This window comes from Microplitis mediator, chromosome 7 (genome assembly GCF_029852145.1).
Source record: "Microplitis mediator isolate UGA2020A chromosome 7, iyMicMedi2.1, whole genome shotgun sequence".
In the NCBI taxonomy this organism is placed as follows: Eukaryota; Metazoa; Arthropoda; class Insecta; order Hymenoptera; family Braconidae; genus Microplitis; species Microplitis mediator.
The window spans coordinates 12,681,919-12,826,097 of NC_079975.1; the positions used below are offsets into that span (position 1 = coordinate 12,681,919).

The 144,179-nt window shown below is 33.7% G+C and overlaps 4 protein-coding genes across 4 annotated transcripts; 3 read left to right on the top strand and 1 right to left on the bottom strand.

Annotated features, from left to right (window-relative positions):
* Positions 1–35,773: 35,773 nt before the first annotated feature.
* Positions 35,774–107,624, bottom strand: LOC130671591 (uncharacterized). The gene is made up of 2 exons (XM_057475571.1): positions 107,274–107,624; positions 35,774–36,740 (listed from the first exon to the last, which is right to left on the bottom strand). Exons 1-2 carry the CDS (start codon positions 107,377–107,379, stop codon positions 36,478–36,480), a joined length of 369 nt encoding a protein of 122 aa, XP_057331554.1. The 5' UTR covers positions 107,380–107,624; the 3' UTR covers positions 35,774–36,477.
* Positions 49,438–50,381, top strand: LOC130671590 (uncharacterized). The gene is made up of 3 exons (XM_057475569.1): positions 49,438–49,646; positions 49,760–49,921; positions 49,998–50,381. The coding sequence occupies exons 1-3, from the start codon at positions 49,483–49,485 to the stop codon at positions 50,368–50,370; spliced, it is 699 nt and encodes a 232-aa protein (XP_057331552.1). The 5' UTR covers positions 49,438–49,482; the 3' UTR covers positions 50,371–50,381.
* An 18,407-nt stretch (positions 107,625–126,031) lies between the features above and the next one.
* On the top strand, positions 126,032–126,601 carry LOC130671251 (uncharacterized). The gene has a single exon (XM_057475027.1). It carries the CDS (start codon positions 126,032–126,034, stop codon positions 126,599–126,601), a length of 570 nt encoding a protein of 189 aa, XP_057331010.1.
* Positions 126,602–134,040: 7,439 nt separating this feature from the next.
* LOC130671257 (uncharacterized) lies at positions 134,041–136,304 on the top strand. The gene is made up of 4 exons (XM_057475033.1): positions 134,041–134,278; positions 134,399–135,113; positions 135,488–135,813; positions 136,165–136,304. The coding sequence occupies exons 1-4, from the start codon at positions 134,041–134,043 to the stop codon at positions 136,302–136,304; spliced, it is 1,419 nt and encodes a 472-aa protein (XP_057331016.1).
* Positions 136,305–144,179: the final 7,875 nt, after the last annotated feature.

Consider the following 144,179-nt stretch of genomic DNA (forward strand, 5'->3'; position numbering starts at 1 on the left):
AAATGCATAAGTTATGTGGAATGAAAACCATATTTTCGATATTTTTTTATTTCATTAAAATTTTCAAGGCTATCAAATTATTGGAAGAAATGGTCAAAACATAAAGTTGAATGTCACAAATTAAAGCTTATTAGACAAGCTTTCAGATACTTTTACGGAAATTGTCTACGAGTATTAGGTTTAAAATTATATGAACTTGAAAGTGGATAAAAACTAATTTTTTTGAAAAATCGTAGAAATTTCAAACAGCCATAACTTCTGAACTAATCGAGCGATTTAGCCCATCTTCGAACTTAACCGTGATAATCGCCTATAGAATAAGTGTAGAAAATTTCATTAAGATCTGATAAGAATTGTAGACGCAATCGTGTCTTCAAAACTGCGTTATGTCCCATATATACATATACAAGCGTCGGTCTTTCGTGCGTAGGGTCCCGGGTTCGAATCCCACAATAGCTGTCCTTGATAAGTGTCGCGTTTTTCCTGGAATTCAAAATTTCCAATTCGATTGAAAATTAAAATAACATTAAATGAGCACATCTGACGATAACTACCCTGCAAATATAATTTTAAACGATAAAAAAAAAAAAAATTTTTTTTCTTCCTTTAATTTAGTTTAACAAAATTATATGATCATTACAGTCATACATGACCATATATTGCCAATCTCTATGTATAATCGTTTTTCACAAATAGATTACAGTTTTTCGAGGCGACTTCGGTTTCCAATTTTGTGCCGAATTTGGCTTTCCTAAATGTGCAGAGTTTTGGACGTGTGTTATTTTTATGATGCGAGCCTAATGCGGTTGCCTCATTTGGCGCGAACTCGGTTACGCTAGCACCGCAAGTATGGTTTCCAAACCAATGCGTAAGGAGGAAGCCAAATTAGACAGGGCCTCGCAACTGCGTTACTTTCAGGATCTCGAACTAGATTGGTTGTCTCATTTGGCGCAAGTCTGGAATTTAGCATGCCTTATTCGGACCTAATCACTGCCTGACTAAAATTCCTAGTCGAGATAATAATCAAAATTATAATAATAGTAGCAATAAAAAGTTGGCAAACTAATAAATATCTAATTTTATTTATTTCCATTCTAAGATAGTAAAATTTAATAAATATATAGTCAATCTTATACTTTAATACAGTTCATACTTATTTTCACATTCAAATAATAAAAATTACTAAATAAAAATGAAATTCTCAAAATAGTAAAAATCACACAATTTCAATAGTGTTCTAAATTTGCAATATGAATTTAGTATTGTTCTGCCTTCCGGCCGGAAAGTGGCAACTTTTTGGCCACTGCGCTAAACGAAATTGCCACTTTCCGGCTCCATCGAGCAGAAAAATAGTATACAGACCTTGATCAGTAAAAAAGAAAGCCTCAGATCACATGTTTGTAAGATTTGGCTTCGCCTTGGCCAACAATTACATGTGATCTGAGACTTTTCTTATTTTACTGGCCTCGGTATGTAATATACTATTAACTCATATTTTTAATTAAATTTACTTACACTTAAGTTTCCTATATTTTTTTCGCCGTGTACCGACCTAATGTCTCCTATGAACGATAGTCTTTGAACGATACATATTCGTATACGCTATCTCTCCCAATAGTCAGTTTTATTGATCTGCGTTCGAGAAATTACAAACCGTTTCGTAATTTTTAGTTACTGTATAATACTTAATACTAGACTATTCATTCCCTGGTAAGAAATGGAACCATTGGGTAAGACTTGGACCAGACCTCGGCCAGTCGTCAGCCAATGCTGCCAATCCTTGGCGCTAGCTTGGGTCGAACCGTTGGGCGAGCCTTGGTTCAAGCCTAGGATGATGGCCATGTTCCGAGCCTCGAGAAACAAAAGACCCAGGCTTGGGCCGAGCTTTGGGAAACAAAAAAGCGAGGCTTGAACCGAGCCTCGGGAAGCAAAAAATCGAGGCTTAAGCCGAACTTCGGAAAAAAAAGAACCAGGCTTGGGTCGAGCCTTCAGGAACGTAAGAATCAGATCTGAGCTGAGCCTTAGAAAACCAAAAAATTAGGTTTCGGCAAAGCTTTGGGGTACTAAAAATTTAGGCTCAGGCCGAACCTTTAAATACAAAAAATGAAAACTAGTTCAAGTCTTGGAAAACCAAAAAATCGTGTTCAGATCAAGCCTCGAAATACAATGGAGGAAGACTGGATGTAGAATATTTATGAAATATATTAAAAATTTGTTATTAATTGGCTACTATTAATTTTTTTAACGTTTAATTTTATATTATGACTTATAATTTTATATTTTTTAAATAAAATTATTATTACAATAAATAATATCACATGGCGAGAAAAATTTTGTCATTTAAGCAATTTAAAGTATAGTCAAACAGTTTATAGTGAAAATAACTATTCATTTCTTAACTGTTGCAATACGTATAGTTAAATTAACAACATCCTTACCCGACTATAGAAATTTTTGTGTGAGACCTATTGAGTCCTTATTGGGCTGCCCTATCGGGACCGCACATAGGGATGTCACGCAAAATCAATTGGGCCCTTAGTGGGTAGTCCCAGCTAGGCCCCAATAGGGGAATCCCCAAGAGATTCCTCTAGGCTTCCCTGTTGAAAAAATATTAAATTGTGAAAAATAAATAAGAAAATTTTTATTTGATAGGAAATGTGATCAAATGTATTAGGAGCATTACTTAGAAAAAGTGTACGTGATTTGAATTGATGAAAAAATCTTGGTGACTGCTGGGCTCGAACCTGCATCCTTCCGAGTCAAAGTCTTTGATGCTATCCACTGCGCTGACCAACATGTGTGATCGTGTGAGTGTAAATAGTATATTTATTATGATACTAAAGAATAACTGATGAACTGACGTACCCTTTGTATAAATATAGGGGCGGGGTCAAAACGGGGTACTTAAGGAAATACTAAGTTTTCGGGGATTCAAATACTCTGAATCTTTTTTTTTTCATGATGTTCGAAGTGTATAGAAAAAATTTTCAACTGCCGTTGTAAAACTGTTTTTATTTTTTGCAAAAAAATGATGTATCCTCTAAAAAAGGTGAAAAAAAAAATTTCTGGAAACTAAATAAATTTGATTGATTTAAATTTTTTTGTAACTAATTTACATAAAGAAAAATTACATTTTACATAATTATTGGATGCAAAGGAAGAAAAAACAAGTTTTAATAGTTTTTATCATAAAACAAAATTCATTTACATTTTTCGACTGACACTTTTGATTTTCGAAAAAGTTTAATAGAAAAAATTTTAAATAATGCTCAATTTTATTTACAAAAGTAATTTCAGAATGTTTGAAATACAAACTTTTTTCATAAAATTTTGGGGTACTCAATTTTGCCTCCTACCTCACCCCCGATTCCTATTATTTTACTGTAGTTTGTTTAGTTTTTAACCGGTAAACAAAATATTTACAGGAATTGAAAATTATTATGGTCAAATGGATTATTAAATTATAACCCCATGGCACTTTAAGTAGATCAAGAATAAAATTCCTTTCAGGACAATAACAATAAAATTTAGAATAACTTTTAGTCTGATAAACAAACGAGAATGCTACCTTGGTGTAGTCTTGAAAAGAAAATTATCAGGATAGCCCTATATTTAATGTTTTTTTTTTAATGACTAGCCTGATGTGGTTGTAATGAAGAACTCGTCACACGGAGAAAATTAAGTAATTGTGTTTATTATGCTAAATTTTTAATTCCAATCATCTGGAATGATTGGAACATTTTTTAGTGCAAAAATAGTTAATGTTAAAATTTTTTTTAATAGAATTAATAATATCAGGATGGTAACAGTTACCATGAGGATGATAACAGTTGCTATCAGGATGATAATATTTACTATCAAGGATGGTAATTAATATTATTGAATGCTATGAAAAAATTGATCGAAAGTTCAATAATTTTCAAGTACTGCTGCAAAATTGTAAATTTTCGAATACAAATATGATGACAAATATACCTAAGTTTTATTTATAAAATTTTTATAAGAAAATGACAATTTTTTATAAGTTAAAATACAAGTATTAAAATTATTTATATTATAAGCTCTTCATTGGCATACTATAGCCCTATTTTAATTTTACTTTCAAATAGTGAACAAATATTTTCGATTTAAATCCATAATTTAGTAATGTACATTTTATTGTTTAAAATGTTGAAATAAGTGACTGTACAGTCGTCTAGATCAGCTTGAAATAAAAATTTCCAAGCGAGAGAGCTTCATTGCGAGAAAAAAATGGTTTTCTGAACTATAAAAAAAATAGTTAAATGAGACCTCCACTATTAACTGCTGCTTCGTTAACTTATATGATATTAGTTTCCAGTAACAGAAAAATATAGTTAAGGTGAATATTTAGTAGTAAATTTAGCAGTTTCTTATTCAGCATGCCCAGAAGAAAATTGTTATGACACCATACTTCTATAGTTAGCAAGCCTAATTCGATATAATTTTCATCACAAAATAAATATGTAACAGGGAAAAATGAGTAATTTTATCGACCAAAATCGCGATTTTTCGCTGATGGTCATTTACCCTACTCGCAACCCCAAACGAGCAATTGAATGAGTTTTTCGACTTGTCACCGGGCGCGCTGATTGAAAATACTCTTACGCTAGGCCCAATCATAAATTAGTAGAGGAGTGGTTTTCCGATAACAACACACGACGAACCGGCAGGACCGGGTAACCAGCTAGACAACCGGACGGACCTCCAAAAGATCCAGACGCATAATCAACCAGATGAAGGAGTAAACTAAAGGAGAAGTGCGAAAGACGAGAGTTATAAGACGAAAGGAACGAACGAGACGGAGAGACAAAAGAACCTGACGAGACGAACCACCAGACGGAGACAAAGCCACCGGAAAACATCAAAAATAAAATCAGGTATTAATGAAATTAATTTTCTAAGCCCAAGCCAGAATATTAATTTAATTCAATAAAAGTACTTAGTCGTTCGTCGGTGTAATCCGCGTCTAGGCCCGTAATAAATTAATTAGTGTAAATTTTGTTAAAATTAATTTAAGCCAGACGTTGTCTAAACGGATCAAAGTTTTTGAAAAAAGTTCCTGGTACTTATAAGCGTTTATGTATAAATAAAGACATTGATGAATATTCGTTTGTTTTTTATTATGATTTTTCTATTGGTGACGGTGTCTGTGGAAAATGTCGATTGGAGATGTATAAAAAAACCACAAACTCGGTAATTATCTATTATTTATTTTTTGTCTTTTTGCAAGACGCCACCTGGCGATGATTTTGAGAATCTTTTCAAAAAAATTGAATCGTTTTTGGAAAAATTCATAGTGCCAACGAAAAAATAATTAAAAAATGTGTTGATTTTAACACAATATTTTTTACTGTGTAATAATGATGATGATAATAATAATAATAATAATAATAATAATAATAATAATAATAATAATAATAATAATAATAATAATAATAATAATAATAATAATAATAATAATAATAATAATAATAATAATAATAATAATAATAATAATAATAATAATAATAATAATAATAATAATAATAATAATAATAATAATAATAATAATAATAATAATAATAATAATAATAATAATAATAATAATAATAATAATAATAATAATAATAATAATAATAATAATAATAATAATAATAATAATAATAATAATAATAATAATAATAATAATAATAATAATAATAATAATAATAATAATAATAATAATAATAATAATAATAATAATAATAATAATAATAATAATAATAATAATAATAATAATAATAATAATAATAATAATAATAATAATAATAATAATAATAATAATAATAATAATAATAATAATAATAATAATGTTATTATTATTATTATTAAAAAAAAAATCCTGTTCCTAAGTAGGGTTCGAACCTGCATCCCTAGGCACGGTACAAGAAAAATACTTATTATTATTATTTAAATCGTTATTATTATTCGACGCCTGGTTTGAATGTAATCCTGTTAAAATGGGACAAAACTCCACTATTTACAGTCAAACCAGGCGTCCAGTTCATATGTTATTTTATAGAGCAGACTCTCTCTTGACCACTCAATTTTCTGAGAATTGTTAGAAAAAAATACAATTTAAACAGGTCTGAATTTTCGACTTGGGAAGTAATTGGTTTCAGTCCGATTTATGAAAATCGAATCTTCATCAGATGTCGACGTTTTGAGGTCCTAGGAAGCTATCCTGACTAATTTCACAATGATGTCCGAGTGTATGTATGTGTGTACGGACGTACGTATGTATGTAAATATTCATAACTCTTGAACGGATGAACCGATTTTGATCTTTGAGGTGTCATTCGACGCGGCTTGTTAATATCTTGAGGCCGTAAAAATTCGAACTTAATCGGTACGGTGCGTTAAGAGATATTTCAAAAATAAAATTTTTTCAAAAATGTTTTTTTTTGATAACTTTTAATGTGCTCGATGGATTGATTCCAAAATCCTTAGGGCTCTGAAGCTTTATAAGTCGCGTTGAATGCCACCTCAACCATCAAAATCGGTTCATTCGTTCAAGAGAAACCGTTGTCGAAAGAATTGAAAAAAAAAATTTTATTTATTTTTTTTGAAATATCTCAAAAATGACTGAATAAATCAATTTCAAAATTTGATCAGCTTTAGAACTTGATAAAACACGCCGATTGCCGCCTCAATCGTCTTAATCAGCCCATCCGTTTACGAGATATCATTGATTAAAAAAATAGTGAAAAACGTTTTTTTTCGGATATCTACAAAAAAATTGAATCATTCGATTTTAAAATCTAATCAGCTCTAGAACCTAATAAAACGCGTCGATTGCCGCCTCAACCATCAAAATCGGTTAATTCGTTCGCAAGATATCGTGGGAGAAAGAAATGGTAAAAAATGTTTTTTTAGAAAACAATGGCATACCAAAGTATTTTCGAGCTCGAAAATGTATTCACAATATTGTTTTCGAGCTCAACGAACTCGAAAACAGCGAGAAGTTTTGGGGCTGGCTCGCAGGGTTAACCGATAGACCGATTTTTTTTTAAAGCTATTATGAGCTCCCAAAACATACTAAATTTTTAGACCAATCGGTCAAGCCAATCCTGAGAAGAAAAAATTTTTCTATTTTTTACATAATATTTATTTTCTTGGAAACGGATTTAGTTAGACATCTGAAACTTTCAGGATCTTAGTATTTTATCAGTACCTACATATCCTCTAAGTATCATTCAAATATCTTTCCGGGGCCGATTTACCATACTTATACCTCTAGGGCCTTTCATGAAAAAATTTTTTCCCGGGTATGGACCCTCTTTTGACCTCTACACTCCAAAGAGACTTATACGATGAATTTTTTTCACAGTACCTGTGATCCGTCTGCAAGCACTCAATTAATACCCTATTCCTATAGTCTAACAGAGGAAGAGAAAACCCTCACAAATTATTGGGATCATCCATTAACTTTTACGCTCCTAAGAGACTCATAGAAAAGATTTTCTTACTGTGGCTGTTCTTCATCGGCAAGCACTTAATTAGCACCTTATTCTTACATCTCATCAGGGGCAGTAAGGTCCTCACAGAGTATATAGATCATCTATTGACTTTTACACTCCTATCAGAATCATAAGATGAATTTTCTGAAAGTCCCTGTGAACCACCTGCAAGCACTTAATAAGCACCTTATTCCTACAGTCTAGCAGAAGCAGAAAAAACTTTCACAAATTATCAGGATCATCCATCAACCCTTACGCTCCTATGAGACTCATAGGATCGTTTTTTTTTCCATGGCTGTGATCCATCCGCAAGCACCTAATTAGCACCTTATTCCTTTAGCTTAACAGTGGTGGAGGAAGTTTTTTTCGAGCACCAGGAACATTCGTTGATCTTTCCTTCTTTATGAAATTTACAGAATGGACTTTTACATGATATTTACTTTTTTTTTACAAGCACCTAATCAGCACTTAATTATAGATCGATTTATCATACGTACTGACAATTTACTTGTAATCTAAGAGACGTATGCTACTGCTTCTTCAGATATTCGAATTTTTTGTTTCTTTGCTTTCTCATTTATACAGGTAAATTTTGTTTTAAGACTCTAATTAGTACCTAATTACCACAGCTTGTTTGATCTCGATTTTGTGCTGGAATTATTATTAACGATACCTGATATTTGCAAGCTTGTTTTTGCAAATAGTGACTTTAATTTATATTTGTCTAAAATTGAACTATCTTTACCATTTAGCACTTAATTAGCACCTAATTGTCCAGCTGATTTATTTTGTATTCACTGTTTATATTCATTGCGTTGCTAGCATGACGTTACGTTAGCGAGGCAACATAAAGGGATCGATTGCGGTGCAAATTAAAGAGCACCTAATTTATAAATTCTACACCTAATTAGCACCTAAAAAGCACCTAATTTCGGCATTTTCTAAATGCAATTTCCAGACTTTGCGTTGCTAGCGTCACAGAGCTCAAATGAGCCTGGGTGAAGTTTGCCAATTTTAAACAGGAAATCTTGATATACCTGGTGTTTGTGCTTTTCCTTAACCGTGATGTTATACTTAGCAGGTGCTGAGAACTCAATGACATGAATGTCACGTGTAGTTTTATTGAAGAGCACAATATCAGGTTTGTTGTAGTGGATTTTCCGCGTTATTGCAAATGGCGCGTTCCAATAAATACGGCAACGGTAATTTTTAACAACTTGCGGAATATTTCCTGGCAGATGAGGCAGCACTGGTGTCTTATCGATACCGTGCGTGTGTCGAAACGCGAGTATGCCCGAAACGCGAGTATGCCCGAAACGCAAGTAAACTCGAAACGCGAGTATGCCCGAAAGGGCGAGGTATCGGCTTCCGGTCGGCGGAGGTGGACTTAGGTCCCGTTACATTAATTAATTAATTACCGTGCGTGTGTCTAAGGTGGTAATAAAGTACTTGCAGAGCAGCATTGTGACGCTGAATGTATGCATTTCTTTTTCTTGCCAGCATCAGACATGCTGACAAGAGATGCATAAGCGTCTCAGGATGTTGCTTACACACCCTACACAGTGTGTCGGGTAGCTGCATCTGGAGCACTTTAGCACGGTATTCGAGTAGTTGATCTCACCATCTTGGCAGGCAAAAATATAGCCTTTAGTTTCGGACATCAGGCCAGCTGACTTAAGGAAAGAAAAAGTCAGCTGGGTGAACAAGCCATGATAAGAACGTGTTTAAAGAACACGCTGTGCCTTAACTCGCCCATGTGTTTTTGCTGCTCAGCATTCCTGATGACGTGATGACCCTCTTAAATTCCTCCTTAGGGAGTTCAATAAGTGGGTTTACTCTTCTGAGAGTAATTATTATTCATCATTATCATCATCATCAGCAGCAGGCACAGATGAATCAGGATATGAAATGTCAATGGCTTCATGAGAGTTTTGAGACTGTACGGCGTGGAACCATATACGATTTTGGACCGTACGATGCGGAACAGTACACGGTTTGGAACCATACGGTATGTAAACGTACGGTGCGGAACCGTACGTGGTGCGGAAATTTTGGTGAGGCTTGCCGAAAAATTAGTTTGGCCTGAACTAGGCTTGCCTTAGTAAGGCAAGCCTGATTCTTATCTTATCAGATTTTCATGAGGCAAAACGAACATTGGCATGCCGAACAAATTTCAGATTCGATTGTGATCATTAAACTCTGTGGCATTGCCGAAGTACGGCATACTATTGGAATTCCTGACTGGTAGGTATCAATGGTAACTTAAGGTTTGCCGAAGTTTGGTATGCTAAATTCAGGCGGAACTAGGAAAGTGTTTGGCAAAGCCGCACTTAGGCCTAACATTGGAATTCCTGACTGATAGATAGCAATGGCTATCTAAGGTTTGCTGAAGTTTGGTATGCCAGTCAGACGAAACTAAGAACGTCTGTGGTAAGGTCGCACTTAGTCCTAATATTCGAATTCCTGACTGGTAGGTAGCAATAGTAACTATACTATATATGTCCTGACTGAAATTCCAGTGCGGCATGCCGAAATACTGATTCGGGATGAATAAGTTTTTCCGAAATATGGCAAGCCTAATTTGAACCTTGTCCGGTCCTTATGAGGAAAGTTGAAACTCAATATACCAACACTTTTCCAAACTTGGTTGTTATTTGGGATTTTCGGTTGGGCGTAAGTTCAGTGTATCTTTGCAATTCCTGACTAAAATTATATGAAGATGACTAAAGGCTTGCCAAAGCTAGGTATGTCAAATTTGGCTGTTATTTGGAAAATCTTCGTCATTCCCTGGCGGTTTTGAATCACCCTGGAAACACCCTGGGAGTGGAATCACAGTGGTTACACAGTGGTTTTGTGCCATTGTACCAGCACATATACACGGTGGTTACACGATGTTTCCACGATGGTTACACGGTGTACCCATCGTGATTCCACGGTGTATTCACCAAGATTCCATGGCATACGTGAAATTACAGTGGGTACACCGTGTAACCACCGTGAAATCACGGTGATAAAATAACAAAAAACCCACCTCGTAACCGCCGTGTTTCCAGGGTGATTCAAAACCACCAGGGTTGCCTAAGTTAGGTATATCTTTGGAATTCCTGGCTGGTACTGAATAATATTTAAATAGCATAAATAAACTTAGAAGCCGCAATCGGTAGTGTAGCGTAGTAGTTAAAGCGTCGGTCTTTCGTGCGTAGGGTCCCGGGTTCGAATCCCACGATAGCGGTACTTAATATGTTTTGCGTTTTTCCTTGAATTAAAAATTTCTAATTTGATTGGACATTAAAATAATATTAAATTAGCACATCTGATGATAACTACCCTGCAAAAATGATTTTAAACGATGAAAAAAAAAAAAAAAATTTTTTGTTTTTTTTAAATTTAGTTAAGCAAAATTATATGATCATTACAGTCATATATAACCATATTGCCAATTTATATGTATAATCATAGGGCCAGCATACGATATGACCCTTATGCGGTTACCTCATTTGGCACGAACTTGGTTTAAGCTACCACCAGCAAGTATGGTTTCTAAACCGCTGACTAACCCGCATGAAAAAAATGTATATTTTTATTTTATATACGAAAATATATGATTGTATAAAACGGCAAAAATTGATGTATGTTTGAATATAATGTTCATAAAACTTGAAAGTATATTTTTTGTTTGTTTTTTGTTTTTTATTCAGTTATTTAAAGTCGCTACTAACTGCAAGGTCATGAGCGACTACAAGAGGTTGACAATGGTGTTAGATTTTACTGTAAACATTAACAAGCTTAGTGAATCTTATGAGTGATTTGTGTTGTTCAGTGGTCTTGAAGATGCTTTCGTAGTCCGCTGGCAGTCTGGCTTGTGTCCTTTATTCCGAAGGAGTGGGCAATCTATGATGAGGTGTTTTACAGTAAAGATTCCTTTGCAGTATGGACAAGTTGGTGGTTCTTTTTTATCAAGCAGATAGGCGTGCGTTAGATTGGTATGTCCAATCATCAGTCTGGTCAGAATTACTTGCTCTTTTCTTGTGAATATTTTGTCTTTGATTATAGCTTGTCTTGTTGTCTGATCCAGGATCGATCTCATAATAAAGAGTTTGTGAATATATTTTTTTGTGTCAGTTAGTGTTGACTTGGTTGGTAGTATATTAGTCTTATCACGCGCTCTTTTAGCTTCCGTATCAGCTTTTTCATTCCCATCAATACCTTGGTGTGAGAGTATCCTGGCGAAGTTGATTAGTGTATGGCTACTATGATGCAGGTATAAGGAAGTATATATTTTTTGGATTATAGGATCTATTGTAGAATGGTTTTCTATGGCTTGGATAACTTATTTTAAATCACTAAATATTACTGTCGCAGGTGCTGCTGGTCTATTTAGTAATCTTTCTAGCAGGTCCAGTATGGCATAGGCTTCACAGGAGAATATGATGAAGGTGTCAGGCAGTCTGTTAGCTATTATTTCCTCATTTGATACAATCGAATAACTTGCTTCATTATCTTTTTTAGATCCGTCTGTGTAGTACTCCTGGTGGTTCAGGTAGTTGTCCTGTAACTCAAGAAAGAGAGTCTTAAAGGTTTCACGCGAAATTTGATTTTTATCCCTTTCGTTTAAGGTCCAGTCCGTGAGTATATTCAGCTTTTCCCATAGAGGAATGGGATTTAATTTACACTCGAATATCTGGGGCAAGTTTAAATTAATGCTACCGAGATATTTCATCAGCCTGATCCTGAGTGACTTTGGAAGATTTGGGTGGTCCTGATACTGAGTTTCTAAGTGTTGATTATATGTGAGGAAATCTGGGTTGGTGGAGGCATATTTTTTCTTATAACATAAACTGTAAAAGAAGATATATGTTTTATAATAGAGCATTGTTTATTTTCAAAATGTAATTGGCTAGTTACAAATTCCGATATAACGAAATATAATCGAGACATATATTTTAAAATATAGTAACTGTTATAAAAAAAAAAAAATAATTTTCATTATACTTTTCCAACATATCGCATTATATATTGGATAATATACTTAAAAATAGATAACATAAATATTTTTTTAGTCGACCCTCGCGGAATTGCCATAACGGTATTTCCACGGTATTTTTTTAGTATTTTTTGGGTATAAGCATTATTACTGTATACCTACGGTATAAATGTGGTATGTTTGTGAAATTTTATTACCGTATTAATACCGCAAATATATTGTGTTGATACCAAATTTATATAGGGACTATACCGTATTTATACTGTGGTTATACCGTATTTACGCTCTCGCTATACTGTATTTATACGATGATTATACTCCATTTCTATGGTTTTTATGCTCTACTTAAACGTCGGTTATACCGTATTTATACGGTTGCTATACCTCATTTAAACAGTGGTTACACGGTATTCATATAATGTTCGGACCGTATTTATACGATGTTTATGCCGCATAAACATGGTGGTTATGCCGCATTTAACGGTGATTATGCCGTCTTACTCTTACAAGCTGAAAAATATTTTTCATATCTTTCAGTTTCATTAACAAGCAATCTTCAGATTCTATAACAGATACAATGTGTTTTACTACTCCTTGCATTTTTAAATGACTCATCTCTTCACTATGTTCTGCTTTCAATTGTTCGATAAAAAAATACAGTTCATTTTCACTTAAAAAAAAAAGTTTCTTTCGTATTAAAAAATAAAAACTCTTGAAACTGGTAAAAATTTTTCAATTCAAACATGAAAATATGTCGACTTGAGGAAAAAAAATTTTGATTCAAGATAAAAATTTCAAGATAATTATTTACTTGGTGCAAGAAAATTTTAGTTTTCCGAATCGTTGAAACAAAATTTCTTGAATCAGGAATTTTTTTCATGATTCGAATTAACTGTTTTTTTTATGTAGTAATAATTCGCAAGAACATTAGTTAATTTTGAAATACAATGAGGATCAATATTAATAACTAGAATTATTTTATGATTAAAAATTATAAAACTTCTTCAATTTAAACATGTCTAAACACTGCAGTGTTTATGTAGTTTGGGTATTTTGACTTAAAAGTTTTTTTTAGCTCATGAAGTTCTTTATTTGTACGTTATGAAAACCTACACGCGTCTTTTAAATTTTAGTTTCTCTACACAGAAAATACAGTTAACTTGAACCAAAAAAAATATTCTCAATACAAGACAATTTTTTTTAACGATTCGGAAAATAAAAATTTTCTTACACCAAATAAATAATTATTTTGAAATTTTTAATCAAAATTGAATCAAAATTTTTTTTCCACAAGTTAACATATTTTTATGCTTTAATCGAAAAATTTTTACTTGTTTTAAAAGTTTTCATTTCTTAATACAAGAGATATTTTATCGAAGAAAGCCATGCCAGGTTATTGTAGCAATATTGCCTTTTTTTCTTGGAAAAAAATAAAATTTCTTGGAATAATTACTATTTGTTTAACGCAAGAATTTACGTATGCTCCAACCAAGAAAAAAAAGTGGCTCAAACCAAGAGAAAAATTTCTTGGGAGAAAAGATATATATGGAGATGAGGGAAGTCACTGGTGCTAGGCAGCAGCAGCAAGAAAAGTTCGGTGCTCGCCACTAGATAGCGCCTACGACTTGTAGTGTCCCTGGTAAGAAATTTATTTCAGAAGTTTTATATTCCAAACTTGTGACTATTCAGGCTCGGGTACTCCTCCGTTATTTGACCGAGTGATAAGTACCTTTTTGATGGTAATATAGTACATCCTATATTACATAAAGATAAAAATATTTATTATCAATGTTTCCTTAAATAATTTATCTCTGAATTTGAACTTGAACTTTAAAAATGAAATATTTTTATCACAAGTCTATAGAATCTCTACCGTATGGTTAAAAATATACGAATGACATAATACATTGTACAGCAATATATAAAGATATATATATACATATATATTTAAATAATTAAATAGAGCCATTTATCATTAATAATTATACATTATTTTTTTTACCCTGTACTTGATAAATTCCATATAAACACCTTATTAAATCAGTAGAATTGCTGTGTGAACTCGGTAGAAATGCCGTATAAATTCAGTAGAAATACCGAATCATTACGGTAACAATGTTATATTATTACGGTAGAAATGCGGTATTATTACAGCACAAATGCCGTATTTTTACGGTAAAAATAACGTATTAATACGGTAGTAATGCCGTATAAGCTCCATATAAACGCAGTATAAGCTCTGTAGGAATACCGTAATTAAATTTCACAAACATACCGTATAAATACGGTAAAACTACTTGTTATCGACTACGTTTATGCTCTTTTAATACAGTGTTCAAACCGTATCATGAAAACCGCGAGGGGACAAAATGAACATTCAATTTATCAGTTCAACGCAGGAAAGAAAATAAAGGTACAGATTAATGAAGAAAGAACAGATATCTCAGTACATATTAAGGCTCGGCCGTACCTAACGAAATCTCAAATTTAAGAATTCTAATTACTTTTTAGATATTTATGGGACTCGGATGATGAAAATCTTCTGAGGGAGTTCGTCTTCTGCTTTTAGTCAGAAGCTAAGAAAATTGCTGTTATGATAATTATTTAACAAATAATTAGAATTATTAAATTCGAGATTTTGTTAGGAGCGGCCCAGCCTTAAGTAGATCTAACCATAGATGTTTATATGTAAGTGTGTGTTTCAATCACGGGATGTGAACCTATGACTCTGACTATAAAAAACTGAATTGAACTTTCTTAGGTTTAAAACATGATATAGGCTTGGAAAAAACCTTTTAGACTTAAAATTTTATAAGTCGATAATATATATTAGCTTATACACTAATGCAAAAAATTAAAGAAACAGAAAAATTTTATAAATTTTTTAGGGATTTTTGGGAGGCTGTAACTTGGTGAAAAATAATCGTATCGAGAATTTAAAAAAAGCGTTTTATAGCTTGAAATCTTTAGTTTGAGTGCATTTTTTTCAAAATTTTCTAAAAGCTTCGGTTATTGCGCAAACATGAGAAATACCACGAGACTAAAAATTTCTAAATTTTATTTTTTTCCCAAGAGCCCACGGACTGCGGAAAAATTCCTTCAACCAAACAAATGCATAGCTCGTTTAGCAAATTTATTCAGCTTCAAATTGGCTTTTTTTGTAACCTCGTAGAACGATTTGTCGAAGAGATATGAGCCTTCAAACAAAATATGATCCTTTTGGCTTTGATCTTCGATATTTCAGGTACTAATGATCGCACAGAAAGTTGAAGGGCAGCGTTAGAAACTTGAATATATTCCCTAAAAAAGACTGTCATCATTTTTTGAAAGAAAAAAATTTTTTTTATTTTTAACATCCATTAGAAGTAAGTATAAAAAAATGACTTATTTTGGTTTTTTAGTAAATCAACGCTTCTCTGCAAATATCGACGAAAAAAATAATGTTGCCAGGGACTTTTTTAGCTTAATGTAGCCCCAAGACCCCTGTAAATTTTTTAATTGATCTATCGGACCGTTTTTTGAGAATCATCGATCAAAGTTTTGCTAAACAATTAGAAAAACAAGTTTTGTTCCTTTTTGTGTAATCATGATCAAAATGAAAAAATAATTTTTTTTGGACTTTTCTCAAATTTTTGCGTTGGTAACTCAGCAAATGCAAGGAAATGATAAAAAAAAAAAAATTTTCAAAAAACGTCAAAAAAATCAGAGAAATAAAAATTGAAACTTGTTTTTTTGTGTTCGAAAATTTTTTTTTGACGTTTTTTGTGCTCTGAGACTTTTCTTATTTTACTGGCCTAGGTATGTAATATACTATTCATGCAGGAAGGAGGAAGCCAAATTAGGCAGGGTCCCGCAACTGCGTTACTTTCGGAATCTCGATCTAGTTTGGTTGCCTCATTTGGCGCAAGTCTGGAATTTGGCATGCCCTGTTCGGGCCTAATCACTGCCTAACTAAAATTTCTAGTCGCCCGGATGAAAATAACATATATGGTCAAAATATATGTAAAAATATATGATAAATATTCGATAATATATGTGGCGAATTTAACAATATTTTCTGATATATTTTTTTTTACATTAAAAAATATAATATATATGTTGAAAAATTTTGATATTCATCAGTAAAAATTTTGATAAACTCTAGTTTTAAATTCAAACTAACTTCATCTATCATACTTAAGCATCTATCGTACTTACCGCCAGAGTTGTCGATCATGGCAATATTTGATAAATATGTTTCATCAGAATCAAAATTAAAAATTGTGAGTAAGCTGCATACGAAAAAAGAAAAGATTACAATCGATGCTATTCCGGAAGAAGAAGACCTGGATTACACAAGAGAAAAATGTAGCGTAAAACGCTTTCAATGCTATAGTATAAACGATTTATTGTATAATGATGTCGATTTTTTTGTAATCGCCGAATCAATCGAATTTTTTGAAAGATTTGAGTTACAAACAGAATTTTTAGAAATTCGTTCTTCTGAATGGGCTAAAAATGAAAGCTATAGGACTGCATTAGGGTTTGTCAAAGAACTATCGGTTGTAAATGACTGTGCTGAAATAGAAATTAAACTAATGCAAAACTTTTGTAAACATTATACTAAGGATGAAAACCAAATGCAATATGTAATACAATTGGTTAAAGATCATCGACGAATGTTTCCGGACGCGCTAAAATAAACTAATGTAACAACTTCATGAAAATCTCTGTGATTAAAAAAAAAAATATAACAGTGTTGGTATTATTTATTTTCCATTGAAATTTTAATAATATTTAATCAATTAATATTTTTCTATTAGAGCAAATCTCAAGGTAAGAAAAGTCATCTAGAATATAATTTCTAACACTTTTTACATTTTTGAATCATTAAACCACGATAAAAATGGAAAAACCATGAAATTGACTAGAACTTCGATTTTGACATCGAATAACTTTTGAACCAGTAAAGTTAGCAAAAGATCACAAGATACCTTTCTTGTAGAACGTTAAATTTGCTACAAGAATCTTTATGTCTCGATATAATCCCTTAATTAGTTCATGACTTAAAAAATTCCGAAGTAATAACAGAAAATTTCCCATGTTATTTCCATTTAAAATTTTGGCTGTCGTGGGGGCCGGATTAATTTTAAAATTAAGAGCTGCAATCCGGCACGGATTTCTTTTGATATATTTGGAACCTATTTAGGACTATCGCGAAAAAAAAATTCGAAAATAGCCTAAATAAGGACCTCCCTAATATATAGATGTAGCAACTACGTCACTACTTATATTATTGATATTCATGATGTTGGATTCTCTGTACAAAAATCAATCTTTATTCTTATATATACTTTATTTAATTATTTCTTTTTACTAAATATTCTGTTCGAAATATTATTTCGAACAGTGTCGCATTTAAGTCGTAGTATATATATTTGAGTTGAGTTCAAAATGTGTATATGTTTACTTAAGGAAAAGAAAGCTAGCATGGATCAAATTTTATGACCTTAGGTACTTGGGTCAACGAGAGATTCCAAGTAAATGCAAGGCAATATGTTTTTCTTCATTTGCACTCATATATATATATATTTTGAACTTAGAGATCTTTGTTATACAAAAAGAGGAGAGGTTGTTGGACCTCAGTGTTAAATAATATTAAAAGAATAAGTCAGTCTAAGCTAAATCTCTTACGAGTGAAGACATACCCTAGAGCGCGCATTTTAATAAAAGATATAATATTCATTTGTTTAATAAATTGATTTGTTTCATTCACGATTACCATATCTAAATTCCCAACACATGATTTCGGATAAGTCCGTCAATCATCGATCGTCATCGATCGCCGAAAATTTCCCTCACGTGGATACGATATTCGGTAGCAACAGTACCCACCAGTACACAGTACAGTACACAATAGAGAGATATACGGCAACTAACTAACACATATCTAATGCGACCAGCATTACCTTGTATTATATAATTTAATACATAAAACTAATAATTTATTATTTTGTTAACACTAATAATTGGAGTCAGATGAATTATTTATCGTAGTGATTAAGTTCCATGAACCTCATCCCAGTCACTACACATATATAGTATATATATTATGGTGCGTCATTTCGGGGCAGCATTTTTAGGTAGATTTTTTTAAAAATCTAACTATTGTATTTGTCCTCATGGTCGATTTTTCGAGGAATTTCGTCATAAACTATCATAATTAGTTGAGTAGAGTTCAAAAATACCATTCGCTAAAAAATTTATATATGTATGTATATATATATATATATATATATATATATATATATATATATATGTATGTATTCATATATATATATATATATATATATATATATATATATATATATATATATATATATATATATATATATATATATATATATATATATATATATATATATATATATATATATATATATATATATGTATATATATATATATATATATATTTATGTAATATAACGGACTTTTGAGGACACGATTGCGTCTACAATTCTTATCCCATCTCAATGAAATCTTCTACACTTATTTTATGTGTAATTACCACGGTTAAGTTCGAAGATAGGCTGAATCGGTCGATTAGTTTAGAAGTTATGGCTGTTTGAAATTTTAACGATTTTTCAAAAAAATCAGTTTTTAATCACTTTTAAAGTCCATATAACTTTAAAACTAGATTTCATAGAGAATTTCTGTAAAAAGTATTTTAAAGCTTGATTAATAAGCTTTAATTTATGACCATAAACTTTACATTTTGACCATTTCTTCCAATAATTTGATAGCCTTGAAAATTTTAATGGAATCAAAAAATGTTGAAAATATAGTTTTCATTCCACATAAGTTATGCTTGTCCCATTATAATCTAGTTTCGTCAGTTGATTTTATTGTGCACAAAATAACCTGTGAATTTCACTGCTATTTTATATTTTAAAAGTATTTCTTTTATTATTTATGATGTATCAAATATACCTCTACTCCCTATGATTATCACTGGTCTTGTTATCTTGATCAAATTCGAAGATGAGCGAAATCGGTCGATTAGTTTTGAAGTGATGGCTGTTTGAAATTTTCAAGATTTTTCGAAAATATCAGTTTTTATTCACTATTGAAGTTCATATAACATTAAAACTAAAACTAATAGACAATTTCAGTAAAAAGTATCTTAAAGCTTGTTTAGTAAGCTTTAATTTTCGACCTTAAACTTCATGTTTTGACCATTTCTTCTAATCATTTGATAGCCTTGAAAATTCTAATGGAATGAAAAAATGCTGACAATATGGGGTTCATTCCACGCAACATACATTTCCCATTATAATACAATTTTGTCAGTTGTATTTTATTGTGAACAAAAAAACCTGTAAATTTCACAGTTATTTTATATTTTGAAAGTATTTCTTTTATAATTTATGATGTTTCAATCGTACCTGTACGTCCTATAATTATAACTGATCTTGCCATCGTAATAGCAATTACAAATATGATCTCATACTAATTAAATTTTCTATACTTTGTTTACGTGAAGGTTACTTCGGTACATTACTATATAATGTTTTGTCAAATCAACTACCTAAAGTTCTCTATCGGAAATAGTCGTTTTCTTTTTTTACCCTCACTCTTAGAAAACAAGCCTAATTTCATATCATGACTATACACTAACATATATCACAAGATATGTATGTATGAAACTTTTTATATAGATTAATTGGAAAATCTACCTCCCATTTCGGCTGCCGAATGGCCTTTTTTTTTTAAGTGCATGTGGAAAAAATCATAGTTTAACACAAAAAAAAAATTTCACGCAAGAAAAAAAATTCTATGTCGATTACAGACCTAGCTCATTAAAAAATTCGATTTTCCCATTTAAATATCACGGGAAAAATTTTTAACTTCCCGCTGAGAAAATCGATGATTTTCAAAAAATTCGGGAAGTTATTGATTTCACCCCGATTTTCACAAATCGGGTTTTCATCATGTGTCGACGTTTGAAGGTGCTAAGATGCTATTCTGAAATTTTTAGAGCGATGTCTGTATGTCTGTATGTATGTATGTGTGTGTGTGTGTGTGTGTGTGTGTGTGTGTGTGTGTGTGTGTGTGTGTGTGTGTGTGTGTGTGTGTGTGTGTGTGTGTGTGTGTGTGTGTGTGTGTGTGTGTGTGTGTGTGTGTGTGTGTGTGTGTGTGTGTGTGTGTGTGTAAACTCTTTGTAACTTTTTAACTAATGAACCGATTTAGATGGTTCTTGCGGCATTCGAAAGATATCTTCTAAACTTAGATTTTCAACAAAATTTCAGACCATTTAGTCAAATAGATTCTGAGATATTTAAAAAATACGAAAAATAAAAAATTTTTTTTTTCGTTTTTTTTTTATATTTTGAAAACTGTCGAATCGATCAATTCCAAAATCTAATCAGCTCTAGAACTTGATAAAACGCGTCGATTGCCGCCTCAACCATCAAAATCGGTTAATTCGTTCGCGAGATATCGTGGGAGAAAGAAATGCTAAAAAATGGTTTTTATAAAACAATGGCACACAAAAGTATTTTCAAGCTCGAAAAGCTCGAAAATGTATATACAATAACGTTTCCGAGCTCAAGGAGCTCGAAATCAGTGGGAAGTTTTGAGGCTGGCCCGCAGGGTTAACCGATAGAACGATTTTTTTTTTAGCTTTAAGTATTGTTAACTCATTAAACAAATCAATAGATCGACTAGACCAATACATATTTTTGTAGGAAATTAAACGCTCTACAAAAACGGTCTCTTATCATTTTTTGATAAATCCATATGTTCAAAAGTTATTGGAGCTCGAAGTAAAGTTGGAGATCTCTTCACTTTTCCGGCGAAACTATCAGACTTATCACAGAATGTTGTAGAATCTTTTTTGTTTACAATTCAATTCTCAACAAGTTATTATCAGTAAAATTTTTTCAAATTCCGCATTGTTGTCTAGTTATTTTTATTCTAATTTCAAGCTCTTAAAAAAGTGGTTCTGATCGATTTCAAGAGCTCGACATTAAAATGGAAATAACTAGAAAACGATCTGGCTCCGAAATGAAGCACCCTAATATATATATATATATATATATATATATATATATATATATATATATATATATATATATATATATGGTCCACTGCGTTTTGGGCCCAAGACAAAAATTCCCCGACAAAATATACCTGCGACAAAAAATCCCCAGACAAAAAATCCCCGGCAAAATATCCCTGTGACAAAAACGTCCCCGCGACAAAAAATCATCGTAGCATAATATTAATGAAAATATTTGTTCTTTATATATTTATGTAGTTATTCACTTATTCAAACTTGGTAACGTATGTTAAAAACTTATCAACTTACCTCACGGCTTATTATTTATAAATTATTTTCTTATAGTTGATGGGATTATCACTTATGACTTAATTAATAATACTCTTATCCCAGTGAACACATGACCTTATTTTGACGTCATACGTAGGTCATAGCAATGTCACGACATCTGATGTAAATTTGATGTCAATCTGACGTTCTACATGACTTTAATATGATGTAAAGCTTGTGACATCATCTTGATGTAAGCATGACTCTTGTACTATGTCACAGTTATGTCTTATGTATTACGTACGTTTGACATAGAATCTACATCACATTGTTATGTAGTAATAAAGTCATTATCCGTATATCATAATGACGTAATTTTAAAATCATACATTTATGTCAGTAGCAAAGTCACGGTTATACGTAATGTGGATGTCACTCTTAAATCATATCTTTACATCAGTGACAAGTCAGTATTTTACGCAATGCTGATGTAATGTCCGAGTCATAGTTTTTTATCATCTATTTATTGAAATAAAACAATCATAGAATGAATTTTCAAACATGTATAAATGTGTAAAAATAACAACTAAACGTCGAACATTTTTGGGGTCAAAGTAATCGATAAACTCGATAATAGATCATTCAGACGTTTTAGATTAAAACAATAGCGTGAGCATAAAAAAATTAACTTTATTTTTTTAAATGATGTATCGAAAATATCATTTAGGATGACAAAGAAAATGTAACGACAGTTTGAACTCTTTTGCTATTATGATTTTAAAGTTTAGTATCACAATTTTTCAATCGATTGAATTTCATACGATTTTGTGAAATTATTTAATGTTTCGCAAAATTTTATTTAAGATTTTTTAAATTTCACATCACAACAAAAAATTACAAAATTTGATGAAACTTAATGAAATTTTATACAATTATCATCGAGGTCGACAAATATTGCTTCTATAAAATTTCATATAAGTTCACGGAGTTTTTTGAATTTTGTAAAAATCCATCACGAAAACTTATTAACTATGTCTTTTCCGGCATTTCACTCTAAATACATCAATTAAGCACGAGATTTGAACTCTCGTGATGTGGACCAGTGAGCAATGTTCAGGACTACCAGCCAAGAGGAGCCGTGTTCGAACCCAGCAGACGCCCAGGATTTTTTCATCATTTAACGTTATCTAATCTTGTTTCAGAATTCACAATGCGTTCGCGCGGTAATAGTCAAATCAAAAATTCAGTATTTCATTTTATTTTTTTATTTTTCAAAATATTTTTTCCGAATTGATAATTTTGACATCACCCATATGTCATATTGACGTCATAGAAGGTCACACAGACATCACATTTACATCATGCATACGTCATTAGTTTTACATCATAATCTTACGTAAAAAAGTGGGAAATAATGAGTCACACCTGACTCATTCGTGACTTATACCTTACGTAAATGATGACATAGCGTAACGTCACTCTGACGTCAAATTTACGTCAATGTGTTTACTGGGATTAAACTATTCAAGAATCTTACCCGTAAAATAGGATATGGATAGGATGAACAGATAATCGATAAAGTGTATAATTAACAATTGCAATGGTTGTTTATTGCCAATTATAATAATTAAAAATACTTACAAAAAGATGCAACCGCTGGATATAATGTAGACGGCACAGAGTAGTTTTATGTTGCGAGTATATCGCCGGTAACGTACAGTAATATTTAATTGAACTAACTTTATTTATAATAATTAATATACTAGAACAGCAAAGTATGATTGCGAGAGAATTGCTAGTAATGTACAGAATATTGCAAGTTTATTGCCCGAATTACAATAAGTTTTGCGAGTTAATTGCCGGAATTAATACTAAACAATAAATATAAAAGACGTCTGTACGCTAATTGATCCAGGATCGAAGTGATTGACTGATAATTTAGGGCGTAGGACTAGCCTTGGGACTGTCCCCACTTCACCCTTACGGACATGCGTCGATTTGATAATTAGTCATGTGACCACGGCACTATGACGTACAATTTCAGACGGCAACGAGACGGGGAAAAATGGGAACCACAAGGCTGAGGACGACGAAGACAATTCACATTGTCTCAATATATATATATATATATATATATATTAGGGTGCTTCGTTTGAGATGACTATTTTTTTTTTCCAAGTCCCATGTCAAAATATCATTGTTCACATTGAAAAAAAAATTCTCACCAAAGATGAGCTCTTAATTTTAATTTTAAGTACTCGCTAAATGAATTTGAAATTTTCCTATTTGATTAACACGTAAATTTTAATTGTATTTATTCAATTATCTATAGCTTTACGGCATTTCAAGATATTTGATTGACCATAGGTGTAAATCACAGAGGAATTGTTTCTCTTTGAAAGTGCTTGTAGCTAATTTATGTTTTGTAACCGAACTCACCGGTAAAAAATCTTAAAGCCAATTTTTTCTCAAATTTCATGGTTTCTTTTATTTTACTCACAAACCATCAACTTTACGACAAAATTGTACAGAACTTTTTGTGTAGGGAATTTGATTTCCTACAAAAGAAGTTATCTAAACCATTACCGTCGAGCTAGTAATTTTCGAGATAAATCCAATTAAACATCTCAAAATTTTAAAAATCGCTGTTTTATCCAAGATTTTAGTACTTTTTGATAAAATTGTGGAAAATGTCTGGAGAGTGTCTGGAAAGTGTCTGGGAAGTGTCTTTCGGACAAATTTCGACCATATAGATACCATAGAGATACCTGTCAAAAACTCGCCAAAAACACAAATTTCACATAATCAAATATTTCAATTAATAATAATATAATTTTTTTTTTTTTAACTTCCCGCTAAGAAAATTGTAAATTTTCAAAAATTCGGGAAGTTATTGGTTTCGGTCCGATTTACGAAAATCGAATTTCCATCAGATGTCGACGTTTCGAGGTTCTAGGAAGCTATCCTGACTAATTTCACGATGATGTCCGAGTGTATGTATGTGTGTACGTACGTACGTACGTATGTATGTATGTAAATATTCATAACTCTTGAACGGATAAACCGATTTTGATCGTTGAGGTGTCATTCGACGCGGCTTGTCAATGTCTTGAGGCCGTAAAAATTTGAACTTAATCGGTAGGGTGCGTTCAAAGATATTTCAAAAATAAAATTTTTTCGAAAATGTTTTATTTGGATAACTTTTAATTTGCTTGATGGATTGATTCCAAAATCTAATCAGCTCTAAAACTCTATAAACCGCGTTGAATGCCACCTCAACCATCAAAATCGGTTCATTCGTTCAAGAGAAACCGTTGACGAAAGAATTCAAAAAAAATTTTTTCCTTGGTTTTTTTGAAATTTCTCAAAAACGGCTAAATGAATCAATTTCAAAATTTGATCAGCTTCAGAACTTGATATAAAACGCGTCGATTGCCACCTCAACCATCAAAATCGGTTAATTCGTTCTCGAAATATCGTGGGAGAAGGAAATGCTAAAAAATGGTTTTTTACAAAACATAGCATTCAAAAGTATTTGCGAGCTCGAAGAGCTCGAAAATGTATTCACAATAATGTTTTCGAGCTCAACGAGCTCGAAAACAGCGGGAAGTTTTGGGGCTGGCCCGCAGGGTCAACTGACAGACCGATTTTTTTTTTTTTTGTCATGATAATATCTTTTGATTGACTCTTTTGCCTTAAAATAAATTTTTGAGCCGTAAAATTAAAAATTACAAGTGAATTATCATTTTTTTATTCAGTCAATGCCAAAGAAAGAAAAATTTTTTTTTCCTAAAATTCAAAAATTTATATGTTTTGAACAAAAAAAAACCCCTACTCAAAAATTTCAGGATTTTTTGAAATCAATTAGAGGTACTCTAGAAAAAAATTTGAGCGAAAAATTTGATGGCGGTCATCGACTTTTGCAATTTTGGAAATTTCAAAATTTTCCCAAAAAGCGATTTTTTGAAAAATTTTTTCAAAAAAATTTTTTTTTGGTACCTTTAAGTATCCTCTTTAAAACCTAGCTCAGATCATTAGAGTAATTGTAATAGTTTTCGAGACCTTGGAAGAATAAGTTTAAGAAACAGGAAAATTAGTGAAATTTTCAAAATTGCATAACTTTTGAAAAAAATTTTTTTATTTTTTTTCCCTTGGCAGAACTCCGTTATATGATGAGACAAAACTTCTGACCAAAATTCGTCCAAATCGAAAGGGGTCGATTCCAACTATTGGTCGATTTGACATGGAATGACCCATATATATATATATATATATATATATATATATATATATATATATATATATATATATATATATATATATATATATATATATATATATATATTGTCACATGAGGAAAATTTAACATCGACCCGAGGTTTTAAATTATCTGAATGTACTAACCAACTATCCGGTAAGCATCTTTTGGGGACATCTATGATCACCATTCCGACTTTGACCGAGCAATCGATCCAACGCATGGATCGTCAGGAGAGGAACGGCCACGTTTTTTTTTTATTTGAACAATTCGACTCCGACCAATTTCGTTCCCGATTTGAACAACGCGATTTACGACAAAAACGACCAATCTAAGTTTGATCAACGAATAATTACTCGTGACAAATAATTTCGACCGATAATAACCGATTTCGTGAACAAGTGAACAGCCGAAGCCTCGGCGCTAAAACTGAACAAAGTGTGTAACCAATCTGTTATTAAATAAGTGCAGTGCTTACGTAATAATAATTAATTGAATAATTAATTACGCGTAATAATTATTTGATCGTGCAATTTAACGCGTTACCGAAATCAAATGATGTTTTTTATTTTATTTTATTTCGTTCGACCAATTCCGAGAATTACGGATTATCCGTGTCACATTCGTACGGCAGTGGAGTCTTGCCGTTTACAATACTCTGACGTCACTCGTCAAGTATTCTGTGTGAAAAATAAAATAAGTTCATTTGATTTCGACAACTGATTGTTTTCTTCGAGCAACGAACTGACTTTGTGTTTTGATCAAGTACGATTCTACGAGCAATTTATTTTCGTTTATATCGAGTCACGCCGGCAACCGCATTTATATTTTGTTTTGTACGCCAAGTATTTTTGATTTGTGATACTAATCGATGATTTTGTTTAATTAATATACGACTGATTAGTTCGTTTAATTCTGATCAATTATTTATCGTAATCTTAAGTGCCTGACCTTTCCCCGATCCGCCACCCTGAGCCGACATTTTTGACAATTGTTTATTGGTGATTATAAATTCACCTGGCACCCAACTTAATAATAATTGAACAAGGTTGCCAAAAATCGTAAGTGTATTCGGACTTTACTCTGGTAGATCCCCGGTGGTGAAAAACTTGTTACAATATATATATATATATATATATATATATATATATATATATATATGTCGAATTACCAGTTGAGGTATTAATGAGACTCGGGTCTACGCCGATATCTTTGCCACTCATCTTATTTATTAAACAATTTAACGAACACACACAGGTAATTACTACTCACAAATATCGTATACACTAAACAATAAGATTACAAACAATAATATCAGTATCGGACAACTACACAATATTAAAGTATCCGAGAAAATATCAAAGATTACAAAATATCAAATATTACACAAAATTAAATACACAAATTATTACAAGCGATTAGTTTATTAGAGAATAACAACTATTGAAAATATTCTAGTTACTGTTGTAAAATGTATACGGCGGTAAAATTAAAATCGAAACGAATACACGATCGGTCGGATAGCAATGTTGTCCGTTCCTTTGCTCAATTAGAACTAACTCTCTGTACTTAATATTCTTGAGTCCCCGACTCGACCAAAACTATATCTCAGGTAATTTTACAAACTCGTACAATTACTTCCATATGTTTAAAAACTCATTATACCGAAAATATTGCTATCTCTTGATCGTGTCTACGTTGGATGCCCAGACGGGCTCCTTCGATTTAAGTCTACCGTCATAAACGTAAATATGAAAACTAACAAAATCTTAAGCGGATTAAATTGTAAAATATTTTTACTAAGTTTTTATTGTCTAAAAACAAACTTTTTTTTTTTTTTTTTTTTTTCAACTTAATTTTTCTTTTGTTCAATTCTTTTATGTTCGATTTAATACTACTCAACTTAATTCAATTCAGAGATCCAATGTAACCCCAAACATTCTTGATAGCGTTTATTATGATTTTAGTTATTTTTTTTTTTCTATTCATTTTAAAATTTACTAAACCTTAGAGATAATAAGCCTGTCAGATTCCCTCAGTGCAAGTACGTGTATTATCTCAACATTGTCTTACTTCTGTCCCATCGTTGAGCTCGCAATGCACCTTCAGCAAGCCACACAGGTAATGCAGTGACACCGCGACTCAACGCATGTAACATGGTCTGATAACAGGTGTATGACGACACCTAGCCTGCACTATACCGCCTGCTGCCCATCGCACACCTTCAGCAAGCCACACAGGTAATGCAGTGCCGATGACAACCCAACGCGTATAGCCAGACTTAACATTCCTCATCACTATCGAAACAATCAGTGTCTCTTTCAACACCTTCTTCATTGTTATCGATAGAACTAGTGTCTTTTTCAACACCTTTCACATTATAATCAATGCCATTAGTGTCTTTTTCAACACCTTTCACATTATAATCAATGCCATTAGTGTCTTTTTCAACACCTTCCATATTATAATCAATGCCATTAGTGTCTTTTTCAACACCTTCCTTGTCACTATCGACATCACACACGTCCAGCTCCCTGGGAATATGACTTTCAGGCATTTTTCTCAGTTTGTCATGAGCATATTTATACGTTCGTTTACTACTTAACGATCTCAAGCTGTATCTATCACCATCAAGAATTTTGGTTATGACGAATGGACCCCTGAACTTCGGATCTAATTTGGTTGGATTTCTCTCTTCATTTTTAAGCAAAACAAAGTCTCCGGTATTGAATCTAACTACTTTAGATTTGGTCTTATCATATCTAGTTTTGTCATATTTTGCATTTAATTCTATATTATCTACCGCACGTTGTCTTACACTAGAGATTTCAATTTCCCTATCATTATCATCAGCTAACAGACCAAGAGGCCTTGCTACTTTTCCGATTAGTAGTTCTAACGGACTAGCTTTTGTTACCCGATTGGTAGTGCAATTCATAGCTAATTTTATCTCTCCTATAGCATCTTGCCATGAACGACCATCTGTCTCTGCCGCATTAAACATATTTTTCAGTGTTCCCATCACGCGTTCTACCTGCCCATTTGCTCTGCTAGAGCCAGTAGCTATTAAATGAAGTCTGATGTCTTGTGACTTACAAAACTCCTGAAAATCTTTACCGGTAAAACATCTACCTTGGTCCGCTATAGCGCGAGATGGTTTTCCAACAGAGATATTGCTGATTTAACAGCTCGGATAGTATTGTTGGAGTCTATTTTCCGAGTATGGTATAAATAAACGAACTTTGTAAACGCGTCAACTAGGACAATTACGTATTCTTTGGAAGTGCTTTTACCGCTCAGTTTACCTGAAATATCAATGTGAACTGTGTGCCATGGTATACTAGTTTTAGGGATAGGATGGAGCTCGGCTTGAACTTTACCTGAATTAGACTTAGGGAGCCTACAGGTCATGCAATTCTCCACAAATTTACGGACATACTTGGACATACCTTCGAACCAGTAATGATCGTAAATTTTGTCAAGTGTCTTGTCCCATCCTAGATGCATTATAGAACTATGAACATTGTTAATAACTGCCCATCTAAATGCTCTGGGGACGATTGGCAAACAGTATGATGAACCGCGACGTTGTATTTTTCGGTAAAGTGTACCCGATCGCAATTCGTATGTATTGGCAAGATCGTCCGATAACTCTTCGTTTTCTAGCTTCGTAACGATTTCAGAAATTTCCGGATTCCGTCGCTGCTCAGCTAGTAGCCAGTCGTCCGATATTTCCGCAAGATCAATACGTTTTTGTTCAATTTTATCCGTCGGTTTACGCTCATCAAGACATATCGGGTTTCGCGAGAAAAAGTCTACGTGCTCCATGCGCTTGCCTTCTCTATAGACTATATCAAAATCAAATGCCTGTAAAAATGCCCACCATCGATGGACTCGATCGTTCAGATCAGTTTTATTGTGTGATGCTTTTAAGGAATTACAGTCTGTAAATACTGTGAACTCGCGACCATGTAAATAATGGCGGAAATGTTTAATAGAGTTGACAACGGCTAGAGTCTCCAACTCATATGAATGGTATCTGGATTCTGCCGTGCTAGTTCTTTTACTAAAATATTCAACTATCCGATTTTTATTATTTACTTTTTGCATTAATATAGCCCCATAGCCTTCAGCACTAGCATCAGTATGTAATTCAATAGGATAAGTAGGGTCAAAGATCATTAGTACGGGTTCGGCGGTCAACACAGAAATTACATTTTGACGAATTCTCTCATGACTTTCTTTCCACTCAATATTTTTCTTACCTGCAGTTAACGCATACAATGGTTTCATTATATGAGAAAACCTCGGTACGAACTGACGGAAGTATGATGCTAGGCCAATAAATTGTCGAAGCTGGGTAACAGTTTGTGGAGCAGGTAAAATTGTTAAAGCTTTTATTTTTCGCGGATTAGGACGAACCTCGCCGTCCTTTATCTCGTATCCCAGGTACGAAACAGCAGTTTTTAAGAAAGAACATTTCGAAAAATTAAACGAAAAACCGGCTTTGATAAGAATGTCAAGCACTATTTGAAGCCTTTCCAAACTTTGCTCTATTGTCTCCCCAATAACTAAAATCTCGTTCATATAGACAACAACATACGTATACGCAAGGTCACCAAGAGCTTTCAGAACCGCGCGTTGAAATACCGAAGGGGCAATTTTTAATCCAAATGGCATAGTTAAATATTCGTACTGCCCATCGGGTGTGACGAAAGCAGTAAGTTCAATTGAATCAGGGTAAATGGGTATTTGGTGAAACCCGCTAGCCATATCAAGACAAATAAAAAATTTTGCGCCTCTAAGTCTCGCTATTTGATCCGATATAAGTGGTAACGGATGCTTATCCGCTACCATATTTTTATTTAACTCGCGATAGTCTACACATAAGCGATCTGACCCATCTTTCTTTTTAACGAGTATTATCGGGCTGGCAAAAGGTGAATTACTAGGACGAATCACGCTGGCTTTAATAAGCTCGTCTATTCTTTCTTTTACAATCTGTCTTTCTTCAACGCTAAGTCGATAAGGGCGTCGCTGTACGGTAACGTTAGGATCTATCAACCGTATTTTGAGCTCACCGGTGTTAACCCGAGTACGCGGAAATCCCGTAATGAATGAATCCCGGAATTTAGCAAGTATTTCGATCTAACGAGTATTATCTATCCCAATCACATCTGTGTCAACCAGATTAAGATCAATTATATTATTTTCTAATGACTTTTCGCATACATTAACGATTTTACTTGTAAAAATATTAAATTTATCTTTTGTAATATGGATGTCAAATCCTTGGCTAAGAATATCACGACCAATCAAAATATCATGTTTTATATAATCGTCATTGATGACGTGGAAAAGAATCTTTAGCGTATGGTCATTGATTACAATCGTTGACAATATTTGTATAGCACAATTAACACTAATATTGCCTATACCTCTTAACATTACAAGCTGATTAAATCTGTTTCCCGAAAATTTATTTGATACCGACTCCTTGATCAACGAGCATTCAGCTCCGGAGTCAAAACAGAATGAAAACGACTCACTGTGATGTAACAGGGAACCTGACGGCACCACGATACTGCACATATCCACCCGTCGTTCGATGGCGGGACCCTCCTTGTTGGCTGCTCCCTCGCCGTTTCTACTCCTCTTCAATTGCGGACAGTGTGACGAAATATGTCCGACTTCCCAACAGTTGTAGCAAGTAACCGTCTTGCCCGGCATGGTTGGTTTTCTTCCCCCGTGCGCTACTCTAGTATCCGGTCTCCTTGTTATTTTCGTACTCAAACGACACTCACTAGCTTTATGGCCCATCTTACCACATCCATGACAACGAACCACTATTGATGGCTTGAAACGTTTTGGAACCGGTGTCGTAGCGTTTTCTATAGACGATGCTGGCCTCTTCTGCATATATGAAAAAAGCTCGCATTTCATTTAAAAATGCGGCTTCTGTTTTGATATCAGATGTATGCGCCAGTCGCTCTATTTAGCTGTTATATGGAGCTAACCGAGCCATGACGACAGCGTTTATGATCTCGTCAACAGTTAAAGATCCCCATCATGCTTTAAGTGATGATCGCAGTCGAACACCAAAAGCGCCAATGCTCTCATCTTTCAGCTTATTTTCATTTTGGATTTTAATGAGAGCTGAAGTTGCTGTTTCCGAACCACCAAATCGAGCGATAAAAAGATCTTTAACTTGTGGCCATGTGATTCCAGTGATAGCCACCTGAGATAGCCACTGCGCAGCTGACCCTTCCAATGCCTTGCTGAGCGCGGAAATTAGAGCAGAACCAATAAGTGGCTTTTCTGTTAGGCACATATCCGCTGCTGTCCACCACGCTATTGGATCGCTACACACACTTTCCGGGTTGAACCGTGGTAGCGAAAAATTTCGGCTGTCTGTACTCGGTTGCCGCATAGAATTTTGCATAAACTGCAATAAAATGTTCCACTGATCTGGTGTTGGAGCGGATCCCACTTCTGATGTCGAATTACCAGTTGAGGTATTAATGAGACTCGGGTCTACGCCGTTATCTTTGCCACTCATCTTATTTATTAAACAATTTAACGAACACACACAGGTAATTACTACTCACAAATATCGTATACACTAAACAATAAGATTACAAGCAATAATATCAGTATCGGACAACTACACAATATTAAAGTATCCGAGAAAATATCAAAGATTACAAAATATCAAATATTACACAAAATTAAATACACAAATTATTACAAGCGATTAGTTTATTAGAGAATAACAACTATTGAAAATATTCTAGTTACTGTTGTAAAATGTATACGGCGGTAAAATTAAAATCGAAACGAATACACGATCGGTCGGATAGCAATGTTGTCCGTTCCTTTGCTCAATTAGAACTAACTCTCTGTACTTAATATTCTTGAGTCTCCGACTCGACCAAAACTATATCTCAGGTAATTTTACAAACTCGTACAATTACTTCCATATGTTTAAAAACTCATTATACCGAAAATATTGCGATCTCTTGATCGTGTCTACGTTGGATGCCCAGACGGGCTCCTTCGATTTAAGTCTACCGTCATAAACGTAAATATGAAAACTAACAAAATCTTAAGCGGATTAAATTGTAAAATATTTTTACTAAGTTTTTATTGTCTAAAAACAAACTCAATATAGTTGGGACTTTCCCAAGTCTCAGGAAAAACCCAAGTATTATTTTATCTCCGACATATATATATATATATATATATATATATATATATACATATATATATATATATATATACATATATATATATATATATAGGGTGTGCCATTTTGAGGCGACTTGTTTTTTCAACAAAAAAACAGGCTAAAAACTTGCAGGAAGGTAAGAAAAGAAGCCTGGTCAAAGCAGAGCTCTTAATATTAATAGATAGAGGTGCCTATTTCTAATTTTCCATTTTCCATTTAATTAACATGAGAAAAAAAATTGTTTTTGTTTTATTTTTTTAGCTCGGCATTCGCACCTTATGTAAATAAGTCGATAGAATATTCTTGTAGAGAATTTAACGCTCTACAAAAAAGGACTCTTATGATTTTTTGATAAGTTGATCTATTCGAGAGTTATTGGAGCTGGAAGTCAAATCTATAATAATTTTCCAGGTCTTTTTACTTTTCCAGCAAAACTATCAGATTTATCAAAAAATGTCGTAGCGCCTTTCTTGCAGACAATTCTATTCACTACAAATTATTTCTGATGAAGTTTATTTAATTTTCGCATTGTTTTCTAGTTATTTTCATTTTAATTTTTAGTTCTCAGAATAGATTAGAAGACTATTATTTTTACGAGCTACAGTGTAGGGGTTTTCATGAGCCATTTTCATAAGATCTGTGCAAAACTGCTGCAAGATTTTCTTGTGAAAGTTTATTGATCAAGTCTTTACCAATTTTGAGATAAGAAATCTGTTATTAATGTCTTGCTTAGACACTTAAGGGGGACCACTAGTGTGAAATTTTTCAAAAATCGAGTTTTTTGCGTATTTTGATAGTCTATACCGTCAAAAATAACATACTCAAATTTCAAGTGCGTTTCTCGAATAGTTTTTTTTCGAGTTGTAGCCATCTGAAGAGCAGCCGCTTGTCGGTGCTCGAAAATACATTTTTCAAAATTGTTGCACCCTTGCAGATTGGAATCACGGTGGAAACACGGTGGGTTTGTTCCATTTTACCACTGTATTCACGCGGTGTATCCACCGTGATTCTACGGTGGCTTTACCACCGTGTATACACGGTGTTTCCACAGAGATTACGTGGAGGATACATCGTGGAACCACGGTGGTGAAATGGCACAAAGCCACCGTGGAATCGCTGAGGATACACCGCGTAATCACAGTGGATACACCGTGTATACACGGTGGTAAAGCCACCGTAGAATCACGGTGGATACACCGCGTAATCACAGGGGAAACACTATGTATACACGGTGGTAAAATGGAACAAACCCACCGTGTAACCACGGTGAATCCACGGTGTTTACACTTCTAAGGTGTTTTCACCTTGATTTGAATCTGCGAAGGGCAGTTATAGCTCGAAGACAAATCATCCGATTAATTTGATTTGAGTTGGAGCTCCTTTTATACATGTTTTTACATGCCATGATCCTTCAGTTTTCCTATCGATTAAAACATGTTATTTTAGCAGGCTCAAAATCATCAAATTTTCGCGCAAAATTTGAAATTTTTTGAACAACTCCGCCATTTTATTAAATTTCAATTTTTTCTCAGCCCGAGGTTCATGGTACGGGAAACACTTTCTAGTTTAATAAACTTTTTGGTTTTTTTGATTTCATGAACTGTAAAGGTCATTGCAGTGGGGAGGGACTTTTTTTGGAAGGTTGGGAGATTGTGAATAACTCGTTGAATTTTTGATTTTTCGGTCTAAAAATTTCACCTCTTATTCATTTTATATCCACAAATATATCACTAAAACATTCAAACATTCCATGCAGTAATTTTTTTTTTAAATTCCCAAAAATAATCTTTTTTCAGGTGGTCTCACTAGTGATCCCCCTCAATACAAAATGGAGAATTTTATTAGGATTATCAGTTATAAATGAATTTCTCAAAAATCAATCATTTCTAGGCAGAGAGATAGAAAAAATTTATTTTCTATAAATATAGATATATGTGAGCGTGTGTATGTGTCCATATGTGTATACTCTACATAGATTGAGCGGACAAGTGATATTTCGTATTTGAGACCGTTCCCCGTGAGTTCATCCCGATAACGTGATTACGAAGCTACCCTTCCCGTCGTCACTCTTCATTCCCTCCCACAATGTGCTTTATGTGTATATATATATTCTGTTCATTCTATGTTATCTCTCTCACGTACGCTCTTTCTACACACTTTATGAACTGACAGGAGAGTAAGCTACTGTACTCAGTTGCTCTGATCCCTCGCAATTACTTCCCATTATCTGGGTATTAGGATCTACCCTCCAACTGGAGGCATGACATATTCTTCGTAACACCGTTTTCGCAGTATTTCTCTTTCTCAGCATCCTCAGTTGACAATTACCCCAGCAGTGCCATCAGTATCTAGTCGAGATCTATCTCTTGCCAGTATCTAAGTTATAACTACATTTTTGTAATTCTCCGCAACAGGTTCCGTTGTCACTTGTTTCCTGATCAATTAATTAAGGCATATTTTTTTTTTAGTTTCTTTATTATTTATTATGGTTTATAGTTATTTGTATTCTAAATAAAAAACAAAATTTTATCATTTATATATCAGTCCTTTACAAAACAATTTACGATTCTTTAAAATTATAACTCAAAGCTATTATCATTCATAACATATTTACATTGCCATAAGAAACGTATTAGTACTTTTCTATTTTATTTAAAATTAATGTTTTTTTTTTTTTAATTTTTCGAACACTCACTTTTTTGTTATGTAATCGAAGCTGTATAATCTCACAAGTATAAAAATATGTAGATAACAAATAATTTAAAGAACACTTACAAAACCCATTTAATTTGAAAAACTATTACATAATTATAATCAAGACAAATTAACAAGAAACTATAATCAATATTAAAATCAAATCGTATATTTTATGTAAATAATATTCTAGATGATTTTATGATAAACAGTATAGTCTATTTTTATTAGATTTCTACACCAGTGAATTGAAATTTTACTCAACAGGACTTGACCCAAAATAAAACTTTATATGAAAACATTTCTAAATAAAAATAAATATTCTAGTAAGTTAAATTTTTGGTTTTTAAATTGATTAGACTTTGATTAACTAACCATCTTCATGGTTAAGTAAATATTTTACCAATAATATTTTATCAGTTTGAAGACACGTTGTCGAAAATTAATAGAATTTGTTTAAACTCATACCTAGAGATTCAAATATAAATTCACGTCACTTTTTTCTCAGCGATGAATACGTGATAGAAGTGTCTGATTTTGATGAGACGATTGATGCGTCAAGCTGACGGTAGAATGTAAGGATCGATGAAAATTCACAGGAGATAAAGACGAACGTTTTACCGGTTGATTGAGTGTCGAAGGTAATTGAACAGGTAATTGTGCTTCATCACCAAGGACGTCAATTTCATCAGAATCTGAATCCATAACAGCATCACTACTGGCTCGGGATTCTCGACCACCATTTAACGAAAAATCCACTGGTCTCTCTGTAATATAGTTTTATTGATTTACCATATTATGTAATATATTGAATAATCATTTAATATTAAATCAATCATTTTAATTTCAATTTTAATAGTAGATTCAATATATATATCAATATCAATATATATATATATATATATATATATATATATATATATATATATATATATATATATATATATATATACCCGGAAAAAAATGTTTTTATAAAATTTTATAAAGTTTTATAAAATTTTACTAGGCCATTTTCAGTATAAAGTTGTGTAAAATTTCATAAAGTTTTATGAAATTTTGTAAAGTTTTATAAAATTTTGTAGAATTTTATAAAATCATTTTTTTCCGGGATGGGTCACTTGTTCAGTTAATGTTCCACCTCGACGCTACTCTACTTTTGTTATTGATAAATTGTAGTCTGCTCCGCTCGTCTATTGTCCACTTGTATAGATCTGAATAACTTGTGTCTGTATTTATGTAATATAATAATAATTATAAAGTAATTTGTACTAATATAACATAACTTTATAATAATTCGCACATTATTACCGATATGACTTATTTCTTAAACACAATGAGAATTTAATTTTAATCGATAGTTGACAAAACAAAAGTTTAATAACATTAAAATTAAAATTGTCACATTATGTAATATATATGGGTCATTCCACCAATTAAAATTTTTTTGGAGTGAGATCCCCGTGGATTTTGTCCAAATTTTGTGGAGAGACTCTCTATATCAGAATGACGATTCCCTGAAGAGTTGAGCTCTTAATATTAAGTACTTTCAAAGTAATGATTTTTTTTAATTTAACGATTTTTTTTTTAACTTTTTCATTAATTTTTTTTTGTAGTAAAAACGTTTTCTATAAAAATACAGGCTGTATATTATTATTGTAAAGAATTATTATTTTGTAAAGAATTCTCAGGTTTTCGATAAAAATATTCATTTTTCATTGAAAGCAACGGACGATCCTCAGAACTTCAATTAAAGTAGACAAATGATTTTTCTGGCCTTGCGACAATTTTCCTTCAAATTTGATAGTTATTTCTAAAAGCTAAGAATTTTTTACAACAAATATACCATTTAAGCCATGGGGTTATTTTTTGTTTAAACATAAATAAACTATAAAATAATAATAATTGATTTTATGATGTTTTTTAAACGGTAAAATATTTTTATACGAATTTTCCAAGTTTCAACATTCGAATTTATCGTCGAAAAATTCTAAACTATTTAAGTGAGGTAAATGATGTTGAATAACCGTGATGAAAAATTCTGCTGGGCTCGGGGCACAAACTGCTGTCCTTCTGATTGCTCGGCCTGAACAGTAGCTACACGGTAAGAAATGCATGGCTTTAAACACCATGCTGGTATGGTCTCAAGACAGATACTAAAATAGTATGTAAAATATGCCAAGACAGTATTGTAACGAGTCCCAGAAGTATGGCGTTATTTACTATATTTTATAGTACTGGAGTACTATAGTATCATCTAACAATTTTACAACGTATAAAAATCTTCGATACCATACAGTAAGGCGTTCACGCCCATACTAGCATAATGATATCCGCAAAATATTTCTTACCGTGTACTGGACAAACCTACTAATATTGAGCTACTACAACCACTCGTTTTTATGAAATATAAAAAGCAATTTAATTAATATTGTTGATTAAGAAAACAAAAATTATTTCATACTATTTTTATTATAATTACATAATTTTCAATAATAAAATTTATTAAATTTAATTGATTATTTATCAAGAACTCAGTTGAATTATCTTGCTCTACTACCATTATTAAAAATAACATTTATTATAAAAATTTATGAGTTATTTCTTAATTAACCCTCGCAGATTTGAATCACGGTGGAAACACCGTGGAAGTGTAAGCACTGTGGATCCACCGTGGTTACACGGTGGGTTTGTTCCATTTTACCACCGGGTATACACAGTGTATCCACTGTGATTACGCGGTGTATCCACCGTGATTTCACGGTGGCTTGACCACTGTGTATACACGGTGTTCCCACTGTGATTACGCGGTGTACCCACCGTGATTCCACGGTGGCTTTGTGCTATTTCACCACCGTGGTTCCACGGTGGATACACCGCGTAATCACAGTGGTACAATGGAACAAACCCACCGTGTTTCCACCGTGATTCAAATCTGCGAGGGAAGTTAATTTTTATAAGTAAAATTATAACATTACGGTTGTTGATTGCAAATAATAACGAACTAAAAAATATTTTAAGTTTTAGTTGTAAATAATTTTAATCGGAATGTTAAAATATTAATTAATTCAAAAAACCATAATAATAAGTTACTTGAATAGTTAATAAAAAACCTGGGTTAGCCAGTTCTGGCCCTAAAATGGGTAACCATAGGTATAGCCGAACTTGGGTAATCCTACCTTAGCCCAAGTCTGGGTTGCCATTGAATCGCCAAGACAGGGGAACTCAGCTTCGTCCCAAGCTCGGGTAATCATTATAACGGCCAAGGCTAGGTTACCCAGTCCTGGCCCCGGCTCGGGTGAAGATTAAATAGCCAGGATCGAGTAACCATTTTTGACCCAAGCAAGGGCCAATATAGGCGTGCCAAAGCTAGGTTTCTCAGTGCCAGGCCAAGGAGGGACCCTTGGTTTGACTCTGACAGCTCCTGCATGGGTAAGTCCGACATAAATTTTTTTTAATTTAAAATTTCTTCATAAGTAGTAAGTAACAGTACTAAAATTGTAATTTTTTTCGATCATTTTAGAGTATTTTTTATTGTTTTAAATATTAAAGATTATTTTTGGAACTTTTAAATTTCAATCAGCAATGACATGAATTTTTTCAATTAGTGTATATGATAAGAAATAATTATGATACACGTATTTTTCATATCATCTTTAATTCAATTCGCGTTTACAATGATTGAAACACTTTCAATTTAAATTTTCAAAATATATAGCTGCAGCTTATTTATTTGTGACAAAAAATTAAACAATAGCAACAATAGTAATTTTTTGAATGAATTACTTTCTAATAAATAATAAATAATAAAAGTCAAAATGTTTTTAAATATTAATTGTAATTAAGTAACCTCAAAATCCCATCTAATTAGAGACAAGTTTGTGATATCATTGATCTGCTATCTTTCAGACATCAGAAAAATGTTATCTTTCTGATAGCTTTACGAAGAGATCTAAAAGATGTCAGTAGGTGGCGCATCAGATGTCTTTATGTTATTTTTAAGATGAGTCTTAGAGTTATCAGATCCAAAAAATGTTATCTTTATGAGATCTTTATGATAACTTTTTGCCGTCCTGGAAAATTGTCAAAAAATTGTGAGCCATGTGCACGGAAAGAGTAGGTTAAGTGGTTGTTAAAACGAAACATTACTTTTGTTTGATACCGTACCCGTGAGAAGTTTACCTACACACTCCTCATATATAATACAAATACCGTTTAATAATTTCTTAAATTATGACAACGTCACATCCCTGATTAAAAAAGTGAATTGAAAAGTATTGAAAAAGATGAGAAATTAATCCTTTCGAATACTTTCTATACCCCAAGGTTTTCATTTTGACATAAAATGAATACTTTTCAATCCCAAAATAATAAAAGAATTTCTGAACTTCCGAGGAATTGAAAAAGATTCAAATGAATTGATATTTTTAATCTTTCTGAATCCTTCTCAATACCTAAATAATCCGACATTTCGGATCAAGTGTGGGATTGAAAAAGATTGAAATGAATTGAAATTTTTGAATCTTTCTGAATCCTTCTCAATACCTAAATAATTTCACATTTTGGGTCATATGTGGAATTGAAAAGAATTAGAATTAATTGAAAATGTTCAATTTTTCGAAATTTCTTTCAACAAAATAATATTACATTCAGGATCTGGCGAAGAAATAAAAAATATTCAAATCAATTACTTTTAATGTTTTTCAGTTTTTTTTGTTATAAAAAAAAATTATAATTATTTTGCCGGAATAAAAATCTGAGTAATTAGAGAAATATAATTGTCATGACGCCCGCCATAAATTTTATATCAATTCTGATTATAGGAATTTTTTGTTGTGTAAAAACTGTAAAATTTCAATTTCTTAATATCGAATAGAAATTTCCATAAATTCACTTAATATTGAATTATCTTATCAACTAATTTATCTTAGGTAAAAGAAATGTGGATTATTATAGAAATGGAAATGGAAATGATGAAAGATTGAATTCTTTTCAATACTTTCGAATTCCACTTTGGAATTGGAAAGTATTCAAACGATCGAAATTTCAATTCCATTCAATACTTTCCAAAACCGCCGAGGGATTGAAAAGAATTGAAATAATTTTCAATACTTTTCAATTCACTTTTTTAATCAGGGATATGCTCTACCAGTTGCAGAATAGAGTATTGAGTATCTGTTTAAATTTAACACTCATATAGTACTATCGATACTCGTGTACAGCGCTGTCGGATTGTTTCTGTCCAATTTACCGATATGTATATTTTTTCATTTACTGCTAAGCTTTCGCGTTGCTATATCTCAACAATGAGAAGGTGAATACTTTTTTTTTTAATTCAGGGCAAATTCGTTAATTTATTGTTAGTTTTTCCAAATTTTCTGACTGTTTGTTTTTTTATTAAAATCACAAGCGTCACTCGAAACGCATAGAGTCATGGGGGGCAAATGTGCATTGTAGGTAAGTGTGGGAAAATCCATTTATTTCGGACTGAAATGCATGGGTTTGCGCACACTTACCCAGGGCGCACGCTTGCCCCACACGACTCTACTTTTCATTGCTCACAATGTTAATGATCCGAATTTAGATTATAAATATATCGAATTAAATACGGTCAATCGACTTCAAACTTTAATAGTAATTGTATTTTAATACCCTTAATAAGTATACAAAATTAAAGAATTTTCTGACACTATACTCATCACCCGACAACGACCTCAATTGGTACGATTAGAATATAAAATAAGTTACCTATTGCTTGCAAGCAACGGCCTACATTTATTGAATTCTAAAAATCGTGCTATGATTATTTCTCAATTCAAATGATGGCTAATTAAGATGATGAATGGAATGGTTATACTAATCTCATTGTTTTTTGAATCTATTATTTAATTACTATATTTATTATTATGTAATACTATGTATTTTGAATAGACGCAAGAAATCTTGACTTTATGGCAGAATTAATAAATAATAGAAATAATACAGACTGACTACCGTAAGGCATTTGACTCAACACCTCATGAGCTTTTTCTCTTTCTGTTCAAATGCCTTGGGGTCAATCACGATACAGTACGGTGCATTCAGCGTACGATGTAGCTTTGGCGGACACGGTTCCACATCTCCTGTGGCAATGACAAACGTGTGACCGAAGTTGTGCAGTATAGAAGAGGTGTCTTCCAGGGAGATTCCTTGAGCCCTCTGCTGTTGTGCATCTCACTGCTGCCGATATCTGTTGCGCTACGCCATGCCCGTGGATACTCAGTGGGCCCACTAACTGATCGAATGTATTCGATCACCCACTTACTCTGCATGGATGATCTGAAGGTATATGCTCCTGATGAGGAACACCTTCAGACAGCCTTAAATATCGTAGGGGAGTATACACGCTATTTATTAAAATTTACACTTTAATTACTCAAAAAACGTAAGATTTCATGTGACATTGATAAACGAAAAAATTGCAAATCGAAATATACTACTATAATTAACAAACAAATAAGTTAATAAAGTTAATATTTAATAACGCATCTTCAATATTTTGAAAAAGTTTTAGAATCTTCCCTAGCGGTTTCAGCGGCGCGATAAAATTACCATTTATTAACGTTAAATCGTCGTAAGTTCTGCCGTCGAACATTCAACTGCATGGAGTGATTTGACGATTGTTTCCGAGTGCGGTTGTGAAAAATCTTCACCATATATTTTTTCAGCACTTACGGCAATAACACCATCTAATTGTTTATTATATATTGCTAAATAACGATAGTATGAGCGTTGATCACCAATGTTATAATAGTTGATTTACCGACTGTGGATACCGAAAGTACAAACATATGTAAATAATTGCACTGCATTTTGACCGACATTTTACGCTCAATTTACGGTAGATTAATTCTCCAATCACACGCATTTAGATGTAAAATTTGCAAATTCATGGGACTGCCCGGGAAAAAAAATATATTATAATTTTATATAGTGATTTATATGTATACAATAACTGCCATGAAAAAAAAAAAAAAAAATTTTAACCTCGCCGAGTTTTTTACATTTTTTCACGACACGAATAATTTCAGTATACTTGGAGTCTATCAGTGGCTATCAGAGACATTTAAAAAATGAAAAAACTGACCAACAACTAATCGATAGTTCACTAACAAAAAGTTTTTCACTTACTGACACTATACGCTCGATTGACAAGTGTTTGACTCACTCCATACTGTAAATGAACCGCCAAGATTTCGGTTTTTGACAATCCCTATACTTATCAATGACCATAGAAGGACCGTCCATTACCTGTTAATTTACGGTCACTAGTCAGCTAGAATATAATGCACATATAAAACATCAACTATAAAGTTTCTGTCGAGAATTTTCAAGACGGCACTTGTTTTTCACCATCAAACAACGCTTCTTTAACAGTCGATATACGGTCATTTGTCAGTACCGTAAATTTACGGTCATTCGACCTTCGTTTTACGATGATTTTACAGTGATCACGAATCCGCCAGGGTTCTTTAAATAATATTTGTAGATGCCTATTTATTGCTGTTTTAAGATAATTTATATACCTGAGTGACCTACGGTAAATTTTAGCCCATTGTAAGGTATTTCATAGAGAAGTGGGGACGGACCTAGGAGGGTCTGGGCCTCACTACATACAATTAAATCATCCTTCACTTTGGCAAACCTCTCACCCACAGAAGGAGCAGCAGAACAACATTGTTACAGGGCATATTATCAGCTTCAAATTTGATTGAGTAACGAATTGACAGCAACAGATTGAGGCTGGAAGCAACATCAACGTGGCATTATGCCCAAATTTACAGAAAAGGATTTAATTCCGAAAGTATTGCTTAAAACTATTTGCTGCAGCTGTGAAACTAGATGTAACAGTTTAAAATGTGGCTGCCGAAAACATGGTTTAAAATGCACTAATTTATGCAGTAATTGTCATGGTTCTGAAAATTGCTACAATATGGAAGAAAAAACCTACGAGGAAGTAAATGATTCAGATGAAATTGTGAATAAAGAACCAATGCAGACTGGAAATAACATTGGAGACGAAGAAGGTGATGGTCTTGAAGAATTCGACGATCAACTAGAGTTGGAAAGATTTGTCGAATCTAACGATGAAGACATGCCTTCAAAGAGACAAAAACTAATAAATAACTGATTAGAATTTCAGGTAAGGTATTTATAAATAACAAGATTAACGTTTTTAAAAAAATTATAATGAATAACGTAATCAGAATTAAGTATCTAAATTCAATAGTACGATTTACATGTATATTTATATTTCATGAGATTTTCTATGACATGAATGTAATTCGAATTGAATAAATAAACTGTTTAACTGAAAAAAATTGCAGTCATCACATTATCTGATAAAATTGTACATAGTGATTAAAAAAAATTTTTCAAATTCGAGTTTTTTCCATTTTTTTGCATTTTCTAAAAACATTTACCATACTAATGTATATTTTTTTACACCATGCGAAAGTAGAGATTTCAACAAACAAACGGCCCCCGACTTTTTGAAAAAAGCTGATATTTTGACGTGAGAATTTTCGATTGAAAATTAGGGTGCTTTTTTGATATTAAGTTAAGATAAGGCGAAAAAATAAAATTTTAAATCAAATAAATTGGAGTGTATTTGGGACATAGGAAGGTAAGTTTTCACCAAATTTCGTAGAAAAAAAAAAAAAATTTCTGAAAAAGATAAAAATAAAAAACCAAAAACTTGGTTATTTGAATTTTTCACCTAAATTTTGAGGTTATGTAACCAAATGGAAATACAAAAGTTGTAAATCTTCTTATTACCTACAACTTTGCCATCTAACTTTTTTCCATAGGGCTTGTAGTTTTGCCGGAAATCGAGATAAACCATTTTTTACCCTTAAAAACTCACCCCCTCCCACTTCCCGAACTCGGATCGTCCGTAATTTATTTTTCCTGTCATTTTTATCATATTTCCTTTCTTTATTAATGGGTCTCATCCTACTATTATTTTTTTTCACTTTTTACCATTTTTGAAGGCTTCGGCCCTGGTCTATGATGTGATATTCAGCAGGTGCTGAGAACTCGATGACATAAATGTCACGAGTGGTTTTATCCAAGAGCACATTATCAAGTTTATTGTGGTCAATCTTCCACGTTGTTGCGAATGCCACGTTCCAATAAATACGGCAACGGTCATTCTCAACAACTTACGGAATATCTCCTGGCAGATAAGGCAGCACTGGTGTTTTATCGATACCGTGCGTGTGTCTGAAGTGGTAATAAAGTACTCAGAGAGCAGCATTGTGACGCTGAACGTATGCACTTCTTGCCAGCACAGGACATGCTGACAAGAGATGCATGAACGTCTCTGGATGTTGCTTACACACCCTACACAAAGTTTCGGGTAGCTGCATCTGAAGTACTTTCGCACGGTATTCAAGAGTGTTGATTACACCATCTTGGCAGGCAAAAATATATCCTTCGGTCTCGGACATCAGGCCAGCTGACTTAAGGAAGGAAAACGTCAGCTGGGTAGACAAGCCATGATCACGCGCGTGCTTAAAGAACACGCTGTGCATGGACTTGTCCATGTGTGTACTGAGCAGTTTTTGCTGCTCAGAATTCCTGATGACACTCTTAAATTCCTCCTTGGGGAGTTCAATAAGAGGGTTGACTCTTCCGAGACCGAGGGATTTTGCCGCGTACTTTGCTACCTTATATAAAAACGCTGCCTTATGCCTATATTCATGACTATGAACAATTTGCATAAAGAATTCATCTTCATCTGCCGTGAAATTGACAACCTCGTATGTTAGACCCAAAACCAAACGATCATGTAGACACTCCAAGCTCTGTAGACCTCCCCCTCGAATTATTATTATTATTAGTATTATTATTATCATTAGTATTATTATTATTATTAGTATTATTATTATTATTAGTATTATTATTATTATTATTATTTTTTTTTTTTTTGTTGTTGTTAAATGCTCAGGGGGTATTCCCCGGTAGTCCGACTCTACCGAGGGCCTCAGCTGAGCGCCAAATCGTAACTGCTGCGATGCTTCATCAACAAGATGATCAGCATGCGCAGCAGGCCAAGTTTCGTTGCCTTAGGAGTCGGAGGGACCCGAGAATAACAGCTTTCTGCATCTGCGATGCCAGAAACTCAACTTGCGCTGAACAAGTTGGCACTCTAGCCAGTGCAGACACAAAAGACTGTTTTATCCCTCCTTTCAAACAGGAGATTTAGAAAAATTATAGAAAAGCGTACCTTAATTAATTAATTGCTTATTAAATAAGATATTGCTTAATATTTTTACTAAACAAACCCACAAATTGTCAGTCGAAAAAACAAGTGAATGAATTAACCGTTGTGACCCCATAACTTTGATCGGTACGACCCCAACTAATTTTTGAAAAAATAAACTGAATTTAAAAAAAAAAAATTGAAAATTATACTTTTATAAAAATTAGAATGGATTAAGAAATGTCTGTAGATTATATACATATCAATTATAAGCTCTTTTCTTCTTGAAAAATATACAAAAAAACAATTTTTTATTTGTTAATTATTATTAGTAACTTACTAATAATAATAAGTAATTAATTCTTAACGTTAGGGCCAATTAATTACCTCTAATTCAATGAGAGTATAAAATTAAATTAAATTCAAAATCAATTATATGATAGACTTTTCAAAATTTGGGTGGCCGGGGCGACCCGCTGACCGGGACGACCCTACGCTCCCCTTTATTATATTATTACATCAATTATCATGTGCTTACAAATTGTTTGATTTTGGATTTTGATTTTAATTGCTGAGGAAGTCATAAATAAATGACGAAACATTCAATATATTTATAGTAATTCATTCATTCCCTGGTCCTATTTCCTAAGAATTTAATAGCTATTAATAATTATGGACACGATCGTTGAAAAATAATAATAATAATTAAAAATTGTTATATATTGTAGAATTTTGTCTGATGATTCTGTTACAGGTAAGCAGCGAAACACTACCAATAAATTAATTTTTAATAAGGATCGAATGTATTATTAATCACACTCATAATCATAAACAAATGATTAATTTAGCAATTAATGTTTTTGTTTATTGTTTTTTCGTATACAGTACAACCTGTGTACACTGACCACTTACGGTTCTCGATAAGAGTGGTCATTGTATGCAGGTGGTCATTGTACAGAGAATGGAAGCTGTGGAGAAATGATAAAACCAAGAATGTAAGGAAAGATTTAACAACATAAACAAAAATTTAGTTGGAAATGACATCATTTTTATTCAAATAATTGTCAAGTTTTGTTTTTGAATTACATCCAACTCAGTATATTTTTGTTTCACACCCATTATAACAACTAAAGCTTAATAAACTGTTAACGGCACTAAGAGCAATGAGTAATAAAGGCAAAAATAACGGAAGAAAATTCATAGATAAGGCGAAAAAGAATGACAGGAGGGAGTCGGTCAATATACACAGGTCAATTGGAGCTCAAACAACTTCAAAATAGAGGTCATACTAGTCAGGTGGTCAAAATAGAGAGGTGGTCAGAGTAGAGAGGTACTACTATGGGCAATGTAAGCATCATTAAGTCGGTTCCTAGAAATATTGGTCAATATAGAGAGGTGGTCAGATTACAAAGGTGGTCATTTGTACAGATTTTACTGTATAACAATTAAATAATTCAATAAAATGAAAATGATAATAGAATTATAGTAAATATGATAACTGATAGTATTTTCTGTGTTAAATCGAAGTAGTAAGTTATTAAAAAAATGATTTTAAGGACAATTTCGTGAGTAGAGGTGTGGCTGAGCACTTAGCCGATAATTAACTAATTTTCTTGAAGGAGCCGCGAAACGACAAGAGTAGCTATCTTGAAAGCTTGTAGTGATTCAAACTGCTACAAGATAGAGTGAGAGAGAACTTAATACGAAAAGGAACATCAACTAAGTTTCTATCCCCACTTTCATCTTGCTTGCTTTCTCCTCTTTCTCCTCTGTGCCTTCCATTCCTCTATCCTGCAGCGAATTTACTGGAGACTCAACTTGGAAGCACTAGTTTACTGAGAAAGACACGACCCTAATGCTTTCTGACTATTATTGTAGCATTGACGTCTTATTGGTACTCTTGGCAAGTAAGATTTCTCAGGCTAACTTTGTTAGCTATCCTTCAACAGAGAGCGGAGCCATCTTGGCTCCGATCGGGTAAATAAAGTTATAGATGGATGCGATGTGGTGATATCAGATCGTGATGAATATTCTGAAGCGTCGAGTAGTTATCTATAATTATTAAACCCAATGAGTGAATGATGAAAAATTTCCTACCTTACATTTATGTGATCGGTTATAAATCTCTACTTTGTTCTATTTATCTGATTTACTTATAAAGTTGAATACTTATTGACAGTTATAATTTTTCCTGAAAACGTAATAGGCTACAATTGCTTCTATATTATCACAGTAAGCATTTATAAGTTTTGCTATTTTATGTATACACAGAGAGAAAAAATTTGTAATATTTACTATCGTAGTGAAATATTAACTATTATGTTAATACAATAAAAACTATTTTATGAATATAACAGGCTCTTCTATGCTATATAGTAGTTTTTACTTCTAGGATACACGGAAAAAACAAATTTCGTTCTGATAACAAAAGACGGGATAACGAAAGATTTTGTTATAATGACAAACATGATAAGCTTACGGTAACAAATCAATTTGTTACAGTAACAAATGAATTTGTGTCGTAATTAAGAAGTCGATTTGTTATGAAAACTCATGATGTTTATTATAATAAAATCGTCGTATTTTAAAGCTGACATTTGCTACCGAAAGTAATCTTAGCTTATGATTACGAAAATTATTGTTAATGCTACAAATTCATTCTGTTACTTTAACAAATCAGTTTTTTTTATTGGAACACGACAGTTTTGTTACAGTTACGAACCATTGCTTGGCCCAACAAAGAATTTGCTAGCATTACAAACACATTGTAATCCCAAAGAATGCTTCGTTATCCGTATATTAAGGCAGAATTTTGTTACCGTAAGTTATCTTATCTTGTGGTCACAAAAAATTTTTTTCCGTGTAGCAATTTTTACTATTTTAGTTGGTATTAAAAACGACTCGTCGCAGCTGCGTCAGATTATTAATATTACTAACGCATGATGGTAACGGTTACCATCTCACATGATGAGAGTAACTATACTTATTATCATTGTTAATATTGTAACGAACGTGAAATTGATTTGAATCATTAAAATATTTAAAAAACAAACGCCCTCTTCTTATTGAATAGAAACGCGACTAGAGTTAGTCAGTCATATTCGCTCCGAGGGCAACAGCGCCAGCGCCATAGGTGACGCTTTTAAGAACTTCATACCCAGTTTATGTTATTATTTAGCATGTACCAGTATATATTTATATATATTTTAATGAAAGAACAAGTTTTTTATTGTTTCGTTTAAATTTATAAAGTGCATAAATAAATAATGGGTTCAAGTTCAAAAGAAAGTGACAAGTGTTGTGTAAAGAATTGTGATAATACTGCAAGGAATTCTAAGTATGGATTTTATTATTTTCCATCAGCTAACCCTAATTATCCACATAAAGTTCTAAAGCGCGAACTGTGGTTAAAAGCATTGGCAAAATTGGAGTAAGTACAAAAGCTAAATACTATATTCATAAAAAACAGTTTTCAAGATTTGACACAAAATATTTAATACTCATAAAAATTTTTTCGTGTATAAATTTAATAAAAAATTGCAGGCCAGACGGGTCAGTTTGGATTCCAAAAAAACGGAGTAGAATATGTAGTTTCCACTTTGTTGGAAATAAAAAGTCTGAACATCCGGAAAGTCCAAGTTACATCCCGACTATTTTCGACAATTCTACGAAAACTTTGAAGAGAGCAACATCTTCATCTAATCGGTGATTAATTTGATCAATTTAAGTACAAAAAAAGCTCGCACGTACTTTTGTTATTTCTATTATTGTTTTCTTTCAGATTTCAAAGACTTTTAAAAAGAAGAATGCAAAATTCAGTTGATTCTGATCTAAATATTAAAAAATCGAAAGTTTCAGACGCTAGGAATTTATTAGCAAATTTAAGTTTGCAAGATGAACATTCTTCAATTCGTGATCAGGCAACTTGTGACGTTGAAACCAACGTTAATTTTTTATCAGATGATGACGATAACACAGATAATTTTCAGAAAAGTAATACCATTTTTATTTGTATTAACCACCCCCTAGCGGATCGCTATCTACTAAGTATACACCAAATATACACGGTGTATACGCGGCGTATATACACTGAGTATACACTAAGTTTACACCAAAAATGTTTTTCTAAGTCCAATTTTCATAAAAATTTCTAAGTGCTGTAAGCAAAGTCAAAAGTTTTTTAAGTGTGACTGGAAAAAAATTTTTTATGACAAATACATATTTTTTTTTAATATTTAAAATATAAATAATTAGTCATGCTATAGAACAATAAATAAAAAAATTAAAATCATTTGTTAAAACTACTCTGGTTTATTTTTTGGCCGTAATTCAAAATTCTGTGATGCGGAAACACAAATTTATATTTCACGAAAAGATAATAAATTAAAGTCCAATTCAAGTACAAGTGAGACTATGAACTTTTCAAAAACACCCCTCGCAGATTTGAATCACGGTGGAAACACCGTGGAAGTGTAAACACCGTGGATCCACCGTGGTTACACGGTGGGTTTGTTCCATTTCACCACCGGGTATACACAGTGTATCCACTGTGATTACGCGGTGTATCCACCGTGATTCCACGGTGGCTTGACCACTGTGTATACACGGTGTTTCCACTGTGATTACGCGGTGTATCCACCGTGATTCCACGGTGGCTTTGTGCTATTTCACCACCGTGGTTCCACGGTGTATTCACCGCGTAATCACAGTGGAAACACCGTGTATACACAGTGGTCGAGCCACCGTGGAATCACGGTGGATACACCGCGTAATCACAGTGGTAAAATGGAACAAACCCACCGTGTTTCCACCGTGATTCAAATCTGCGAGGGACCTGAAACATGTAAAAAAGGATTTCATGGCTACTCATCAGTAAAAGATGCAGCTGATGAAATACGTGATCTTTCTGGTGTTAGCCTTGACACAGTTCAACTTCTATTAAAAATATTATTAACCCTTCGTCACCCGCATCACTTTTTCATCCTTCGTCACTCGCGCGGTGAGCGCTGCGCCGCCGTGTTAAATCAAGCGCGCTGTTGCCACATTTTTCAGATTGCTAAATCTATATAAAAAATAATCTAAATGAAATTTTTTTTAATAATTAATTTATCGAAATTAAAAAATAAAAGATAGATTTTCCATTTTGTTTTTAATTTTTTTTATTAGGAATTACTCCGTTTCAATCAAAATTAAATTTTTTTTAACAACAATTTTATTAAAAAAATCGCTTGCTCATAAAATTATTACTCAAATGTATTTTAATAAATTATTTATTGTTGATATTATTATTATTATTATTATTATTATTATTATTATTGTTAATATTATTAATTCTATAATTATTAATAATGCTTCTATTGTTACTAGAATTTTTTCATTATTTTAACTCAAAATTAATTAAAAACAAAATAAAATTAAATTACCTGTTGTGGTTATAACCTCGAAATTCTTCTTGAATATTATACACAAATTACATATAATATAAATATATATTTGTAAATATAATAATTAATATTTAAATAACATATTTATGTTTGTGACAAAATACTTATTACGCGTAGAATTATTCATAATTAGTAATAAAAAATGTATCTCTATTAAGAGAGAATACCTAAATGTCAAACCTAAATATTTATATATCTATATCGTATAAGAGAATATTACCACACACAAGTTGGCAGCAGCGCGCGGCGGACATTTACCGGTTACTAACTCGCACTGGGCGGCGTCGCGCCGCTTTTCAATTTCTTTCGCATGAAAATATTTTTTTTTAACAAAATAATTTATTTCTTAGGAGCGGCTAATGCTAGAAATTCTTTTAGAATATCTAATTCAAGCATTCTAATTTTTTCGACGTCATCCGTCACCGTAATTATGAGAAAATTGCATGATTGTAAAAAAGGCGGCGCCGCGCTCATTGAGCGAGTGACGAAGGGTTAAGACAAAAATTCGATAACCGTATGAAAGTATCTATGGAAGATCGGCTTTTTATTTTTTTAATAAAAATGAGGACTGGCTTAACATTTACGCCGTTAAATGCTTTATTCAAACTGCATCGAATTACAATATCCAACATTTTTACCGAAACTTTAGTGTATTTAACTGGTGCGTGTAAAAATTTCGTATCATGGCCAACTAAAGAAACAATCCGTGTAATGATACCCGAGGTTCTTAAGGATTCATATAAAAATTGTCGAGTAATTATTGATTGTACTGAATTCCACGTAGAACAGCCATCAAAAATTAAGCATCGAGTTCAGTTTTATTCCTGATACAAAAAAGGATTCAGATTAAAAATTTTAGTAGGTTGTACTCCGTCCGGATACATATCTTTTGTATCACGGTGCTATGATGGTAAAGCCACAGATGCCCAAATAACAAGTACTTGTGGTTTTTTAGATCTGCTTGAACCTGGTGATTTGGTACTTGCACATAAAGGGTTTCCCCAAATAAAAACTCTTCTCAATGAAGGTGGGAAAGGAATATTAATGGTTATGCCACCCTTTCTATATAATAAAACGTTCACAGCAGATCAAGTAGAAGAAACATATCAAGTTGCGAGTGTTCGAATACACATTGAAAGAGTCATGCAGAGAGTTGGCACATACAAAATAGTCGATAAATTTACAATCGACTTGCTGCCTTATTGTGATGCGATAGTATTTATGAGCTGCGTTTTAGTTAACTTACAACCACCAATAATTAAAGTTGATCAAGAAAAAGAAGATAATTTTTAAAAAACAACAATTATTAAAATTTTATTTAATATTAATATCATGTTTATAATTTTTAATACAATTTGTAATAACTTTCGAAGTATTTACTAATTGATGGTCCTTAAATTACAAAGCTCACAGCAAATAAGGCACACGTTATGAATTAAAATAAAAAACTAATAAAAATATTCATGTACATTAATTTTTGGTATTAATTATGGATTATTTTCTTTTTCACTTTCTACTAAAACTTTTAAATAATAATGGAAATAAAAATATTTTAGTTTTGGAATAAGCCTTGCCAAGAAATGATCATCTCTTTTGATAGTTACTACATAACTACCTTTTGGAGACCAAATAAATAAATCACATTGATCTAAGCCAACAACATACATTTGCACTTGACATTGAGTGTAATAAATATGACTTTTTTTTTAAAATAACTCTATTTTTTTCTAGTTGTACATAAGTAACATTAAATTTGTTATTTTTTCGTCAAAAATAGGTTTCGACGAGCACGTAGCAGGATATTTAATTTCTAAGACCTTAATTGCTTCACCATTTTTTATCACAATACCATCAACACTGGCACATAGCCATGATTGGAATGGCTTAACAAATAGGCCAATAGACACGATATAGACATCATATTGCAGCATATAGGCTTCAACAGCTTTTTGTTCATTTTTGAGCCCATACTCCATTCCTTTTGTTGATGTTATTTTATTATTTAATAGATTTTCAGCCAAGGTTCCGTTGTTTTTTTCTTTGTTAGTTTTAATAGAATGTGCTTTTTGAGAAGCACTGATTCGGTTCTTTCTAGTGGAAAACTACTCTTGAGATTCACTCTGCTTTACAGTACTTAAACACAACTTCAGTATTTGATAATCATACAACTTAACATAAAAATTATAATAATCATAAAGTTTAACGTCTGTAAAAACTATATCACATGAATAAAATCCAGTCTGCTTCGACTTCTGAATTAAAATATTAATCACTCGCTGACTTATTTTATTCTGTACGTTAGTTATTGCATCATCACATAAATCTTCTAAGAATATCCTAACAGAAGTCTTCATAGCATACTCTTTCTCATACTTCAAGACCAGTCGAAATGAACAGTTAATTTTTTCCAATTCAAAGTACTGGACGTCATAAATTGGTCCATAAATTTTTTTTTTAATAAACTCATCGGTAATTAACAATGGTTTTGCGAAAATTTCTTTTGCAAGCTGACTACTAGATGGTTGTCCCTAACTTTGTTCAGCAGAAGTCTTTGATTCACTAGTGTCTTTATTTATAAAATCAATGAGTACGTAAATATGTTTACATTTTCCACATGCTTGAGAAATACACGTGCAAGATCTTTGAATTACGTGTCTTGCATCGTTCAACTGAAAGAATCGGTTTTTTATTAGAATTTCTTTACATTTTAACATATTTATTATCAAATATATAAAGTTAACTTACTTGCAACTCTACTCTGTACGGAGTTTCAGTGACACTAGTCTGCCTGAAGACCTTACATTTTATTTTGGTCGGTAAATTTTGAATTCTGAACTCTTCAACATCAACAACATTTACCTCACTTAATTTTATACCATTCACAATTTTTTGTTTATTAAACTCAATTGAATGAGTAATTTTTTCGAAGTCAATTTTAATTATTTTAGTCATTATGACATTTTTACAAAGGTTATCCGGGCTAAGTATATTTACAATTTTTTTTTTTCTTTTAAAAAAAATGAATTTTTCCAATTATTCTTTATTACATTAATTAATAATTTATTGACAAAATTTACCCACAGATATTTTGGCTTACATATATTTTTTATTTAAATAAATAATCGTTTTCATTATATGTCCATTGTTTTCATAGCCTAGTGTATGGAGTGAAATTATATTTTTTGCCACGGATGGCGCTACGAACGGTTGCCCTCGGAGCGAATATTGACATGATTATACAGCGATCATCTGTATCTCAACCCAGTGAACACATGACCTTATTTTGACGTCATACGTAGATCATAGAAATGTCACGGCATCTGATGTAAATTTGATGTCAATCTGACGTTCTACATGACTTTAATATGATGTAAAGCTTGTGACATCATATTGATGTAAGCATGACTCCTGTATGACGTCAGAGTTATGACTTATGTATTACGTACATTGGACATAAAATCTACATCACATTATTACGTAGTAATAAAGTCAATAACCGTATATCACAATGACGTAATTTTAAAATCATACATTTATGTCAGTAGCAAAGTCACGGTTATACGTAATATGGATGTCACTCTTAAATGATATCTTTACATCAGTGACAAGTCAGTATTTTACGCAATGCTCATGTAATTTCCGAGTCATTCCGAAAATGTGTAAATGTGTAAAAATAACAATTAAACGTCGAACATTTTTGAGGCCAAAATAATCGATAAACTCGATAATAGATTATTCAAAAGTTTTAGATTACATCATTAGCGTGATCATAAAAAAATTAATTTTATTTTTTTAAATGATATATCGAAAATATCATTCATGATGACAAAGAAAATGTAACGACAGTTTGAACTCTTTTGGTTTTATGATTCTAAAGTTTAGTATCAGAATTTTTCAATCGATTAAATTTCATACAATTTTGTGGAATTATTTAATATTTCGCAAAATTTTATATAAGATTTTTTAAATTTCACATCACAATAAAAAATTAAAAAATTTGATGAAACTTAATGAAATTTTAAACAACTATCATCGAGGCCGACAAATATTGTTTCTATAAATTTTCATATAAGTTCATAAAGTTTTTTTAAATTTTGTAAAAATCCTTCACAAAAATTTATGAACATTGTCTTTTCCGGCATTTCACTCTAAATACATCAATTAAGCCCGAGATTTGAACTCCCGTGATGTGGACCAGTGAGCAACGTTCAGGACTTCCAGCCAAGAGGAGCCGTGTTCGAACCCAGCAGACGCCCAGGATTTTTTCATCACTAAACGTTATCTAATCTTGTTTCTGAATTCAAAATGCGTTCGCGCGGTAATAATCAAATAAAAAATTCGGTATTTCATTTTTTTTTTTCACAAAAATATATTTTCTGAATTGATAATTTTGACATCACCCATGTGTCATATTGACGTCATAGGATGTCACACAGACATCACATTTACGTCACGTATACGTCATTAGTTTTACATCATAATCTTACGTAAAAAAGTGTGAAATAATGAGTCACACCTGACTCATTTGTGACTTATATCTTACGTAAATGATGACATAGCGCAACGTCACTCTGACGTCAAATTTACGTCAATGTGTTTACTGGGAATAAACGTTCTTTATTTGCCTTTTTTTTTTACCGCTGTAAATTGTAGTATTGTTATTTCTAGTTTAAATATGTTGTTATTTTGATATAAGTGATTTATTAATTATACGTTACTAGTTATCACAATATATAAAGATATTTACAGTTAAAAGTTTTGCGATTGTTATAATGACGATTTGGACATAATAATATACAATCTTTTTTTCTCCGTGTAATTTTAACTTTAAAAAAGGCCGTCAAAATTTAATCTCGAGCTCTAGATTAGATCTGATAATTATGTAATATCATCAGCTTTCATTCACTCCCGAGCCTATATAACAACACATGCGATCGGAAAGATCTAATTGCAAGCCTCGAACGCGAAGCAGAGAGGTTGTGCTTTATAACCGACCTGTCGAGGTCACACAATTTTCACTCTTGAAACTGCATATGTTTTTTATATACTGTTGCTTATTGATTTCTTCTTGTCTTCTTTTACAAAATACCATCAGTGGATATTAAACTATCACTTACGATAAAACACTTATGTTTATTATAAGCAGTGGAAAAAATACTTGAAAATTTCCCTCTTTCTCATTTTTTTTTCTTTTCCATATTCAATTTGCACATTTATCCAGTGAAAATTCTTCGCAAAAAGGTGTGTTATTTTAATTACGATATCTGTGTAATTTTGGTGCTTTTAAATTGAAAATGGTACTTGGTGTAATTTATTGAAGAGTGGTATATTTCAATTCACTACTTCCATTTCGCAGTTTCATTTTAAATTAAAAATTTAGGTAATTATTGAGATGTTAACAAATAAATACTCCACTTTGATCTTTTCATTGTGTAGTGTTCAGTCTACACGATCGTTTGGTTTTGGGTTTAGCATACGAAGTTGTCAATTTTACAGCAGATGAAGACGACTTCCTTATGCAAATTGTTCATAATCATGAAAATAGGCATAAGGCAGCATTTTTATATAAGGCAGCAAAGTACGCGGCAAAATCCCTCGGTCTCGGAAGAGTCAACCCTCTTATTGAACTCCCCAAGGAGGAATTTAAGAGTGTCATCAGGAATTCTGAGCAGCAAAAACTGCTCAGTACACACATGGACAAGTCCATGCACAGCGTGTTCTTTAAGCACGCGCGTGATCATGGCTTGTCTACCCAGCTGACATTTTCCTTCCTTAAGTCAGCTGGCCTGATGTCCGAGACCGAAGGATATATTTTTGCCTGCCAAGATGGTGTAATCAACACTCTCGAATACCGAGCGGAATTACTTCAGATGCAGCTATCCGACACTTTGTGTAGGGTGTGTTAGCAACATCCTGAGACGTTCATGCATCTCTTGTCAGCATGTCCTGTGCTGGCAAGAAGTGCACACGTTCAGCGTCATAATGCTGCTCTGCGAGTACTTTATTACCACCTTAGACATACGCACGGAATCGATAAAACACCAGTGCTGCCTTATCTGCCAGGAGATATTCCGCAAGTTGTTGAGAATGACCATTGCCGTATTTATTGGAACGTGCCATTCGCAACAACGTGGAAAATTGACCATAATAAACCTGATATTGTGCTCTTCAATAAAACCACTTGTGACATTTATGTCATCGAGTTCTCAGCACCTGCTAAGTATAACATCACGGTCAAAGAAGAGCACAAACACGAGATATATCAGGATCTCCTGTTTGAAATTGGCAAACTTCACCCAGTTTACCGTGTCAAACTTGTCGTATTCATTGTTGGCGTCCTAGGAGGGATGAAACAGTCTTTTGTGTCTGCACTGGCTAGAACACCAACTTGTTCAGCACAAGTTGAGTTTTTGGCATCGCGGATGCAAAAAGGAGTAATTCTTCGATCCCTCCGCATCCATGAAGCATCGCAGCAATAACGATTTGGCGCTCAGGTGAGGCCCTCGGTAGAGTCGGACTATCGGGGATGATCCCCTGAGCATTTAACTAAAAGAGAAATAATAATAATAGAAATAATGGTAAATATAATAATATTAGTTATAAAATCATTAATAATACGAAATTTACATTTATTAAAAGGCCATGGGGAGTTAAGAATACCGAATCGGCCTCAGAATTTCAGGAAATGTTCCCACAATCTTTTTCAATTCTTGAGCAAGTCTGCTCTCAAGATCGATAGGTGCTAGTGTCTTTTTCTGTGTATGTGTCTTGCTGCAGATACTTGTGATCAGATTTAAATTGCAAGTCTAGTACAAGCCTTACACAAGAAATTTGTGCCAGACTATAACTCAATTCTGGAGGAAGACTGTAGTTGAAAATAGTTGCGCATGGCTTGCTCAAGATCTGCTCAAGGCTTAAAATTGACCTTGAGCCTTGAGCAGATCTTGAGCAAGCCATGCGGAAGTACCGACTGTAAGTTACTGGTGCAAGAAATGCGTCAGACACTGTTTCTTTACACGTGTTCAAGATATCTTTAATATTCTTGCGTACGTTACCATGAGCAAGAGGTACACAAATCTTGACATAGGTTTCTTGACACACGATCTTGCGAAAGACACTTACGTAGAAAAAGACACTCGCAGCTAGAGGTCTTGCTGAAAATACTTACTCCAGAGTCTTGCTCAAACACGTGTTACTAGGGTTGGTACTCATAAGATACTTCGATGCTGCAAGTTTCAGATGTTTATTATCCATTACCGTTTCTGAATAAATTTAAAATACTGAAAATCAGTAAAAATTGTTATTCTCCGCACCTTGTGAATCGATTGATCTAAATACCGGATATGTTTTTGCAGGATGGTAGCTTCTAAGAAAAAAAATATGAGCAATATCTGTTTATAAAAACCTTAAAAAAAACGGGGTTATTTTCTTAATTGTAATTTTTGACCATGTTACGATAATGATAAAAGTACAAACCTTTTTTTTGTTAATTCCTCATTTAATTTTCGATGAAATTATGAGCTTTGGGAATTTTTTAAAACGGTACTTCATATTGAAAAAAAATTTTTAACCAATTTATTGCTCAAAAATCGATTTCTTTTTATGATTTAACTCTTGAAATGATAAAATATAGAACTTTTGCGATAACTGTACTAGTGAAAACAACAGAATAAATTAGGAACATTCATATAAAAATAACTGTTCTGTATTCAATAACTTCAATATTAATATTTGATTATAAACTATTAAAAAATGTAGTAATTATATTAATCTGTTGATGATCAAAATCTTATGAATTTGTGACTAATCCAGTAAATATGTAAAGTTGTTTATCAGGTATACGAAAATCATCCATTTTAACAATCGGTGTACTTTCAACAAGTTCAAATCTTCAGTATAAAAGCGTTTTTTTATGAGATGATCGCTACAATATCGATTTCCATCCGGAATAGAAATTCTTTTTTTAATGAACAATTGCATACGATCATCTTGAGGAACAACTACTAGATGTCGATTTGAAACAGAACATACATAACAATATCTGTGACTTGCAACAGTTCTTTTAATTTGAACTTCAGAACATTCTTCTGTATCATCTTCACATACAACCTCTAGATTAAGTGATGGATCATCAGTACTTGACTGAGACAAAGCCATCGATGATAAGTTCGATTCAATTCTTTCCAACAGTTTTCTTGTATCTGAAGGTAATTCATCCTCCAATGATGTATCCTGATCCTCGTCGTCAAGTTTCGTTTTCTTACATTTTTTGGAACGACAATTAAAACACAAAACACATCAGATCCCGGGAAAAAAGTGATTTTGCCTAATTATATATAATTATGTATCATTATATATGAAATTATATATGATTATAGATAATTATATATGAATTTATATATGATTATACATAATAGGTCCAATATATATATGTAGTGACTGGGATGAGGTTTATAGGGACTTAATCACTACGATAAATAAATTATCTGACTCCAATTGATTACATTAACAGAGTGAAAGGTAATTAGTTTTATTTAATAAATTATATAATACACGGTAATGCTGGTCGCATTAGATGTGTTTAGCTAGTTGCCAAGTATCTCTCTATTGTACGTGTGTACTGTACTGGGAAAATTTTCGGCGATCGATGAAGATCGATGGTTGACGGACTTATCCGAAATTATGAATTTCAATAATATAAGTAGTAACGTAGTATATTATACAGTTGATAGATTTTTTCCACGGTCCGAGGGCTCTTCGGAAAAAAAAAATAAAATTTAGAAATTTTGTGTCTCGCGGTATATCTCATGTATGCGCAATAGCCGAAGCTCTTAAAATATTTTGAAAAAAAATACACCGAAACTAGAAATTTCAAGCTATAAAATGCTTTTTATTAAATCTCGATACGATTATTTTTTACCACGTTACAGCCTTCCAAAAATCACTAAAAAATTTATACAATTTTTCTGTTCCTTTAATTTTTTGCGTAGGTGTATATATTTATATATATACACCTACGCAATATATATATATTAGGGTGGTCCTTATTTTGGACATTTTCGAATTTTGGTGCTCCCAGAGGCTTATGTGGTTCGAAATAAATAAAAAAAAATATCCTCAAAGTTTCAGGTCTCTATCTCAATTTTAACCCGTGCCGCACAGCTATGTAAGTTTTCCATTTAAATAACCTGGGGTTTATGGCATTGGCCGATTAATTTTTTATTCCGGCTAAAGTAATTGTTCAAAAAATTTGAAGCTCTGTAGACTTTATCCTTATATTAGCAGCTACTCCTCAGAATTTTTACAGATTTTCAGCTACTATAATTTTGGGGGTACAGCATGATAAAAAAAGAAAAAAATTATTTTTTTTATTTCTATCTAAAATTTTTTTTAAATAACATATCAAATCAGTCTGCATCCTTATCAGAAGTTAGAATTAAGAGCTTAAACTTTAAGGGAATTTTTCCTGTTGTAATTGAAACTATTTTGAGGGGTGATCGTAATAAATTCGAAAAATCCTTTCAAGATGAGCTCTACTGCACATTAACGCACTATTGTCTTATTTAGTGAAATGCGCTTTCATTTTTTGAAAATATTCGTTTGTTCATAAGAAAAACTCTTCCAAAGCTCCTGATTACTGTATTAGTGCAACAAAGATATGCCGTTCACCCACTTAAGTGTGAGAACGAAAAAAAGTAAGAACTTTTGATAAGGATGCAGACTGATTTGATGTTATTTAAAAAAAATTTTAGATAGAAATAAAAAAAATAATTTTTTTCTTTTTTTATCATGCTGTACCCCCAAAATTATAGTAGCTGAAAATCTGTAAAAATTCTGAGGAGTAGCTGCTAATATAAGGATAAAGTCTACAGAGCTTCAAATTTTTTGAACAATTACTTTAGCCGGAATAAAAAATTAATCGGCCAATGCCATAAACCCCAGGTTATTTAAATGGAAAACTTACATAGCTGTGCGGCACGGGTTAAAATTGAGATAGAGACCTGAAACTTTGAGGATATTTTTTTTTATTTATTTCGAACCACATAAGCCTCTGGGAGCATAAAAATTCGAAAATGTCTAAAATAAGGACCACCCTAATATATATCATATAATATGAGAACTTTTTAATATCGATGTTATAAATTTTTATTTTGTCAACTATCAATCAAACTTCAATCCCCAATACTTGAAAAATGTTCAAAAGTTTCGGCAGCAATTTAAAAGTTTGTAGATAAATAGATTTGATTACATGTCCCTGATTAAACAACTGAATCCGATCGAATTAAATAGAATTATATTTTTAATTCTATTTAATTTAGATAAATTCTATTAATCCGGTACCTAACTTAAAAATTAATTCTGTCTAATTCAGCAGGAAAACCAGAATTTGTCCTAATTAAAACGAATTTAAATAATTCTATTCGGTTTAATTCTAATTAATTCGAAAATAATTCTCCAATTTCTAGTTCTCAATCCGAATTAAACTGAATTAAAACGAATTTGAAATTTTAAATTCGGTCGAACTCAGTTGTTTAATCAGGGGTATCTAATGAATTCTATTGTAATTTAGATACAAAACCAAATTCATCATTAGGTGCATTATTTACGTAGCATGTATCAATTTGATTACTTAAGTTAAGTAATGCCATGATCTTTTCTTAATTACAAGTGTATAACAGACTAGAGGATCAGATTACAATCCAGTGATAACCAAAGTTAAACGGCATCGACGTGGGACATTAATTGCATGGATGACCTTGTAGTAAAATAGAAGTCAACGAATAGTAATTTTTTTTTTTATTTCAATTTAATCGACATTTATATTAATGAAGACTATGAATCCTAATTAAATTACTTAATAATAATTTACAGATATTCTAAATGAGATCCTAAAAATGACTATATTCGTTCATGCATGATTATATATAATTAGATCTGGTCAATTCTTTGATCTGATTATATATAATTATATATAATTAGGCAAAATCCTTTTTTTCCGGGATTGTATATATTGTTACGTCCCAGCCTGTATGGCAGATGACGTAAGCTTTTACTTCCTCAATTACCGACCTGAAATCTAACTAATTATATCGCATATCGATAATCTAGTAATTCCAATAATATTTAATTAATCATATAAAATAATATAATATAATAATAGAATAATATTATTTAAGATATTTGAACGTTAAGGATATGAGTAATAGTTGATAAACTTATTTATCTATTTTTTATCAAATATAAAAAAGCGCTGACGCCTCGAGTTAATCCTCGAGACGTGCAGCTGCACAAATATCTATTTTGTTTAAGATAGCTTTTGTTAATAGATAAGTGACTCGTTAGTAACAAAAGTGGAGAGATCGTGAGAACTAAGTATTTTCAATAAATATTAGAATGGATCATTCGAGAACATGCGTTATCTCGAATGACCCCTCCAGATGAATCGATGCGCGGGTCTGATGCCCAAACGTATTGATAAGAGTTACTCTAGTTTTTCTCGATCAAGAGAAGTCAGTCTGAAATATAGAATCATCAAGAGCAGTCAGGCTCAGAATAAAACACTTAACTTTGTTCTCATATTCTCGAAGCTATTGTTAAGAATAACTGAACAATATTATAATACCAGAATTGTACGTTTCACAAATTCTCCAACTATCTCTTTATTCATTGAATAAAACAGATCCAGATATGATATTTAATAACACATAAATATAACCAGTTTATTCCAACCACCTAATGGTGGCTGTTCAACCCATACTTGATTATTATTTATAATTATATGTAAGTTTTCATCACGTCCAATTTTAATCGACCGCTCAACTACGCCAGCGCCAAAACATCAACCAGGACGTAACAATATTTTGGAGTACCTCGCGTTTTTTTTATGAATTTCATACAAATGCAACACTTTGGATTATTTGCTTTAGATGTCGACATATTTTCATATTGTACTTTAATCATAAACCGTTTTAAATCTAAAAAAATTGTAAAAAATCATCAAAAATTGCAAAAATCGACGAAAATTGAGATTATCTTGGTATAAAAAATTTTGTGGACCCGGATTGACGAAGATTTTTATGTAATTCAACTTGCTTGATCTGATTCTGCAATAAATTTGGCCCATACTCCCCTCAAACATTCATAAAATTGCTTAAAATCGATAAAATAGCAGAAAATTGCTGCTGAAAAAATGGAAAAAAATCTTTTAAACACAATTAAATAAATTTCTTGTATTTCTTATTAACAAACACCCTGACCAGACGCCGATACTGGATGTCCGAATCCCTGCATCGTAAAGTACTCATCACTTGTACCTGCCATGCCGGCACACACGCCGTTAACCCAGGGACTCTGCCAGATAGTTCTGTTGCCCACCGTCACCCCGAAGAGGTGCCCTGGTTGCAAGTATAAGCGATCATGCAATGAAATAAAGTCTGCTCATCGAAGAAGTTGAAATCCCAACACGATGGCAAATTTTTACTAAATAAAGGAAAAGGTGGAAAAAGAGATATCCACGTCGCAGATCATTTGAGAATGAAACAGTACAATACCCTCGAAAAACCTTTGAAAATCCAATTTGTATACATTCTTGGATCTTAATCTTGTATTTTAGAAATAAAAAATACAAGAAATTTATTTAATTGTGTTTAAAAGATTTTTTTCCATTTTTTCAGCAGCAATTTTCTGCTATTTTATCGGTTTTTTGCAGTTTTATGAATGTTTGAGGAGACTATGGGCCAAATTTATTGCAGAATCAAATCAAGCAGATTAAATTACATGAAAATCTTCGTCAATCTGGGTCCACAAAATTTTTTATACCAAGATAATCCCAATTTTCTTCGATTTTTGCAATTTTTGATGATTTTTAACAATTTTTTTTAGATTTAAACCGGTTGATGATTAAAGTACGATCGAAATTAGTATTTAACAGATCAAAATACATAAAAATTATGCTTGCCTTCGATCTCAAAATTTTTTTTCTTGCCAAACCATCGAATTTTCGCTACTTTTTTGGGGTTTTTTGCAATTTACTCGGAATTGAAGGCTGGGCGGCCTAAACTGACTCGAAATTCGTATTCAGCGAATCGATAAACATGCCCGTAGATGGATGGCGCCCGGTGTACAGACAATTTTTTTTGTGTGCCGGTGAATAAATGGGTTTATCGTCATTTCTTTAATCTACAGCAATATTTATTTCTTTAACCTTTCTTTTCTAATTCTGTCAATTTATGAGTGTAAGGATTTGAGTGGAATGCTGATATGAGTTTTGCGGTGGCGCTAAAACTCCCCTCGAAAATTTAAATCACGGTGAAAACACCGTATAAAAGTAAACACCGTGGATCCACCGTGGTTACACAGTGGGTTTGTTCCATTTCACAACCGGGTATACACAGTGTATCCACCGTGGTTCCACGATGTATCCACCGCGTAATCACAGTGGAAACACCGTGTATACACAGTGGTCAAGCCACCGTGGAATCACGGTGGATACACCGCGTAATCACAGTGGTAAAATGGAACAAACCCACCGTGTTTCCACCGTGATTCAAATTTGCGAGGGTCGGTTTAAGCGTATGACTTAAACGAGTTTATGTGCAGTGCTTACAAATATTGCATTGAGACTTATATTTGGCATGAGTATATTCGCAATACCAAATATTGCGATATCACTTAAATGTATAAGCGTGGGACTTATACTTTTTTTTCAGTGCGAGTACTCCTCTGTTATTTGACTGAGCGATAAGTACCTTTTTTGATGGTAACATAGTATATTCGATTTTACATCGTGGCATTAGTATTTATTACACTGAGAAAAAATTTCTCTTTGGACAATTAAATTGGTTTTGTTAAATTCTGTTAAACTAAAATTTATTTGGGACAACTAAATTTTATTACGTCAATACAATCTATTTTATCATTTTTAACAAATGATTTAATAGACTCTATTTGGTTGACATTAATATTTCTCTCTCTAAGATAATAAAACCATTTGGTTAAGTTAAGAAAATATTCATTTAATGGACAACTAAATTATTTTATAGTGCCAACAAATCCAAATATTAAAGCAAAATATTATTATATTAACTCTAATAAATATTACTTAGACACAAAAAATATATTCATTTAGAATAAATATATATATTTGTTCGAGGTTAATAAATATATATTTGAACCTAATGATTATTGATTTAAAAAGTTATGGTGTTAGGCAGCAGCAGCTGGAGTAGTTCGATGCTCGCCACTAGATCGCGCCCATCATTTGTGGTGTCCCTAGTAAGATACTTATTCCAGAGTTTTTATATTCGCCAGCTTGAAGCATTCATGGGACGGGTTATCCTCTGAAGATTATTGATTATAGTGGTATCCTGTATTACACTATGATATTATTCTTCTAAATATGCAATTATTGAACTGTTATATAAATATTCTGTCATTTTAAAATAATATTCGATTATAATTAATAACACATTCTCTAAAGATCACTCATATATTTCATTATGACCACTTTATAGACTCTACAGGTAATCAATTTGATTTTAGGCTTTCTACTAAACGCGTAACTATAATTACTAAATATTTTGTAGTTTCTAATAACTAGTTTTGTTGGTGTATTATGAAATATGTAGTTAAATCAACCAAATATATGATTGGCAATGGGCAATCAAATCATTTTCTTGTCATAACTAATATTTAGTTGTCAGGAGAAAATTTTTTTCTCAGTGTATCAATGTTTACATGAATCATTATTCTTAGAAATTAAACTTGGACTTACAAAATAAAAATCATTTTAATAAAAAGTATAGAGTATCTACTATATGAAAAAACATTTACAATTTATTTAATACATTGCATAGGAATTTAATTATATATAATTCTATATAATTATATAGAACTATATATAATTATATAGAATTATATATAATTATATAAGCCTATTTTTCATTTATAATGAATAATTATTAATTATACATAATTATATATAATTATATATAATTTTTTTTTCCCCGGGCAGTGAAACGTTTACGAAGCATGATGATAAATTAAAATATTTTTGCAGGTTATGTTTACTGTTTATCGAAGTAGACAGTCCACGCTCCGACAGATTATTTCCCAAAGTTTGATGTAAAGTAATCAAGCCATAGGGCCTAGGCTTGGACCAGGTCTGGCCCCGTGGTCACCCCCAAGACTTAGGGATAACAAAATCTAACCATAGAGCCTAGCTTCGGACCAGGGTTGGCCCCATGGTCACCCTTAAAGCTTTCGAGTAACAAAATCAAACCATAGGGCCTAAGCTTGAACCAGGTCTGGCCCCGTGGCCATTTTCAAGGCTTGGGATAACAAAATCAAACCATAGGGCTTAGGCTCGGTCCAGGTCTGACCATTTTCAAGGCTTGGGAAATTAAAACTGGCCCAAGGCCCGACCATCTGATACCATTGTCGATTCCTTCATGGGTATACACCAAGCCGGAGGCTCGGGAATTATAAACGTGGATTAGGACGTCTTACTTTCCTCCCTTGGCGTCCAATATACTATATAAATATTGAATGAGCCAGTGTCTTGTACACGTTTGGAAACTCCAACTTTACTACGAAGTGATGCTTTTTTCATACTTCTCCAATATATTTAAGAACTTCACGATAAACATTTTTTTATTAAAGCAGCAAACACAAATTTATTACAAAATTTGTATTAAATGCGTAATCTCGAATATAAAAAAAAAATCTGGTGTATGAAATAAATAATTCGATAATTCATAAGGCATATGTATTATTTTATATATTGTTATCAACCACAATTATGATAGACTGCAGTACTCAAACAAATAACTCACACATGCTGATACATCTGAGGGTTGATAAAAGAGAGTGCGAGAGAAAAAGGTTTATTGACGAAGGTGCAAAGTGGTTAACGACGTCAGAGAACCCAGTGGTTAGTTTGGTCAGAGATATGGATCACACGTCGTATACTACTATATAATATTTAAACTGATAGTTAACAAATTTTCATTACACTATAAAGTTCTTTTTGTTTATTTATCGGTTTTCATGTTAGAAAGTTTTATAGATTCTCTACAAATTATTATCAGTTAAATTTTTTCAAAGTCCGCATTGTTTTCTAGTTATTTTCATTTTAATTTCAAGCTCTTAAAAAAAGGCCACTCGGCAGCCGAAATAGAAGTAGATTTATGCTTGTCAATTTTGAAAAAATACTGTATCTAAACATTAATGTTGAGGTTTTAAAAGTGTGACACGGCAGTAATCTGAATTGGAGGAGTTCCACGAATTTATTAAAAAGTGACAGAACGAATGCAACAGCTAAATTTCAATAAATAAAAAGGTAACTTCTGTTAAATATAAAATTATAGTACTGGATAACAAGGCTCATTGGATACGCTACATAAAACTATTAACGAGATTCAACTATTATGTAATACTAATGTGATTAAATCAGGAAGCGAAAAAAAAATTTTTTTCTATATTTTTGAGTTTTGAAATTCATCAAAGTATTAGAAAAAATTATCGAAAGAGTAAGCAATATAGTTCGAATTAAAGCTAATCGAATGAACTTGAAGGTTCAATCACCAAAAACAGATTATCTCTTTAGCATCAAAAGATATTTAAGATAAATCAAGAGTCAAATTTTTTGAAAAATTAAAAAATTTTTGAACAACTGTAACTTCTAAACTTTCTGGCCGATTTAGCTCATCATCGAAAGAAATCGAACTATCCAGCTAAAGAATATGTAAAAAAAAAATTTCATTTAGATCGGTATAGAATTGTGGACGCTATCGTGGGAGAACCGCGCGTCATATCATATATATAGATATAAATAAATATATAAATTTATTCATCAATAGCATTTTTTGAACCTACTTGACTCCATTACATAGAAAATATTAAAATTTTTTGAAATTGCGTCATAAAGACAAATACAATAGTTAGATTTTTATAAAATCTACTAAAAAGTAGTGTTTTGATCGATATAAAGAGCTTGAAATTAAAATGAAAATAACTAGAAAACATTCGGAATTCGAAAAAATTTTTAAAATAATAACTTGTAGAGAATAAAACTGTCAACAAAAAAGAACTTGTGACATTTGGTGATAAGTCTGATAGTTTCGCCAGCAAAATAAAAAGATCTCCAACTTTACTCTGGGCTTTAATAACTTTTGAACAGATAGATTCATCAAAAAATGATAAGAGACCTTTTTTGTAGAGCGTTCAATTTCCTACAACAATAGTATTAGTTTATTCGATCTATTGATTTGTTTAATGATTTAACAATACTTGAAGCTAAAAAAAAATCTGGGCGTCGGTTGGCCCTGCGGGCCAGCTCCAAAACTTCCCACTGCTTTCGAGCTCGAGGAGCTTAAAAACATCACTGTGAATATATTTTCGAGCTCTTCGAGCTCGAAAATGCTATTACATGCAATCATTTTTTTATGAGCTTTTCAAGATCTAACAAGTAACGTTTTATGCTAGAGTTTAAAAGTTAAGAATCAAAAATCATTAATGAAGAAGCGGCTTTTAAATTTTTATTTTCGATTATGTTCTCTGAAGTACATGTATTGAGGCAGAAATCAATGTCAGTGATCAAAATCAAGATTTGAGTGAGTTTCGACTTAGGTCAGAGCAATAATATATGAAATATCCGAGAAAAACATCAAAAACTGGATTTTCTCAATTGTTTGCTGATGATATGATTTAAACTAAAGAACAAGTTAGATGACATTCAATGATAATCGAAAGACACTTTAAACAGAAAGAGTTGGTATGATTTCAAAAACATTTAGTACATTATATTTTGATTTATCGGGAAAAAATAACATTTTATGTTATTTTTGTAACTTTTGAGCGCCGATATCTTTTGAACTAATCAACGGATTTTGACGTTTGAGGTGGCAATCGGCACGTTTTCTTGAATTCTAGAGCTGATTAAATTTTGAAATTGATCGGATGAGTCACTTTAAAGATAATAAAAAAAACCGTTTTTTATCATTTCTTTCGCCAACGATATCTCTCGAACAAATTAACCGATTGAGATGGTTGAGGTGACATTCGACGCGGCTTATAAAGTTCTAGAGCTTATTAGATTTTGATCGTTTAAGTCGTTTCTGAGAATTCACTAAAAAACTAAAAAAAAAAAATTTTTTTTTTTTCGTAATTCGCCAATATTTTCGAGTCTGCTTGATCAAATGATCTGAAATTTTGAAGAAAGTTGAGGGTCAACAAGCTCTTTCGATTGCCACCTCAACCATCCAAATCGATTCATTAGTCAAAAAGTTACAAAGAGTTTACACACATACACACACACACACACACACACACACACACACACACACACACACACACACACACACACACACACACACACACACACACAAACACACACACACACACACACACACACACACATACATACATACATACACTCGGACATCATTCTGAAAATAGTCAGAATAGCTTCCTAGGACCTCAAAACGTCGACATCTAATGAAAACTCGACATTCGAAAATCGGGGTGAAAACAATAACTTCTCAATTTTTTGAAAATCGTCGATTTTCTTAGCGGGAAGTTAAAAATTTTCCCGTGTTATTTAAATGGGAAAATCGAATTTTTCAATGAGCTAGGTCTGTAATCGACAGAATTTTTTTTCTTGCGCGAAAAATTTTTTTTTGTGTTGAACTATGATTTTTTCTACATGCACTTAAAAAAAAAAAATGTTGCAACGAAATGACACACCCTAATGACTATATGTGGGCATATATTGCCATATATAAAAGTACAAAATCAATTATTTACTCATTTTAGAAATTATATATGACTTCATCCGAGCATGTATAACCGTATAGGGACGTATATATTTTTCAAGTGATTTCATCTATGGCTATTTATGGTCATATATGACTAGGCATGGCCATAAAAGACTATATATGACCATTAGGGTGCCTCATTTTGTTGCAACATTTTTTTTTTAAGTGCATGTAGAAAAAATCATGGTTCAAAACAAAAAAAAATTTTTCGCGCAAGAAAAAAAATTCTATGTCGATTTCAGACCTAGCTCATTGAAAAATTCGATTTTCCCATTTAAAAAACACGGGAAAATTTTTTTTTTAGCTTTGAGTATTGTCAACTCATTAAAAAAAATCAATAGATCGAATAGACTACTAGATATTTTTGTAGGAAATTGAACGCTCTACAAAAAAGGTATCTTATCATTTTTTGATAAATTCATCTGTTCAAAAGTTATTGGAGCTTGAAGTAAAGTTGGAGATCTTTTTACTTTACCGGCGAAACTATCAGACTTATCACAAAATGTTGTGGGATTTTTTTTGGTGACAAATTTATTTTTTACAAATTATTTTCAGTAAAACTTTTTCAAATTCCTCATCGTTTTCTAGTTATTTCCATTTTAATGTCGAGCTCTTGAAATCGATCAGAACCACTTTTTTAAGAGCTTCAAATTAAAATGGAAATAACTAGAAAACGATGCGGAATTTGAAAAAACTTTACTGATAATAATTTGTAGAGAATAAAATCTTCAACAAAAAAGATCGTACAACATTTTGGGATAAGTCTGATAGTTTCGCCAAAAAGGTAAAAAGATCTCCAACTTTACTTCAAGCTCCAATAACTTTTGAACAGATGGATTTATCGAAAAATGATAAGAGACTTTTGTACTGCGTTACTTTTTGTAGAGCGTTCAATTTCCTACAAAAATAGTACGCCCTGGTTAAGCAAGAGAATTAAAGAGGATTAAAAATGAATTGAATCCTTTTGAATTCTCTTTAGAGAATTAAATAGAATTAATGAGAATTCATATTTTGAAATTTTCGATACTTTTAAGTTCTCTTCACAGAATCAAATAGAATTAAGGAGAATTGTTATTTTGAAATTTTCAATGCTTTAAAATTCTCTTCAGAGAATTAAATAGAATTAAGGAGAATTGTTATTTTGAAATTTTCAATACTTTTAAATTCTCTTTAGAAAATTAAATAGAATTAAGAAGAATTCATACTTAGGAATTTTTAATACTTTTTCATGCTCTTCAGAGTAATCGAATAGAATAAAGAACTATTCCCAAGAAAAATATAGAGAGCCCGAACTGGGATGGATATCCCGAATTGTCCATGGGGAAGACCACTGGTTATACCAAATATAATATATTATCTATACCAGATATATATATATATATATATATATATATATATATATATATATATATATATATATATATTTAGGACGTGGTGCAGGGTATACTGCGCCACTACCAGTAGGTACTTCCCACTCTGCTACGCAAAGTTCACTTGGTAGCAGTGGAGTGATGACTGACGATAACGTTTTAGTTTAGTTTAAATAGTTTATTCAACATCTAATAGTACATCTTTCGCAGATTTGAATCACGATGGAAACACTGTGGGTTTGTTCCATTTTACCACTGTCATTACGCGGTGTATCCACCGTGATTCCACGGTGGCTTGACCACTGTGTATACACGGTGTTTCCACTGTGATTATGCGGTGGATACATCATGGAACCACGGTGGTGAAATAGCACAAAGCCACCGTGGAATCACAGTGGATACACCGCGTAATCACGGTGGAAACACCGTGTATACACAGTGGTCAAGCCACTGTGGAATCACGGTGGATACACCGCGTAATCACAGTGGATACACTGTGTATACCCGGTGGTGAAATGGAACAAACCCACTGTGTAACCACGGTGGATCCACGGTGTTTACTTTTATACGGTGTTTCCACCGTGATTTAAATTTTCGAGATTGTAGGTTCTTACAATTTACAACAGTAATATAACAATTAGGTTCCCGTTTGTCGAAAACATTTCCCAGTATAAGGTCTCTTTACAATTTATATAATAGTATGACTAGATAATTGATATCGAATTTTCAGGGAAAAAATTTTTAACAAAAACCCTATGCAAGACATAATACTTAAGACTACAAAAATTTACATTAAGCTATACATAATTGTTGTGGGAGATTATATTTAAGGAAAGGATGGGATTTCCTTATTTTACATACATTTTTTAAAATATTATGAGTATTAAGTTTAAAGTCATAAAATTGTATAGCTATTTGTTTGACATGTTCTGTTAGCAGAGCCATATTGCACGCATTATGTACATCAGTAACTTTAGAATTAAATGCTAGATTTTTCGCCATCCGAAGACATTTATTTTGTAGGCGTTGCAGCTTCTGATAGTTGCATTTACTAGTACTACTCCAAATAGAACAAGCATATAACATAATTGGTCTAATACACATTTTATAGAGAGTGAGTTTATTATGTTCACTGACATAGCTATTTCGACACAGAAGCGGGTACAAAATTGATATGGCAGTCTGAGTTTTTCTGCATACTTGATTAATATGTTCATTGTAATTAAGTTTGGGATCCAGGTTAAGCCCCAAGTATTTTGCATTTTGTGTGAACTCTATTTGCTTCCCATACATTGTCAAATACGTCGTGCACTGAGATTTTTTATGAGAGAAAATTATAGCTGTTTTTTTATCTGTATTTATTTTAATTTTCCATTTTGTGTAATAGGTTTGGAGAGTGTTTATATAATGTTGTATGTGTTTGACTATTATGTCTTTACTGTATGATGAACTATAGATGGCTGTATCGTCAGCAAATAGAGCAAGAGATGTTTTGGGATGCTTGGGAATATCATTTATGTATAGAAGAAACAAGGTTGGTCCTAGCATTGACCCTTGGGGTACATCGGCAACAATTTTGCATTCAGAGCATAGTGTATCACCAAGACTGACTGCAAAAGTCCTATTAGCGAGATAAGCGTCAATGAATTTAATAATGTAGGGCGGTAAGTTGTAAAGTTTCATTTTATGAATAAGAGCACGGTACCACACTGTATCGAACGCTTTTTCAATGTCCAAGAGTAAAAGTCCCGTGCTTCTGCCCTTGTTAAAACTTAAACTAATATGGTCAGTCAGTCTAGCGAGCTGTTGGTTAGTGCTACGTTTCTTTCTGAAGCCGAATTGTTCCTCGAGTAGTATGTTATTACCCTCTAAATACTCAATGATACGCTTGTTAATGATGACTTCAGCAATTTTGCCCAAAGTGGCGAGCAAGCTTATTGGACGATAACTCTGAGGCGAGTCTTTGGGTTTACCCGATTTATGAAACGCTAAAACTTTAGCTTTTTTCCATTTAGATGGAAAATAAGACATGCGTAAGCACGCATTTAAGATATAGGTTAACTGTACTAGAGCTTTTTTATTTAGGTTTTTTAAAACTATATTTTGTATTCCGTCAAAACCTGGAGCTTTTTTAGGTTTCGTATACTTAATAGCGTTTGCTACTTCTCTGGGAGAAATGAGTGGTATGTCTAAGTCATCAAGTGGGGTATTTATCAAATCTTCGTAGCTAGCAGTGACTTCTGTTTCTGTGCTAAGATCTGTTTGTGTGTTAGTGAGATGGTAGACTTGCTTAAATGTGTTGGCCAGAAGTTCAGCTTTTGCGTAGTCGTTGAATACCGTTCGATTTTTGAGGGACAGTGGCGGGATTTTATATGCTGTGCTTTTTTGTACTCTCACTGCTTTCCAAAGGGAATTGTCTCTTGGGTCAAGTGACTTGAGTTTGTTATTGTTAAGTTCACGTATCAGATAGCGGATTTTATTTGTGAGCTCGTTTTTGAGATTTTTATAGAAAATATTTTGTGTTTTTTGAAAAATTTTTCGTGTTCTATTTCGTACTTTAATTAGTTCTAATGTATTTTTTGGCAATGGATTATTTTTTACATTCGCGTTCTGGGTCGGAATAGCTATATCTGAGGCATACTTAATATCAGCGGTTATCTTAGTGACTGCATCGTCAATGTGCTGCTTGTTATCGAACTTATTATTTATATGTATCTTATCGTCTAAAACTCTAGGAAACATATTCCAATTTGCTTTTTTATAATTAAAGTATTTGGTTTTGTTTATATGTTCAGTTTTATCATTTAAAACAAGTAAGATTGGACAGTGATCAGAATCTAAGTCATCAATTATAGCAGGTCTATTATATTTTTTAATATTTTTGATAATCGCTAAGTCTAAAACTGATGGTGAGTTGCCGTTAGTAGGCACATGCGTATAATTATTTGGATACGCGAGGTCGTAGGGTCTGGTCGTGATAAACTGATGTAAGATTTGTCCACTAGCGTTGGCACGCTTACAATTCCAAGAACTATGCTTAGCGTTTAAATCTCCTGCAAGTATTACTTTATTTCCTAGGTTTGAAATCAATTGTAGTTCTCTCTTATCTATATTAGTTTATGGTCTAATGTAGCATGAAGCTATGATTGTATTGTTACTAAGCTTGACGCCTACAGATTTAATATTATTGGTTTTAATTGGAATTAAGACATGTTTAATATGGTTTTTTATCATGATCAGAGCTCCACCACCTCGCGTAGTACCATCACGATCTTTACGATATATTGTGTAGCCATTAACATAACATTTATCCTTACATACATACTTAATTTCACTAATCAATAGAATATCTATATTATGCTTAAGCAAAAAATTTGGTAATTCTTGAATTTTATTAGAAAGCCCGTTGGCATTCCAATAGACTATGTTTATTTTATTTAATAGATTAGGCTGAGCCATTATTGGTTTTATTATAGTTTGTTAAGCATGAGCTCATGACTAGCAATTTTTCATTGGCATTAGAGCATGTTTTTAAGCTAATATTTATACTCTTAACTAAGTTTAACAATTCATCAATATTAAAATGACTATTTAAAATTTTAATCTCTGATAAGAGCTCATTCACTTTATATATACTACCTAAGTCTGCAATTTCGGGAAAAGCCGTAGTAGGTTGTTGACTAGCAGTATAAGTATCGTCTTGGACTCTGTTGCAGATATCAGCATAGGTTTTACTCATTAATGGAATTTGTGCCGTATTGTGAGCAGCACTCGATGTATGTTGACCTTGTTGTTTGATGTGTGGCGTTGGGAACTGACTTGCCTCGTAATGAAATTGGTGGTTGTCTTTTGCCGATGATGATATTTTAGTTTTATATTTCTGCTGGCGTTTTTGTAAATTATCCATGTACTCCAAATACGTAGGACATTTCTTGTAGTTTGCAGGGTGCTCGCCTTTACAGTTTACACACTGAGCCTTGGTGTCAGTTGACTTTTTACAGTCACTAGTTAAATGTTCACCCAAACATTTTACGCACTTCGGTATATTTGCACAGTGACTCACGCCATGGCCAAAGCCTTGACACCGATAGCACTGCGTGACTTTGTTTGTATTATGATATGACTCCCATTTAACGCTGAAGCTGCACATGAATTTAACTTTACGTATTTCACTATTTGTTGAACACTTGTAAAGGTGATTTTATAGAGTGGAGACATAGGTGTCGTATTTGATTTTAATTTCATTTGGACAACATTAACCACTTGCAAATTAAATTCTTTCAATTCACTCATTATGTCTTGTGTATTAACGTTTGGTAGTCCACGGAGAACCATATGTTTGAGTTTGTCTTCGGCGAGTGCATGTGTGTAAAATTGAACTTTACTAGTTTCAAACCACTTTTTAATGATTTCGAAATCACCCTTGGTGTTTGTATAAATATAAAATTTATTTTCGGTGACTCTAAAAGACACTTTGTCTTTGCACTTTTCAGTTAATATCTTTGAGAAATCTATTGCATCGTTGACGGTCTGTGTAACCACGATGGGTGGGAGCTTCTTGTCTTGTTTTTCAATACTGGTGTTGAGGTTGTCGGTTGACATGTCACTGTTATCCGTCGTAGGAGTTTGAGTTTGAGACGGTGTGCCTGAATTTGATGCTGGATTTTTTGGATTTATCTTCGGTTGCTTGACTGCAACCTTGTCACCGTCTTCGCTATTTCTAGCTCGTTTTTGTGATTTTTTAGTTGTATTTTGTTGGTTTTGAGGCACTGTTGTAAGTTTTGTCAGTTTAGTTGATTGCTTCACTAAGCCAGGCTTTTGTAAGCCTGGTGGCTTCATCATGTTTTAGCAGTGTGCACATGCACACTTGTCCACTCCTCGTAATGACTCCTTCGAAAAACACGTGGTCTTTAATTGATCGAAATGTGCTCTGCTGTAGTCTACAGTGTACTCCCAACGATAACGTCTGCTGCATTTGCTTTTAACACTTCTACTATAAGTGTCCATATCCAAGAAGCCCGCACGCTCTAGCGGTGAGCGCGGAACTAACTTTCGCTCACTTACTCTCTCCCGCCAGATTGTCGGTCGGCGAGCGTCTCACGATCACTCTTACATTTTTTCCCCGTTGCCTTTTTCTCTTTTAATTACTTTTTTTTTTCCAAAAATTTCTCCATAAAAAAAAATTAAATTTCACGTATAAAATTATTATTTCTTTTCTTTCCCAAAATTAAATTTTAATATATAAATAATTACTAATTATTATTATTTTGTTTTTTCAAAGTTTAAAAGAAAAATAATCTATTTTGTTATGGTTACAATTCTCTCGAATTCTCAGCGAGAACAGGTATTGCAACATGACTTTGAAATTAAAAAAAATAAGATGGAATTAAACTTTTTCGAATCCTGTTTTATTCTCTCGGATTCTCGGGAAGAACAGAAATTGCATCATTATTTTAGAATTAAAAAGAATTAGTCAGAATTAAATTTTTCCGAATCCTCTTTTATTCTCTTGAATCTTCCGCACGAACGGAAATTGAATATTATTTTAGAATCCCTAGCGAATTTGTTTATACGGAAAATTTAAGTTTCTTCTGGGTTCATTTCCGGTGTAGTAGAAATTGATAAATATTTCGGTATGCTTTGAGAATTATACCCAATGAATACCCAGATTATACTCAAATCGTCTCATGTTTTGGGTATGTTTTTGAATTTTTCATACTTAAATGATACTGAAAAAATATCTATTTCAAGCACGATTTATACTCAAATTATACCGAAATCAGAAAGGTTGAGGACAATATCTATCTATATAAGTATTTACCTGGTAAAAAAGAAAAATGTTTCTTTGAAGTTTGAATCAAATAAATTTATTGTCTACATAGAAAATTATAAAAATACTATTTCAATTAAGTGTTTAGTATTATAATGCCTTTGAGTAGTAAATACTTATTTACTTTTTTTTTTATTTAACCAAAATAAAAAAAAATTTCACTGTTATAAAAAATGTTTCTGTTTGTGTTTAATAGACATACAATTATCATCAATTTATTATTTATTTGATTCTATTACAATAATAGTATAGATAGTTAACATAAATATAATGCATAAAAAAATCAAACCAGCTGTGACAGCGCTATGAGTACTTCACGAAACTCTCAAGTGAGAAGTCACAAGTTCGGAACCTCAGTCAATTATCACTTTTTTTTCTTTTTTTTTTGCATTATTTATTAAAAAAACATATAAATAAATTATTCAACTAATATACTTAAACACATTAAATATATCGATATCTGAGAAATTAATTTTTTTATCTCAGTATAACTTCGGTATAAATTGTTCAAAAAAATACCTAAATTATTATTATGGATAAGTTTAATTTGAGAATACTTTTAGAATTTTACTAAAAACATACCAAAATGATACTCAAATACCAGGTATGGTTCAGATATTTTTTCGGTGTAACGAAATTCGCTAGGGATTAAAAAGAATTAGTTAGAATTAAACTTTTTCCAATCCTCTTTTATCTTATTGAATCCTCCGCAAGAACAGAAATTGAATATTACTTTGGAATTAAAAAAAATTAGTTAGAATTAAACTTTTTTGAATCCTTTTTAATTCTCTTGAATCCTCCGCGAGAACAGAAATTTAATATTATTTTAGAATTTAAAAGAATAAGTTAAGATTAAACTTTTCGAATGCTTTATAATTCTCTTGAATCCTCCGCGAGAACAGAAATTTAATATTATTTTAGAATTTAAAAGAATAAGTTAAGATTAAACTTTTTCCGATCCTCTTTTATCCTATTGAATCCTTCGCAAGAACAGAAATTGAATATTACTTTGGAATTAAAAAAAATTAGTTAGAATTAAACTTTTTCGAATCCTTTATTATTCTCTTGAATCCTCTGCGAGAATAGAAATTTAATATTATTTTAGAATTTAAAAGAATAAGTTAAGATCAAACTTTTCGAAGCCTTTTTAATTCTCTTGAATCCTCCGCGAGAACAGAAATTTAAAGTTATTTTAAAATTAAAAAGAATTAGTTAGAATTAAACCTTTTCCAATTCTCTTTTATTCTCTTGAATCCTCCACGGTAACAGAAATTCAAGATTATTTTAGAATTAAATAGGATTAGTTAGAATGAAACTTTTTCCAATCCTCTTTTATTTTCTTGAATCCCCCACGGGAACAGAAATTAAATATTATTTTAGAATTAAAAAGAATTAGTTAGAATTAAACTTTTTCCGATCCTCTTTTATTCTCTTGAATCCTCCACGGGAATAGAAATTAAATATTATTTTAGAATTAAAAAGAATTAGTTAGAATTAAACTTTTTCCAATCCTCTTTTATTCTCTTGAATCCTCTACGGTAACAGAAATTCAAGATTATTTTAGAATTAAATAGGATTAGTTGGAATTAAACTTTTTTCAATTCTCTTTTATTCTCTTGAATTTTCCACGGGAACAGAAAGTGAATATTATTTTAGAGTTAAAAAGAATTAGTTAGAATTAAATTTTTGAATCCTTTTTCATTCTTTTCAATCTACCGCGAGAACAGAAATTGCAACATTATTTTTGAATTAAAAAGGATAAGTTAGGATTAAAAATATTTAATCCTTTTTTAATCCTTTTAATCCTAAAACGATAATAATTTTTTCGCTAGATGAAGGAGAATTAAAAAGGATTCATTTTATGTTCGATCTGAATTCTCCGGAGAATTAAGAGTATTGAAGAGTATTAAGTAGTATTAAATGTGTGTGCATTTTTAATCCTTTTTAATTCACTTTTTCAACCAGGTCGTACTAGTCTATTCTATCCATAGATTTTTTAATGAGTTAACAATACTTAAAGCTAAAAAAAAAATTTTTCCCCTGTTATTTAAATGGGAAAATCGAATTTTTCAACGAGCTAGGCCTGTAATCAACATAGAATTTTTTTTCTTGCGCGAAAATTTTTTTTTTGTGTTGAACTATGATTTTTTCTACATGCACTTAAAAAAAAAAATGTTGCGAAATGACGCATTCTAATATATATATATAATATATATATATATACACTAATGGAAAAAATTAAAGGATCAAAAAAAAATTCTAAATTTTTAGGCGATTTTCAACAGGCTCTAACTTTGAGAGAAATGGTCGTACAAGAAAAGAAAAAAAAGGAAATTGTAGCTCCAAGTATCTACTTTTTGGATTAGAACTTCAAAATTTTTAAGCGTCAGCAGTTTTTGAGTAATCTTAGAAAAACCAACGACAAAAAAATTTTCAAATTAAAAAAAATTTTTTTTTTTTGGTCTCCGGGCGTGGAAAAAATTATTTTTGCTTAACCACTATAAGGATCGGATACCTTCATTATTCAGCTTTAATTTCTTTTTTTATGGACCTTGATACGTCCACTTCTCGCCGAGATATCGGTCTTCAAATGGAAAAGGATCCTTTTGTCTTTGATTATCGATATCTCAGAAACCAATGATCGCACAGAAAGTTAATGGTGGGTTTTAAAAACTTGAATAAATTACCTTCAATGATTAGCCATTGTTTTTTCGGAACAAAAAAATATTTACTATCGTCACATGAATTTAAAAATGCAACAAAAAAGGGCTTTTTGTGGTTTTTTGGAAAATCAAGCGCTGAAACGAAAATATTGTGGAAATCGATAATGTTGACTGTGCATTTTACAGTTCAATATGTCCACAAAAACCCTGCAGAAAGCCAGATTAATTCAACCAGCCGTTTTTTTGTTTCACGCTATCAAATTTTTAAAAAAATTAAAGGACCATGTTTTTTGCTCTGAAAAGCTCATAATCTTTAACAAGATGAAAACAAACATTTTTTCGGAGCTTTGTCCACAATTTTATTGCAGACAGTGCTTAAATTTCCAAAAAAGAAAAAACTTTTTTTTCGAAAAAAAATTTTCAAAAAAAAAATTTTTTCAAAAAAATTTTTTTTTGGAATAACTTCAGGAAATTTACAAAACCAACACCCAATAATTTTTAGCACGTTTACGTTGCTGCATTCCGTGATTTTACTGATCTCCCAGTCATTAAATTTTTTTTTTTGAAAATTTTGTTTCGAAAAAAAAGTTTTTTCTTTTTTGGAAATTTAAGCACTGTCTGCAATAAAATTGTGGACAAAGCTCAGAAAAAATGTTTGTTTTCATCTTGTGAAAGATTATGAGCTTTTCAGAGCAAAAAACGTGATCCTTTAATTTTTTTAAAAATTTGATCGCGTGAAACAAAAAAACGGCTGGTTGGATTAATCTGGGTCTTCGCAGGGTTTTTGTGGACATATTGAACTGTAAAATGCACAGTCAACATTATCGATTTCCACAATATTTTCGTTTCAGCGCTTGATTTTCCAAAAAACCACAAAAAGCCCTTTTTTTGTTGCATTTTTAAATTCATGTGACAATAGGAAAAATTTTTTTTTTCGAAAAAGCAATGGCTAGTCGTTGAAGGGAATTTATTCAAGTTTCTAAAACCCACCATTAACTTTCTGTGCGATCATTGGTTTTTGAGATATCGATAATCAAAGACAAAAGGATCCTTTTCCATTTGAAGACCGATATCTCGGCGAGAAGTGGACGTATCAAGGTCCATAAAAAAAAAAATTAAAGCTGAATAATGAAGGTATCCGATCCTTATAGTGGTTAAGCAAAAATAATTTTTTCCACGCCCGGAGACCAAAAAAAAAAAATTCTTTTAATTTGAAAATTTTTTTGTCGTTGGTTTTTCTAAGATTACTCAAAAACTGCTGACGCTAAAAAATTTTGAAGTTCTAATCCAAAAAGTAGACACTTGGAGCTACAATTTCCTTTTGTTTTATTTCTTGTACGACCATTTCTCTCAAAGTTAGAGCCTGTTGAAAATCGCCTAAAAATTTAGAATTTTTTTTTGATCCTTTAATTTTTTCCATTAGTGTATATATATATATATATATATATATATATATATATATATATATATATATATATATATATATATATATATATATATATATATATATATATATATATATATGTATATATATTGTAGTGATTGGTATCTTAAATTAATATCACTTATACACTACAATGATAACACACTTAAATTATAAATAACAACACCACAATTAACAGCAGTAAAGAAAGCAAGAGAGAGCAATATAGTTTATTGAGATACAATGTTTGCTGTTTAGTTGTCAATATAAGACTGACTTTAATCGCGCATCTATAAAACAAGAGAAGAAGGCATTTGTTTTCTAGCTATTCAAATATTTAAAAGATCAGTTTCACATTCGTTACACTACCCCCTTCTCAATAAAATTATCGTCCCGATAAAATTTGTGTTGGAAGAATCGAACTTAATTGAAATTAAAACTATTTACAATCTTCGTTCGATTCCGCTATGGTCCCAACACACCCTATCTATCACCCTACAGGGAAAAAAACACCATAGCCCAAAAACAACCCTGTAGGCTAACGCAAAGATAATAAAAAAAATAAAAAAATAGTCTATAGTTTTATTGAGCTAAGAATTATTAATAATAAAAAAATAAAATATTCTGCTAAGAAGTTAATCAGTGCACGTGACTCTATTTTCCTATTCAACGAATCAAAATAAATAAAATCAAAAATGTAACCCTCCTCTTGATCGAATGGACCTTCAATGGGAATGGGATCAGGTATGGGATGGGAACAGGAACTCCTTCCTCTCCTCCTTGAAGGACTAGGAATGGACTCTTTCTCTCCTTCCCCAATGAAATTGGAAATATTATCTGCACATAATAGAAAAAAACAAAACGAGTATCTCCAACATTTTATTAAATTTCATATTTAAACATATTTCATCATTACATTTTATTATTTATCAGTTGTTCATTATAAACTTTTAGTGTGATCAATTCAATAATTTTCGATCTTAAATGCTCAATGTTCCACCGCTCGGTCCATTCAGCTCATATGCCGATATGTTATCTCGAGCTAACACATCAATGATTACTGAATAATACACGTTGCAACGAATTTCAATTTTCCCCCTAAAAGTTCCTCGGAAACTCTCCAGGGCATCCACCTATCTCTCAGAAGTCGTGCACTACTTAAGAGAAATGTTGACTATGCCAACTCCGGATGGATCCCAAAGCTCCAGTCAGGATACTGTTGACCAATGATAAGTCCTAAGAATTCAAACTTTTGATTTGAGCTGAGCTCACTTAAACCAAAAGAAATATCCAGTCTCTCATCAAAGGCCCAAGAATCCCGGGAACCCCTTACAACGACTAATCGTTCAGGGTCCTCAGACGGACTTCCCTCAAGCTAATAACCGAACTTAGAACATTCCAGTCCTTATAGAATCCCGGGAATCCCTCGAACAACGTTACCACCGAGATCGTTCGGAGCCCTCAGCTAGACTTCTTTCAGAATCTCGGGAACTCTTCAACAACGTCTACAGTGTGGTTATTCAGGGTCCACTGTCAGACTTCTCCTAAGGACTATACCAGTCTTTAGCAGTCGTTCAGACATCTTCAATTCTATCAGTTTGCAAGATATCCTAGACTCACTAATTGACTACAGAATCCCGGGAACCCTTTACAACGTCTACACTGAGATCGTTCAGGGTCCCAGCCGGACTTCTCTTTTATTTTTCTTATTGATCACAGTACGGTGCAAGACGGTTTACATGCACAATTTTATATTTTCCTTTGGGGATTTTTCTGATTCTATAAACTACGTTATTTAGCCTATTTTCAATTTCATAAGGACCCAATCGCATTGAAGTTTTGGAGATTTTCCCTTGACTCTATGGGGGAAATAGAGCCAAACTAATTATTTTTCCTTAAAAGTTAACATATTCATTTTCAAATCAAAATTTGATTTCGCTTTGTTCGACTTAATTTCAAATTTATTTCTTGTAATATTGTGAATAGAATTCATTTTCTCTTTTAATTGACTCACGAAATCAGACAGTGACTCAGATTCCTCCGAATTCTCCAGGTTTATTGGAGAACCTCGAAGAAGATCTAAAGGAATCCTGAGTTCACGTCCCATCATGAGCATTGCAGGAGAAAATTCTGTAGTTTCATGTTTAGAAGAGCGATAAGCTAAGAGGAAAAGTGGTAACCATTTATCCCAATCTTTTTGATTTTTCGAGATAAATTTTGAGAGGTATTGAAGAATTGTCCAATTCAATCTTTCTACCAAACCGTTTGATTGAGGGTGCAAAGGAGTTGTTCGAGTTTTCTTTATCCCCAAGTATTCCATCAATTCTTTAAAAATTAAAGATTCAAATTCTCTACCTTGATCTGAATGGATTTCTAAAGGAAGACCATGACGACAAATAATATGACAAACTAATGCTTCAACAATTGTGGATGTTTGGTGATTTGGAAGAGGAACCGCTTCTGGCCATCTAGTGAAATAATCTGTGACGACTAAAATAAAACGATTTCCCGAAGAAGATTTGGTAATTGGACCGAGAATGTCAATTGCAATTCTTTCAAATGGTGACCCTACATTATAAATCTGATATTCTGCTTTAGTTTTACGATGAGGACCTTTTTTCGAGAAACAGACTTTACAATTTTTACACCATAACTCAACGTCCTGTTTACAAGTTGCCCAATAGAATCTTTGACGAATTTTGTCAAGGGTCTTATTGATTCCAAAATGTCCACCAGATGAAGAGTTATGTGCTTCATGAAGAACATCGTTAATTTTACTTTTTGGAACAATAATTTGCCAAACAATTTTTGAGAGGTTTGGAGATTCCCACTTTTTATAAAGTATATCGTTTTTTAACTCTAAAGAATCCCAATAGAGTAGATAAACTTTAAAGGTGGAGTTAAGATGAGAAATAGACTGCCAATCTGGTACAAGATTTTTTTTCTTAAAATCAATGACAACTTTCAATAATTCGTCTTCGTTCTGGAGTTTGCTCCAATTGATAGGATCTGCAATACCTAAATTTATTTGTTGGATATAGAGACAATCTTCTGAAATTTTTGAATTTAATTTTTGACATTTTTTACAATTACAAGGACGACGAGATAATGCATCAGCATTTTGATGATTTTTACCAGGGCGATGAATAATCTCAAAATCATATTGAAATAGAACCTCTAACCAACGAGCCATTTGACCTTCAGGGTTCTTAAAAGATAATAACCATTTTAGTGCGGCATGATCTGTTCTAATGATGAATTTTCCCCCTATCAAATAATGACGAAAATGTTCAATTGATTTTACAACAGCTAATCATTCTTTCCTAGTTACACAATAATTTCTTTCTGGTTTGTTCAATATTTTATTATAGTAAGCTACTACTTTTTCGACTTCTTGTTCTTTACCATCAGGAGTTTTAATTTGATGAACTTGAGACAAAACTGCACCTAATTGGAAATAGGAAGCGTCAGTATCCAGAATGAAAGGAAGATTCGGATCTGGAGGTGTTAGAACAGGGGCAGTACTTAAAGCTTTCTTTAAGTTTTCAAAGGCTTGATGAGCTTTATCATCCCAAATAAATTGTATTTTTTCCTCGGTTAATTTATGAAGATCCTTAGCGATTAGGGAAAAATTTTTTATAAATCTCCTATAATACGAGCAGAGTCCTAAGAAACCTCGAAGATCGGTTTTATTTTTCGGAATAGGCCAATTGGTGATTGATTCAACTTTTTTTGGGTCGCATTCGATTTTATTTCCGGAAATTACATGACCTAAAAATGGAACTTTGTGCTGGAAGAATACACATTTTTTAGTATTGATTTTTAGGCCTGCTTGAAGAAGTCTATCAAATATGATTTTTAAATGTTCGAGGTGCTCTGAGAAAGTTTTACTACGAATGATGATGTCATCAATATAAACTTCACAAATTTTTCCTATTAATCCTTCTAAAACAATATTCATTAATTCGATGAAAGTAGCTGGGGCATTACATAACCCGAACGGAAGAACTAAAAATTCCCAAAGTTGACCACCTATGCAAAATGCTGTCTTTTTTATTCATGCGGATCTGCCAATATCCGCTTTTAAAATCGACGACTGAAATCCAAACCGTATCTACTATAGAATCGATAATTTCTAATTGATTAGTAATTGGAGTAGCCTTTTTCTTTGTCACGGAATTTAATTGTCGATAATCTACACAAAATCTAAGAGTTTCATCCTTTTTCTTTTTAAATACGACTGGAGATGCCCATGGACTAGAACTAGGTTGAATAACACCCTGACTTTTCATGTCTTTTAATAATTCGAAAGCTTCTTTCCTGTAATGTAATGGAATACGCCTAGGTGATTGTTTAATGGGTTGAGCATTTACTGTGTCAATATCATGTTCAGTATAATTACAGACGCCAATGTCATTTTTATTTTTTGCAAAGATACTTTGATATTTTATTAAAAATTTATTAAATTTTTCTTTTTGTGAATCGTTTAAATTTTTAATTGATGAATTGTAAACTACTTTTAAAAATTCTGGTAATAATAATTTTGTTTCGGTTTTTAATTGATTTACATAGATTATTTTGTTATTGTTAAATTTTTTATTTAAAAGTTCATTGAAATTTTTTATTAATTTTGATTTTTTTAGAAAATCTTTACCCAGTAAACAATCTTCTTTAATTTCCGCAAAAACAATATCTAAATCGATGGAGAAATTCAAAATTTTAATTTGACTTTTATAAATAAATTTATATGGAAATTCTTTACCAGATGCCGTATAAATTTTATAAGGTTTATAATTATTATTTTTTAGATTAATAAATAAATTAATATTAGCAACGGTAATATCAGCCGCGGTATCAATATTCATTTTACAAGGAACATTGTTAATAGTTCCATGTAATATTAAATCAAAATCAGGATCCAAATTATCTAGTTTTATTTTTTTAATAGAATAGGTTGATTCGTCCCCCGTCGAATCAACCCCGTTTAGTTTCCCTGACTTTGGTTATTTTTATTATTTTGGTTATATCTTGGTCTTTTGTTTTGTTGAAAATTTTGTTGATGGTTTTGATTATAATTTTGGGGATTTTCACAATTTGATTTAAGATGACCCGTTTTTCCGCAGTTCCAACATGTAGGAGTGGAAGTATGGTTAAAATTAAGATTATTATTATTATTAAATTCGAATTTTCTTTTAAGACTTGGTTTATAATTATCTAACTGTTTGAAGTTATTATTTGGGTAAGTTTTATTTCTTTCCTCACTGTCAATTAATTTTGAAATTGATTCTAATTCTAAAGCTCTTTCTAAAGCTTTATTTAATGTAAAAATTTTTTCGGATCTTAAAGAATATCGTAATTTTTTATCTAGTAACCCACTAATAAATTGTTGAGAAGATTGACGTTCAATCATATCATCTGTTAAATCGGGATACGCGAGGCGAGAAAGTTTATCTATTGTTTCAGCAAAGCTGTCAAGAGATTCGTTAAATTTTTGTTTTTTATTTTGTAATTCATTTAAATAAACATACGAAAATTTTCTTTCTCCGAATCGCGATATTAAAATTTCTTTAATTTTGTCGTAATTTTTTAATTCATCTGACGATAATTTGTCTAAAATTGTTTGAGCTTTTCCTCTCAATGAAGCTCCTAAGTATGACGCTTTAATTTGTTCTGTCCAACCGTTGTGATTTGAAACGATTTCAAAATGTTTTAGATATATATCAGCAGATACAGAAGCATCAAATGTGTTTGGTTTAATTGAGTCAATCGGTCTAAAAACAAATGATGGGTTTGATGTCGCGATTATTTTCGGTTTATTTTTATCAAATTTTTCGCCCGATTTATTTTCTAAATTTTTATTTATTTCCGCGTTGGCATGGACCTCTGCCTCAACATTAATGTTCCGAGGAGGAACCGCATCGAATGTTGAGTCGCGACTATTATTATTATTATTATTATTATTATTATTATTATTATTATTATTATTATAATAATAATAATAATAATAATAATAATTATTATTATTATTATTATTATTATTATTATTATTATTATTATTATTATTATTATTATTATAATTATTATAATTATAATTATAATTATAATTATTATTATTATTATTATTATTATTATTATTATTATTATTAGTAAGGGGTACATCACCGTATTTGTTTCCTTTTGATGTATCTTCTAATTTATCCGCAATCCTGCTTAGAAATCCTTCCATCCTGGAGAATTTGGATTCCAGGCTGTCGAACCTCTTCTCATCCTCCTCTCTCTTCTTTTTATCTTCCTCACTTTTCTTCTCTAAATAACACGTAATTTGCTCGCGGAAATCTTCCAGCTTGTTGTCAAGCTCGCTCCGCAATTTATTGTCCCGAGCGTCCTCGATGATATCCGAGACATCATCGGAAATTGTTCGTCTTGTTTGTCGCGGCATAATTATCAATATTTTTTTTTTTTTTTTTTAAAATATGTCACTTCACTCACTCACGCACTTCTGACACCAAATTGTAGTGATTGGTATCTTAAATTAATATCACTTATACACTACAATGATAACACACTTAAATTATAAATAACAACACTCCAATTAACAGCAGTGAAGAAAGCAAGAGAGAGCAATATAGTTTATTGAGATACAATGTTTGCTGTTTAGTTGTCAATATAAGACTGACTTTAATCGCGCATCTATAAAACAAGAGAAGAAGGCATTTGTTTTCTAGCTATTCAAATATTTAAAAGATCAGTTTCACATTCGTTACAATATATATAATACATACATACATATATAAATTTTTTAACGAAGGGTATTTTCGAACCCTACTCAACTAATTATGATAGGTTTCGACAAAATTCCTTGAAAAATCGACCATGAGGACAAATACAATAGTTCGACTTTAGAAAAATCTACCTAAAAATCTAATTTGGGAAATAATAGACACCCTAATAAAGTCATATATGGCATACATAGTTTTCGAGTAATTTTAAATATGACCACTTATGACTATATAGTTCCATATATACCCATATATCAAAGTACATTATTTACTTTCTTATTACACGGAAAGAATTTTTGGATGAATATTGCTATGTCGTTTATTCTAAAGATTACTCTAAATTGAGTAATCTTGGGCCGTTACGACTTTTTACTTTTGAGTTACGAAATTTTACTCTTTCAGTGAGTAATAATCAATCAAATTACGAGTAAAAATTACTCCTAGCGGCTGTCTAAATACAGTCTTTCTAATTCAATTTTTACTCGTAGGTTATGATAAAAAGTTGATGATTCATTTTATAAAATTTATATTGAATTAAAATAAAAATTTCAATTAATAGGTTGAAATTTCTATAAAAAATCGAAAACTCTCTAATTGCATTAGAATATGAATTGAAATAAATATTTTGAAAAAGAAAAAAAAAATTACTCGTATTGTGTTAAAAAAGAATAAAAATTTTTTAAATTTCAAAGTAAATATCAAGTTATGGAAAGATAAAGAGACCGTCTTTTTTTCAAGCATACGTTTGTGTGCGTAATATGTAAGTTGTTGCAAACAAAATAAAAGACATTTAATCGAAGCTGATATTAACCGAAGATGAACAGACTACTGAATTATTACTCTGCAGTTTAGAGTAAAGAATACTTGAATAGATTCGACATTTTATTCGAAGTACAAGTAATTTTTCATCGTAACATTAATGGGTTTAACGAAATGCTATATTGGGGAGTAAAAATTAATACACAGAGAATGAAAATTGGTAGATTCAGATAAAATATTCACAATAGGAATATCAAAAAGTGCACGCCTCGAACGCTAATATTACAATAAAATAAACCATTAATTTTCTTTTTTAATTACAAAATTTTGTAATAAACGTGTAGACATTTGTTGTTTTTTTTTTTTTTTAATTTAGTTGATTGGATGACAGTTGGCAAGTCGATTTGTCGCGACAAAATAAAAAAAAAGTTATCTGATGGTAAAGTTGAGCCTTATAATATAATTAGTAATAAATCTTTATGCCTATAGGCATAAGTATACCCTCGCAAATTTGAATCACGGTGGAAACACCGTGGATCCACTGTGGTTACACGGTGGGTTAGTTCCATTTCACCACCGGGTATACACAGTGTATCCACTGTGATTACGCGGTGTATCCACTGTGATTACGCGGTGTATCCACCGTGATTCCACGGTGGCTTGACCACTGTGTATACACGGTGTTTTCACTGTGATTACGCGGTGCATCCACCGTGATTCCACGGTGGCCTTGTGCTATTTCACCGCCGTGGTTCCACGGTGTATCCACCACGTAATCACAGTGGTAAAATGGAACAAACCCACCGTGATTTAAATCTGCGAGGGTACTTATATTTGTGGGAGTAAAAATAGCGGATTAAGCACTAGTAAACAAAGACCACAGTAGTGATATTTTAAAGGCTTCTATTCTACTAAAATCTGAAGCTATTGAAAAAAAATTTGGACTGATTGATTAAGTTTTTCGAGAGATATCTTGCTCACACACAGACATCCCAATTGACGTCCAACTAGTCTCATATTGAATAATTTTTTTCTCATTATAGTGTAGCTAAATGTCATTTTTAATTAAATCCAAATCACTCTTTAGAATTTTCTCTAGACATTGGTGTACTTTTTTTTCCACAGAGGTGATTGATAAAATCAGTAGAACCCCGCATGGAAAAGCTATATATAGTTAAAAATATGAAAAAATATATATGGTGAATATGTGATAAATATATGGCGGAAAAAATATTTATATATTGAGACAAATCGCTTTCTGTACTCGCGATTTTTACCAGCAGCCACCAGAATTCGCGGGTTGAACCCTGGCTTAGGCTGGCCTCTACGAAATTTATATTACTAGGACAACACAGTGAGGTTCCCGCAATGAGAAAAACCCGCACTCATTCGATCAGACAACAGACAAAAATTAAATGAAACACCTTACGGCCATATATTCTCAAATCTACTAAATTATTATAGGAAAATTGGCTTAAAAAATTGTAGACAAAGTACAGGCAATATAATAAATATAATGAACAGTTTTATTTGCCAGGTATAATAATAAAATTACTTACAATTATTAGTAGTAGTAAATTTGTTTAATGTCGTGTCGCTCGTCAGCGGCAACGATTCCAATATATATGGTTTGGGCGCGTGGCACAGATTCCTTTATTTTAATTGGGCGCGTGGCACAGAAATTTTTTTTTTTATGTTCACTTATTTAATTAATCTTATAATTTAATTTTAACAATAGTGAAATTAATTAGTTAATACGAAAAGCTTAAATTACTAATAAACTTATAATACTAGTATGGCGAGTATATCGCTAGAATGATACTGAATGTTTATATAAATTTAATAATTAATAGCACGTGCGCGCTTAGGGTGATCCAAGATCGAAGTGAAGTTCAATCACCGTAGGGTCTTAGGGCTGAGTTTTTGGGCTCGCTTCCTACTCTCCCGCACGGTCATGCGTTGAGGTAATAATCAGTCATGTGACCATGGCACTATGACTCTAGCTTTAGGTCGGTGACGCGACGATAGCAGGGAAACCGTAAGGCTGAGTACGACGAAGACAATCTGCATTGTCTCAATATTTATGGATATGTGTTTTTTACATATATTGGATTATATATTTTTAGTAATATGTTTCTTTTCATGTAATGTTTTATATTTCTTTATATATATTATCTCATATAATGCTCAATATATTTTTGTCATATATGGATGGTATATATGTAATTTATAAAGTATAATACAATAAAATTTATATATATTTTGACTCATATAATTAGCCATATATTGTCTGTATATAATTGATCATACATGGAAGAGCTTATATGTCTAAATCTATGGTTTGCGGTATATTGAAGTTATATTTTTCCAATATATGAAAAATTATATTTTTCTCGATATATTGAAAATTATAGTCTTCATGTATCTATATTTTTTCAGAAGCTGCCCGATAGGATAGAAATGAAAATAGCAAACTAAAATGCATGGTTTTTATTATGTAACATACCATAGTACAAAAAATATGTATAGTACCATATACATTTTGCAACACACTGGAAAACTTATATAAAAAATATACATCATACTGTATATTAATGAATATATTACTTGTTAAATGAGAAGTCTGCCGATGGATAGTTTGTGCACTGAAGTGAATCTTTACGTTAAAAATGTGGTGGCCTTGAAAAAGGCCGGTTTGGTCTTGAAAAAGACCGTTTGAGTTTTTTGCGTTATACGTGAAAGTTGCAGTTGCAGCTGCAGTTGTGAAGTCCTGAGAAGAACCGTTCAAGCGTTGAAAAGTCTTACGTAAAGACCAGGAGGTGTAGTTGACTAGCTTTGAAAAGAGCTAAGCCAACTTAAAGCTTAGTTCTAAAGAGAACTGATCGTTGTAGAGATGTATCTGGAGACTATTCAAGCTTGCGCACTTGAATAGGGTTTGGTTGGTTTGCAGCTGATAGCCTTGCTCGCTATCTGAAGAGTTTCTTACAGTATAACTGGTCAGAAAAGAATGGGCTGCCGCTCTCAAATCCCCTTGTTTTATACCCGAGAGTCGGGTTCCAGAATGTTCTCCGCGGAGTGGGAAAAATCGGTATCTGCGCTCCAATCAGATGGCTGGATTTTGAGGAGAAGGGGAAAAATTAAGAACTGACTAATGAGAAGTCTTGATTGAGGCGGGAGAAGCTCGTTTTTGCAACTTCCATGCTTTGGAGTGCTGAGAGCGAGCGATCTGTCTCCATAGTCCGCGCGAAGTTGATGACTTACTTCTGAACATTCTCCCCCCCCCCCTAATTCCGCAACCATGTGAGGAATTTGAATTGTCTTTTTGCGAGTCGTCTTGATGAAGAGAAATCGGCAATAGAGCTAGCTTGACAATCGGTCGAGTAAGAGTTGAGGTGGCTGTTTTGACGGTCACCACTCAACATAATATATCACTACCAGGATGGAGCTAAATGACCCAAGTGAGAGGCCACTTTGATGGTGGAAACCACTCGTCGGTGAGCAGTACTAGAGAGCCCACTTGAATTTTGTCTTGAGTTTTTTGCCATTTTGAGTTCGACCGATGAGCTTGAAGACATTCCGTTGACCATTTGCCCCAGAATTTTTGAAATCGCTCTTGAATTCTATGGAAATGAGACAGTCTTGATTCCAGTATAAAGGATAACGACGGTTCAGGTATTGTAGTGAGAGCTTCTCCACGAATGAAATGTCCTGGCGTTAAGGCTAGGATGTCATCAGGATCATTTGATAGAGTACTGAGAGTTCGTGAGTTGAGTACCGCTTCTACTTGAGCGAGAAATGTAGAAAATTCTTCGAAAGTGAGAAGAGTGTCTGAGATGGTTCGTTGTAGATGATGTTTTACGATCTTGACCGCTGCTTCCCACTTTCCAAATATGTAAGGCGCACCAGGTGGATTGAAAATCCACTTGGCGCCGTCGTTGGCTAGAATACGTTGAAGCTCTCAAGATTCCTTTGTTGATTGTCTGAATAAGTCCTTGAAGATAGCGTCAGCTCCTTTGAAATTTGTGCCGCAATCACTTCTGAGTGTCTTGCAGATTCTACGATGACTGGTGAAACGTCTGAAAGCTTTGAGGAATCCTTCTGCTGAGTAGTCTGAGACTTCTTCTAGATGAATTGCTGAGGTTGTAAAACATACAATGACTGCAATCTAGCCTTTAAAGCTTTTTGCACCTTCACCTTGAAATTTTTTTAATGAAATAGGACCTGCATAATCCACTCCAGTCTTCTCAAACACTAGAGATGGCGTTACTCGAGAAGCCAGGAGTGGAGCCATGAGTTGTTGAGCTCGAATCCCACGTATTTGAGTGGACACGAGACATCTTTGGATGAATGATTTTATTGGTGCTTGGCCACCGATGATCCAACAAGTCTTTCTGACATAAGATAAAATCAGCTGAGTGCCACCATGAAGAGTTCTTGAGTATCTGCGATGATGAGGTCTGAGAGTTCACTGTGTCGAGGCAGTATCACTGGGTGTTTTCTGTCTTCAGCCAGTTGAGAATTCTGGAGACGACCTCCAACTCGCAATATACCAGTATGGTCAACTAATGCAGTAAGTCGAGCGAGAACATGATTTTTGTGAAGTCCCTTGCCAGCTAGTATCGTTTTTATTTCTGAAGGGAAATATGCTTGTTGAGTTTCCTGTATCCAAAACTGCTTAGCAGCTTCTAAGTCAGCTGGATTGATTGGTGAGATGGCTAGGCTAGAATTTGGAACTTTTTTAAATCTTAAGATGGCTCGCTGACAAATTGCAGTGATTCTGAGTAATTTCGTAAGACCTTTATTAAAGGATTTAACTTGCAGTAAGTCAATGAGATCCCATAATACTGGTGGAGACGTTATTGCGAGTGAAATGCAAGGTCTTTCTTCCAAGTCATCTTCTGGAGATGGTGCTACCGCAGATGGCCAGAATTCCGGAAATTGAGAGAGCCATGGTGACCCAGTCCACCACAATGCGTGTTCAATGAGTTGAGAAGCGCTTAAACCCCGAGAAGCGCAATCAGCTGAGTTGAGTTTTCTTGATGTAAATTTCCAATGAACATGTGGAGTAGCATCATGAATCGCTGATACTCGGTTGCCCACAAACTCTTTCCACCTCATTGGATTGTTTTTTACCCATGCGAGAGTGACTGAGGAGTCACTCCATAGGAATACTGACACGTCATTGAGATTGAGAGTCTTCTGAGTATGTTTGACGAGATTTGCAAGTAGAGCAGCAACGGGTAATTCCAGTCGTGGAATTGTGAGACGTTTAAGAGGTGCCACTTTGGTTTTTGAACAGACTAGAGTTACGACTGATGAGTTGTCTGAGTATGTTACTCTGAGGTAGACTGCTGCTGCCATTGCTAGTTGAGAAGCGTCTGAGAACCCATGAATTTGTATTGAGTAGGCTTGAGAGTGCAAATGTAACCACCTGGGTATTGCATGACTTTTAATGCGATGCACTAGAGTGTGCTTTACGATCGAAAAATTCAGTTTGCCTCTTTTTCGCTACCGTTTTTACTGTTAGTCCACGGAGCTTAACCAAGTTACACATCATCGGATAGAGAATTGAATAAGGATTAATTTTATTACTTATAAAGACCAATTTGATATATTAAATAACTAAAAAAACATCAAAATGTAAAAAAAAAATTTCCCGTCAAGCAGTAGAAAATGTGTCCGTATCCGTAAATACAAAAACTCGAGAAAAAAGCCATTATTTGGATCACGTTTTTTTTTAAAAGATTATTTTAGGGCCGAAGAAAAAGTGTGTCATAAATGGCCATCAAATTCGGTCTCGTTTAATTATGATTAATAAAAAGAACTTAGCTAATTTTGTATATCTATATATGTTTATTACATATACTTTCGTCACAACAGTCGCGCCTGCGCGAAAAAATACAGCTTACTATTTTTTGGAGCGAAATTTGAATTTCTAGTGTAATAGAAAGGAAAAAAAAAATTGTCCTTGAAACTTTTATCGTACATTTTCCTTTTTTTTTGCAAATGAGCATTAAGAGTCGTGCACTTTTGGATTTACTAAACTTTTTTGATTGTCGAGAGTGACTTGAAATCATCTCGAAATTCATCCCATCGATGAACTATTTCAGGGGTTAGTGGCTCATCCCCACCAATTTTTTCCAGCCAGAGTTGTTGCATCAGAATTTTTGCTCTGATTACGACTGGTGATATGAGTCCAAGTGGATTGATAAGTTGTGCCACTTCGGAGAGAATCGCTCGCTTCGTAATAGCTTGTTTGAATGAGATGTTTCCTTGGAATGAGAAGATGTCTTCATGAGGATGCCATAAGATACCCAGTATCTTTAAAGTGAGCCCTTCAAATGTATGAACAGGCTGAGCTTCTTAAGTCGATGTACTTGGTGGTGAGAATCGCAGATGATTGCTTTTCCACTTGTCAAGTGGTAAACAAGCTGAGGGGCACATGTCGTTCAATTGTGTAGCAGTGATCTTGAGTTGCTTGAGAGTTTCTGCACCACCTGAGATGTCATCAACGTAACTACCTTTGAGAATTGTATCCACTGCAATTGGATAATTGGAGCCTTCGTCAGATACTAATTGCTTTAGTATTCGACAAGCAGGATGCGGAGATGACCGTGTACCATATGTTACGGTAGTTAATTGATATGCTCGAACATTTGAGTCTTGATCTAGCCAGAGGATGCGCTGAAGGTCCCAATCATCATTCTTAACTTTAATTTGACGGAAAATCTTAACTATGTCCGTGATAAAGATATATTTATGTTGCCTGATGTAGAGCAACACGTTGAAGATGTTAGATTGAGTCTTTGGGCTTGTGTGCATAATGTCATTGAGTAAAACTTGAGATGACGTTTTGCTGGATCCATTAAAAACTACTCTGAGTTTTGTTGAAGTACTCTGTTCACGTAGTACCCCGTGATGAGGTAGGCAATAAGCATGAGTGGGCTATGGAGCGTTCAATGGTATAGCAACCATGTGTCAGAGGTTTTCATAGGTTTTGTAAGTCCTCATTAGTAGTTAGATGAAAAGATCGTAGAGGCTTCGTCTGAGTGTTAGTAGATGCTTGACCCAGAATAGCTCATCCAAAAGTAGTATGCATAGCCATGGGTTCAGATGGACCTCTCATGACTAAACGAGGTGATCTAAGTATGCTTCTGAGATTGTCTGCACCGATGAGGATGTCAACTAGACCTGGTGTTAGAAATTCTGGATCAGCTAGTTTTAAGTCGTTGATGTGATGCCAGTCTTGATTTGTTACCACTACCGATGGAATTTGAGTAGTAATACGTGGTAATATCTGAGCATCCAATTGCACCTCGGATTGCGAATATGTGGAATGGAGATCAAGTGTCACAAGACCTTGAGTTGTTTCAGGTGAGATGCTGCCAATTTCAAGTATTGGAATTACTGATGACTTTCTGAGAAGTCCAAATTTATTAACTAGTGTTGATGAAACCAGCGTTAGTTCTGAGCCTGAGTCTAAGAGGACACGAGCTTGATGTTGAGTGTTGTTTGGAGATATTACAACTACCTTGCATGTGGCTAGTAGTACACTGCTCGTAATTGAACCGTTGACACTGGACAAGAAGTCCGTTTTTTACTTGTTTGAGAAGTCAAGTTATTAATTGACTGAGAATTCTGGAGTTGAACTGATTGAGAAGTCGGTTCTTGAGTTGTTTGAGAAGGCTTAGAGACAGTAGTTGGAAATGTGAATTCAGTCTGAGTAGACGCGTTGCACTGTCTCTTGAGAAGTCTACATAGGCTCCGAGAAGTCCTACCTAACCTTCATTGTGGTTGATCTGAATTGGTAGTTGCTGGATATTTGTCTTGAGAAGGTGCTGATGTGACTTGAGTGGCTGCTGGTGTAGTTGCCGTGGGGCTTTGATGAAGAAGAGTTTGATGTCTTTCTTCACAAATCTTGCATCCCTTTTCTATATTGCACTTGCGCAGGTTATGCCTGCCAAGGCAATTGAAGCAGAATCGCTCTCTACGGACTATGTCTTTCTTTTCATTGTAGCTGAGACGGCTGAAGGCTGGACAGAAGGCGATGTAGTGAGACTTTCAACAAGCGCTGCAGTGATTATTCAAATCTGGCCTGGTTGAGATGGTCTGAGCAGTCGTCGATGAGTGAGAAGGTTGTGGATGCTCGGACTGAGCGAGATAAATTTAAGCTGGTGGAGTTCACTGAGATACCTGTGAGTAACTTCTTCTGACTGGTGCTGATGAGAAGGTCTTGACTGGAGGTGGCTTCTTCGGAGATAGCTGACTCTCCATGCTCTGTAGAGCCAGTTAGAAATGACTTGAGTTGTTCGTAGGTTGGGAACTCTGTGCTAGATCCAAGATGAATCTCCCAAGCCTCACGAGTCTTGACGACCAATCATTGCACAATATCGTGCACAATAAGATCGTCCCAGTGGTCAGTGAAGCAGCCAAGCGCCTTCAGAGCATTTACGCACTCTGATACCGCAGTTAATATGTGGTTTAATTCTTTAGCCGATCGTTGCTCCACTTTTTGAAGCGCTCCGAGTTTGGTGAGATGAGCAGTCTTGAGAAGCCTCTTATTTTCATATCTGGTGGTGAGAATGTCTCATGCTAAAGCATACGAGTCGGCAGATATCTTTAGGTTTGCTATCAGACTAGCAGCGTCTCCGTCTAAACTTTCGCATAGATAATGCATCTTCTCGACTGCTTTTCACGGCTTTTCATACCACTTCTTCTTGAAGTAGTCATGATCTGGAGACGCATCAGACTTTGAGGAGACTAGTTTTTCGTGGTCGGAGTCAAAATTCTCCCGGTTTGACTTGAGCATGTTCACTTTCGCCTTAGCCGCATGAATATCGATCGCAGAGATGACATTGGCCTCGACTTCAGCCGCAAGTTCGGAGATGTAGAAAAACCGGCTCTCTTGAAGCTTAAGCTTGCCCGATGAATTGGCCATATTGAGATGACTTGTAGATCTCAATCAAACCAAAACCTTAATAAAATCCTTATAAAACTATATAAATTCTTATAAGATTTTTGTAAGATCTAGTACTTTTATACAGTTATATATAACTTTATATAAAGTCATATCAATTTTTATAAAGTCCTCACAATCGTATATTAATTCTTATAAGAACTTTATAAGATGATATAAGCTTTTATGTAATCATATATAATTTTTATGTATTTCTTATATCATCATATATAAATTGTATATGAACATTAGGGTGGGTCAAAAATATCAAATATTTTTTTTGTACGTGACACGGAAAAATGGGTTGCTAGACACCTTAAAAAAATTCTCACCAAATATGAGCTTTTAATTTCAATAGGAAGATGGCGCTCATCGCAGTTTTTTATTCTTTTCTCAGTCCAATAGAAAAAAATTCATACCTCATCATTAATTGATTGTACAGAAAAATTCTCTGCAAGAATTTTGTAGAAAGTTTAATGCTCTACAAAAAAGGTATGTTATATGTTTTCCGTGAACCTCACCATTTGAATAATATTGAAGATTTAAGTTTGATTATTTTAAGGCAAAGTTCATTTTTGTTTATGAATTTTATAACTCGACAATAAATGACTATTATAAAATGCGCAATACAAGTTTTTGGAGGAAATTCACTGCTCTATAAAAATGGTGTCCTATGTTTTGGCGATTAAATTAAGCCTTCAAAAGATATTCATCATTAAACTTTTACGTGTATTGATTTTAGGAGTTTTTGATTAGATAATCGAAAAATTTTAATTTAATTTATGAATTTCATTTTTTGTCATTGATATTTTTATTATTTGACTTTTATGTTCAACATTTTTTGGATATTGTCCTAGGGCAAGTTTCTTCTCTCGAGAATTTTTGTTTTATATTTTATTTCTTATCGCAACTTGTTAAAGAGCATCGAAAAAGTTACCCTACATACAACAAAAGTTGTTTAAAAATTAATAACTTAGCCGAAAATTGAAATAAAAAATTTTTTTATAACTAATTGGACATTTTTTTTCTCTAAAACTAAAACATATCATAGTATATATATAATGAAAACTTTGCTTTTTCTATTAATAAATAATTAACTAAGCGATAAATAATGTAAAATTTATTTTGAACTTCCCGCTAAGAAAATTGTAAATTTTCAAAAATTCGGGAAGTTATTGGTTTCGGTCCGATTTACGAAAATCGAATTTCCATCAGATGTCGACGTTTCGAGGTCCTAGGAAGCTATCCTGACTAATTTCACGATGATGTCCGAGTGTATGTATGTGTGTACGTACGTACGTACGTACGTATGTATGTATGTAAATATTCATAACTCTTGAACGGATGAACCGATTTTGATCGTTGAGGTGTCATTCGACGCGGCTTGTTAATGTCTTGAGGCCGTAAAAATTTGAACTTAATCGGTAGGGTGCGTTCAGAGATATTTCAAAAATAAAATTTTTTCGAAAATGTTTTATTTGGATAACTTTTAATTTGGTCGATGGATTGATTCCAAAATCTAATCAGCTCTGAAACTCTATAAGCCGCGTCGAATGCCACCTCAACCATCAAAATCGGTTTATTCGTTCAAGAGAAACCGTTGACGAAAGAATTCAAAAAAAATTTTTTCCTTGGTTTTTTTGAAATTTCTCAAAAACGGCTAAATAAATCAATTTCAAAATTTGATCAGCTTCAGAACTTGATAAAACGCGTCGATTGCCACCTCAACCATCAAAATCGGTTAACTCGTTCGCGAGATATCGTGGGAGAAGGAAATGCTAAAAAATGGTTTTTTACAAAACAATGGCGTACAAAAGTATTTGCGAGCTCGAAAATGTATTCACAATAATGTTTTCGAGCTCAACGAGCTCGAAAACAGCGGGAAGTTTTGGGGCTGGCCCGCAGGGTCAACTGACAGACCGATTTTTTTTAATGTAGACAAAGATACTTACACACAAAAGAAAACTTAAAAATATTTTGAAGTTTCTCAGTTGATAAAAACTGAAACTCGTGTAAATTTTCTTAAAACATAAATTAAATCAGCAGAATTTTTCACCGAGTTTTTTTCACATTATTTACCCCACTTAAACAGTTTAAACGTTAATAATCATGAATTCTACTAGGATAATAAAAATAAATTTTTTTTTTTAATTAAATTTATTTGCTTGCATGATTGCTGGCTACCATAAATCGGCCGATAGTCAAGTACCATTAATGGGCCAAGGTTATCATCCCGGCCATATGCCGTTTATCAGCCAATAAAAATTGCCATCGCTGAGTCATTAATCGACATTTTTGGCCCAGTAATGAACCGATCTAGGGTCGATTTCCAATCTATGTATGGTGTGCTACGTGATCTTACTTTTAATTTATTCATTTACATCAAATCATAAAATTACAAATTAATAGATATATGTCATTATTCATCAGACAATTTTAAGTTCATTGAATAAAATTACTTTTCACCTTATCTTTCCCGCATGAAAAAAATGTATATTTTTATTTTATATACGAAAATATATAATTATATAAACTGGCAAAAATTTATGTATGTTTGAATATAATGTTCATATAACTTTAAAGTATATTTTTTCTTATAAAATAAACTATAAAAGGAAATCTAAATTTTATTATAGAGCATACCCGGAAAAAAAAGATTTTATATGACCGTATAAGAAATATATAAAAATTATATATGATTACATAAAAGCTTATATGATCTTATAAATTTCTTATAAGAATTAATATACTCTTGTGAGGACTTTATAAAAATTGATATGATTTTATACAAAGTTACGTATAACTTTATAAAAGTACTTGATAAAGTTTTATATGCTTATATATAATTATATATGATCATATAATCTTATAAAAATTTATATAGTTATATAAAGATTTTATAAAAATTGATGTGATTTTATATAAACCCGAGAAAAAGTTCTTATAGAATCATATATAAACATATGTGTTTATATATGATTATATAAAAGGTTACATAATCTTATAAAATTCTTATAAGGATTCATATGATCTTATAATAATTTTATAACAATTGATGTGATTTTATATAAAGTTATATGTAACTTCATAAAAATACTAGGTAAAGTTTCATATGCTGATATATAGTCATGTATGATCATATAAAAGCTCATACGATTTTATAAAATTCTTAGAAGGATTGATATAATTTTATAATGATTTTATAATAGTTGATATGATTTTTTATAAAGTTATATATGAGTTTATAACATTACCAGATAAAATGTTATAAATTATATGCAGTCATATATGATTATATAAAAACTCATCTGATCTTATAAAATTCTACAATAATTCGTATAATCTTATAAAATTTTTATAAAATTCGATTTAACTTCATATAAAGTTATGTATAACATTATGAAATTACAAGAGCACGTTTTATATAGTTATTCATAATCATGTATGATCATATATGATCATATGAAATCTTATATGACTTTATAAAATTCTTTTAAGAATTCAGATAATTAATAAAAGTTTATGTGATTTTATATGAAGTTAGAAATAAATTTGTATGATTACAAAAGAGTTAATACGGTTATATAAAATCATATATGATTATATAAAAGTTTATATAGTTTCATGATTCTCATTTATAAATTTCTATGGTCTTATAAGCAGGTTATCTTGAAGAAACTCATAATTTTATATATTTTATATAAAACACTAATGTGATAAAATTTGATCATATTTGGTGCATTATTGATGTAGGATGTATCACTTTGATCATTTGATTTAAGTAATGTCATAGATTGTTAAATACTTATAAGGGTAAAGCAGACTAGAGAAGCAGACGGCAATAATGGGATCATCAAAGTTGAACAGCATTGAGGCAGAACATTAATTAGATGGGTGACCCTTTGCCAAAATAGCAGTTAACGGATAGATGTTTTTTTTTTGTTCATGCATGATTATATATAATTAAATATCATCAGATCCTGCCAATTTTGAGATCTAATCATATATAAGTTATTGCATATATGATTAGGTAAAATCATTTTTTCCCGGGTATTTATAACTTTATATGATTATTTAAGATTTTATAAAGTCATATAAGTTTTGATAAGACCAACCCTCGCAGATTTGAATCACGGTGGAAACACCGTGGAAGTGTAAACACCGTGGATCCACCGTGGTTACACGGTGGGTTTGTTCCATTTTACCACCGGCTATACACAGTGTATCCACCGTGATTACGCGATGTGTCCACCGTGATTCCACGGTAGCTTTGTGCTATTTCACCACCGTGGTTCCACGGTGTATCCACCGCGTAATCACAGTGAAAACACCGTGTATACACGGTGGCAAAGCTACCGTGGAATCACGGTGGATTCACCGCGTAATCACAGTGGTACAATGGAACAAACCCACCGTGTTTCCACCGTGATTCAAATCTGCGAGGGAATTCATTATAAAACTTTACATGATTTTATATGAGTCACTTTTATATGATTTATATATGATCATATAAGAACTTTTTATCCCGGGATATTGAATATTTTCAAAATATAATTTGCCGGTTATAAATTCAAATATAACGAGATATAGTCGAGACATATATTTTAAAGTATAGTAACTGTTATAAAAAAAAAAAAATAATTTTCATTATACTTTTCCAACATATCGCATTATATATTGGATACTATACTGAAAATATGTAATATAAATATTTTTTTAATCGGCAAAATTAACAATCAATTTATCAGTTTAACTTAGGAAAGAAAATAAAGGTACAGATTAATGAAGAAAGAACAGATATCTCAGTACATATTAAGTAGATCTGACCATAGATGTTTATGTGTAAGTGTGCGTTTCAATCAGGAGATGTCAACCTACGGCTCTAACTATAAAAAACTGAATTAAACTTTTTTAGGTTTAAAACATGATATAGACTTGGAATAAACCTTTTAGACTTAAAATTTTATAAGTCGATAATATATATTGGCTTACATATTAACATTATAAAATTACTTATGTGATTATAATATAATTTTCAATATATGGAGTTCATATAGCTTGAATATACGCCAACATATAATATTATATATCATGTTTGTATATTTTGAAAATATATAATTATATAATTAAAACGGCAAAAGAATAGCTATTTTAATATATATGACTTCTTATATAAATAATTATATTGTAATATAAACTGTGTTATATTATTCCGTATATATTATTTAGTATAATTTTAGGATATTAATTTCTTTCTCACGGGTTACAATCTAATATTTCTGAATTAAATTGTATTCAAATAATTAATAAACAAAAAAAATCATGATTATCTGAACATCAGATTTAGCACAGTGGATAGCATCCCGGCCTAGTAATCAGAACAATCTCAGTTTTAACCCTGGTAGCCCCCAAATAATTTTGATCGTTATTTCCCATTAATTCAGCAATTAGTTAATTACACTCTAATGTAATATCGATAAAATTGTGATCAAACATTTTTTTAATTATATTTATAGATTTAAATAATAATAATTTAGATCGAGCATTGGGTGAGCCTTCGTTTTTTTGCCCCCCGAGGTTGGGCCGAGGCTTGATTTTTTGTTTCCCAAGCCTTCGCCAAGGCTCAATTTTTCGTTTCCCAAGGCTCGGCCGAGGCTTGATATTTTGTTCCCCGAGGATTGGAACATGGTCATCATCCAAGGCTTAGACCAATGCTCACCCAATGGTTCAGCCAAGGCTTGACCAAGGTTTGCGCCAAATCTCGGAACTCTGGCATGACGACTGACCAAAGCCTGGTCCGAGCCTTGTCCAATGGTCCCTTCCTAGTGTAAAAAGTTATTTGAATAATTAATAATTGATTAGTAGATTGTTTATTTAACAAGAATCAATCATGGGCCACTGATTCACTAACAGTAGCCCAATGTTGTAAACCCATAATCGGCAAGTTATAAGTAGCCATTCATTGGCCAGCCATCGGCAGCGTCGTATGACTGGCGTTTTTTTAGGGGAAGTCATATTCTGATATGAAACCAGTAATGCCATAACATATGGGGCATTCCACGCCCAATCGGACGGTTTCAAAAATTGATTTTTCCGATTTTCTTAGTAGGTTAGGGCCATTACTAATTGCCAATACTTGACCGAGCGTCGACAGTCAGGCATCGGGCAACCTACGGAATTTTTTCCATTGACGGCGACTTCGTATGGGGCACATGCAAAGGGATCTTTTTTTATCAACTCCGAAACTCCGAGTGACGGGTTCACTCCTAATTTTTCACAGTGTACAACACATGCATTTTCGAGCTTCCCGAGCTAAAAATATTTTGTTTTGTTTATTATTATACATTTCTAAAAATCGAAATGGAATAGCGAACAATTGTTAATTGAAGAATCTGGAAATTTATTCGTTTGTTGGTACTAGAATTTGCTAAACTTATCAAAATACTGATATGTTTATTTAAGCCAGTGGTTTTTTCCCTTCTCGAAAGGTAATAATTTGGAAAATTTTACACGAAAAAAATGAACTATATAAATTGAGAAACGACATGTTATATAATGATAAAATGATCAGTAAATACTATCATCCTATAAATTGTAATTTTTTCATTTCTAATGAAAACGTGAATAATAGACTGCTTTTGTTTTTTTTCGCTCCCATCCCGAAATTTTTTTGGAAGTACCCCTAAAAAAATTCCCTGAGAGTTTAGGCCCTTAATATTAATATTAAGTACTTTCCCAGAGCAGGTGAAGATTTCCCATTTAAAATACATGTAAACTTGGGTTTTTATTTTTTAAACTTCTATAACTCCGTGGCATTTTATGATATCATCTCGCTCAAAGTCGAAATTTTCTCATAATTTAATGCTCTACAAAAATGCTTGTTGTCGCGAAGTCGTAAGAGTCGTAACTCATAAGAGTGGGGTAGTACGGACCGCTAAACCGAATTTTTTCATAGAATTCTTGTTTTTTCTCTCATTATCTCATAAACAACAAGACTTACAGAAAATATGTGAATAACAATTTTATAGGAAATTTAATTTCCTACAAAAAAGGTCCTTAGCACCAAATCACTACGATTGATATTTTCTGAAATGTTAGTCAAATAAAAAATCAATATTTTCTAAGTTTTGATTGTGTACTACAACCGCTCTGCTAATTATAAATTAATTCTAGTGTGATACAGTTCAAAACAGCTACGCTAATTATCCTCAATATTTAGTCAGTATACTAAGGCTGCTATTTATTGAGAATTAATTGATTGTGATTCGCGTGTAATTAATTACTAAATTAATCTCCGTGAAACTAATCGCCATCGACCACGTATCGAATTTATACGTGATTCTTTTATTGTGTCGCATTCGCTATCGCATAACTATTGAGTCGCATTCGCTATAATTGTTAAGTTCTTACAATTTAAGTGTAAATAAGTGTAAATAAATATCTAAATTATTTATTGATACAATCTGTGTAATTTTTAATTGTTTAAAAATCCTCACGCCTAAACCAGATCTTCTTAGTTTATTCACTCATTTTACATTAGTAAATATTACTTTTTCAAAAACACTGTTCAAAAGTAAGTAGTTAACATTACGTGGACCAAGGAGAAAGACTGCAATAACTTGAAGTCTCACTGAGCATGGACTGAAAAGCATTGCAAAATCTAGCTTCTCCTGCCTCAATCGAGGAATCTCATTGGCCAATTTTTAGCTTTACTCTCTCTCCTCTCAATCCAGCTATCTCATTGGAGCGCACGTCCCGTTTTTTTTTCCACTCCGCGCCGAACATTCTAGAACCCAGCTCTCGGGTATAAAAGGAGGGAGTCTGAGAGCGTCAGCGCATTCATTCTTGATCAGTCCAACTGTAAAGAATACTCTTCAGATAGCGAGCAAGGCTATCAGCGCTAACTAACTAGTAAATATTCAAGCGAGCAAGGCTTGAATTCTCCAGCTACTTCTTAACAACAAGAGTTCTTTTCAGAACTATCTTTCAAGTTGTCTTAGCTCTTCTCAGGGCTAGTCAGCTAGACCTCCAGGTCTCTTAAGAAACTTCTCATTTCACGAACTAGCTCTTGTCAGGGCTACAGTTGTCTTAGCTCTTTTCAGAGCTAGTCAACCAGACCTCCGGGTCAAACGTGAGACTTTTCAACATCTTAACGATTCTTTTAAGGACCAACTCACAGTCATCTCAAGTATTTTAACGTAAACTAAACGGTCTTTCTCAAGACCACAAAGGCCTTTTTCAAGGCCACCAAATAATTATAACGAACCAATTCGCTTCAATAAAGTTAACTATCTAACCAGCAGACTACACGTCGAACAAACACAGACAAATAAAATTTCAAATCGATCTTAAAAAAGTTTTGAGGATATAAATGTGAGCAAGAGTGTCAGCAAATCTTGTCGAAGTGACGATAGTATACGGATAACCGGTAACAGTGTGCACGAAAAAAACTCGTTCGTCCCGCTATTCCTTTCTTTCGCCCGCTGTTTTAGATGGCGCGCAAGTAAACCCAGCACGGCACAAATGTTAGACTTTCTACCGCAAAATCGATGCCGGAGATAAGTACTTTCGCCTGAGGTATGAAGAAAAAAATCCTCAAAATTTTCTTTCTATAATCGTTTCTTTCAATAAGGGATGTTAAAATTTCCCATATTGACACCCAGGTTACGGGTTATAATTTCAAACACTAATTCGTAAAGTTTATTTTTTTTCGTGTATATAAAAAAGTTATAGTATATTACACACCGAGGGCAGTAAAGTAAGAAATGTCTTAGATCACATGTAACTTCGTTTTGCACAGTGGCACGAAAGTTGACGCTTTCCGCCTCCGTCGAGGAGAAAAATAGTTAAACTCCTTGGGCAGTAAATAAGAAAGCCTCATATCACATGTTTGTTGACCTCGGCTTCGCCTCGGCCAACAATTAGATGTGATCTGAGACATTTCTTCCTTTGCTGGCCTAGGTGTGTAATATACTATTATATGTCAATCTTGAAGATGTTTATTATTGATAGAGATACCTGCTGGTGACGTTGCTGAAGACGATTGTCCTCCCTGATGTCCATTTGAAAGATTGCTGCTATTACTACTATTACTGATTTTTCTTAATTGTTTTTTGTGTTTCATTCGTCGGTTTTGAAACCACGTCTTAACTTGAGTTTCTGATAAATGAAGTGCTGCTGCAAGCTCTACCCTCTCTGGTGTGCTAAGGTATCTTTGTGCCTCAAACCTTGCTTCGAGACCAGCAAGTTGTTGATCACTGAATACCTTAAAAAAATAAAAAATATAATACAATCAAACATTCCCAAATTAAATTTCAGTCACATTTAATAAGCTGCAGAATTTTAACAATTTTTCATCCCGATTTATAGTTTTGCGTCGCCACATAATTAAAATTTATGTTCAATTTTGATTTAAGAAATCTAGAAAATGGTTGACACTGTGGGCTAGCTCCAAAACTTGTTGCTGTTTTCAAACTCGCGGAGACCGAAAGCGTTGTTGTGAATACATTTTTGAGAACTTTGAGTTCCCTGATTAAAAGAAACGATTAAAAAAAAAAAAATATTTTAATCGTTCCAGATACTTTTGAATCAACTTAATTGACATCATTTTTTAAGAGCGAATGAAAATAAATCGGTTTAAATCAACATACACAAAAAGATTTGAAATGATATAATTTTTCAAATATTTCCAAATACTTTTGAATCGACAAAAATTAGATGAATTTCTAGTTCGTCCAGACGGTTTAAAGAAATTCAATCCGATTAAATTTTTTGAATTGTTTTGAATACATTTTTAATAGCGAATAGTAAACTAATTTCTGATTCGTAGGTAGATTCAAAACAATTCAAAACGATTTGATATTCTAAATAGTTTTAAATACTTCTGAATCGACAATTAATAATCGAATTTCTGGTTCATAAGGAGATTTTGAACAATTAAAAACGACTCAACTTTCGAATTGTTTTGAAAACTTTCGGATCGATAAATAATATTGTATTTTCGTTTCGTATGGAAATTCGAAATGATTAGAAACGACTCGTTATTTAGTAGATTTCACCAAAATCTAACTATTGGATTTGTCCTCATGATGAAATTTTCGAAAAATTTTGCTACCTCTAAACTAAGCTCGACGAGCTGAGTCAGGAAATGCATTTGTTTCAAAAGTTTATATATATATATATTAGGGTGGCTCATTTGAAACGACTATTTTTTTTTGCTCCATTGACGGAATATTGTTCTAGACATAAAAAAAAAATTTTCCACAAAATTTGAGCCCTTCATTTTAATTTTAAGAACTCGCTAATTGAATATGAAATTTTCCCATTCATTTAGCATGTAAAGTGGAGGTTTTTTTTTTTTAATTATCTATAGCTCTGCTGCATTTCACGTTTTTTTACTGTCCATAGGCAGAAGTTGTAGGGGAACCTTTATACTTCAAAAGTTCCTACAGTAAAATTTATGTGACAGGAACGGGGTCAGAGTTAAAAAATGTAAAAGTCGATTTTTATCGATTTTTGCGTATTTTTTGAGTTTTTCGTAGAAAATATTGTAGTTACTGAAAAAAGGTAAATGACAAATTTGTAGGAAATCAAATTTGCTACAAAAAAGGTCCTGTAAGCCAAGGCTGTAAAATCTGTTGTTTCTGAAATAAATTGAATTATACATATGAAAATTCAAGATATCTTTGCAGTATATGGTTTGTTAAATTAATAATTTAATTTTCATTTATTAAATGTTTTTTTTGGACATCATATTATTTTTCCATAAAAATATAACGTAAAAAAAATTTATCTATATGGGGCATTCCACGCCAAATCGGACGGTTTCAAAAATTTATTTTTCCGATTTTCTTCAATTTTTGGTATTGTTTAGTACCCCTCAAAAGAGGCTTTCTTGTAAATTTTGAGATCTTTTTGATTATTGGTTCAAAAAATATCGAATTTTCAAAAAAAAACCGCTCTTTTTATGGTTTTTTGATCATAACTTTCGTAATAATGGTCAAAATTCAATGTTTTTTTATTCAAAATTTTCGTTTTTAGTTGGCCTTTACAGACAAAAATGCATAACAAATATACGAAATGTTTTTGATCGAGATTTTTGAATTTTAAGTTTTCAACCGTGTTCCAAAATTTCATATAATTATTCGAAAAAGCGACGAAGCTATATTCACTAAGGAGTCCTCTAGTTCATAAAACAATCGTTAATGTAAAACTTTCGAAAGAACACGGAAATAATTGAAAACGTTTGTGATACAGTTTCGTCGCTTTTTCGAATAATTATATGAAATTTTGGAGCTCCTGTAATGATCTTAGCTGTATTAAATAGCAAATCTAATGCTTCGAAATAGTTGCTTTTTAAAAAATAAAAGTATTTATTATAACAGCTTATAAATAGCATTAACTTTTACTTACTGCTTTTAAATCCCTACTCAGAACGAAAAAATATTGGAATCAATTTATAATATGCAAAAAAAACAAGTGCACAATGTCAAAAATCGGGACTGATGATAATTTATAGCAAAAAAAAATTTTTTTTTAATTTTGAAAAATCGAAAAAAAATAGTAATTATGGAAGGCCCACTACTGGACCGGGCTTGAAAGTTGCAGAATGGATAGAAGTTTAAGATAGGAAATTTTCAAGATAATCAAAGGATACACCCTTTTTTAAAAACACGGTTGAAAACTTAAAATTCAAAAATCTCGATCAAAAACATTTCGTATATTTGTTATGCATTTTTGTCTGTAAAGGCCAACTAAAAACGAAAATTTTGAATAAAAAAACATTGAATTTTGACCATTATTACGAAAGTTATGATCAAAAAACCATAAAAAGAGCGGTTTTTTTTTGAAAATTCGATATTTTTTGAACCAATAATCAAAAAGATCTCAAAATTTACAAGAAAGCCTCTTTTGAGGGGTACTAAACAATACCAAAAATTGAAGAAAATCGGAAAAATAAATTTTTGAAACCGTCCGATTTGGCGTGGAATGCCCCATATAGATAAATTTTTTTTACGTTATATTTTTATGGAAAAATAATATGATGTCCAAAAAAAACATTTAATAAATGAAAATTAAATTATTAATTTAACAAACCATATACTGCAAAGATATCTTGAATTTTCATATGTATAATTCAATTTATTTCAGAAACAACAGATTTTACAGCCTTGGCTTACAGGACCTTTTTTGTAGCAAATTTGATTTCCTACAAATTTGTCATTTACCTTTTTTCAGTAACTACAATATTTTCTACGAAAAACTCAAAAAATACGCAAAAATCGATAAAAATCGACTTTTACATTTTTTAACTCTGACCCCGTTCCTGTCACATAAATTTTACTGTAGGAACTTTTGAAGTATAAAGGTTCCCCTACAACTTCTGCCTATGGACAGTAAAAAAACGTGAAATGCAGCAGAGCTATAGATAATTAAAAAAAAAAAACCTCCACTTTACATGCTAAATGAATGGGAAAATTTCATAGTCAATTAGCGAGTTCTTAAAATTAAAATGAAGGGCTCAAATTTTGTGGAAAATTTTTTTTTTATGTCTAGAACAATATTCCGTCAATGGAGCAAAAAAAAAATAGTCGTTTCAAATGAGCCACCCTAATATATATATATATATATATATATATATATATATATATATATATATATAAACTTTTGAACCAAATGCATTTCCTGACTCAGCTCGTCGAGCTTAGTTTAGAGGTAGCAAAATTTTTCGAAAATTCCATCATGAGGACAAATCCAATAGTTAGATTTTGGTGAAATCTACTAAATAACGAGTCGTTTCTAATCATTTCGAATTTCCATACGAAACGAAAATACAATATTATTTATCGATCCGAAAGTTTTCAAAACAATTCGAAAGTTGAGTCATTTTTAATTGTTCAAAATCTCCTTATGAACCAGAAATTCGATTATTAATTGTCGATTCAGAAGTATTTAAAACTATTTAGAATATCAAATCGTTTTGAATTGTTTTGAATCTACCTACGAATCAGAAATTAGTTTACTAAGTACTTTTTTTGAAGAACTTTGAAAAATCAAAAGGGTATGTTAAAATATGTTGACAGTTAAGATATGAGCTCTTAATATTGATATTTAGAGGTGGCTGTTTATAATTTTCGGTTTTTCATTTAGTAACATGGTAAAAATACATAACTTCCGAAAAAATCAAGATACAGAAAATTTCTCCCCAAACATTTTGTAGCAAATTTACCGACCTACAAAAAAGGTCTTTGATGATTTTTGCATAAATTCAACCATTCACAAGATAACCGACGTCAAAGTTTGATACAATTCGAAGAACTTGTTTTTGCTCGTTCTGAATTTTATACCATGTCGACTAATGAGAATTCAGGAATTTTTAATACAGTTTTTTGTAGGAAATTGAATGCTCTACAAAAAAAGTCTCTTATCATTTTTTGATAAATCCATCTGTTCGAAAGTTATTGGAGCATGAAGTCAAGTTAGAGTAAATTTTTAGATCTTTTTATTTTTCCGGCGAAACTATCAGACTTATTATAAAATGTCATAGGATATTTTTTGTACACAGTTTTATTTTCTAGAAATTATCATTGATAAAGTTTTTTGAAATTCTGCATTGTTTTCTAGTTATTTCCATTTTATTGCCAAGCTCTTAAAATCGATAAGAATTATTTTTTTTTCGGTTTTTTTTCGTTTAACATACCTTTTTGATTTTTCAAAGTTCTTCAAAAAAAAAAAAAAATAGTCGCTTAATTTGAAACAGTCTAATATATATATATATATGTTTTTAATCGAGATTATTAAATTTTGAGTTTTCAACCGTGTTTTCGAAAAAGATGTATCTTTCGATTTTCTTGAAAATTTTCTATTGTAAACTTCTATCTATTCTGCAACTCTTAAGCCCGGTTCGGTAGTGGGCCTTCCATAATTACTATTTTTTTTCGATTTTTGATAATTGAAAAAATATTTTTTTCGCTATAAATTGTTATCAGTACCGATTTTTGACGCTGTACACTGGTTTTCCTTGCATATTATAAATTGATTTCGATGTTTTTTTGTTCTGAGTAGGGATTTAAAAGCAGTCAGTAAAAGTTAATGCTATTTATAAGCAGTTATAACAAATGTTTTTTCTTATCAAGAAGCAACAATTTCGAAGCATAAAACATTAGATTTGCCATATAATACATCTAAGACTATTACAGGAGCTCAAAAATTCCATTTCGTTATTCAAAAAAGCGACAAAACTGTATTACAAACGTTTTTAATTATTTCTGTGTTCTTTCGAAAATTTTACATTAACGATTGTTTTATGAACTAGAGTACTCCTCAGTGAATATAGCTTCGTCGCTTTTTCGAATAATTATATGACATTTTTAAGCTCCGGTAATGGTCTTAGCTGTATTGTATGGCAAATCTAATTCTTTTTTTGCTTCGAAATAAATAAAAACATTTATCATAACTGCTCATAAATAGATTTTATTTTTACTTACTGCTTTTAAATCCCTACTCAGAACAAAAAATATCGAAATCAATTTATAATATGCAAGAGAAACCAGTGTACAGCGTCACAAATCGGTACTGATAATAATTTATAGCGAAAAAAAAATTTTTTCAATTTTCAAAAATTGAAAAAAAATAGTAATCATGGTTGGCTCACTACCAGACTGGGCTTAAAAGTTGCGGAATGGATAGAAGTTTAAGATAGAAAATTTTCAAGAAAATCGAAGGATACATCTTTTTTTAAAAACACGGTTGAAAACTTAAAATTCAAAAATCTCGATTAGAAACATTTCGTTTATTTGTTTTGTATTTTTTGCTGTAATGGCCATCTAAAAACGAACATTTAAAAAAAAAAACCATTGAATTTCGACCATTATTACGAAAGTTACGATAAAAAAACCATAAAAAGAGCGGGTTTTGTTGAAAATTCGATATTTTTTGAACCATTAATCAAAAAAATCTCACAATTTACCAGGAAACCTCTGTTAAGGGGTACTCATTCATTTTTTTACAGATTATTAAAGAAATATTTTTAAACGAATAAAAAATTAAAAAAAAAAATGAATTAATCTAAGTGGGATTCGTACCCACGCTTGCTAGGTACTTTGAAAGATAGTTGTTATTATTATTATTATTATTCTTTCAGGCCTGGTTTGATCATCCTTATGTTTCATCTTGTACGGTCAAAACAGGCGTCTTTTTAGGCGGTGAATGGAACATCACAGTGATTGGAAACTGTTACGATTAAATTGGTTCTTGAATTCCGACTCGGGATACCTATCTCATTAATACCTTTTATTTATTATTGCCAATTGTACTAATTTTTAATTACAGAGTCGAGTCCTGGGGCAGTTGGCAGACTAAATGCTCAAAATCTTTAAATAGCATTACTTTTTTTTCAGTCCACAGGCTGTCAAAAAAAAAAAAATTTTTTTGTACGTCATTGTTAGCTCTAAATATTTCAATATTCTTTTTTTTAACTTCCCGCTAAGAAAATTGTAAATTTTCAAACATTCGGGAAGTTATTGTTGTCACCCTGATTTTCGAAAATCGAGTTTTCATCAAATGTCGACGTTTTGAGGTCCTAGGAAGCTATTCTGACTATTTTCAGAATGATGTCCGAGTGTATGTAAGTGTGTGTGTGTGTGTGTGTGTGTGTGTGTGTGTGTGTGTGTGTGTGTGTGTGTGTGTGTGTGTGTAAACTTTTTGTAACTAATTAACTAATGGTCCGATTCAGATGGTTAAGGTGGCAATCGAAAGAGCTTGTTGGCCGTCAACTTCCCTGAAAATTTCAGAACATTCAATCAAGTAGACTCGAAAATATTGACGAATTACGAAAAAAGAAAAACTTTTTTTTTTAGTTTCTTATTGATTTCTTAGAAACGAGTTGAACGATCAACTTCAAAATCTAATCAGCTCTAGAACTTGATAAAACGCGTCGATCGCTACCTTAACCATCTCAATCGGTTAACTTGTTCGAGAGATATCGTTGGAGACAGGATTGGTGGAAAACGGAATTTTCCAAATATCTTCGAAACGGCAGAACGAATCGATTCCAAAATTGTATCAGCTCTAGAATTCGAGCAAACGCGCCGATCGCTACCTCAAACGTCAAAATCGGTTCATTAGTTCAAAAGATATCGGCGCTGAAAAGTTAAAAAAATAACATAAAACGTTATTTTTTCCGTACACGGAAAAAAATGTGTAGTTAAATTTACTACAAATGGAGTTCCATTTACTACACTGACTAGTAATATATAGGATAACTACACGTTTAGTAACAGTTACTAGTACGCTGTGGTACACAACCTGTAGTACCATTTACTACAGTAAGTAGTAATAATAACTAGCATTAAATAACCACTGTGGTTCATTTTACTCCACAACATAGTAGAATATATTTTATTCGTAATGTATTAATTAAATATCTGTTAGTTAACGATCATTAGTTTTTGTGATATTGAAAACGTTATAAAAATATAAAAATTAATCTTAGATTCTTCGGACTTACAGTATATCAAATTAAAATGATATAAAAATGAATTTATTAATGAATAACTTAAAATAATAAGGACTCAAATTTCAAAAGCCTACTTTTTATCAATACCTGATAAGGATAATTTTAAAAATATATTTGTAATCTACAAATTCTCGTATAAGCATAAACTTAGAATAATTAAGTATTAATTTTTATTAATAGAAAATATAAAAACCATCGTTTTAAAAGTTATAATTCTAATAAATAACAAATACTCCGCAGGCAATAATTTAAAAAATTGCATTAAAATCACGATTCACTGATAAGAGCATAGAAATAAAATTTAATAGAAGTTGTAGGTGAGGTAAGCAAAAGGAAGAATGACAGGTAATACAAAACAAATTTTTTTGTATTATATTTTTTATATAGGGGAGGGTGGGGCAGAGCGGCCCCCCTGAAATTTTGACCAAAAAAAAAATTTTTTTTTTTTCGACTAATTACTATAAATCCGATATGTTTGCGCTTTTTTACCCCTGCGCATGACATTTGGGGCAAAATGGACAAGCCAAAAATTTTTAAAAAGTTATTTTTTCATATTTTTATCGTCAAATTAAAAAAAAATTATTATAATTCCACATTTCTAACCCTACGCATAACACCTGGGGCAAAATGGACCAGCCGAAACTTCCGAAAAAATTATTTTTTCATATTTTTCGGCCGTTTCTTTATGTAAGAGGCAAATTTGGTCACTAAAAATTTATAAAAATTAAATTTTTTTTTTTAGTTGATAAATTTTTGAAATAAAGTAAAATTATAGAATTGATTTTTTTTTTATTAAATAACAATTAGTAATTAAGGTAATCGAGAGTGAACGATTTTTTACGCTTTAAAAAATTTTTTCGAGTAATATAAAACCGAAAATAGTTGTCAAGAGAAAGAAATACATTCTTAATGATGAAAACAATTTAAAAAAAAAAAAAACGAAAAAAAAAATTTTTTTTATCACTTTTTGAAGGGGGGCCGCTCTGTCCCACGATAAAAAAAATATTTTTCAGAATTTTGGTAAAATGTCCATAAATTTGTTCGAAATAGGACAAAAGTAAAGTGATCTTATGGTTGAAAGCCACAAAAAATAATAATTGGCTTAGGGGGGCCGCTCTGCCCCACCCTCTCCTTTATCTATTTTAAATTATATATATTATAATTGCACGCCTCGATTTTTAATTATATATATAGATATTTTTAATTATATATATTATTATTTATAATGTTTTATAATATCAAATACACTGACACAAGTTGAGGATACCCACAGAATGGAGTAAAAAAGTTGTAGGTGGCGCTGTTATTTTCTTCTTTCGATCATTTTACCACACATTGGAGTAGATTGTACAAGTAATCTGGTATTGTATACTCCAAAAATAGTAACAGATACCAATTCATATAAAATTGTGTGGTTCCCAAAACCACAAAATAAGTATTTTATACTACATTGAGTAGTTGTGGAAACTACAAAGTTTTACCACATTACAGTAGTAAGCAGAACTCCTATAGTAGTAAAATATCACGCACACTGTGGCTTATGTTACTACGGTTGTCATTGCGGCGACCACAAAGTGTAGTAAAATTTTTACCAGTTTGGTGTGGTAAATTCTACTCCAGCATTTTTTCCCGTGTATAAATTGAAATATAATGTACTAAATGTGTCTGAATTCATACCAACTATTTCTCTTTATAGTCTCTTTCGATCATTATATAATGTCATCTAACTTGTTCTTTAGTTTAAATCATATTATCAGCAAAAAATTGAGAAAACCCAGTTTTTAATATGTTTCTCCGATATTTCATATATTATTGCTCAGACCTAAGTCGAAACTCATTCAAATCTTGATTTGATCACTGACATTGATTTCTGCCTCGATACATGTATTTCATTGAACATAATCGAGAATAAAAATTTGAAAACCGCTTCTTTATTAATAATTTTCGATTCTTAACTCGTCAAACTTTAGCAAAAAACGTAACTTGGTAGAGCTTGAAAAGCTTATAAAAAATTATCCCAGGTAATAGCATTTTCGAGCTCGAAAATATATTCACAGTAATGTTTTTAAGCTCCTTGAGCTCGAAAACAGCGGGAAGTTTTGGGGCTGGCCCGCAGGGTCAAATGACGCCCAGATTTTTCACATTATCTTGTACTTTTAGTTCGTAAGCTGTAAATATACACTTCTAGGCTGATCCAGATCGAAGTCCCAGGATAGAAGTGGACCTGAAATGGGTGACTAAACTCTATATATTTTCAGTATCCCTTACGGCTTGCAATTAATTACTAGCAATTAACTTGCATATCTGGCGATTAACTTGAAATTGAAAATGTTTTACTGGCAATATACTTGTATATCTACTGATACACTCGAAATTGAAAAAATCAAGCATTTACAGCGATCTACTTGCCATTTTTATAGCGATTTATTCGCATTGTAAATAATGTAAATATTGTGAATGAACTCAATCATTATCTTAGCAGTCGGTCAACGTGGACGAGAATTCAAAAGGGTAAGCTTGGCTTGGTGGCGGGGAGGGGGGGTGAGACAATGTGAATTGTCTTCGTCGTCCTCAACTTTGCGGTTCCCATTTTTCCTGTCTCGTTGCTGTCTGAAACTACACAAGTCATAGTGATGTGGTCACATGACTAATTATCACGTGGACGCATGTCCGTAAAAGTGCAGTAGGGAAAAAGTCCCGAGGCTAGTTATAACGAATATTGTTTTTAAAATCCGCGACGGAGACGCGAACAACCCCAGTACCGTATGCGGTCACCCACGTGTGTAAAAAAAATTATAAATTTAAAGTTCGAAAAATGAAAACAATAATAAATATGACTTCAATTAAAATTTAAAATTAAATAAAATAATAATGTGCCTGAACCAGCTCTTCAGGCTGGGTTAGTGCACGAGGGTGCCAGTCCGTTTTCCAAAACGGACAAAAATTAGTAATCAGTGGAAAAATTTGCGAGGACTGATCCGAGCGAGTAGTTTGTGCGAATCGTATAACAATCGAATAAATATATCAAAATTAAAAAGAAGTAGAAATAAATATGTAGAAAATAAATAATAGCAGATGATAAATAAGAAAATAAATTTATAGTGGTAGGGAAAAGACCCAGGAAACTAAATATCGAATTTTTCCTGACAACTGTTGGTTCACACTTATTTACATAAAATACCAAAAAAACCTTCAGTACAATAGTTTAATTATAAATATAGATTATAATCATAAATAAACCCGTGGGGGTAGACTCTATATAAGTCCAAAAATTCAAATTTAAATTCAATATTTAAATTAATAATAATAATTAATATTTCATAATAATTTTCGTTAAATAGAATAAACAATTTATCAGAATTATTTAATAAAAGAAATGAATAAATAATCACAATTGTAAGCCTTGGGTTACCTCTTTACAATTTATAGAGGGAGAAAGATACGGAGATACCCTCACTCTCATTCGGAAATTCCAAATTATACTTTAAATAATATAAATTTCTTTACAGTATTAATTATTGCTTTTTCAATAATTATTTATAACCAAAAACCAAATTATAAGTTAACTGATCGCTGAGGTAAATAAGACATGTAAATTATACTCAAAAAGAAAAATATAAATGAAAATTTCACAGTTCAAATAATAATGGATATTTCAAATATCCTAATTTAAATAATAATAACAATAATAAATTTAAATATAATAATTTCAAATAATAATAATTCCAAATATAATAATTATTATTATCGTCCAGGAATTTTCCGTCTGAACGATGACGTCGAGATCTCAGGAATTTTCTTTCCCGGATACCGCGTTATGACTATAGATATAGGTATAGATGTATACATCTGTATATATCTATACAGTAAAGCACTGTATGCGCGCAATTCTCAATTTTCAATTAAAAATTTTATAAAATATGTATTATCATAAATCATTCACTCAGTTAATATCCTACATATGTATCATTTAGGATAAGAAACGAAATTAATTAAATAATTCACGGGTGTGTGATGCACACACGTGAATTTTGCGTCGCGCCCGTATGAAAATAACATATATGGTCAAAATATATGTAAAAATATATGATAATTATCAGAAAATATATGTGGCGAATTCAACTATATTTTCTGATATATTTTTTTTTTTATATTAAAAAATATTATACTCATCATATACGAGTCCGTATATATTTACCATATATAAAATATTTATGTCAATCAAATTCAAAAAATATATTTTTATGATATATTTCGTATATGAAAATTATGAACATATACGAAAACTATATTTTTATCATATACGAAAAATATATTCTTATCATATATAAATCCAGAACGTCCTTAAGTTCTCCAGACGCAGCTACCCGACACTTCATGTAGGGTGTGTAAACAACATCCAGAGACGCTCATGCATCTCTTGTCAGCATGTCCTGTGCTGGCAAGATGGGCATACATTCAGCGTCACAACGCTGCTCTGCGAGTACTTTATTACCACCTTAGACATACAAACGGTATTGACAAAACACCAGTGCTGCCTTATCTGCCAGGAGATATTTCGCAAGTTGTTGAGAATGACCGTTGCCGTATTTATTGGAACGTGCCATTCGCAACAACTCGGAAAATAGATCACAACAAACCTGATATTGTGCTCTTCGATAAAACCACTCGTGACACTTATGTCATCGAGTTCTCAGCACCTGCTGAGTATAACATCACGGTTAAAAGAAGAGCACAAACACGAGATATATCAGGATCTCCTGTTCGAAATCGGCAAACTTCACCCAGGTTACCGTGTCAAACTTGTCGTACTCATTGTTGGCGTCCGAGGAGGGATGAACCAGTCCTTTGTGTCTGCACTGGCTAGAATACCAAGTTGTACAGCGCAGGTTGAGTTTCTGGCATCGCGCACGCAAAAGGCTGTTATTCTCGGGTCCCTCCGTCTCCTAAGGCATAGAAACTTGGCCTGCTGCGCATGCTGATCATCTTGTTGATAAAGCATCGCAGCAGTAACGATTTGGCGCTCGGGTGAGGCTCTCAGTAGAGTCGGACTACCGGGGATTACCCTCTGAGCATTTAACAAAAGATAGAAATAACAATAATAATAATATTAACGATCTACTAACAGATTCTCTTTGCAACCTGACAGGCCTCTTTTACTGCCACGTTGTTCGTATATTTGCTGCCATACAGGATCTATTTCCTGCAAAATGCGGTTATTCAAGATTTTGGTGAAAATCTTATCATTCAAACAGGTGATAGGCCTGTAGTTTTTCGGGTCAGACAAGTCACCTTTCTTCGGGATAAACACGATTCGCCCTTCTACAAGCCAGCACGGTTTAGGTTCGTTGCCTTTGATAAACGCTACATAAATTCGGGCCAGGTGGCTATGGGTAGAAGTTAGTTTCTTCCACCAAAATAAGTTGATGCCATCCGGACCAGGAGCAGCCCAGTTCTTACCCTTATTCAGAGCTAAACGAACTTTTTCCACGCTGACTTCAGGGCTCTCTTCGTCAGCATTGTCGTTGCGATGTTGTCCACAAAATGTCTCGAAGTCGTTGAGAGCTGGAGTGTCACGATTTACGTTCGGTTGATCACCATACAACTGCGACCAGAAAGCTTCTACTCGCTTGATAGATGTGGGATCGCCGGAAACAGATGTCTTAGGTGCCAGAAAGCGTGAAGGACTTAACCGAAACAAAGAGTTATCGGTAAGCCGTTTCAGCTTTTTTTCTGGTGACTTTTTAGCAGTCACCAGAGCCCGCAACCTGTTAAGGGAATGTTCTTTGATGTTAAGAAGATTCTCCTTATTCAGTGTGTGATGCTGATATCGTAATCCAGCCGCAATACGGTGGAATTTAGGCGTAAACGCTTTACGCGCATTTACATAGTCAATCACATACTGAATGAGGGAGACATGTTTCCGGAGATCATCAATCTTCAGTGAAACCTGCCCGATGTGGCCTCTCATCTTAGCCTCAGGAGAAGAAGTATTATTTATTGCCGGAGGTAAGAGTGAGGAAGCAGCATCATAGACAGCTTGATTGATGGTAAGTAGAGTAGAATCCTCCTGATTCCGAGTCGATAGCTCGTGGTTTTCCGTGTCAAGTAGATGTTTTGGGTAGTGTATCTTCTTAGAGATATATACTTGCCGTGTGTCAAAATCATTGTCAGCGTCTTCGGAAGAACGGCGTCTCACCTGATTTATACTCACCTATTTATACTTTTGATTCGAACCAAGTACGACATTGTCCTGAAAAAATTATGCAGAGAACGCCGACCTGTCGATCACTCCCTTCGGTCAACCTGGGTAATAACCTCGAGAATCTTCTACAGTTTCCAACTCTATCAAGCTCGTCGATACTGAGCACTAGCGCAATAGAGGAACTCGCTCCTTTTTCCAGACTCATGATGTACATACGTAACGTACTGTCATAAAACAGTACGTTATGCACCCATAGTGAACAAATTAATAATAATAATAATATTTTACCACTAGCGTAAAGGGTAACGCTAGTACTTATTCTCACAATATTAGTGGGGTCGTTCCAATAACTGATGAGCCGTCACAAAACACTACATCCGTTACCGTCCTACAGAATGTGGTCTCTCACCTGCACACAGAAATCGAAGCATTGCGAGCTGAACGTCAACATCTACTCCGGATAACTAATATATATTGAGACAAATCACTTTTTGCTTTGGCGATTTTTACCAGCAGCCACCAGAATTCGCGGGTTGAATCCTGGCTTAGGCTGGCCTCTACAAAATTTATAGTTACTTGGACAACGCAGATGGGTTCTCGCAAGAGAAAAACTCACACTCGATCAGACCAACAATCAATGTAATTCTTTTTAAATTAACTTACGGCTACTTAAGGTAAATGTCCCGATACCGAAACGACGAAGGGTATACGACTGATTTTTATCGTTTTAAAAATATTCAAATAGATTATAAACCAAAATAATTTATTACATCTATAGAATAGACATTAACCTATTCAAAAATAATTAAATTAGTTCATTTTTCTTAAATTTAATATGAAAAAAAATTTTTTCTATGACACCCAAAAGACCCAATACCGAAACGCTGAAATAGCCTTGTCCCAATACCGGAACAGTTAATAAAAGAAGTTGTTTTTTGTATTTATTTATAGTGAAAATATTAACAATTATTAAAGAATATTAATGTAAAACGAGTGCGAATCTATCAGACATCAGACAACTTAAAAATTATAAATAAATGAGATGAATGATTAAAAATAAATTTATAAAAAAAGGACTATTAATTCCAAAATTTTTTTAATGCGCATTTTTTAAAATTTTATTTTATTAATTATATACTCGATTTATTAATAATTTTAAATTTGTCTGATGTCTGCTATATCACACTCATAATGTAAAATGTATTAAAAATTTTTAAATAATTAAATATTCAATGGAAATATTTGGAACTGAAAAATAGCAACAAAATAAATCATTTGAGGTTATACTATAAAAATAATTAAAAAAAAAATACGAAACAAAAAAATTAATTTTTTATGATTTAAATTAGAGTTCATCTATATTTAATGCATTTTTTTATAACAATCATACATACTGTATTAAATATTAGGGCTCCAGTAATAATTAATATTGTACTTGATTTAGCCAGTCAATAAAACTTATTGTCATCCCAACAAGAGAATACACCTCGGGTGTCGTCGGTTTTTACTCCCACTCTGGATGTTTTATGTGTTAAATGTTCTCCCACTTTTCTGTGCGCATGCGCAGTTCATAAATGTTCGGTGGTGGGGGCAATTTCCGAGGTGTATTCTCTTACTGGGACCACTTTACCGTTAATTTCTATCGATAACATTAATAACATTAATATGACTAGCTGTTCCGGTATTGGGCACGGGTTCATTTAGGTGTACCAATAGACGAATAGTAAAATTAATGTAATAATACTATTTTTTTCATATTGTTAATATGTTTTCTTGAATTTTATGTCATTCAAGATGCATATCCAAAAAAAAATAATTGAAAAGTAATTCTATACATTTTCTATAAGTTTGAGACCATTGACTGATTTCTTAGCAATACCATTAAGAGACATGAAAAAGTCATGAATCCGAGACTACTGCTATAATTAACATTTTTTTTTTTTCATATTTCAGAGATATTCTAAAATCTACTTTATATTCTATTCTCTAACTAAAAGATTAAGGTTGTAAATAAAGAAAGTCTTATTTAATTTCATCACGTACGAGTTAAAATATAATATATTGATTATCAAATCGTTCCAATATTGGGTCTTGTCTCGGTATTGGGACATTTACCTTATCTTAAAATATACTCAAATAATCTGAAATTCTGTAAAATAAAGGATAGAGCAGAATATAGGCATAATAATTAATTAAGAATGGACAAGTTTTATTGCCAATTATAATAATAAGAATTACTTACAATCGTACGCAGTAATTTTCTTATCAATAACTTAATTGCTCTTTGGCGGCAACGGTTATAGTACAAATTATTTGGGCACGTGGCACAGTATTAATTTTGTTAATTACTATAAAGCGCGAGGCACAGTATATTTGGCTTGAATAATTTCTCAAATATAACTAAATAAACTTAATTTTAAGGTAGTAGTATAAAATAAGAGTATAAAAGAATAAAGTAGTAAGTATACGGAAAAAAAGTTCTAGTTAAATTTACAATGCTAACATCGTAATCTGTACTATTGATTATTGTAGTGGTGGACTAAACTTTTAACATCGTAATTTTTATGATGTAGCGTTGGAAATTTCATTTAAGAAATAATACTTCAGACAAATAACACCAAGTCCTCATAAGCTCTTTAATATAAATTACGATCAGAACATCGTAAAATTTGAAGAGAAATATTAAATAGAAGAATAAATAATAATAATAATAATTGTTTGGCAGTTGGATTCGAACCCAAGTCCTTTCGAGTGCTAAGTGTCCAACGCCTTGGACCAGTCGGCCACCAAAGGGCCTACACTTTAGGTTGTTTTTAAGATCCATATAAACGATTTGAATAAACACAAGGTTACTAGAATAGGGAGAATGAGACAAATTTGTGTTGCTGGTCCCTTTTTTTATTGCACGTCATTTTTTTCTATGAAAACACTACCATAATATCGTGTGTGTCTGTAGTATTTTAGAGCGATGGTTGATCGTTCCGGTTTTCAATACCAATAGTAGTAAACAGTTCTCCAATTTTGTTACATTTGTTAGATGCCGTTACTTTAATATCCAAAACTTTTATATAATTCTTCAAAAAATTAAAAAACCACGGGATCATGCATGGCACAGAAAATACGGTATCATGTTTAATAATACATTCATGAGCGATAATTTTTATCCGGGTAGTTTTGCTTGTAGGAAAAACGAAAACAATAATAGAATACTTCTGTATTAAAATTCTTACAATAAATGATGACGGACAATAAAAATTGTAAAAAATTAGTTCATATGCTTTATAAAATTCATTCAAAATATTGTAATGAATATTAATGGCTCTGTTGACTTAAAATAAAAAAAGGTAGTTTTTCATTTTTTTATAGTTGAAGTCGGGTTCCAGGCCGGTTCAGACAGCCAAATGCGAGTAAAATAGAAAGTTCAATGAGTTGAATGAAATCAAAACGTTAATCGACAAAATATCCGAGAGGTGTAAAAAACAGTGATTTTTTTTTATATTTTGTCGATAATATTACTTAAACTAACAAAACGATTGTAATAAAATATGTAGTGATCGGAAGAGACTATAAAATGGTAAACTCGATTCAATTTCAGGTACACTTGATGAATTATATAGTGAGGTATCCTGGGAAAATAAGGAAAATTGTTGTGTTTTTAATATTTCATCGCCGATGTCTTTCAAACTAATAGACCGATTTTGACGTCTAATGTTGCATTCAACGCAGTTTTTTAGTCTCATACGCTTAAAGTTTTTTTAAAATAATCAATTGAACGTTTTTTATTTTATTCGAAAAAAACACTTTCTTGAAATGTTTTAGTTAACGATATCTCTTGAACAAATGATTTAATTTTAATTGTTGTAGTTGCATTTGATGTGGCTTATAGAGTTTTTGAGCTAATTAGATTTTGGGATGAATCCATGAAGTAAGTTCGAAGTTATTCGAAAAAAACTTTTTTCCAAAAATTTTATTTTTCAAATAATTCCGAACATACTGTACTGATTAAGCTTATATTAGTCATTGAACTTGATATATAGCATTGAATTCTCATAAAATGTCATATCAAATCTTAGAGAACATTGATTTTTTATTTAACCAATATATCAGAAAATATCAATCTTAGTGATTCGGTGCTAAAGACTTTTATTGTAGAAAATTGAATTTTCTATAAAATTGTCATTTACAATTTTTCTGTAGGTCTTGTTGTTTATGCGATAATGAGTGGGAACTTTTGTAGAGCATTTAATTCTAAGAAAATCCCGTATTTAGACAAGATGATACTATAAAATGCCGCTGAGCTACAAAAATAAAAAAAAAATCGAAGTTCCCGTGTATTTTAAATGGGAAATCTTCACACGCTGTGGACGAGTACTTAATATTAATATTAAGAGCTCAAACTCTCACGGAATTTTTTGGGGAGTATTCCTAACAAAATTTCGGGATGGAATCAAAAAAAAAAAATAGTCGCTAAAAAAGCACCCTATTATATATTAATAATCCTTTTCGGAAGCCACCTCAACGATCTCGATCGGATAAACCATTCAGAAGTTATAGAATATTTACATAGATACAAACATACATACATACATACATGCATACATACATACATACATGCATACATACATACATACATACATACATAAATACATACATACATCGCTAAATGGGAAGGACTCTAAGAAAAGGCCACTATCTTTGCCAAGCCCATCCTCAGCTACTGACCGGCTTCCAAAAAAACCGGCACAAGATGGAGTCTGGAAAAAGGTTAAATGCAAAAAGAAACCTCAGACAGCGCGCGAAAACTCTACCCAAAACCAAGCAGGTAGACCCACACATGGAGGCTCGAGTGTCAAAGGCGACCTCATAAACGACGCCCAAAAACCCAGAAGAAGGAAATCTCGGACCAAAGCAATCCTGATCAAACCCTCAACTGGCCGAACTTACGCTGATCTCCTGAAAGAGATCAAAGGTAAAGTAAAACCAGATGAAAACGGCACCAACATCAAGTCCATACGCCAAACGAAGGACGTCGGAATCCTCTTGGAGATCAGCAAGATGACAGGTGACAACACTGCCTTCACTGAAGCCATCAGGGCAGCTGTCGGCGATAATGGCTCGGTCAAGCGACTGACGCCGATGACTACGATCGAGATCCTGGACTTAGACGGAGTGACATCTGAAGATGATATTCGTGAAACACTCAAACGAGATTTCACAGACCGCATGGAAATAAAACGAGTGAACCTGACAAAGGTCACTCCTCGAGGGCAATGGGCTGCCTTCTGCGAGATTGACGACGCGTCCGCCATCAAGGCCCTCGAAATGGCCCGCATCAAGGTCGGATGGATAAACTGCCGCATACGGCCGGTGGCTAGAATAACTCGGTGCTGCAAATGCCTTGGATACGGACATCAATCACGTTCCTGCAAAGGGCCAGACAGGAGTAAATGCTGCCACAAATACTTCAGTAAAGAACATAAGGCCGCAGAGTGTGCAGAGGTACCGAGATGTCTCCTTTGCCCCTCGGAAGGAAATGGCAATGACATCCCGAACCATATCTCTGGCACAGGGGCATGCAAGATGTACCGAGCTGCTCTAGCCGAAGCTATCAAAGCCCAAAAATGACTCGCATACTACAAGGAAACTTGAATAGGAGCTCACTAGCACAAGATCTATTACGCCATCGCGTCTTCGAGGATAAAATAGACGTCTGCATCATTAGCGAGCAATACCAGAATCCACTTGACAAATCATGGTATACAGACAACACTAGCACCGCGGCGATTTGGATAGCAAATCGGCGGGTTGTCTCCACAGACAGTGGACGGGGTGATGGTTATGCCTGGATAAAACCGCTAAGACGTAGATTATGAGTGTCTACTTATCACCTAACGAAGGAATCAGTGTTTTCCGCCAGAAATTGGCCAATATCGAGAGCACTATTTGCGGATTTGACAGCGAGGTCATAGCTGCTGGTGATTTTAACGCAAAGTCCGCGGAATGGGGCTCAGATCACTCAGACACCAGAGGGAATGAAGTGACGGACTTAGCAGCGAGGCTCGACCTCATAGTCATGAACACCGGAGCGACGTCAACTTTCAGGAGACCGGGCTATCGAGAGTCAGTTCTTGACATCACACTGGCAACCACAAAAATTGCGAGGAGGATCCAAAATTGGAACGTCTCCGAAGATTTCAGTGGCAGTGATCACCAGCACATCACTTTCTGGATCGAAGAGACTCGAAACCTCGAACAACACCGAGACTGCAAAAAACGGAGCTGGAATGCCAGAAAACTAGACGCGCATGCTCTAAGAAAATCTCTTACACAAGGGTGGGCGATCTTAAAATCTTACCCACGTCCAACTAATCGCGGTGAGACGGAAATAATGGTGTCAAAAACAATGGAGGTCATTACTAACTCGGGCGATGCCTCTATGCCACGCCGTAAAATTCAGGACTCGCGAAGGCCGGCATACAGGTGGACTCCAGAAATTGCAGAGATTAAAAAAAAGTGTCTCCAACTTCGACGCCGATTAACAAGAGCTGTCAGGCACTCCCCTGCTCAAACTCGCTACTCTTGCGAGTATAAAGTCGCCAAAAAAGAACTGAATAGAGCTATTAAGAAAAGCAAAGGCATGTCGTGGGCTGAAATCTGCAACGATCTCAACAATGATCTCTGGGGCAAAGCCTATCAGATTCTTGCAAAGAAACTTGGTAGAACTTCACCAGAGCCGCCAAAAAGCCCAACCACGATGAACCAGATTGTAGATGAACTTTTCCCAAAACACCCGGCAAGGGACAAAAAAGATCCGAAAAATAATAATGAAGCCACGCTATTTACAGTCCTAGAAATGCAGAAAGCAGCTAAGACTCTAAAACTAGGGAAAGCTCCCGGCCCTGACGGGATTCCTACACAGGTGATCAAAACCATAGCTATGGAATTTCCCAACATACTGCTGAACGCGTATAACGCATGCCTTGTTACCGGGGTGATTCCTTCTGTTTGGAAGCGTCAAAGACTTGTCCTCCTGGACAAAGGAAAGGGACCTCTTATAACAGCTTCTTCTTACAGACCGCTCTGTATGCTCGATATCTCGGGAAAACTCCTAGAAAAGCTAATTCAAGTGAAACTCCGAAATAACATCGAATCTTCTGGAGGCTTAGCTGACAATCAACACGGATGTCGGAAAGGCCGATCAACAATAGGTGCCATTAAAGAAGTCGTAGAAATCGCAACGAAGGCATGGACAGGAAATCTCAAGTCTAGAAAAGTCTGCATTCTCCTAACGCTAGACGTTAAGAATGCTTTCAACAGCGCAAACTGGAAAGACATCCTTGAAGCCCTGGGAAAAAGGTTCGAGGTGGAAACCTCAAACTTAGACATGGTAGACAGTTATCTAGACGAGCGAACTCTCATGGTAGAAACATCCAAGGGCACACAGAAACACGAGATGACGGCCGGGGTACCCTAGGGCTCGGTCCTGGGACCGGATTTGTGGAATGCCAACTATGATGAGCTGCTCGAGATCCCCCTTCCTCAACAGGTACGCCTCGTAGGCTTTGCAGATGACATTGCGGCTACTATTGTAACAGACAGCGTCGAAGAGGCTGAAATATTGGTTGAATCCACCATCAATGCCGTAGCCAGCTGGCTAGACTAACACCACTTAAAGCTAGCCAAACAAAAAAAGGAGATGGTAGTACTTACACGCCAAAGATGGTTCCTGAACCTTTTGGCATAAACATCGACGGTCTGACACTAACATCAACAAAGTCAGCTCGTTATCTAGGGGTCAGGCTAGACACGAAACGGACGTTCCGTGACACCTGGAATGCACGTGTGAGAAGGTTAGCAAAACAGTATCTAGCCTCTCAAGAATCATGGCCAATACGATTGGCCCACGCGCCAAAAAGAGAAAAGCTTTCCTGGAGGTGATCTACTCAGTACTGCTATACAGGGCGGAAATATGGGCGCACACGCTAAAGCAGAAGACCTACTGTAGGAAAATAGCAGCAGTACAGCGGCGAGGAGCCCTCAGAGTGGCATGTGCCTACCGCACGGTCTCCGAAACCGCAGCGCTCGTCATAGCAGGAGCCCCACCTATAGACCTATCAGCGAAAGAAAGAGCAATGTTATTCGACCTAAAACATAGAAACAACAACTTGCGTGTAGAGAGGACCAATCTGAGAGCAGATACTCTGAGGAAATGGCAAGATAGATGGCAGACGTCTAATAGGGACAGATGGACAGCACGCTTGATCCCAAATATCGAGGCCTGGCTCGCCTGAAAACATGGTGAAACAGACGTTTATCTGACGCAGATGCTGACGGGACACGGCTCGTTCAATGCATAGCTCTTCAGGATGGGCCTGCACAACTCTCTATCGTGTAGATACTGCCCAGATAAAACCGACGATAAACCTTAAAATTTTCAAAACTTTAAAAAATATGGGGGCACAGCGGGCCCCTAAAAATTTTCAATAATTTGGATCATCAATAAATTCGGACGGATAATTAGCTTATCGAAAATTTTTTTTATGCGGGAGACCGAGGCATGGAGGCCCCCCTGAAATTTTGATAAAAAAATAAATTTTTTTTTTTTCGTCTAATTACTGTAAATCCAATATATTAGCGCATTTTTAGCCCTACGCATGACACCTGGGGCAAAATGGACCAGCCAAAAATTGAGAAAAAATGATTTTTTTATGTTTTTATTAAATTAAAAAAAAATTAATAAATTTCTACATTTTTAGCCCTACACACAACCCCTGGGGCAAAATGGACCAGCCGAAAATTCTGAAAAAATGATTCTTTCATATTTTCTGGCTGATTCTCTTTGTCTGGGGAAAATTTGGTCATGAAAAATATTCAAAATTTAAAATTTTTTTCTTAGTTGCTAAATTTTTGAAATAAAGTAAAATTATCAATAGTCTAAAAAATTGAAAAACACGTTTTTTGGGTTGAAAATAATGAAAAAAAATAAATATCGAATTTTTTTTTTAAATAATAATTATTAATTCATCTAATCTGATGGTTGAAAGCTACAAAAAGTAATAACCGGCTTAGGAGGGCCTCCTTGCCCCGGTCTCTCCTAATGAGGGCTAAAAAAGACCACCAAAACTCTTCATTAAATATTTATTATTACTATACAAATATAAACAGAAAAATTTATTAAGAAAGTTAAAGACAATAAAATTTCATTTTGAAGTTATATCACAGCAAACTATTAAAATGATTTTTTATACTATTAAAATACAATCGTTTTATAGTTCTTTGCAAATATTACACGTGTAGCTTTGCACAACTTTGTTGTGAACACTACCACATGAATCATGAGCCCAATTTTCACATTGGCCACATTGAATCCACGGCTCTAAAAATTCCGAGTATAATTTGCCACAAAAAATAGAAGCCGTATCATCGACCGATTGTTTTGATTTGTTTTTTCCTTTACCCTTTCCTTCATAATTAATTGTTAAAATAAAATAAAGAATAAAAAATATCAAATCCGAAATTTTTTAGGCTGGCCCGCTCTGCCCCTAATTTTTGATTTTTTCAATTTGAATGGAAGCAGCATAATGAAGTGAAAATAAGTATCAAGGGTCTAAAAAGAAGTAAACGCGTGAAGAAAATTAATCATATTATAATTATTTCCCTTAAGGGGCCCGCTCTGCCCCCCCCTCCCCTACATTTTTTTTTTTTTTGAGAGGTGGAAAAATCTTCTAAAAGACACTGGATATTTTTAGAAGAGCTGGGGGTGTTGTTTCAGTAGTGTGAGATTCTTACTCACTAAAAAAAACTCCTCTCTTCCCACCTCCAGTTGGAGGTGATCAGGCTGGAACCGCTCTCGCATTACTTCGGCCTGATCCGTTTCTATGTTCTATAACATCTTCTTGTTGTATCTTAGTTGTTTATCATCTCTTCCTCTGTTTTTTTTTGATTGAAGTACTGTCTCCGCAAAAAATGTTACAGCGTCCCAGTTGTCCTTGCTTTTCAGCATATAGCAGACTATATTGTCCGGTGTAATTTCTGCACCAATAGCTTCGGATACTGCTATGCGCTCTTCCGTCCACTTTCAACATTCAAAGAATGTGTGTTCTGCGTCATCATTTTTGTTTGTGCAGTAATTGCAGTCGGATTTCGCCTTTATTGTCATTTTATACAGATACGCATTAAACAATTTATGATTAGAAAGCATTTGCGTCAAATAGTAATTTACTTTACCATGCTTTCTGTTAACCCAGTTTTCGATAGAAGAAATAATTCTTGCGGTCCATTTTCCAGTCGTGGTCGCACTCCACCTTTGAGTCCAAGCTTTAAGCGTTTGCCGTTTTTTAGCTCTCCGTATCTCGTGAGTCAACGTTTCTTTTTTTCGTCGTTCGTGTGTGCATTTTCTCTTATTAGCTAATAAATCGATTGGTGGCACCCCAGCAATGACAAGGATAGCCGCCTCAGATACTGTTCGGTAGGCGCATTCCACCCTTATCACCTCTCTACGTTGCACTGCTGCCACCTTACGTCTGTATTTCTCCACTGATAGCTTATCAGCCCACAATTCTGCACCGGAAAGCAGAATGGAATGTGCTGCGCTGAGTAGTATCCGCTTTTTCGAGCTTCGGGGACCAGAAGTATTCAGCATGATTCTTGAAAGGCTTGCGATAACTCGATTAGCCTTTTCAGCCACCTTTGAGAAGTGCTCGTTGAATGACAGTTTTTCGTCAAAAATAACTCCTAGATACTTTACTGCTCCAGCGGCTGTTATCTGCGCATCGTTTATATTGATGGTGAATAGTTTCTCGAACCATCTTTGTCTTGTCAGCACTACCATTTCGGTCTTTTGGGCAGCTAGCTCAAGACCATGTTCTTTTAGCCACTTGCACACTTTACCAACTACTTGAGTTATTCGCTGACGTGCTTGTTCTGTATTTCTTGCGAGAACGATTGCTGCAACATCATCAACGAACTCGATCAGACAGGTTTCATCTGGCATTGGCATTCTGAGCAGCTCGTCGTACCGTATATTCCAGAAGTTTGGCCCAAGAACTGAGCCCTGCGGTACACCTGATGTGACCTCTATCCAGCGAGGTCCTTCTGTTGTGTTGTAAATCAGGTATCTCTCGTCAAGGTAGTCACTAATAATACGCTTGATGTATGCTTCAACGTCAAAATCATCCTCTAGAGCGTTGAGAATATCTTGCCATCTTACTGAGTTGAAGGCATTTCTAACGTCGAGCGTAATGAAAATACAGATCGGTTAATCCATTCAGAAGTTATAGAATATTTACATCCATACAAACATACATACATACATACATACATACATACATACATACATACATACATACATACATACATACATACATACATCTCTCGGGAGAAGCCCAACTCCTAGAGAGCGCGTCCCCGGGTGGCGGATCGGGGAATGCTTGCTGGCTTGCCAGAGGGTAAGAGCAAAATAAAATAGCTCTCGCGGACCAAAGAGCGGCGTGCGGAGGAAGGACACCTCTATAAAATTACCAAATAACTGAAGTAATAAAATGAGTAGTATTGAAAATAATATACCCCACGCGGACACACTCTTAGGAGTTATATCTGCCTCTGGTTCCGATCGGGTGAAAGCCCCGGTGGCTGGAGCAGGCTTCATGGATTGTGGGGAAAGCCAAACATCACTTACTTTAACGGTAGGGAATCAGAAGAAAAGGAAAGTGGAGTAATCGTCGACACTATGTGTACGGAGGTTCTTGAGGACATGACGAAACAGCACCGCGTAGAAAGGCTGAAAAAAAACCGAAGTGTCCTTGATGCTAGCTGTGGGTCTGATCTTTCTACCTCTCAGCACAGTCGTCTCAAACCAGATTCTCTGCATTTGAAGAATGGGCGGAATGAAGCTATCGTTAACGAGGACAAACAGATAACGCGACTGTCCGAGGCGATCCTGGCTCTGCAGTGTGTTCGCCGTAACAGGAGGAACATTGGTAATGAGGTGAGAGACCATGTAGACGCTGCTGTTTTGTCTTTAAGTGAGCTGAAACGCTTCCGTGGTCAGTGGAAATCGAGCAAGCCTGCGGAAATTTCGAAGGAAACGTCGAAAGAAAAAGAGAGCCTGATTAACAGCAGTTCCTCTAAGGACCAGCCAGCGAAAAAGCGGCCTCGAAGCTCACCTCCTGCTGAATTGCAGAGTAACAAACGCATTACCAGCGACTCTGAGTGGCTCAAGGCTGGCAAGAAAGGTAAGCATACGGGAGAACGTGAGAGACACGTCGACGGCAGTAGCCCTGACGCCACTAAGCCTCCTGGTAAGAGTGAACTGGCCCATCGTAAGGTCAAGAGAAACAAACGTCCCAAGAAGCAATCCTAATTAACCCAGCCGAGGGCGTCTCATATGCGGACCTATTGAAAGGAGTACGCGCCAACGTCAAACCTGAGGACACTGGAACAGATTTTAGATCTATTAGAGAATCCCGAAACGGAGGTATCCTGGTAGAACTAGAGCATAACTCCAAAAATAAGAGTGCCTTCAGCGAAGCAGTGAAGGCGGCTGTGGGAAAATCTGGTACCGTCCGAGATCTAGCCCCAAAGACTACAATTGAGATTCGTGACCTGGATGAAATCACAACTGAAGGAGACATACGCGCAGCTTCATCACGCGAACTAGGAGATAACCATGAGGTGGACATAGTTAGCCTCTCAAAATCATCTTACAGGGGTCAACGAACAGCAAATATTGTTCTGCAAGAAGATGGCCTGTCCAAGCTTCTTGACACCGGGAGAATGAAAGTAGGCTGGGTAAGCTGCCGGATCAGGCAAGCCATCACAGTAGTACGGTATTTTCGATGCCTTGGCTATGGGCATCTAGCACGAGCTTGCAAAGGCCCTGATAGATCAAAGCTTTGCCTTAAATGTGGGGACACATGCCACAAAATCGCGGCTTGCGAAAAAAGTGCTCGTTGCTCACTCTGCTCAGCTCTTGGAAATCCCTCCATAAATACTGAGCACGTGACTGGCTCTCGAGCTTGTCCTAGATTCCGCGAGGAATGGGCGAAATCAACAAAGTCGCAAAAATGATCAAGTGTCTGCAAACAAACCAAAATAGATGTTGGGCAGCGTTTAACCTTCTACACCAGTTGGTTAGAGAACATGAAGTGGACATCTGCTTTATCTCAGAGGCCTACACTACCCCCTTACATAGTAGTTGGCTTACAGACGCCTCAGGCAACGCTTGTTTGTGGCTAGTCAACCCCTCCGCTGTTGAAGCTATTGGTCACCACAGTGAAGACGGTTTCGTGTCGGCTGAAACACGTGATTGCAGTTTCATTAGCTGCTCTCTCTCTCGTAATGTTATGCTCGATACCTACTGAGAGAAATTGGAGGCGTTAGAAGAATTCATCCGAAAATTAGACAAACAAGTCATTTTGGCAGGTGACTTTGATGCCAAATCGGAAGAATGGGGTGAGGACCGGAACGATGTTAGAGATAGGGAACTAGCTGAGATGGCAGCGAGACTCAACCTTATTATACTCAATACGGGCGCAACGGCAACTTTTAGAAGACCTGGCCAGAGGGAATCCATTCTCGACGTACCCCTTGCCACACCTGGGATAGCCAAAGCTGTTTATAACTGGGAAGTCCTAGAAGAGTATAATGCTAGCGGCCACCAGTATATAACATTCCGGATCGTGAGTTCACCTGTCACTAAAATGTCGGCTAAGCGTGGTACCTTTATAGGATGGAACACAAATAAGTTAGACAAGCAAAAACTATTAGCTAAAATAAATACCGGAAAGGCGGCTCTGGAAGGCCTAATCACAGAATCACTGGACTGGAAAACTGCGGAGGAATTAGCGGCAAAGACGACTAAGCTAACATTTCAGGCTTGTAATGACGCGATGCCTCGGAAGTACTTCATCTGTAAACGCAAGCCGGCGTATTGGTGGACAAATGAAATCGCATCCCTGAGATGCGAGTGCCTAATGAGACGCCGAAAAGTAACTAAGGACCATCGTAAACTGAGATTGACGCAATCGAGCGCTGACGATGAACGATATAAGTCAGGGAAGAAAGCTCTCAACAAAGCGATTAAAGATAGCACGAAAAGATGCTGGCAAAAACTTTGCAATGACCTTGACAACAATCCGTGGGGCCACGGCTATCAAATAGTAGTCACGAAACTTGGCCTCCAGGCACCCGTAGGGGTATCAGGCGTCTTGATCCTCCGACAAAATATCCCTGACAAAATATCCCCGACAAAATATCCCAAAAAAAAAATATCCCTGGACAAAATGTCCCCGACAAAATATCCTTCGAATTTGTGTTCAGACAATTCTTACTTTAAATTTCAAAATACCATTTGCAAACGAAAATTTTTTTTTTTCTTTCTTTCAATATTTAGTGGTTTATCGTTTTATTCAAAAACTCCGGCTATTTAGGATTAATTGTCGGGAATTTTTTGTCGTGGGGGTATTTTGTCCGGGGATATTTATTTTGGGGATATTTTGTCGGGGGATCAAGAATCATGGAACCACCCGTAGGACCAAAAGACCACCAGACGATGGCAGAAATAGTCAAAGGGCTGTTCCGACAACACCAACCACGAACGCTCTCCGACTATGCCTTTGATGTAGAAATCCCAGTTTTCACTAGGCAGGAGCTTATAGAAGTCACAAGCTCAATGGAAAATAACAAGGCGCCAGGCCCGGATCAAATACCAGTCCTGGTTATAAAGACTATAGCTAAAGAGCAGCCAAACATACTTCTAAATATGTTTAATACATGCCTTAAAGCCGGTGTCTTCTGCAAACCCTGGAAAATCCAGAGGCTTGTGCTTTTAGACAAAGGTAAGCCTCCTCCAAAATCTCCATCCTCATACAGGCCTCTCTGTATGCTGGACGTTTTGGGAAAACTCCTCGAAAAGCTTATAAGATTGCGCCTTCGTGAGGCTATAGAACGTAAAGGCGGCTTATCGACATACCAACACGGTTTTACCAAAGGCCACTCCACGGTAGATGCCATCATCGAAGCATTAAAAAAAAACCGGAAGGCTGGGACCAAAACGCTAGGACACGTAAAGTGCGTATACTATTGACTTTTGACGTCAAGAACGCGTTTAACTCACTTCGATGGGTAGACATAATACATGCGCTGGAAGTGGTATTTGATGTACCTAAATACATAATACGACTTTTCAGTGACTACCTTGATTAGCGGTTCTTACTATACGAAACAAGAGAAGGCCAAAATAAAATGCAAATCACAGCAGGGGCTGCCCAGGGCTCAGTATCTGGACCGGACCTCTGGAATAACGTGTACGACGATCTGCTCAGGATAGATACGCCTGATGAGACCTTCCTAGTAGGTTTCGCCGATGATGTTGCAGCTGTTATCTTTGCACGCAGCGTTGAACAGGCTTAGAGGAGGATTGCAGTCGTGATAGATAGAGTTAAAGGATGGCTAGAAACTCACGGTTTACAACTGACGGCCCAGAAAACAGAAGTGGTCGTTATAACTAGACAAGAATGATTCCCGGCTCCTTTTACGATAAGCATGGAAGACACCACTATAATAGCAGCTAAATCAGTCCGATACCTAGGGATAATTGTCAATGACAAATTGAAATTCACACCGCACCTTAGAGCCCTGTTGGAAAAAGAAACGAAGACCTATGCGAATCTCTCGCGGCTGCTACCTAACATAGGTGGCCCGCGTTACCAAAAAAGAAAATTGCTAGTAAGCGTGATTCAGTCAACGCTCTTGTATGGGGTGGAGGTATGGACAGACGCCCTAACAATAGAATCAAACCGACGTATACTTGCATCGATACAACGACGAGGAGCTTTGAGAATGACCAGCGCATATCGCACGGTGTCAGAGGAGGCAGTTCTTGTCCTGGCGGGTACTCCGCCAATTGACCTGCTAGCACAGGAGTGGAAAAGACTGTATGCACTCCGCAAAGCAAACACGCTAAGTAGTGAAACGAAGGCCGCTGAAAAGGAGAAAACCCTACAACTTTGGAATGAGCGATGGAAGACCAGCAACAAAGGAAGGTGGACCGCAATGCTAATTCCCGATTTGGTCTTGTGGACAAAAAGAAAGCATGAGGAGATAAATTACTTTCTCACACAGTTTATCACAGGTAATAGAGTGTTCCTATCGTACCTATGTAAGATGCGAAGATGGGGAACTGCAAACTGCATATACTGTGAAGGAACAATAGATGATGCGCAGCACTTTTTTTCTAACTGTAGCAAATGGAGTCACCTCAGAGAAGAAACTAGTGAGAAACTAGGTTTTAGGCTCACAACGAGAAACGTGGTTACACTGATTTTAGTCCCGAAGACGAACTGGCCGTTATTGCAGCTTACATCGAATCAATCCTTCGTAAGAAAAGATTGGATCTATCCGAGCTTGAAAAAGCAGCAGTAGGCAGCTAGGATGAGGAAGAAATTAGCAACCAGTCGAGAAAGCAACCCGAACCCCTAAACTTATTAAGAACGGGGGACGTAGGGCTTGCGAAAGAGAAACGACAGAGTCAGAAGAGTACGAACAGACCCATGCTGAAGTAATACTACGGTGGTTCCAGCATGGGTGTCTGGTTTCAAAGGAATCACTTGAGCACGCTGCGCCCTCTACACCCTAAATAAAAAAAAAACATACATACATACATGCATACACTCGAACATCCTGTTAAAAATAGTTCGAATAGCTTCCTAGGACCTCAAAACGTCGAGATCTGTTGAAAACTCGGTTTTTGAAAATCGGAACACAACCAATCATTTCCCTTTTTTATTAATATACATAATTTTCTGAGCGGGAAGTTAAAAATTTTTTTTCCCCTACGTTCATATGCTAGCATTCTTCCAAGCGACTTCTCTGATGTCTCCAAAGATTTGAAAATTCGATCGAGACAGTAGTTTTAGCTAGAGGATCGACGTCTAAAAAAATCTGTAGAAAATCAGGACTCACTGGCTTATGCTGAAAAAAATTTTTTTTCTTACTTAGATTTGTCGTTTTTCAATTTTGTAAATTCATATAAAATTAATCAACGTAGTCTTTTCGCTTGTATAAAAGACTGAATTGTTTAATTTTAATTTCATTTGATTATGAAATAATCGTTGTCCAAGAAGTTTTATAAAATTATTTTTTCATGAAAATTTTTAGTTAGCAACTTAATTTGAGTTAAAAAAACCATATTCTAGCTCCATGTTCTAGTTTCATGCTTTACAAATTTAGTTTAGTTAATTGCAAAGTTTGGCAAAATTAAATTTGAAAATAATTATTTTCTATTGAAACATTTTCCCTACACTCTTTATATAAATCAGCGGTATTTAGTTTTCAAATTTAATACATAATAATATTACCATTTACTGCATCTTATCTATGGCGCTTGGTTTTTTACTTTCAACTACCTATAGAGCACAGATCAAATCTCTGTAGAGTATTGAAAATTCATCCAAATGCTTCGGGAACGCTGATTGGTAGACCAGCATTTATCCCTAGAAAGGGACCAGTGACAAAATTAAACATTGGGGTAATGGTTGACCCAACCTCCTTATTCTAGTGATCTTGAATAAACAGTCATAAGTCACGAGAGCACCTCTTGCGAAGGACGCAGTTACTAATCAAAAATTACGATGAAACATCGTACTTTTTATAGCTTTCGTCGTATTATAACAGAGGCAGCACTGTAATATTTATTTTATTAAAAAGTAAATAGAAATATTAAATATACGAATAAATATAGTTTTTGAACTGTAATTTTTAGTTACTTTTTTTTACGATGCTAAATTGTAATTTTTTAAGTAGTTTTTAATCCAAAAAGTCTTTGTTAAAATTACGATGGTGAATAGTAAAAAATATAACCCACATAGTTAATTTTAAAATGACATTTAAAAATTGACACTTCACAAAATGCAGTTTATATATAGAACTACAGAAACTCCTTCGAATTTTGTGTTAGTCGTGTAACTGCGACCGATGCTTTTGACTTTTGCGTCTTGGGTTCGAGACTGAGGCTAAATTTATTATTTATTTTTTATTTAATTAAAATCTTTATGTATCATATTTTGTAAACATCAATGTTAATTATGATAAATAATTACTAAAGAAACCATATATTCTTTTTTTTCAATAATATAATAAAATTAATACTACCGTAATTTATTCACGGACTGTAATGATGATAATAATAATGATAATAATAATTTTTTTTGTTGTTTTAATATATATTAAATTGAAGATTAAAAAAGATAATAATAATAATAATAATAATAATAATAATAATAATAATAATAATAATAATAATAATAAAATCGAAAAAGCAGAAAATCGACCATAATAAACCTGATATTGTGCTCTTCGATAAAACCGCTCGTGACATTTATGTCATTGAGTTTTCAGCTCCTGCTGAGTATAACATCACGGTTAAAGAAGAGCACAAACACGAGATATATCAGGATCTCCTGTTCGAAATTGGCAAACTTTACCCCGGCTACCGTGTCAAACTTGTCGTCCTCATTGTTGGCGTCCTTGGAGGGATGAAACAGTCTTTTGTATCTGCATTGGCTAGAATACCAACTTGTTCAGCGCAAGTTGAGCTTCTGGCATCGAGGATGCAAAAGGCTGTTATTCTCGGGTCCCTCCGTCTACTTAGGCAACGAAACTTGGCCTGCTGCGCATGCTGATCATCTTGTTGATGATGCATCGCGGCAGTAACGATTTGGCGCTCAGCTGAGGCCCTCGGTAGAATCGGACTACCGGGGATAACCCCCTGAGCATTTACTTAAAAAATAATAATAATAATAATAATAATAATAATAATAATAATAATAATAATAATAATAATAATAATAATAATAATAATAATAATAATAATAATAAAAATAATAATAATAATAATAATAATAATAATAATAATAATAATAATAATAATAATAATAATAATAATAATAATATCAATCGGAGCATGCACCCTAAATCCTCAGTCACCAGATTATACCTTTCCCGGCACATCGGAGGGAGAGGTCTACAGAGCTTGGAGTGTCTACACGATCGTTTGGTTTTGGGTTTAACATACGAAGTTGTCAATTTCACTGCAGATGAGGACGACTTCCTTATGCAGATTGTTCATAGTCATGAGAATCTGCAGAAGGGAGCGTTTTTATATAAGGCAGCAAAGTACGCGGCAAAATCCCTCGGTCTCGGAAGAGTAAACCCTCTTATTGAACTCCCTAAGGAGGAATTTAAGAGTGTCGTCAGAAATGCTGAGCAGCAAAAACTGCTCAGTACACACATGGACAAGTCCATGCACAGCGTGTTCTTCAAACACGTGCGTGACCATGGCTTGTCCACCCAGCTGACGTTTTCCTTCCTTAAGTCAGCTGGCCTGATGTCCGAGACCGAAGGATATATTTTTGCCTGCCAAGATGGTGTAATCAATACCCTCGAATACCGTGCGAAAGTACTCCAGATGCAGCTACCCGACACATCGTGTAGGGTGTGTAAGCAACATCCTGAGACGCTTATGCATCTCTTGTCAGCATGTCCTGTGCTGGCAAGAAGTGCATACATCCAGCGTCATAATGCTGCTCTGCGAGTACTTTACTACCACCTTAGACATACGCACGGTATCGATAAAACACCAGTGCTGCCCTATCTGCCAGGAGATATTCCGCAAGTTGTTGAGAATGACCGTTGCCGCATTTATTGGAACGTGCCATTCGCAACAACGCGGAAAATCGACCATAATAAACCTGATATTGTGCTCTTCGATAAAACCGCTCGTGACATTTATGTCATTGAGTTTTCAGCTCCTGCTGAGTATAACATTACGGTTAAAGAAGAGCACAAACACGAGATATATCAGGATCTCCTGTTCGAAATTGGCAAACTTTACCCAGGTTACCGTGTCAAACTTGTCGTCCTCATTGTTGGCGTCCTAGGAGGAATGAAACAGTCTTTTATATCTGCACTAGCTAGAATACCAACTTGTTCAGCGCAAGTTGAGCTTCTGGCATCGCGGATGCAGAAGGCTGTAATTCTTGGATCCCTCCGTCTCCTAAGGCAACGAAACTTGGCCTGCTGCGCATGCTGATCATCTTGTTGATGAAGCATCGCAGCAGTAACGATTTGGCGCTCAGCTGAGGCCCTCGGTAGAGTCGGACTACCGGGGATAACCCCCTGAGCATTTAACTTAAAAAAGAAACAATAATAATAATAATAATAAAATAATAATAATAATAATAATAATAATAATAATAATAATAATAATAATAATAATAATAATAATATCAATCGGAGCATGCACCCTAAATCCTCAGTCACCAGATTATACCTTTCCCGGCACATCGGAGGGAGAGGTCTACAGAGCTTGGAGTGTCTACACGATCGTTTGGTTTTGGGTTTAACATACGAAGTTGTCAATTTCACTGCAGATGAGGACGACTTCCTTATGCAGATTGTTCATAGTCATGAGAATCTGCAGAAGGGAGCGTTTTTATATAAGGCAGCAAAGTACGCGGCAAAATCCCTCGGTCTCGGAAGAGTAAACCCTCTTATTGAACTCCCTAAGGAGGAATTTAAGAGTGTCGTCAGGAATGCTGAGCAGCAAAAACTGCTCAGTACACACATGGACAAGTCCATGCACAGCGTGTTCTTTAAACACGTGCGTGACCATGGCTTGTCCACCCAGCTGACGTTTTCCTTCCTTAAGTCAGCTGGCCTGATGTCCGAGACCGAAGGATATATTTTTGCCTGCCAAGATGGTGTAATCAATACCCTCGAATACCGTGCGAAAGTACTCCAGATGCAGCTACCCGACACATCGTGTAGGGTGTGTAAGCAACATCCTGAGACGCTTATGCATCTCTTGTCAGCATGTCCTGTGCTGGCAAGAAGTGCATACATCCAGCGTCATAATGCTGCTCTGCGAGTACTCTACTACCACCTTAGACATACGCACGGTATCGATAAAACACCAGTGCTGCCCTATCTGCCAGGAGATATTCCGCAAGTTGTTGAGAATGACCGTTGCCGCATTTATTGGAACGTGCCATTCGCAACAACGCGGAAAATAGATCACAACAAACCTGATATTGTGCTCTTCGATAAAACCGCTCGTGACATTTATGTCATTGAGTTTTCAGCTCCTGCTGAGTATAACATAACGGTCAAAGAAGAGCACAAACACGAGATATATCAGGATCTCCTGTTTGAAATCGGCAAACTTTACCCAGGTTACCGTGTCAAACTTGTCGTCCTCATTGTTGGCGTCCTAGGAGGGATGAAACAGTCTTTTGTATCTGCATTGGCTAGAATACCAACTTGTTCAGCGCAAGTTGAGCTTCTGGCATCGAGGATGCAAAAGGCTGTAATTCTTGGATCCCTCCGGCTACTTAGGCAACGAAACTTGGCCTGCTGCGCATGCTGATCATCTTGTTGATGATGCATCGCAGCAGTTACGACTTGGCGCTCAGCTGAGGCCCTCGGTAGAGTCGGACTACCGGGGATAACCCCCTGAGCATTTACTTAAAAAAAGAAATAATAATAATAATAATAATAATAATAATAATAATAATAATAATAATAATAATAATAATAATAATAATAATAATAATAATAAAGCCCACGGTGCATGTTGTGCGGCCAGCGGAGATTTTGATTACTCCGTGGCGCACCGTGGGCTAGATAGGTCAGCCCTCCATCTACTGACCTACTAAGCGTACAACAACCTTCGCATTGGGTTAACTCCCCAATGTGAAGTAAACTGAGTTCAAGACAATCCTGAACACAGAAGTGCTCCCCACAACCGGCCCTTCTCGGATGAGGGCTACCCACTAGCTGGGCGGAGCACCGAGATTCCGAACGATGACGACCTTGGCGAACAACGGACCGCATTTAGGTGGACGGAGGAATTACGAGCCGATCTCCTGATGTGCTATAATAACAGTGAACCGGAGCGGAGAGGCTATATGGCTAGGATGCATGCTCTCTGGAGCAATATGCACCCTAATCATAGCCATTTTTCACAACAACATCTGCGTGATTATGCCTCTCATCTCCGGCGAACACGAAGATCACTGTTAAATAACAGACGGCTATCTCACCGTCTGTCTTTTCCAGCACAGCTACATCAGGAGAGACGCCGTTCTTCCGAAGACGCCAACAATGATTTTGAAAGACGACAAGTATGTGTCTCTAAAAAGACACACTACCCCAAAGACCAACTTGACACGGAAAACCACGAGCTATCGCTTCGGATTCAGGAAAATTCTACTCTACTCACCATTAATCAAGCTGTCTATGATGCTGCTTCCTCACTCTTACCTCCGGCAAGAAATAATACTTCTTCTCCGGAGGCTAAGATGAGAGGTCGCATTGGACAGCTTTCACTGAAGATTGATGATCTCCGGAAACATGTCTCCCGCATTCAGTGTGTTATTGAGTACGTAAATGCTCGTAAAGCGTTTACGCCTAAAGTCCGCCGTATTGCGGCGGGACTACGATATCAACATCACACACTGAATAAGGAGAATCTTCTTAACATCAAAGAAGGTTCCCTTAACAGGTTGCGGGCTCTGGTGACTGCTAAAAAGTCACTAGAGAAAAAGCTGAAGCGGCTTACCGATAACTCTTTGTTTCGGTTAAGTCCTTCACGCTTTCTGACACCTAAGACATCTGTTTCTGGCGATCCCCCATCTATCGAGCGAGTAGAAGCTTTCTGGTCCGAGTTGTATGGTGATCAACCAGACGTGAATCGTGACACTCCAGCTCTCAACGACTTCGAGGCATTTTGTCGCCGCCACCGAAACGACAATGCTGATGAAGAGAGCCCTGAAGTCAGCGTGGAAGAAGTTCGTTTGGCTCTGAATAATGGTAAGAACTGGGCTGCTCCGGGTCCGGATGGCATTAACTTGTTTTGGTGGAAGAAACTTACTTCTACCCACAGCCATCTGGCCCGGATATTTACAGCGTTTATCAGAGGCAACGAACCTATTCCGTGCTGGCTTGTAGAAGGGCGAACCGTGCTCATCCCTAAGAAAGGTGACTTGTCCGATCCGAAGAACTACAGGCCTATCACCTGTTTGAATGCAGTTTATAAGATTTTCACAAAAATCTTGAATAATCGCATTCTACAGGAGATAGATCCTGTATGGCAGCAGATATACGAACAACGTGGCAGTAAAAGAGGCTTGTCAGGTTGCAAAGA

What these genes read in the sequence shown, in the direction of transcription:
- LOC130671590 (XM_057475569.1), top strand. Translation starts at nt 49,483, where the DNA reads ATGGGTTCAAGTTCAAAAGAAAGTGACAAGTGTTGTGTAAAGAATTGT. An exon ending in AAAGCATTGGCAAAATTGGA is followed by an intron (nt 49,647 to 49,759) that starts GTAAGTACAAAA and finishes AAAAAATTGCAG; the next exon opens with GCCAGACGGGTCAGTTTGGA. An exon ending in GCAACATCTTCATCTAATCG is followed by an intron (nt 49,922 to 49,997) that starts GTGATTAATTTG and finishes GTTTTCTTTCAG; the next exon opens with ATTTCAAAGACTTTTAAAAA.
- LOC130671257 (XM_057475033.1), top strand. Translation starts at nt 134,041, where the DNA reads ATGATCAAGTGTCTGCAAACAAACCAAAATAGATGTTGGGCAGCGTTT. An exon ending in AATGACCTTGACAACAATCC is followed by an intron (nt 135,114 to 135,487) that starts GTGGGGCCACGG and finishes CGGGGGATCAAG; the next exon opens with AATCATGGAACCACCCGTAG. An exon ending in GCTTGTGCTTTTAGACAAAG is followed by an intron (nt 135,814 to 136,164) that starts GTAAGCCTCCTC and finishes ACGACTTTTCAG; the next exon opens with TGACTACCTTGATTAGCGGT.
- LOC130671591 (XM_057475571.1), bottom strand. Translation starts at nt 107,379, where the DNA reads ATGAAACACAAAAAACAATTAAGAAAAATCAGTAATAGTAGTAATAGC. An exon ending in TTCAGCAACGTCACCAGCAG is followed by an intron (nt 36,741 to 107,273) that starts GTATCTCTATCA and finishes ACTATATTACAG; the next exon opens with AGAGACCAGTGGATTTTTCG.
- LOC130671251 (XM_057475027.1), top strand. Translation starts at nt 126,032, where the DNA reads ATGACAGGTGACAACACTGCCTTCACTGAAGCCATCAGGGCAGCTGTC.